The 144,179-nt window shown below is 33.7% G+C and overlaps 5 protein-coding genes across 5 annotated transcripts; 2 read left to right on the top strand and 3 right to left on the bottom strand.

Moving 5' to 3' along the window:
• The first annotated feature begins 9,243 nt into the window (after positions 1 to 9,243).
• On the top strand, positions 9,244 to 22,038 carry LOC134251452 (short-chain specific acyl-CoA dehydrogenase, mitochondrial-like). The gene is made up of 12 exons (XM_062733875.1): positions 9,244 to 9,350; positions 12,212 to 12,363; positions 14,242 to 14,391; positions 14,613 to 14,724; positions 15,464 to 15,579; positions 15,978 to 16,013; positions 16,788 to 16,958; positions 17,063 to 17,119; positions 17,384 to 17,464; positions 17,639 to 17,734; positions 18,139 to 18,195; positions 21,701 to 22,038. The coding sequence occupies exons 1-12, from the start codon at positions 9,287 to 9,289 to the stop codon at positions 21,854 to 21,856; spliced, it is 1,248 nt and encodes a 415-aa protein (XP_062589859.1). The 5' UTR covers positions 9,244 to 9,286; the 3' UTR covers positions 21,857 to 22,038.
• A 1,743-nt stretch (positions 22,039 to 23,781) lies between these two features.
• Positions 23,782 to 37,197, bottom strand: LOC134251451 (matrix metalloproteinase-2-like). Its single transcript, XM_062733874.1, has 9 exons — positions 35,846 to 37,197; positions 32,414 to 32,679; positions 28,143 to 28,324; positions 26,914 to 27,012; positions 26,580 to 26,738; positions 26,239 to 26,411; positions 25,779 to 25,926; positions 25,239 to 25,508; positions 23,782 to 24,965 (listed from the first exon to the last, which is right to left on the bottom strand). Exons 1-9 carry the CDS (start codon positions 36,074 to 36,076, stop codon positions 24,703 to 24,705), a joined length of 1,791 nt encoding a protein of 596 aa, XP_062589858.1. The 5' UTR covers positions 36,077 to 37,197; the 3' UTR covers positions 23,782 to 24,702.
• A 38,753-nt stretch (positions 37,198 to 75,950) lies between these two features.
• LOC134251439 (matrix metalloproteinase-24-like) lies at positions 75,951 to 88,725 on the top strand. The gene is made up of 11 exons (XM_062733859.1): positions 75,951 to 76,211; positions 76,291 to 76,376; positions 77,737 to 77,909; positions 81,370 to 81,451; positions 81,548 to 81,684; positions 85,916 to 86,173; positions 86,442 to 86,627; positions 86,754 to 86,927; positions 87,083 to 87,216; positions 87,378 to 87,526; positions 87,606 to 88,725. The coding sequence occupies exons 1-11, from the start codon at positions 76,104 to 76,106 to the stop codon at positions 87,703 to 87,705; spliced, it is 1,587 nt and encodes a 528-aa protein (XP_062589843.1). The 5' UTR covers positions 75,951 to 76,103; the 3' UTR covers positions 87,706 to 88,725.
• Positions 88,726 to 92,794: 4,069 nt separating this feature from the next.
• LOC134251438 (protein trunk-like) lies at positions 92,795 to 93,546 on the bottom strand. The gene has a single exon (XM_062733858.1). The coding sequence runs from the start codon at positions 93,538 to 93,540 to the stop codon at positions 93,070 to 93,072; it is 471 nt and encodes a 156-aa protein (XP_062589842.1). The 5' UTR covers positions 93,541 to 93,546; the 3' UTR covers positions 92,795 to 93,069.
• A 27,236-nt stretch (positions 93,547 to 120,782) lies between these two features.
• Positions 120,783 to 126,980, bottom strand: LOC134251415 (uncharacterized). Its single transcript, XM_062733824.1, has 2 exons — positions 126,042 to 126,980; positions 120,783 to 121,165 (listed from the first exon to the last, which is right to left on the bottom strand). Exons 1-2 carry the CDS (start codon positions 126,902 to 126,904, stop codon positions 120,970 to 120,972), a joined length of 1,059 nt encoding a protein of 352 aa, XP_062589808.1. The 5' UTR covers positions 126,905 to 126,980; the 3' UTR covers positions 120,783 to 120,969.
• Positions 126,981 to 144,179: the final 17,199 nt, after the last annotated feature.

The raw sequence follows: 144,179 nt of genomic DNA, 5'->3' as shown, positions 1-144,179 counted from the left end.
TACATAAGACTCATACTTAGAACAATGTTTAAAGAAAAAATATAAAAACCCAAAACTTAAAAATCCTACAGTGCAATCACGTGTTGCCAGACTACTATTGAATTAAACTATATTTAATGTTCCTGCAATATAAAGTTAAATATATGAAGATTTAGACAACAAATATACCCTTTCAAGAATATTTACATTTCCAGTAAATGAAAGATCTCTACTCCTCTTCAGTACATGGGTAAAGTAAAATTATCTATTTACCATTTGAATGTTACATAATATTGCTTTTAAATGATTTAATATTAATTTGTTTAAAAAGTAATCCTTTGGAAAAAAAAGAATAGATAAATAAAATACTTGAAGTTATAAAAAAAAAAAGTAAAACCACACAAACGCATAAGTGCTTTGACGACCATTAATTTTATTTTCTGAAGACATAAGAAGTACAGCATTTTTTACGACTTTTTAAGGTGGCTGCATCGGGTCGGTTAGTCGAATATCGCCACGGTGCCACGAAGTCTGTCAAAGAATCGTTTCCGTCACAAATGATGATATTTCCTGGAAGTTTGGGTCAGGTTAACGACGCTGAAATAGGTTTCATGTGCTTGTTTCTGGGAGAAGGAAACATTTATTTTTGTAGACCTCAAAGAGGTTCAGTGCTCTAAAAAACACCGAGCGTTAGATCTCACTGCTGACCGGGGGTAGTGGGGAAGCATGCTGGAGACATGATACGGATGATTTAAGCTGAGGACGCCGTCTCTTGGGATGGACACGAACAACTGCGCATGCTGCCCGAATTCCCTCCCTAGTGCAAGGACCAAAAATATTCAGTTCACCAAAGTCGTATATTTTATTTCAGTGCAGGTTGAATAAAAATGTTGGCACAATTGGTGAATTCTTTACAATTTTAATGATGTTTAATGCAACGAGATTCTGTTCATGAATAATAGGTGTAAAATGTACAGGTTTTGAAAACTGCAAACCCTGGTTTGATATACATGTACACGGTATATACATGTAATATCTCACAAACGAAATTATATTATATTATCAAAAGACATGATGCTTAGTTTAGATGAAATTTACATTCTGGGGAAAAAACTTCTTAGAAATAAACAAACATGCGGTGTGTCCTTTTCGTATGTTTAACGATACGATACGTGTCTCAGAGTTGAAACATTTTAAAAATATATATGATTTAATCAACACTGAAATGAATTTTGCTCATTGAATCGACTCCATAGTAATTGTTCGCTTGCATACTCTCAGGAAAAATCGAAATGCTTGTAATTTTTATTTAAAACCATAAAATTTAGAAAGCATAACCAGTTTATGAAAAAGGTTGTAATTTTTGTTGCCATTTAGTGTTGCTTTTTCATTGCCGGAGAATCATTGTAGATAACATCGACATTTGGATATACGTATTTCTCGCTATCAAAGCTCCATCTCCGAGGTAATGTTCCATTTAGCAATGCATTATTAGCATAACATTATACACCAATAGCAGGAAAAATTCCGTATAAATAAAATACAAGAGTAGAAAGTAATGTGCATTTAATTTAAATAGATTTTTTCCTTTCTCGCTTTTATAGCTTGTAAATGCTCAATTAATGCAGCGAGAGAAGGAGAGAGATTCTCATGTAATTTTTCCTAGGGTCCGAAACAAAATGATAATCAAAGAATAAATCAGCAAGTAAAATCAATTTTATTTTGAATTTATATTTATTTGATTGTTAATTTCAGAAATATATACACATTGTTCATGAAAACTAATGACATTCAAACTACGCACTTCTAACATGTTTCCTTTAATATTCATGAACGCAAAAATTCGACATATTTTCATTAAATAATCATATTTATCAGCGTTTTTATCTCTTCCTGAATGTTGCACTAACAACAAAAAATCCCATTTTTATGTTAAATGAACACTTGCCTGGTTAATTGGGAGAGCACCTGACATCGGAAGGTGGCTGTTGTCTTGTCTGGAATGTCGTCTTTGACTTCATCAACACATGTTTTATATTCTGTCAATAATCAGACTGATTGTAGAATCATTTTTAATGTTTTTTTAAAGCAAAGTTTCCATTTGCTTATTGATGTTCCGGGTATATTGAGTAAAAATGCATCTTCATTAATTACCTTTAATAATTAATGAAAATGTTTGGATTTAAGTTTGCATTCGTTACAGCCGTTAAACATTAGAATCAATACAATATACTTTTGTACTTTATGGGGAAAAACATCCTTTAAACTATTTCACCCAAAATATTTATTGATGCTACGAACAAACAGTGTATTTGACCTATCAGTTTTGAATAATTTTCAAATATTTTGATGCAGTCTATAGTAAAGAAACATTGTGTATTTGACCTATCAGTACAAAAAAAAAAATCTTTAAATTCGTAAAATTATTTTTTAAAAATAATTCCACATTGCGCACTTATGGTTATTATTTTAAATATTCAGAAATATTTTGCTATTAGGAATCTTAACCGCGCCCCAAATGTCCATATTGAACCTGCCTGACCTTAGTAAGTCTGACGAGCTCTTCAGCAACAAATTGTATACAAATTTCTCTTCGAAATAAATGAAATGTCATTTACAGTTTGCGCACCTGTATCTTCGCTGGGAATTATATAACGTGTATCGAGTATCCTCTTTTGTCATCCGGGCACTTCCTTCAACTCATTGAAATCTAATTACTGTCTCAGCCGTCAATGGGGAGATCGGATTTCAATTCAGCGGCGAATAAATCTCTTCTCTGTGTAGTCCAAGTCGTCATTTGTCTTAAATACTTACAATTCTGACAGAAATATTTATATCCTGATAAAACGGAGATTAGTTCGTATTTCTCCTGAAATAAAACGAGTTTGAAATCCAAACGATAGATATGGCCAGCACGCCCAGGTGTTTCGGCCGCAGGCTTCGGGGTTTGTTTATTAAACCGGACAAACGTCAATTCCCCTTACCACAGCAAAAGGCTGCATTCCTTGGTCATCTCTAAAATAAACAGATTTCTCTTTGGTAAGAAACATTCTCTCGTCTTTCACACCTGTATAATGGGTTTGTCCGCGGACACCTTCCATTTCATAATGCCCAGGTGATGTACCGTATCCAATGTTTTGTGACGCTACTGGATTGGTCCTTTTATCTTGCCGCCAATAGTCACTTTTTTCAACAAGAAAATTACTGAAACTTGAAAAAAAAAAGGTATATGATTTCCATGACACATTACACATTATTTTCATATTTAATGTATTTCTCTTTCTTTTTCTCAAAATTAAGAAATTGGGAAAAAGAACGTCCTTGTTTTGATTGATGTTGCTTAGGTCCGGTAATCATCAATCTGATCCCTATAGACGCACAAAGATGTGGTTGTAAAGATTTTATTTATTAGGTAAAGAAAATATTCTGAATGTTATAAGGAACGCAACTCGTACTGGAAAGTCAGACGTTCCTTTGGTCTTTTGCAGACAATCTTCATCAACCGAGTATCAAATCATAAATTGTTGCATTTGCTAGCAGCGCGAACAGCGCAAATGAGCATGTTCACAGTTACAACTTATCGTCGGATACCTACGGTAATCTCCTCTTTTACATATCACAGTGACTTATTAAGAAATGATTTGTTCTACTGTTCTTTTAAAAATACTCAGTACCAGTATATTAGAGCTGTACAACAGAAAAGATTGTGAACTATCGGTATATCTTTTCAATGAGAAAACGAAGACTTTCAGAGAAATATAAGTACTTTATTAGTTGAATTGCATAATGACTCTTGTCAACATATCCCTATCACGCATGTTATTGGAATTAAGAAAACCAAGGCTTTGGGTAGTGACGATCAAGCATACAATTTGGACTACATAATGTATTGGATCACCTTAAATGTGCAACAAGGATTTTCAAAAACGAATTCCAAGGCGAGTCACAGGGTCTGCTATAAGTACCTTAAAACTGATTGTTTATTAAAAATCGTGTACCATTTCGGTGATCAAAGCTTTGTCACTTTATTGTTCCCCAGTCAAACTTTTCATCTGCGCAACATTAAGTATGTATGTGCTGAAGTAGGCCCTTATGGCTGTAGAGGGTTGACATGAAGATTTATTAAATATAGATGTAGCAAAACTTGTCAATGAAGTTAAAACTCCATTGGTTGAATAGGCAACGCCATGGCTTAAGTTTGTGAAACATTATTTATTAACGAGGTAACTGGCTTTTAATTTTAGGGGTTTAAATTTAATAAAGCTAGCATTGATATTATCAGTAAAGATGTATATTTGATAGGGTTGTATGAATAAATTTTACGTAACTTTATGATTTCCACTCGGGATACTCAGATATTCACAATATTTAACAACAGAATGATATTTTTATATTTATAATAATTCCTGATGTGTAGATAAACAAATGTCGGTTAAACGAATGCTTTTAAAATACCGAAAATATAAAATTTTAATGTCTTTCATAATGTTGAAAAAGATATTTATCTATCAAACAATTAATTGATTTAAGTCAAGTTCTTTGCAATCAATGAAAAATGAGCATTTTTTCATATTTTGTCACATTTTTTTCATATTTTGTCCCTTAATGAATGTTGATTATATGGTGTAATTTAGATCTCACTGTCAGAAACATGACTATAATTATTTTGGCATTTTTATTTATGTTATTATATTTTTTTTCAATTTGATATTCAAATATTAAATATAGAAGGAAAGGAAATAAAGTAAGTAAACATTTCACCTCTTTGACAGTATTGTGGACCAACAAGAAGGAACGGAAGTTGACATAAAAGCAAGAATATTAAAGGCCAGATTATGATTTCTGTAACTTGGAAACATCTGGAAGACCAAGGGAATTACAACACGCACCAAAGTTATGGTTTTTAATAGCAACGTTTTAAACTCCCCTGTGGTTTTCAGACATGTAGGATGACCGTCACAACAACAAAATGGGATCCAGACATTCAGCAACTTTTGTCTAAGACGCATCCTCCAGGTAACATGGCCCGACAAAACCAGCAACATCAATTTGTTGCAAAGCACAAACCAAGACAATATAGAAGATTGATTGATTGCTTGTATGTTGTTTAACGTCCCTCTCGAGAATTTTTCCCTCACATGGAGACGGCCTCGGTCTATACGGTCTCATCCGAAGGACCGGTCTCCACGTCCCACAGTTGGATTCGAAACCGCGACGTAAAGATTGATTCCTTACATCGCGACTCTAGAGCAGACGCTCTAACCACTGCGCCACGCGGGCGACCCCTATAGAAGAAGAAATAATACAGAGAAGGTAGGGCATACTCTACACTGTATGCAAGGCTCAGAATAACACAACAAGGCAAGCCCTGACTGTCCTGGAACCCCCAAGGCAAATGTAAGAGAGGCAGGCAAAAGAACACCTGGTGGATAGATTTGGAGGCAGACGTAAAAAGACTGAGTAAGAACTGGAAAGGGATAAACATTGCTTAGGATAGGGGTTGGATGAATCTCAAGAATACCCCAAAGTGGTAGCAGGCATAAGTATTATTATTTTTGTTGTTGATGGTCATATCTTTAATTACATTACACTTTGATGTGATGGTGGTCGAAGTTCAGCTAGAAAGTTATAGTGTTCCTACCTTCAACACATATGTCATATCTTTTAAAATAGATTTTAATTTGGACCTCGAGTAGTTGACATAAGCTGAAAAAATGTACCATGAATGGTCAATCAATCCATGCAGATAATAGGGGTATATGAATGATTCAACGTCAGTTTTCTGAGGAGGATCAAAGTTAAGATATCAGGTCTTCAGTATTCTATTTTAAACAAGCTATGTTTATATGATCATTATCAGGGCCGGGTGACAATTCCCTCGAAATTAAAAAAAAATTCGGGCAACGACAGTATATATGGCACGCCAAATTCACAAAAATGAGCTAAACATAGTTTCACAGTAGATAAACTAAATTTATCGACTGTAAACTATGGTTTACAAACCGTGAACTATAGTTAACAATTCGTTAACTATAGTTTTCATCTGTAAAACTATATTTAACGGTTGTTAACTATAGATTCCGAATGCTAATCCAAGTTTATCTGTCGGTAATAAAACGTTAACAAATGATTTTGTTGATAAACATAGATTCACGTCTGTAAACTATAATTTACAATCGTGAACTAGTCAAGAGCTGTAAACCAAAGTTTACAAATTGTAAAAACTGTATTTATCAGATAATCTATGTTTTGCAATCGCAAATGATTGTTTTCAGTGTTAAGTATAGTTTCCGGTTCTGAAACATAAATTATCGTGTATATATGGTTTACAGATGTAAAATATAGATTAACGTTGTAAACTATAGTTTACAGTCTGTAAACTATAGTTTACAACCGGTAAACCTAGTTTATCGAGTGTGAAACTATGTTTAGCTCATCTTTATGGCACGCCAAATTTACATAAATGAGCTAAACCTAGTTTCACAATTGACACACTAGGTTTATCGACTGTGAACTATAGTTTACAAACCGTAAACTATAGTTAACGATTCTTTAAGTATAGTTTTTAACTGTAAAACTATATTTAACGGTTGTTAACTATAGTTTACGAATACTAATCTAAGTTTATCTGTCTGTAATAAAACGTTAACAAATGATTTTGTTGATAAACATAGATTCACGTCTGTAAACTATAATTTACGATCGTTCACTATAGTTAAGAGTTGTAAACTATAGTTTACAAATCGTGAAACTGTATTTATCAGATAATCTATGTTTTGCGATCGCAAATGATTGTTTTTGGTGTTAAGTATAGTTTATGGTTGTGAAACATAGATTATCGCGTTAACTATGGTTTACAGATGTAAAATATAGATTAACGTCGTTAACTATAGTTTACATTCCGTAAACTATAGTTTACAACCGACAAACCTAGTTTATCAACTGTGAAACTATGATTAGCTCATTTTTGTGAATTTGGCGTGCTAAATCTAGTTTCACAATTGATAAACTAGGTTTATCGACTGTAAACTATAGTTTACAAACCGTGAACTATAGTTTACAATTCGTTAATTATAGTTTTCATCTGTAAAACTATATTTAATGGTTGTTAACTATAGTTTACGAATGCTAATCTTAGTTTATCTGTTTGTAATACCACGTTAACAATAGATTTTGTTGATAAACATAGATTCACGTCTGTAAACTATAATTTATGATCGTTAACTATAGTTAAGATTAATTTTGTAAATCATTGTTTACAAATTTACAAATTGTGAAACTGTATTTATCAGATAATCTATGTTTTGCGATCGCAAATGATTGTTTTTGGTGTTAAGTATAGTTTACGGTTGTGAAACATAGATTATCACGTTAACTATGATTTACAGATGTATAATATAGATTAACGTCATTAACTATAGTTTACAGTCCGTAAACTATAGTTTACAACCGATAAACCTAGTTTATTGACTGTGAAACTATGTTTTGCTCATTTTTGTGAATTTGGCGTGCCATACGTCTTTGTGAATTTGGCGTGCCATAAGTATACAATGTACGTATATGATTTATTTATTAACTCTGGAAACTAAGGATCGATAGTTTCCGAAAAACCTAGCATAATTAAACTGAAATAAAAGAAAATCTTCAGGTAACGACAGTATACTATTTCGGGCAACGACAATATAGTACGGAATTAAGAAAAGTCTTGGAAACAGCAGTATATAAAACCGAAATTTAGAATATTCTGTATTGTTACGAAAGTATAATGTAGAAAGTTAAATGAAAATACTTTGGACATTTATAACTGACTTTGATACACAACAGGAAGTAAAAAAATTAGTGACCAATGAGGGGTTCAAGATAAAATGGACCCATTTGATAATTTCTCACCAAAAATGTATCGTCGCCCGCGTGGCGCTGTGGTAAGAGCACCTGCTCTAGAAAAAGGAGTTGATCTCAACGTGGCGATTTAGAATCCCCTATGGTACGTGGAGAGCTGTCCTTCAGATGAGACCGTATAAGCCGTGGGTCCGTGTAGGTGCTGGCACGAAAAAGTAAGATCCCTCGCTGCTCAATGGCCCTAGGTCAAAATTTGCAGCTCTCCTTCGACAAAAGGTGGCGCCTCCATATGAGTGAAAGACCATAGAGAGGGACATTAAATAACAAACAAATTGAATAATAACTTTATAAACCCACAAAAAAGCATCTGGGATAGTTTCTTTGAGCAAAATGCAAAAAAATTGAGAAAAGTGAGATCAAGGTCAAAGAAAAAATCTTATTTCGATGAAGTTGAATAGCTATCCTATATGAAGTTAAACAAATTTGAAGTCAAGGTCGAGGAAAGGTCAAGGTCGAAAATGTTTATTTAAGAAATGAATTTAATTTTTGAAGATTCATGAGGTTATGAACTACGACGCTTCACGCCGGCATATTTCATGAAGCGCGTTAGCGCTTCATGATAAATATGCCGGCGTGAAGCGTTGTAGTTCATATACCTCATGACTCTTCAAAAAATTAAATTCATTTCTTATATTTACATTATTTTTCTGATGACTAGCCATAAATTTACGCCGTTAAACTGTCATTTTTAAAACAAAACAGAGTGCACTATATTTTTTTTTACTTTTCGACGTCAAGAGCGGTATTATGACGTAACAATGGAGATATTCATGCTTATTTGTGATACATACCTAATGTAGTTCATGAGAAAATATACTGCATTTTATTTTGTAAAGAAACATAGGGGAAATTTATTGGAAATGTAAATATTTAATATTAAGTGATTCTCAATTATAGTATTCGCATTTCAAAATTTGGCAAAGGTATCTTGATTTTTTTTTTTCGTGTAAACCACGCCAAATACAAAATTATGTTTCAAGGTCAAAGAAAGGTCAAGGTAAATAATATATATGCCACTGAATAATTCTCAATAATAGATATAAACATTTTAAGTTTAATGAAAATATCAGGGACCTTTATTCAAATATATAGTTAGTTTGATTTAGCTAAACACGGACTTGAATGAAAGATTAGGGTTAAAAATGCTATGTTAAATCGACGTACCGTATAATTTAAAACTATATGACATTGTACTTTAACTTTAATTTAAAATGTTTTTCAAAGATTCTTACACTTTAAGTTCAGAAAATAATTGATTGGAAATGGTTGATAACTAAATTTGGAAGGAAAATATTTTTTAATCTCTTTTCTTTTTCAAAATTACAAGTTTATAATGCAAAGAAGGATAACTCTCATACCACTTGGACTTTGACTCTTCTGTTTCGGAGGAGGTAAGATAACAACAATCATGGCGTCGATAGCTCGCTGTCTGCTCAGAACGGGACAAACTACCGCAAAAGTTGTTAGCAGAGGTATAAAATAATGAATGAACAAATTTTGAACATATTGAATCAATAATTGAATGATTATTCAATCCGGTTTTCTTGCAAAGCTGTGTATTTCTTTGGCAGCATTAACTCAGCGGAAAATTTGTTGTGTAACCCGATTTTACTCTGTTGTCAGTGTTGTGTAACGTTTTGATTTCTTTTCGTTTTAATATAGTATATACACGTCACTGCTTTCATGAAGCTTTAAATAATTTCCCACCAAGCGTTTTTTTTATAAAGCAGATGTGTAAATGTACGATGAAAATTTAAATATCTGCGGCTGCAAAGTCCTTCAACACTTGCAGTATACAGGTCCATTATAATCAGTACAAGCCTACAAGGTTCAGCACAACAATTACATTTTTATCTACCGTATATACTCGCCTATAAGTCGGTCCGCCTATAAGTCGGTTGTACGTTTTGAGGTTATTTGGCAGGGATTTATCATTGACCCGCTTATAAATCGGTACAACTTTTTGCCAGAATCAGATGACAATTTTCAATAAATCCTCTGATGTTTTACCCTGATTTCAATTAATATTTTTGAAAATGAAGTCGAAATTTAACTTTGAATCATAGAAAAAAATAATGCCCTCTTCAGGTTAAAAAAAAATAAAATTATTAAACACATGTATAAAAATTACATGTAAATTATGTATAATCTTATAATACAAAAACGATATAATATATCCATACTTTGTTCAACAATATCTGTTGAAAATGTTTATAGAATACCGGTAATACGATTAGCCATCCAGAAAATATACCAGACTTCGTTTTTATGACTCGCTTATAAGTCGGACATAGACTTTTGGACTAAAATTTAACTCCCAAAATACCGACTTATAGGCGAGTATATACGGTAGCTTCTTAGCTTAAATTAGATTTAAAACTCAATAAAGCTTTTTAGGATAGCTTGATTTAAATATTTTACCATACATATCTCCATTTAGCAAGTCCAGTACAATCACTAAATTTAGCTACGTAGCTTGATTTACCAACTTAGCTTTATTTACCTACCTGAAGTAGTTTTATTTAGCTACCAAATCAATATATTTCTATAAAAAAGCATTTTTCTCAGGGTGTGCAGAAAATATCATCTTGATGCAGTGATCATTTTCAACTTTGAACTCATCTGAAAAAAACTCATGAAAAAATCCCTCTTGGAAAAATGTCTTTTTCTGCGCAATTGCAATTAAAGTTATGAAAGTTTTGGGGCTATGTATGACTGTTAGAACAGATACTCCTTGGATAAAATGACAAAGAAGTCCAGTTCCGGTTAACATGATAATAGGTCGGTAATTATTCAGCACAATGTGAAGTAATCATACTTAGCCATGCCTTACCGCGCGCATGAGAGAGGACAGTTAACCAAACAAAGGAATTACAAGTTTTGTTCTAAATTGTCCAAACGCAGCAATGTATAAACTATCTCTGCTTTGGGTTGTTTTTTAAGCCTCCGTAGTGTAAATATCAGTAGTCTTTTAATTGTGATTTTTTGTCTCTTTTTAATAAAAAGAAAACTTTAGAAAAGTTACATTGAAATAGCTAAATAAAGCTACCTGAGGTAGGTAAATAAAGCTACGTAGGTAATTCTATCTACGTAGCTAAATCTAGTGATTGTACTGGACCTGTTTAGCTGCAGAAATGTAGGGTTATGTGTTTTTATATTAGTCTTTGACCAAAACGCTACAGATCCCGTTATGCAAAAAATGTGCAATTTATGGCGCAAGATTTTTTGCAAACTTTTTGGGAGAATTTCTCCACTTTCCAGCATTGGTTTACCAACTATCTTTTACTTTCGTATTCTAGACACATTCTTTAATCAGTCTGTATTTTTTTATCACTCCCACCACTTTATAGTCGTCTTTGCAAGTGATAAACTTGCTTGATTAGAATTGGATGTCGAATTGCTAAAAGTTCACCTCAAGCAATTTTTTCCCCTGTACAGACAACTGTAAAGGGTTGGAAGGTGGATAAAATATACAAATTGGTTAGAGAATGTGTCTAGAATTAGGGAGTGAAATATACTTGATTGACCAATGCTGAAAAGTGGAGAAATTGTCCCCAAAAGTGCGCAAAAAATCTTTCGCTGTAAATTGCACCTTTTTTGCATTACGGGAACTGTAGCATTATGGTCAAAGACTAATATATACACAAAGAACGATACAGTTCTGCAGTTGTTCTCCATTCCCCTTACTACAGTACACATTATACTAAACAGGCCCAGTACAATCTCTTGATTAAGCTATATAGCTCTAATTTATTAGCTCTTCAAAATAGCTTTATTTAGCTATTTATAGACAGTTCTTCACAAAAACGTATTTTGTTAGAAATAAACAAATAAGCATGTATTTTATTCTTCATAAATGTATTATGGGCTATCAAAACAACAACCAAAATCAAAGATAGTTCTAACATTGCAGCTTTTGAATACTTTTAAACAAAAAAAAAAAGATTTCTATTGTTAGAGTAACTGTCCACTACCCTGTGTACGTTGAGGCATAGATATGATTGCTTCTCATTGTACTGAATTATTACCAATCAATTATCTTGTTGACCATAATTGGTGTCCTTTATAATTTTATTGCAGAACTACATGTAACTGCTTCAATTGCTTTATATAGCCCAATGCAAATTTTACAGAACTTTGGGTACAAAGTCTCTCAAGGAGACATAATTTGATGAGTGATTTTTACATGTATGATTGTACTGGACCTGCTTAATGATATCATGTCTACATCCGACATCCATGGAATACTGAGAAGTTACAGTCTGAATGCATGACATCTCTCCTATACCAAAATGCTGTATTTTTTTTCTCAGTCTTCCTTTGTTTATTTCAGAATACCTCAACAATGCCAGGTCCCTGTCCAGTTTGGCAGATCTCCCAGAAACACACAGCATGCTGCAGAAAAGTTGCAGGGATTTTGTTGATAATGAATTGATGCCCATTGCTGCAAAGTTAGACAAAGAACACTTATATCCAAAAGATATAGTAAGTATTTTTTCATTATAATATATTCACTAATGATACAATTAAATCAACCCTCAGAAGTACATGACTTTTTCAAGGAAAAGCAATTCTGTAAGTAATTTTATGTGAGTACTTAAAGTCATGAAAGGCTTGTACAAAATTACACGAAAAAAAAAAATTCTATCTTCTAAAACCATCAATGTAATAACAAGATCCCTCTGTAACTGACTTTTGATCAAGAGTATTTACATGATTTTTAGCATTTTAATGTGATCAAAGCAAATGTGTATTATTTTGGGCTGATGCTGTCATGAAACATGCATAATCTGATTAAAATCAGGTCTTTGTTACGCTCCGAAATTGTAATGGTCACTGTCAAGATCTGATTTTAATCAGATTGGAATCATGCAATGATGAATTCCTCTGTTATCTGACTGACTCCTGATATATGATCGATGTCTTGGTCTAAATACTTCACTGACTCTTTGACACCAAAACACTTTTTCCAACTATATTATTAAGGTTCTACAAGCCATTTCACAATTTTTAGCTCACCTGAGCCGAAGGCTCAAGTGAGCTTTTCTGATCAAAATTGGTCCGTCGTCTGTCGTTGTCGTCGTTGTTGTAAACTTTTCACATTTTTATCTTCTTCTCATGAACCACTGGGCCAATTTCAACCAAACTTGCCACAAAGTATCCTTAGGTGAAGGGGATTCAAGTTTGTTCAAATGAAGGGCCACGCCCTCTTCCAAGGGGAGATAATTATGAATTAGTGAAAAAATAATGGCATTTTTAAAAAAATCTTCTTCTCAAGAACCACTGGGCCAGGAAAGATGAAACTCATGTTGAAGCATCCTCAGGTAGTGTAGATTCAAGTTTGTTCAAATCATGACCCCCGGGGGTAGGGTGGGGCCACAATGGCCGATCAATGTTTTACATAGGAGTATATAGGGAAAATCTTTAAAAATCTTCTTCTCAAGAACCACTGGGCCAAAAAAAAAAAAATGAAACTCATGTAGAAGCATCCTCAGGTAGTGTAGATTCAAGTTTGTTCAAATCATGACGCCTGGGGGTAGGGTGGGGCCACAATGGCCAATCAAAGTTTTACATAGGAGTATATAGGGAAAGTCTTTAAAAATCTTCTTCTCAAGATCCACTGGGCCAGGAAAGATGAAACTCATGTGGAAGCATCTTCAGGTAGTGTAGATTTAAGTTTGTTCAAATCTTGACCCCGGGGCATAGGGTGGGGCCACAATGGCCGATCAAAGTTTTACATAGGAATATATAGGGAAAATCTTTAAAAATCTTCTTCTCAAGAACCACTGGGCCAGGAAAGATGAAACTCATGTGGAAGCATCTTCAGGTAGTGTAAATTCAAGTTTGTTCAAATCATGACCCCGGGGGTAGGGTGGGGCCACAATGGCTGATCAAAGTTTTACATAGGAATATATAGGAAAAATCTTTATAAAAATCGTCTTTTCAAGTACTTCAAAGCAATGATTAGTGATAGTATAGGAAGAAAATGTTTTTAAAAATCTCTATATTAAGAACAGCAAAGTCATATGCTGTATTAATATGAAAGCATTCTAAAGTAGTATTAAATTCAAGCCCCCCCCCCCCCCCCCCCTTTCAGTAAACTTTTCAGTTCTGATCTGATTTGTGTTTTTTCTTAGACGATTTGCTCAGGTGAGCGATGTGGCCCCTGGGCCTCTTGTTTGTCTTGTAACCTTGCAATTTAAGTTTTGAAGATTTAAACAGAACCCAACACAAAATCCATTATATATTTTTTAGCATCAGTATGTGTAAAGCTATTACTAAATTTTTGGTTTAATTATTGTGTAATGGAAAAAGTCAGAAAGAAGTGTGATTACATTGCTGCATTATATATACTTTTTGTAGATAAAGAAGATGGGGGAGCTGGGATTGATGGCGGTTGATGTCCCCCATGAGGAGGGAGGGACAGGACTGGACTATCTAGCCTACGCCATTGCTATGGAGGAAATCAGCCGGGGATGTGCTTCTACAGGGTGTATCATGAGTGTCAATAATGTACGTTTTGTTTTCATACTTCAGAACTTAAAAAAAAAATCATAAATATGAATTTTTAATGGAGGTTTGTTGCAATATAAATGTGTTCAGCAGTAGGAATATCCTTATACAGAATGCTTTATTGTTCTTTAATTGCTTTTTAGATAAGATATTGAGCTTACATATTAGTAAATTGGGTTTTTCAGGGTCTGCTTCATTTGTGAATCAATATTTAATTTTAGTCCCTTTACCTTGGACCAATAAATAAGTGGGCCACAGCAGCACAAAAAGAAGTTTTTCAGGAGCCTTTTTTACACGGAGACAGAGTGGGGTGTTTTGGTTTAAGTGAACCAGGTTTGAATCTTATTTTACACAATTATTATCTAATTAAGACACTGTGAAATCTGGATAGGGCCATGCAGTTCACTATGGCACCATCGAGCATCAACTTAAAGGTTGATGGCGCGATAATGCGATATTGATAAAGCGATAAGGATGAAGCGATGGTGCAATAGCCCAATGATGATGTGTCATTGCACTATCGCTTCATCTTACCATTGCATCATTGTCATCGCATTGTTGCGTCATCGCACCATCGCTTCATTGTCGTCGCATTATTGCATCATGGCACTATCAACCCAAAGCTTGATAGTGCGATGATGCAAAAGTGAACTGCGTGGCCCTCTCCGAACTCCATAAGACACTTAAATTACTTTTAACATTTTCCCTTTATGCATTGTCTATCTTTAAGTATACAAGATATTAATAGGTCTATCGTCAAAGATTTGGAAATTAAAAGTGCATCAGTTTGAAAGCATGCAATATGTACAATGTTTTGAATATCCATAAGGCCACACATTTTAAATAAATTTGTAAGGATCCCCAAGTAGTGTAAATTAATATTTCTACCAGTAAGTAATATTATAAAATGAAAATGGATTCACCCTACTGTAGATTTATGTTTGTCTAATTTTTCATATCCAGGGTAGGGAAAGCAAGGGTGCAGCTTCTATGAGCTTAATTTTTATATACTATAGAAGTACTTTTGAAAATCTGATGAAAAGATTTATGCTATGAATTGTGTGCTGTACAGGTAATGGCAGTGATGCTGGGGCAGCGTCTACGACGGCTCGCCTGGACGGAGACTCCTGGGTGTTAAACGGAACCAAGGCTTGGATCACGAATGGTTATGAGGCAGAGGCAGCCGTGGTAGGAGATTTCTCTGACTTTCTCTTCCTTCAATGAATGGAAGAAACCCTTAAGTTTGGTAACCTGGGCCAAAAAATATTATTGTACAAAGCCTAAGGCTAGTGAATTTTAGGGGACATGCAAGGGGATTTTTTTCATAAGTGCTTGTCCATAGGCAATTGAATTAAAGGAATAAAAAATACACCAATAAATACTTATTAAATCAGTTATAGCTTTTATTTAACATTTGATCTAAAATTTTAAAGTGTCACACCGACTTACTTTTGAAAATTCATAGTTGGGTCTTGGTAATCAATTTAAATACAGAGTTATTTTAAAAATCAGAATATGAAATGTACAAAAAATCTAATTTAAGGAATATGTTAATATGTATGTCATTAGAATTGTTATTATTTCAGGTCTTTGCAACCACAGATAAAAGTAAGAAGCACAAGGTATGAAGAAATATTGCCTATAGTTAAAATGTTAGTCATTTTTTTAAATCTCAAAGCATAGGTGCAGTTCTTTTATGACTCCAGTCACACCAGTTGTATTTCTACTGTCATTTTTATGTTTCCAAATTACCACCACTACTAAATATTGTTATGATATGTAAAACAAGTCATTCTCAGATTTGTCAAAATACATCTGATTGCCTGTGTCAGAAGGGTAGTTCAAGCAGCTGTTCATTAGTTTTAGTAAGATGTTGGTCATTGGTCACATACTTGTTGAAAAGTTTTAGTGTGTTACCATATATATGGAACAATAACTGGTCAAAGAAATCATTGACTCAATTTTATGAAAACTGAATTATAATATTCTGCCTAACGAGATTACCAATGAAGATTACTGCCTTGCTCCAGTTTTCATTTATACCCAAATTACAAAGATTATCATGTGAATAACCTTTTTTAAAAATCTTCAATATTCTTAAAATTATTGTGAAGATTATTTGGTCATAAGGATAACTGTAAACCAACTTTTATTCGCAATGACTTTATTTCGCGATTTAACAGGGATAGACTAGTTCGCAAAGATTTATTTTCGCGATCAAGCTTTGAATCTGTTGTTAACAGACACGTACACTTTAAGGACCGGAAAAATGGCGAGGCTCTTGCGAACTTCGCGAAAATTTCTTGCACGCGAATAAAAGTTGGTTTACAGTAGCCAGAATTAAAATAATTGAAGAATCTTTAACCAGACTTATTAGGATTTTTCATTCTTTTAAGGGAATCAGTGCCTTCATCGTACCTAAGCCCGTCCCCGGACTCTCTCTGGGTAAGAAGGAGGATAAGCTAGGGATTAAGGCTACCTCCACTTGTTACCTCATCTTTGAAGACTGCAGGATTCCACGGGAAAATCTCCTGGGGGAGGAAGGATTTGGGTTCAAAATTGCCATGGTAATAAAAACCTATCAATACATGTGTAAGATTTTCCTTTGTAAGAGTTGCCTTCCGTTCTTTATTCCATCATGTATTGATAAAAATCTTATTTGTTAATTCAGCAAACTTTGGATGCTGGCAGAATAGGTATTGCAGGCCAGGGTTTGGGGATAGCTCAGGTGAGATTTTTTTTTTAACTTTGAAGTTTATATGTATGTTTTATGTATTGCTTTTAGCTCAGACATGTTATTCACACTGTACTGAAATTAACTTAAATAATCAGTAACATACAGGAGAAAAAAATAACCTCATTGCGATATGAAAATGCAGTTTGCATAGAAGTTATAACAAATACCGAGATTTGAAATAAAGAGTATTAGATTGTTAAAGTATTCTGTACTTAATTGTCATATTGTACATACATTAATTATTTATGAATTCAGGCTGCATTTGAATGTGCCATAGATTATGCCCAGAAGAGAATGGCTTTTGGAAGCCCCATATCAAAGATGCAGACAGTTCAGGTACAGTTCAGACAGTTCAGGAACATTTTTTACTTGGTTTGAAAACAGGTGACCTTGATAAAAACTAACAAAAAGGTCATTGTCATATGACAAGAGTAATAGATACGGTTTAGGGGTCCTGATTTGGTTAAGTAAATGTTAGAGTCAAGTTTCTCTTTTATTTTTGATTTATAGTCCAAGCTGGCAGACATGGCTCTTCAGATCGAGAGTTCCCGACTCCTAACATACAAGGCAGCACTTCTGAAAGATGCTGGAAAACCCTTCTCTAAAGTAAGTTCAGTAATCATTTTCGTTGAAGAGGTTAAATATCTGAATGAATCTTGCTATAATTTTTTGAACCTTTATTTCAATAGAGAAGTTTCAGAAATAGGAAACTAAAAAGGAAGTTATGATAGGAATTTATCTTAACATCTGACATGATCAAAAAAAAGTCATGATAACTTCTGTCAGATACATTTGTAAGGTTACCAATGGCAAATTTATAATTTTGCTTACAATCTTGAAAGTCATTAAATCTGCTGTGAGTTTGCTGCAGGTTATAAATACTGTTTAATGTTCTGTGACAGAGGTACCCCAGTTCTCTTCTAAAGTTAATTTAATTTAATTTGGTTAAGGTATCTAACAGTCATCACAAAGTCTGTAAATGTTACCTAAGGTTACATTATCTTTTACAGGAGGCAGCTATGGCCAAACTGGCAGCGTCAGAGGCTGCTACATTCTGTAGTCACCAGGTAAGTTGTTTCTTTTACGTGTTTACTGTTTTTTAGCTCACTTGAGTCGAAGGCTCAAGTGAGCTTTTCTGATCACATTTTGTCCGGCGTCCGTCTGTCTGTCTAGCTGTTTGTCTGTCCCTCAGTCTGTCTGTAAACTTTTCACATTTTCGATTTTTTCTCAAGAACCACTGGGCCATTCTCAACCAAACTTGCCACAAAGTATCCTTTGGTCAATTGGGGGAAAGATATTCAAGTTTGTTCAAATGAATGGACACACCCTCTTTAAAGGGGAAATTATAAGGAATTACTGAAAAAATAATGGCATCTTTTAAAAATCTTCTTCTCAAGAACCACTGGGCCAGGAAAGATGGAACTCATGTGGAATCTTCCTCAGGTGGTGTAGATTCAAGTTTCTTCAAATCTTGACCCCCGGGGATAGGATGGGGCCACAATAAGCGATCAAAGTTTTACATAGGAATTTATAAGAAAACTCTTAAAAAATCTTCTTCTCAAGAACCACTAAGCTAGGAATGATGAAACTTATGTGGAATCATCCTCAGGTGGTGTAGATTCAAGTTTGTTCAAATCATGACCCCCGGAAGTAGGATGGAGCCACAATGGATGTTCAAAATTTTACATAGGAATGCAACTGTCCTTTTTCCAAAATTGAGAATTTCATTGCCCTGGTTAAGGATGGGGGGTGGGGGATGTGTTGAATCTGTAGTGAAAATGCAGTGTTTTTTCCTGAGCATCAAGGCCACAACAGAGTACAAAGATGTTATAGACAAAGGTATTTTATTAGATTTTGAAGTGTTCTTGTGCTGGGAAGGCCTCTATTATTTTGTAGTCTACAAAGAGAAGTTATTCCCCTTTGACATTTACCTCTTTTAATAGAGTTTTCCTGTGTTTCGAAGAATAGTGGAAAAACATTGTATGATTGGTACTTATTTTATTGGAAATGCCTGTTTTTGGTAGGCATGGCCAAAGGAAGGCCAATGAGAAGGCAGTATTTTGTGAGGCGTTGGGTCATTCTAAGCCAGTACTCCGCAGAACACACACGTTTTTGTTTATATCTATATTCAAATGAATACGTTTTATATATAATATTAACAACAATATTGTCATATATTTTGATTTTACTTTATTGTACATTTACATCTATGGTGTTAATGCATACCAAGTACTGCTCCAAATGCATGTCCGGCATTTTCCCTTGAGGCATTATTTACATAGTGACAGACACAGGTTTTCCATAGTTTCTCGTCTATGTTTTTTTCTTGGGCGGATTTTAATGTCTTTGATAGGGGTACAATGCATAGCATGTAACATATAGTTAACAAAAACATTGCAGTAGTTCATTGATCACATACACATTGATGTATACCTGTTTATTATGGATTGTTATAAAATAAATGCCAGCTGCTCCCACTAAGCTAGCCTGGCTTACAGCTTAAGTTTTGTATTATTTGAGGTGTAGTCTGTCAAATAATGAGTGAAGGTTATACTTATTTTTGTTAATCATATTATTTAAATGTTAATTGAATAAGAGAATAATAAAAATATATATTATTGCACTTCTTGGATATTTAATACATTCATGTATGGAGACATGTATCGGAGAAAGTGGCTTAATGGGAGATCTGTCAGTTTAAGGCCATTGTCAGTTACAGTAATGCTGGTATCCTTATAGACTTGAAAATAAATGTGAAATCCATGTTAGATATAAGGTTTAACTTAGAGACTTGTTCTTCCTACTTAGTCATAAGATTGACAGAGGAAGGAGCAGATTGATTTTGTAGCATGGTAGTACATGTATGGATATACACTGCACATAATGCATGCATTGTAAAAGTGGCCTTAATTGATAAGTTTATTTAACATAGGAAAAAGAGGTGTAATTTTCTTGAATTTTTATTTGACAAAAATAATAATTTTGGACATTTGTAGATCTTTCGCAGGAGCTCTTTTAGTGGTCTTCAGTAAAATTAAGCTATAAGTTTCTACAGTCCTTGTTGTGTCAGTCAATAATTCATTTACTCATACACTGTATTTCTGTGATATTGTATTGCTTATTTGTGGTCTAAATTTAAGTACCTTTGTGATTACTTAACAATCATACCCTAAGTACAAGTTTTTAGTCTTCTTTTGAATGTTTCCTTTTATGAAAATAGCCCATATAAGGATATTAACTTTGTGTTATGACTTGTCCTCTGCCTACTTCTGAACTCGACTTTAACCAGTAATTCGGGCTTCTAATTAAGTGACTCACTAGCAGCTGGGGAGAATTAGGTTGTTTGTTAAGCACTCATATTTTAATGACTGTAATTCTACAACTATATGTAATTAGGGAAAGTAGTTTCCTTCATTGTTAATGACATCTTCTTGTATGTGGCAATAATTATATTAATGTTTCTAGAAATGCTTTACATTCATAAAAATGTTTCCCAAGTGAGTGCTTTTTTCCCCCTCCATTCATTCATGTCTTGTTCTATTTTCGAAGTATTTTTGTCCTTTTCACTACTATTTTAAAGTTGTTTGATGTATATGCACAATATACTGTTCTGTCTATTTACTCTATTGCCAAATCAAATCTGAAGTGATAGGAATTGGAAAGAACAGATGATCTTTTAAAGAAACAGATACTTTTTAAATTTTTACCATCCCTTGCTTTCATTATGAAACTCTTCTGAATTGCCTCCAGCCCCATTTATCAATAAGACCTCCTTTGAGGGTTTGTGATAGACTGATGTAGCTGTATCTAGAGGAATAGTCATCATTAATCGTGTTCCTACAGGAAATGGAAAAAGCCAGACTCGTCAATGTTATTGATTTTAAGTTGTCATAACCGTACCAGGGGTATTTAGGTGGATTAATATCATGTAATGTCTGCAAAAGTCCGATTGAGTTTCAAATCAAATTGCAGGAGAAAGTTTACAGAATCTGGATGACTCATGCCATGTGAACCAATCAAAATTTGATGAAAGTACTTGTGTATTTTGATGTAGTTTTCCTGTCAGTCTTTTGATGTTTTCTATATTAAGTTTGTAATGAATATGTTTGTTCCTGGTTAATTGATCTAGGTCTTGCAATTAAGAACATGCCTCATGCAAAGATATGCCAAAGAATTTTCCATTATTTTATAATGGCTGCTTACTCAAGCCTGGGGCTGACTATATATATAGAAAGTTTTATGATCTGGGAACCTAGGCAGATAAAATGTTGCCAAATTAATGAACATGTTAATCAGTCCAACTGATAAAACAATTGAAAATCTGAATATTCACATACAAATAAAAAATTGGAAATGAAAGTACACTAAAGTTTTTATGACATGTTACTTAAACTGACTGAGCTGTTAAGATAAACCTTACACATACTCTTGTCGACCAAAATGGAATTGAGAAGTGTGGATTGTTTTTAAGTGGTTGTTTAATCTCATTTTTCCAGCAAGTAGAGATTCTGCTTTTGAAAAAACATAGAGTTTGCTTTGTATATATTAATTGGTTTTTGCGTGGTTTTGCAGGCCATCCAGATTTTGGGAGGTATGGGTTATGTGACGGACATGCCTGCCGAGAGACATTACCGTGACGCCCGTATCACAGAAATTTACGAGGGAACAAGTGAGATTCAGAGACTGGTGATAGCAGGAAGTCTCCTGAAGGAGTACCATTCTAGTTGACGAAACGGAAAGAGTAGAATCTGTGACCTTGACAATGCAAAAGACTAGAATTGTGATATGCTGTAAATAAACATTTCTCTTATCATACAGAGTATGTCTAAAGCACATACATTGTAATAAATCTGTAATTTAAATAATGTTGTATCAAAGGAAAATAAAGAAATATGTTTGAATTTCTATAACTATCATTGCATGTAGTAAATGATGGAGTTAAATTGTAAATTAGATTAAAGGTGAAGTAATGAATCAGTACAGAGCACGTGATCATAATTGTTCAAACACTAGTTGAAATCATTTGCTTAGTTTCAGCATGACCTATATTGATTCACAAGCACTTGACAATAATACCTGTTAAGAAGTTTCGTTTTAACCTTAAAGAGCTCCCGTAACCATATAAAATAAAATTTTAAGTGCTTGTAAATTAGAATGTCACAGATAACCATGGATTCTTGTATTAGACAACATTCTTTAAACAAGAAAAATAAACATCATAGAAGCTTTAAAATTTATTAGCATCATAAATGAAATACAACTTGTGCATAAAAACTGTGTCACAAGAGAAAGTGTGACACTGAAAAGAAATTAAAAGGCTAGAATTATAAAGAAACTATAGCAATATCTGTACTATTTTCCTGAACTGGATAATGCAACTGACATTAAGGCAATTAAAACAGGTTTTCTTTCAGATTAATAAATTTGTAAAGTTTTATGTAAAATAATGGTTGGAAAATGTATTGGTAAATTGCAAGCATCAGAATTTGAATTTGAACATTTGTTTTTATAATAAATATAACATTGTGTGAAGTGTACTATGAGTTACAATAACAGCTATTTAATTGGAAGTTCTTTATGATTTCATTGCACTGAAAGATTCAACAGCATCCATTCTGGGAACTCCCTAAAACTGTTATAGTACAAGTAAAACAGAATCTGATTATGACTAGGGTACTGAACACATAACAATTAACATGTCAAGGACACAATGCATCCTAAGACCTTCATGTTCCTCAGCTCAGATTCAGGAAATGACATCAAGAAAAAAATTCCAAGAAAGTTTGATAGATACTCTATCGATATTTGATAAATACATGTACTTATTATCTTAGAAGTCACTGGTTTCAAAAATTCGTTTTTCTTTTTTTACACATAAATATATTTTACTAAATGTAGTATATGTTTTAAAAATGAATAAATACATTACAAACTCTACTCTAACTAGATCGAGCCTATTACAGAAGCACTATTGCATGACAAATGACTGATGAGTATTATAGGAACTGATAAATCTTCATTCACTAATGAATCAGTGAATTTATAATACATAGTATAAAAAATAAATAAGGGGTTATGAGTATTATATAATGAAGCATCAAAACTCATGGTTCTAAGCTACCGAGCAATAGTCACTCTATTGTAAATCATATAGTGAGAATGTAACAATGGATTTCTTAGATCTGGGATCCAGATGATAGGGAGGGGGGTGGTACAACACTAGGGACCTATCTATTGGTGATAACTAATTTTAGATTAAGGTATACCAAGATACCTATGCATTTACAACGAAAGAGCTTAAGTGTCAGATGCATTTTTTTTGTTCACTTGTTAAGAAATTTTTAGAGGTAAAATATACTCAACTGAGCAAATACACCTTAGGGAGCCAGGGAAATTAATAAATTTATGAGATTTTTTTGTCAGAAGTAAAGAGGATGCTAATTGTATGTACACATCATGAAGAGAAGCATGATAATTATCATCTAATTATAATTTATTCATGTGCTTTGCATTATTCTGAGATGTGCACACTTTTTTGGCACTAATGCCAGACGTCTGTTTTTTATAAGCAGTGAATGTGAATTCTTGTTGCATCAGTACTAAATTAAGCTAAAAAAAAATTAAACAAATGAACACTGAACAAACTATTATGCTACTGAACCAAATTCTGGCATAAAAAGAACAGACACTTTTATACACTCACATATCACAGGGTTATCGTTACATGTAGAAACTCAAATAAATTAAACACATAAAACCTCATTACACTGACAGAAGGAATTTTACATGTAAAACATAACAATATGATACAATGATATAGCAAAAACAGATATTAAGGCATACGGAGACAAGAATCACAACCGTGATAGTTAGATCACATTGAGGTTCAACATTTACTGGCTGATAAACAGCCATTGATCACCTGGGCTTAAATAAAACACCTGATGTCTAAATACCATACAATATATACAAACTTCAATCTCATTTCTAATCTCATTTTAAATGTCTATCCTCCCCTTAGCATGCTCAAGGGTCCCCTAATATCAAATAAAATTGTGAGTAGAAGTTATTTAACTCTAACTTGCAATGTAATGCAAAATAACTTTTGTTGTTGTTCACTTTGATCTCTTTGTTGAGGTAAATACAAAGTGGCAAAAAAAAAATTCTACACAGGATATAATAATATGTATCCTTTTAAAAGACATGAAAAAATATATTGTATTATGCACCAATTCTTGTGTAGGATTTCATTTTGGATCATATGATATAATAATCACATTGCGTCCTGCAATGTATAACGTACAGTAATGCTTGCCATCAGCTTCATACAAATAAAAGCAAGCTAATGAAAATCACACACTAGACCTCATATTTCCAACAATATTGTATTTATTGCAGCTGTTTGATTATCAGTTTGGTCCAATAAGCTTAATTTAAGCTGAGGAACTAAAAGTATTCTTCATACTTCACTTTTTGATTGTATAGTTTAGGAATACAGGACAAATGATCACCTGGTATTACAGTGTTTGATTCCTTTGGTCAGACCATTCAAATAGTGATATAAAAACAGGTCATTAATGCCTAGAACATATACATAAATATATGGCATGTAATAATACAAGTATGGAAACTCCTGTAAAACTGGTGTGGCTTGATGAATTTCTCTTTGGTAACTGAGCAATCTTCTCGGGGGAGTTCTTGGAGTTAGGTTTACGTGAACTGTACCGATCCCCACATCCTAGGAAATCTTCAATAGGTTTGGGCCAGTTCACTTGTACTCTCATCTTCATGTCATAAAACTTGTACATTTTATCCCCTTTGAAGAAATAGGTGTTTTCTGTAATAGGAAAAGAATGGTTTTAAAACCAAAGACACCCTTAAAGGTAAAGAAAAGTGCATAGAGGATAAAGAATATGTTTCTTAAAAAAATGTAGTTTGTTATACTAGTAATATGCTACATTTAACAATGTTATTTGTTATCTGAATGTTAAAAATTGGTAATTTTTTTTATTGTGCATAGAACCTACCCAATTTTTGCATATTGAGCAGACATTTGATAAAAATGGTTAAAATAAATGTATGTTAAGGAAGAATAATAATCTGAACAAACCTTGGAATTTAAAAGCAGTATCAATTGGAATAGGAACATTTTTCCAGATGCTCATGTCGCGAGGGTAGTCCGGTTCTATTTGATTGTCCGACTCCTTGAATTTCCAGTACATATCTTTACTGACAAGGTAAATCCTTTTGTTGAAGCCCCACACAAACACTGCATCAATTTTCTGAATGTCTTCAGGGATTCCGAAGTCTGTGATTGGTTTACCATTAGTAGGGTGTCCATTGGCAAGACTGTTACCGTTGTATATCCAGTACCTCTTTCCTAAGGAATTCAAGTATTGAAACATTATTATACACAGCAGATATCGATATTTAAAATAATTCAGAACATTTCTTTGACTTACAACTTTTCCATAAAAAATTTACAAAAATACTGGAAAAACAAAACAATCAAGTAAAAACTCAAAAAAAAGATTTTTTCAATTTAACTTTTCACAAATGAGGGAATTATTTGGGGGGGGGGGGTGATAGTGTTTCCTAACGCTGGAATACAATGTATTTTAAAATACTTATAACAAGAATATCCCTTTACCTGAGAAGAAGAAGATTCTGCGGTCTGTTGGATGTTCAAAAGCTGCGTCAATCCTCTCCACGTCCTCTGGAAATCTGTACCAGAAGTCGTGAATAATGGAGGGTTCACTAGAGAGAATGGTTTTAGGTTCAAGACTCCTCCAGAAATACTGTCAAATAAAAATATTTAGATATTATGCATTCAAAATTCTGCTCAAGAACTTAAAAATGCTGAAAAAACAAGAGGTCAGTGCCCTTGAGTGGGTTACAACGCCCACCCAAAACAACGGTTCTTTCCATTCGATTTTATACACATACATATATATAGAAAAATACAACACCCTATAGTTCTAATTAATTAAACTTTTAAAAGTCAATAACGTCAACATTTTATTTTTAATTAAGACTTTTCAGTATGAATTGCTGTCATTTTGAATTTTCTTAAGGATATCTATAATTATTCCTTTATACATTTTGCCCACCTTTCCGATGAAAATGAAGACTTCAGAACGTATAACTGCTATGGCGTCAAAATTTCCCTTACATGGATCTATTGGGGCTTTACGGGGAGGAGCGAGGGTACTGTATCCTCCCCTTGTATCAGGCCGCCTGGTGGTGGGCGGGGGTCGAAAGGTCACGTAAGGTCCCTTACCACCTAAAAAAAAATCTGCTGTTTTACTTTCTTTCAAGAACTTCGTTAGAAAGATCGAGTTTGTAAAACTCTTCCAAAGAATATTTATTCGAACACTCCTTGATTGACTTCATTGAATGGCTTTTATAATAAGAAAGATCTTTCATTTGTATATTTTCTATGTGGATATACCATAAATAAGTTGTATTCCTAAGGTATCGTCGTATGGAAGTTGAAAGTTGGGAATGTATCCCTGATACCAAGGATACATCAGGGCTTTGGGCTCGTTGCTGTGGCTCAGTCCCAGAGCATGCCCAAACTCGTGAGCAGCTACCATAAACAAGTCCACACCTAAAAATAGCAACAGGAAAAATGAATACTTTAAAGATAATTATTTTCCTATTTTGTTGGGAAAGGATTTCCCTTTCCAGTCAGAAGATAAAAATTTTAAAATATTTCCTTTTCTAACAGAAGAAGTCATTAAAAATTTTCATTTCTTTTTTGAAAAACTAAAACAGTCATTCACCTTCCTCATTGGAATTGATCGTCCACTTTTCATCTTCATCGAAATGAGTATCACCCCCTTTGTCTTTTCCAGGAAAGAAAGCGTGAGCCAGGATGAGACCTGTAGAGTTAGGAGTAAATTGTAAGGTACTTGTACATAACGCACAGAATAAGATACCGCACAAAGAGCATGCGTAAATAAAATTGGGGGGGGGGGGGGGGGGTCCCTCAATTTTCTGAATTTTTAAAATTTGAATCGGAAAGACCGCCCCTCCCCTGAAAACACGACCTCCTATAAAATAGGTTTTTTGGGTTGGAAAAGTCGATCGTTTACTTTTCTTGCTCGTCAAAAAATTTCGGAGTTGGATTTTTGTTGCAATCTAAAACATTTTTTTTTCGCTGTATTTAAAGACATCCCAACACTGCTTACATAACTTTAACTATGTTTAAATTGCATTTTAATTTGTTTCGCCTGTGTTCTGGCAATATTCGCATTGTTTATGAGATATACGGATGATATATTTAGTTTCATGAAGAAGTGTATAGTAGTATTTTTCTCCTCAGTAGCTATATACACACGTACACTAATCACTGATTTACTATTGCTTTTGGCTCTAGGTTTGTTTTCATACAAAGAATAGATGGGCTAAAGTTCACGGTAAAAACCAATTTGCTGATAGTGTGTTTCAGCAATCTCAAAGCTGCTGCATGCACTCAGTGTGCGTGGATCCAAAGTATATGAAACGAACCTCAAAAGAACATCTGGTACGGCCAGCAACGTGTTGCTTTCTCTCTCGTTCTTTCACGTTCAGTTCCTCGTGAATTATTGACTGAGACGCCGCTATGGGTATAATCTTCCTGTCTTCAATCTGTTTAAGTCACTTTTATGTTTTCTTTTTGATTAGGTTTTGTCATACAACCCTGTAGTTTTGTTATGGATTGGGTGACACGTTTCTTTGTATGAAACAAATATCGTTCAAATTAACTAAACCGACCAATCCTTTTTGTCATAATTCTTTCATAGACAAAATGACCCATGTTATTTCAAAGCAAAAGATTTTTAAGGCAAGTAAAACAGCAAATTACTTCGTTATTGGAAGAAAAGTATGTCTATAATTCAATATGACGTTTGATTTTAGTTACCAAACCCCAAAGCAATTTCCTACAGAAAAAGGAATAAAATTTGCTAAATCTAATAAATAACAAACACAGTGAGATGTATTTTGTGCCTTATAGACTTCTGTCAATTACCTTTCCCATCAAATGGGTAACCATCTTTATGATATTTTCTGGCAAATTTTATCATGATATCTGCATCTGTATTCATAACTTCTGTAAATGTTAAGTCAGTGACGTCACTCCAAACTTTAAAGGCGTCTGCGATGACTCGCCGGACATCCTGCCACTGTAGATCTGGCGTGTAGTTCTCGATTCTAAAATTATTTAAAGACAAAACCCTTTATTTATAAATTTTCGACATCATTACTGCAAAAGATACTTCACGGTGTCTTAACATTTTAACTGCAACGAAACACGCTTTCCTCTTTAACCTTTGGTGTTTGAATTACCATTAGACAAATGTACCGTGTTCCGTACCATTGCAATTGGTTACAAAATGATTACACCAAACACAGATGTTGACATTATAGCCAGAGTCAGGTTCTCTCAGAAAGTGATTTATAGCCAAGAAATTTCAAACTTAACGAAGCAGGTAGAAGACCCCTCAGCACCTGGGCAGAATCCCATTAACGATGCCAAAGGTCAGCCTCTACCGGAAATAAAAGTTTGACAATGCATCTTGTGGTTAATTCCATGCGACACGAAACGTGCTTCTAAAAGTGTCACTTTACTAATTGTTACTGGGCGTGCTAGCTGGTGCAATCTCAGAGTTGTGGTTGCTTATCTTATATTTTTACTTTCTATCGTGTACGAAACAGACAGTCTGCTCCTATTTGCAAAGAACCAAAATGGTGATGTCAACTCGAATACAGAAAAACAGAAGTTTCTGTACCCCAAGGTCATTTACACCGATGACTGAATTTAGATCACCCGATTCTACAAAGACAAACCAGACAAGCCATTACAGGCAATAAAGCAACATGCAAAAGATATCCTCAAGTCTGTATGACTCAGAAATTACTATCAGAGAGTATTTCGATGTTTGCTGTAGATCGAACAGAATGATAAAAACGTGATTCCTACAGAATGTAATTTTCCCTCTTTTTCTGGTTTAAGGCAGGATATCAAACAATTATAAGCCAAAGGACTACCAAGACATTTAAGATAGAAACTAGAACTAAGGGATGATTATGTTTGGCGTACACCAATTTGTTCTCCGCGGCCCCTGGCAGCCTTTGGTTTTCCGACCGCGGACTCGTGGCGCCTCGTGATATCTGGGTGATGACAATACGCCGGCAGGACCTTACAGAACTTATCTTTGGTCGACTTTATAAATAAGAAATGCTTTCTTTTAATTACTAGCATCCGATGCAAATAAGGCTCCACTTTCGAAATGACTCAATGCTCATTATCTTTTATCTCGTACAAATGATACATTTTGATAGCATTAATATTTAACAAGTTGTTTTAGTTAATTGATTAGTTCCTATTAAAAAAAAATGTGTATAATTGTTGCATCTTTGATTGCAAGAATGAATCATTCTATACCAATAAAATCGTAAAACAAGGTCTGAGAAGTGTTTCCTTCAGCATTTCAAGAGCATTTTTTGAAAAAAGAAAAGAACAGCTATCGATAAGATATGGATAACATCCCCTCAATTATCAAGTAATTGAAACTAAAGTGTAACTCCGGATATTCTTAAATGAATCATCTTTATGAAATATTCGTCATATTTTTTTTGTAAAATACAATTTTTTCTCATTGACATCCGTCTTCGACCATGTACTTGACAATACTATGTTCATTGGTTTTTTTATTTTTTTTTTTATTTTTTTTTTTTTTTTGTAAAATAAAATACGAAGATAACACGAACAGTATTCAGCTCAAAATTCCATTGAAATAAATTGGGAGCAAAGCAAAGTGGGACCTCTAAATATTAAAGCTGGGATCAGGTGCCATGGAGGAGTATGCACCCCCTGTCGACAGGTCACATCCGCCCTGTGCTCCTTGTCATGATTTTCAAACGAAAAAATCCGAAGATATTTCATTGTGTAAAATAATGACACGACATTCAGTCTGCAAAACTTCAGTCATCAATCGACTTAATGATAGATTTGCTAATAAGTTCAATGTACCAAACAAATAACTTTCGAAATGTTGTCTTTGAACGAATTCATATCCTTTTTTTTCATCAACTTAATTGTCAACAACCTATTTACATGTAGTTTTAAAACTATTTCTTAAGTAAAGCATGCACTTGCGTACTTGGATCAGCTGGGAGACATAAACTCTACATACGAGTGAAAAGGCTATATTGCCACAAAATAAGGGGATCTAGCAAGGGAAAAGTTGAAATCATTACATTTATCATTTTTTTTTCAGTTTGATTTATGTACATGTATTCCAACCCTTAGGGTAGCGGGGTACAATGACATTATGCTTCAGATTTAGACTGTATCTGCAGCATGCATTTGCTATTGTTAAATACCAACTTAGTCGAAGTACAAATTAAAGCAACCCTTGTTGAAAAGACCGGTCATTCATACTAAAAAGAAGCAGACGTGCTCGAATAGTTTATCTCCAATATATGTAGATAACAATCTCTGACATTTGGAGAGAACAGAGAATTTGCGTTAAGAAGTAAAAATAGTTTGTTCAAGTGATATCTTACATTGGCTGAATTGGCAGGCTAATCACTGCAATGGGGAGATTATAATTTATAGAACATCATCTGATTCCTATGTCTATAAACATCTAAGTATACTCCATGTTTACTGAAACAAAATTTAAATTCCAGTTACGCATACCCTCTTGTAGAACGGATGCTGAGCTGAAAGGGGCCACTCTGACCGTTGTTAACATGATTTGCTTCACATAATTGTCCCCAATGTATGTTGTACACAAAATTGTTCTGTTGAGCTTTATTGTAATTGTATTGTATTTGTAAATTTACCGATAATCTAACGGTCGTCTGCCTTTTTCTGTTCAAATTTTGCCATTCGTAAACATTGTAAAATTCTTGTTGTTAAATCTCGTCTACTTGACAATCTGGCATAAGAATCTAACTGAAAGTTGAAATTCTTGTATATTTTGAATTAAAAGCATGAAAAGTACATAACCCTGATCGTGTTGTCAAGACAACGAGCTGACTGCATTGCAGTATTATTTTTTACCCTTGTGGTGAGGAACATGTGTTTGTCCTTAGGGAGCCAGTGAAATCGCACAAGTAGAACAGAAACCTGTCTGCGTTCAACATAAAATATTAAGGAAAAATGTACTTGGACAAATTGAGATTATAACTATAAAGCTTGTTTTAGTTGGTAGGTGAGGTGTGGGTGACTCACTGCTTCAGCGACTTGCATGAGAGTTCGTGGAGCGTGCATCTCTTAGATCTTGGCGGGGACAATAGAATCGTGATGCAGAGAATAGTTCAATGTAGAAATAACACAATAACCTATTAGCTATGACTCAATTTCTAGCTTCCAATCAACAAAATTTTCCAATAGTTATTAGAATACAGTCCGAAAGAAGAAAAAAGAAACTAATTTCATCGCTTCTCATCAGTGGATCGGCAGATTGATGAACCATATGCCCTCATTCATGCAGGTTGTGATGTCACATAACCACATAACAACCAGGCCGAACAAGGTCACGTGGCTCAACGTTCATGGTCATCACTAACCTGTTCGTGTAGCTCGAAAGAAAAACCTTAAAGATGGAGACGGAGCTCAGCTGAAAAATTCCTCTCGAAAATACTGGCCACTGCGCTACTTATCTTTGTATTTCGCACCCTATGTACCAGCTTACATTTATCTTGCAATCCAGTGCAAACTCTAATATGCAGAATAACTGTTGGTGAGATAAGACAGCCTGGGAGCTACTGTACACCAGCCAAACAAGATCAAACCCAAGCAGAGAAATGGCGCTTTTCTCACACTTATTACAGATGTCATATGATTTCGTGAGTAATGCTAGGTCTGGTTTCAACTTGAAGAAGTCCTTAAATTTAGAACACATGTCCGGTATTAAAAATGGGGGCAAATCAAGGGGGAGATTTCAATATGCTAAAAATTCTTCGTTTTTGCAGTAGCACACTGAGAATTATATAAAATCTGCTGATCTAGATACGAAAATTCCTTTATTGTGGGTGTGCCATAGAAATGGTAATGCATGGTGTTTTTCTCTTTTTAACAACATTTCATAATTTGGCCCCATCCCGTGATTCTTAATCCGAACACATGCACGTAACCACTTTTGCTGCATATTTTAGCAAATTCAAAGTTGTTGACACACATACTTTGTTTAACATAAGGACCACCACTTTGTAATTAGCTCTGCAAAACAAGATTGTAACCCTTTCGACTTTCGTTACTCCTTTAAACTGATAACTTCTATAACTTACCTGTAAGTTAGATCCTTATGGTCCCATTTAGAAGGGGCCAGTACATATCTCTTTTTCCGGGCCCCTTCTTCTTCCACTGGGTCCTTGTTACCACACCTCGGCTTGTGCATGAGCTCCTGAGTTCGAACATCGAGCACGCCGGTTGGCGGGATCCCACCCATTCTTTGTAATTTCTTTATGGACTCCGTGATGTCCATTGAAATGAGGTTCTGAGCCCCCTTCTCCGCTTGAGCTGATGATATGTAACCAAACTTTCCAAGGTATCTCTAAAAAGAGTTAACATTGACATGTAATAATATTTCACAAAAATTTTTTTTAAATGTTTTATTTGAATTTTATTTTATTGATGAATTCTCGATTAAGGCGACAATGAAGTTTCAATAATGTGGTTTGCTAACTGACGTGAGAAAACATAAAAACAAACAGCATTTCTTTCTGGTGGGTGCTGTACGTTTGAATTCGAAATCAAGTGAGTATATGAAAAATCTGGCAGGCAAACAAAATGTCAAGGGTTTTTAATGCTTGTGGGAATCTTTCTTTAAAACAAACTAGATAACTATTTAGATGAGGCATAGCCACTTACTACTGTATCTTCATCAAGTCTCAAATTTTGCTTTATGCTATTCTTTTCATATTATTTTTGAATGCCCGAAACTCTTGATTTACATATCTAAATTACTTGATATTAGCAGACCTACATGCGAAATTAAACCCATAAAGTACATGTAATTCATAGTCAAACTACGACCTTTATTTATAATGTTAAAAGTGCACTTATTTAAAGACCAGTCAATTAAACAATAAGTCCTGGGGACAAAATGCTCCGTTCTTATCATTCTTGTTTGATCTATCTACAGTGACATTCATGTTATTAACTCACTGCTGTACCCTCACTGAGCTAAGTTACAGCAAATTCTAATATATTTTTTTCAATCTTCTAATTAAGTGTTTCATTTTAAAGTCATCACAACTGCAGTAGTCCCATTAATGATCTCATTTATCAATAAAAATGATTAGGCCTATAATATCAATATAATAAATATAATTATGATAATAAAAATATGTAGTTACATGTATTCTAAAAAAAATCTAAACACATTTTTTAGTAGAGCCAGCATGGATCTGAAAATAGAGGTAAAGGATGAGATGCCATGGAGGAGTGTGCATTCCCTGTCGACCTGACTTACCCGTCACTTGATCCTGTGTATGAAGAGGTAAATTTTAAAATATAATGGCCTAAACTTTGTTTGAGAGAAGTCAGTCAACATTCGACAATGGCAGTTTTTATTTGCATTGTATCCATCATTGAATTTACCAAATGTTGATTCAAGTCTAGATTGTTTATAACCTTGTATTGTCAGCTTATTTGTCAAAAGCTTGTCTCATTTTAGAAACTGATTGAAAGTAGAACATTCACTTTTATGTATTGAATCAACTTGGAACCCACGAAAATTCCACCAGATCATTGGAAGATATCTCCTCCAAAAACTACAAACATGTTATCAATGAGAAACTCCAGCATCTTCTTAATATCATTCTAGGAGTACTTCTGAATAGAATCAGTTTAACAAAATAAGCTTTTATCTATAGACATGATAGATGACCTATAAGAAGGTATGTAAATTAACGAATTTCATTTTTATTGAAAAGGCAGCTGTTTATATGATGCAAAGTCTAAGCCTTTATCATGGGGAATGGTTGTATATTAAAAGTGATGAAGATTCGTAGGTTTGTTAAAATTTTGCAATATCAATTTTTCTTCATGTTCTTAATGTTTGGGATGTTTTCACGTATTCACATCTGATTAACACTATTTCTCGATCATGTTGTTATACATTACTCCTGAACATGCCGAAGTTTCTCCTTCGAATTCACTGTTAATATTTTTGTGAGGAGCAGAAAGATTGAGGCTCGATAGAACATTAACTAGAAACAGTTATATACCTGTTTTTAAGGATTGCTATGAAGTTTAGGGATCTAGTAAAAGTATCAGTTCAATTTGGTTGCTAGGAATATATAAATATCATCTCCTTAGAAAGAGAAACTATAAGTTGTATTATATGATGGGTTACCATTTGTCGAAGCCCCTGTAATGATGAACCTTACTAAAAAGATAATGTTCCTAACTGTTCTTATCTATTTGTACTTTGTCAGCTGGGATAGACTGTCAGTTGGGACATTTTCAGACGCCATGCTGATTTTAATCAACAGAACAATACCCGTAATCGTATTTAGTATTGGTACCTCTATTTAATGCTGCATATTTCTTAAACACGACGTATTGATGAAAAATATCAGCTGTTTTCTCTGTCAATCACAAAACGATGAGTATACGATGTTTCACCATCAAAAGGTTTATGTGATAGTGATGTCTATACTGCTAAGCTAACCATCACGACTTATTTATTGTGACCCATCATTTCTTCTCTTTGACTCAGAATCATCATCTTATCAACAAATAATTAAGTGAATGCCAGCTGACATGTGCAAGTTGAACACGTCGGTATATGTCACACATTGTGAAGCAATTACAATATCTAATAATTTGCACTGCATGATCGTAGGGCTTTGGTCATTTCATTCTATAAAATCGATAGACAGAAGCATTCACCAAAGGTCATTTATGAGGAAATATTTAGGTGTGATGTTGCAATTGTTTTGCACAAATTAATGTTCAAGATAAGAAAACTTTCCCTACCCAGGAAAACTCAGCAAATAACTCAAGCTGCATTTTTATACAAGACCTGACATAAAGTAACAAGAATCTTGCAGTAAGATGACTGTACAAAGTATAAATATGACTGCATGCAGTCGGTCTGTCATCTGTAGATTTTATCTATGACATAATCTGTTTTACACACATAGCCATGTGTTCTGAAGATAGTGATTAACATCTTACACTGAGTGTCAAACAAGGAAGATGCCACAACAAAAGCACTTGTAATTCCATCTCATCGCATCCTCTTTTGGAATAAGAGGGGATTTCTATTTTTTCCTTAAAAATTACGAGTTAATCTTGAATGGCGAGGAAGAAATTGTAACTAGTTTTAATAAATTTAGATTAGTTTAACTTGCTATACATGTCTTTACTGTAATAAGTACGTCGTTTATAGCCCCCTCTCCCCCCTTTGAGCTTCGACATGTTCCTCAAGACACGTTTGAATTATATCTTTTCAAACCTACATGGTTTACATGCAAAGTAAAACGTTTCATTTCAGTTCAACTGTTTGTTGTTAATAAAAACCATTGAACCGTATAAAATAAATACGTATATGATAAGTAAACATGGTCAGTACACCTACATACAGAAATCCTGAATGGAAGGGAGATTTAATGATTCACACCGTACATATATCAAGGTTAAATCATGTTAATAGCGAGCACCTCTCGTCTGCTATAAGAAACAAAACAGACGATATATGAATTACTTACAAAAGCATCTGCATCTAGATTAGACGCTCCTGAAACTGGCAATCCTATAACTGAATCTGTAACTAAGAACACTATGTATATCACAAATATTAATGAAGTCTTCATTGTTTTAAGTGAAGGTCCATTATTAGAGGCTATATTCCTCCTTTCTCCCGCTCCGTCCACGCCTGTGTAGTGCCCACAATAACACACTCCAGGGATCTGCTTGTACATTTCTCGTTCAGCCTCCATGTGTATTACGGCACATTCACTGTTTCATAAATTAACCGTATATTAAATATGGCTCCGTTATGTTGGCATCAATTGTTTTATCGTCTATTATTGTCTCTGGTTGTCAGTCTTCCACTCAGAAGAAACCAACCCCAATAATAACCAGCACTCTGTCTTCTGAAGCCAGCCGTTAGTCTAATTTATCATTCGCCGAGCATCTGGTCCAATTACATTTTGATTTCTTTTATTAGAAAAAAAAAGAATCGCCGTATATTTCAGGTCAAGTGTTACTGATTCACACAAAAAACGACTTAAATAACCTCACCGTTTCCTGCACACCGTGGGGCGCACCTTGCTTGAACCCTCAGATTACCTAATCTAATCCCTCGAGCATAAATTACCGAGTCCGCTATATAACGAAGATAAGGTCTAAGTCTTAAGACAAAAGTCGCAAGATTATTCACACCTCTTAATAAACAACTAATTAATTCATATTTACAATGAAGACATCTAGTGATGCTTCATCCTTCCTCCGGAGATGATCATCCTCTACAAATGTAAACAAAGAAACTGCTTATACGTATATCCTTTACGCTTTGGTTAATCGGACAAAAACTGTTCCGGGTTTCTGTAAACATCTTTTCATCACAAGAGCAATAGATTTGATCCACTGGCCAGTTTTTGTATGTTGCTGGACTATCCTCAATATACACAGAAAGTATCCTAATATAATCAATATCCAGGCTTATTTGATATAGTTCCTCTGCATCAGAGTTGAGCGATTCCCTTGCTAGAGGTTATGTTTCCAGACAAATGCCTTGTCTGTCAATGTTTTCAAAGAGCGTGGAAGATCATGATGAGTCACGGGGTTCTGAGGAGAATGGTGGGTAATTTTGGAGATGCTACTGTCAGCACGTGGTTTTGATTAGCACTTGTACTGAGGGAATATATTTCCCGAACATCTTTGTTTCACATGCTACTCCTCATTCATCAGAAACATATGGTCGATACAGACGCGTTTGATCGAATGGTTCAATCATAATATCGATTCACAAATCCCGGAGGAACAAAAAATCAAATGAATCCACTGAACCGTGGTGGGGGTTATTAAAATATCCAACAAAGTCCCGGAATCGCCCCGGTATATCTTGACTGATATTAAACGTTGTAAGATGGAAACGAGATAAAGACAATGTTGCATGTACTGTAACCAGCCTGATTAATATGGAAATTACGTTGATTGGATTTTGCATCGATATCGCTTGCACGGTGCACAACTTGATTCATTTTGGGCCTTCACTTAACATGCTTCATATAAAAACTAACATCAACAAAAACCTTTAAAATATAATAGTATGAAAAGATTAGAAGATAAATATGACAGCCAACAGCTGTCAATATCGTTAATTTAATGTGTCTATTATAGCAATCAATATTATTAAACATTGCTTTTTTTCTTTTAATGTATGATTCATGATAATACATGTATATACATTAAATTTGCCATGGAATCAATATTTGATAAAGAGCCGAATCGATATAGCATTCATAATCAGGTGCGTCGTCGTCGCCCTCAAACTACAAAAGAATAATTTAATACGATACAGCTAAGTTGTTATGTGGTGTTTAGAGGCAAAGAATGAAACAAAATATGAGAGAACAGCAATAACGCACGATTTAAGAATTTCTAGCGCGAGAGAAATACAATACAACAATCCCCCGGAATCGTATATGGGTGGGGATTTCGCGCAGGTATAACAAGAGAATAAACCGCATCGCAACCGCAAACCTTTCGGACCAAAATTAGGTTATCATGCAATCAGTTATCTAGGAGGACGATATATCAATAAAGAATATAATCTGTAATCCACACGACAGATTATCTGAGAGTAGATATAAGGTGATATCAGTTGTATTTTGTCTATACGTGAGGGTCTTTTAGAATTATTCGAAATCGAAAGTGCACACAAAAAATATATGTATGTAAAAATAGAATATTTGATTTATTTTTAAAAATGGCACTATATTATATGTAAAAGTGGTTTCCATTCATTATTAACCTTAGAGATTTAATTTATTAAAAGTGCAAGTAGACCTGCCCTATATAATTTGAAATCACTTTACCGGAAATGGTAAGGAATCAAAGACAATCTTGTGTTTTTTTGTGTCTTCCTTAAAGACTTAAGATCGTACCAGCCGCGGTCATTGACTCACTGATGTCAAAACTGCCCATTAAAATACGATTGTAATTCATTCATTTCAAATCCTTAGTGCCCCTAAAAGCTGTTTCCGCACTTGAAGTCTTTCTTAAGGTTTTAAGATAAGTATATACATTAATTAAAAGTCATATAAGCAAAGTACACTTTAAAGTGTCATTCTACGGTCGACAGTTGACCCGTCACACCCACTATTGTATGGGGGTACCTGTTATGATCGCAATAAGAAAACTCTGGGTTTGGTGTGGTTTTCCAAAGACAAAGAAATTGACCACTTTGCTAGTCTAGGTAAATATTTACAGGACGCTAGTAATCCATGTATGGACCAAGTCAACAGGAAAGCGAAGTATTGGACACGTCATTAAAGGAGAGCCACTTAGTCAGGAATTACAAGGTTTGCTTTGATGGGATAAATCAATGAACGGCTAATGAAGCTCCACTTATGGTGTTGTATTCGTCAATTTTTCACAGTAACTGCGTTTGCTGATAGCATTGCTTCGACAATCCTCGCACTTTCCGTTACAATTACATGCTTTAGTACCTATTACACTGCCAAGCAAAATGAAACTTTGAGTAATGTCTTTTATTGCCTTATTATTCCTATATATTTGGTCTTTCTTTTTTCATTTTCCCCCAAATTACGTTTTTTTTTCTGCCTATTTATTTAGCTATTGCTATCACATTTCATCAAATCAAACACTACATATTTCGTTTACTTAAAGCATTATTAGAAATTCACACATAACAATTAAAAGATATCAATTTAATAATAAGGGAAGAAATAATTAATAAAAATAATTAAAAGAAAAAAGATTGACATGAGAAAAACAAAGAAGAATTCACGATAATCAAAATAATAATGAAAAAGTGACCAAACAAAAAAAAATATTTTTAATAATCGCGAAAATGCTGAGTAAAACCAAAACAATCTGTGATTAAGGTTTAAAATATTTTTAATAATCTGCTCCACGACCGTTGAAGGTTTTTACAATGGTTTATCGGTGACATGTGACCATTGAAGGTTTTTACAATGCATGGCTCTGTAACTCGGTGACATGTGACCATTGAAGGTTTTTACAATGCATGGCTCTGTAACTCCGTGACATGTGACCATTGAAGGTTTTTACAATGCATGGCTCTGTAACTCGGTGACATGTGACCATTGAAGGTTTTTACAATGCATGGCTCTGTAACTCGGTGACATGTACATATGACCATTGGAGGTTTTTACAATGCATAGCTCTGTAACTCTCTGACATGTGACCATTGAAAGTTTTTACAATGCATGGCTCTGTACATATGACTTGAAGGTTTTTACTCTGGCTCTGCACATGTGACCATTGAAGGTTTTTACAATGCATGGCTCTGTAACTCCGTGACATGTGACCATTGAAGGTTTTTACAATGCATGGCTCTGTAACTCCACGACATGTGACCATTGAAGGTTTTTACAATGCATGGCTCTGTAACTCGGTGACATGTACATATGACCATTGGAGGTTTTTACAATGCATAGCTCTGTAACTCTGTGACATATGACCATTGAAAGTTTTTACAATGCATGGCGTTGTAACTCTGTGACATATGACCATTGAAGGTTTTTACAATGCATGGCTCTGCAACTCGGTGACATGTGACCATTGAAGGTTTTTACAATGCATGGCTCTGTAACTCCGTGACATGTGACCATTGAAGGTTTTTACAATGCATTGCTCTGTAACTCTCTGACATGTGAGCATTGAAGGTTTTTACAATGCATGGCTCTGTAACTCTCTGACATGTGAGCATTGAAGGTTTTTACAATGCATGGCTCTGTAACTCTCTGACATGTGAGCATTGAAGGTTTTTACAATGCATTGCTCTGTAACTCTCTGACATGTGAGCATTGAAGGTTTTTACAATGCATGGCTCTGTAACTCCGTGACATGTGACCATTGAAGGTTTTTACAATGCATGGCTCTGTAACTTGGTGACATGTACATATGACCATTGAAGGTTTTTACAATGCATGGCTCTGTAACTCGGTGACATATGACCATTGAAGGTTTTTACAATGCATGGCTCTGTAACTCTGTGACATTTCACCATTGAAGGTTTTTACAATGCATGGCTCTCTAACTCCGCGGCATGTACATATGACCATTGAAGGTTTTTACAATGCTTGGCTCTGTAACTCCACGACATGTGACCATTGAAGGTTTTTACAATGCTTGGCTCTGTAACTCTGTGACATATGACCATTGAAGGTTTTTGCAATGCTTGGCTCTATAACTCCACGACATGTGACCATTGAAGGTTTTTACAATGCATGGCTCTGTAACTCGGTGACATGTGACCATTGAAGGTTTTTACAATGCATTATCTGTAACATATGAAATTTTTACAATGCATGGCTGTAACTGGATATTGAAGGTTTTTATTTTATTAATGACCATTGAAGGTTTTTACAATGCATGGCTCTGTAAGAGTGACCATTGAAGGTTTTTACAGTGCATGGCTCTGTACACCTGACATGTGACATTTTTACAATGCATTTTGTTGTACATATGACCATTGAAGGTTTTTACAATGCTTGGCTCTGTAACTCTGTGATATGTGACCATTGAAGGTTTTTACAATGCATGGCTCTGTAATTAAATGTCCATTGAAGGTTTTTACAATGCATGGCAACAAAGCATTGAAGGTTTTTACAATGCAACTCCACGACATGTGACCATTGAAGGTTTTTACAATGCGGCCATAACTCCACCATGTGACCATTGAAGGTTTTTACTGCTTGGCTCTGTAACTCTGTGACATATGACCATTGAAGGTTTTTACAATGCTTGGCGCTCCGGCCATTGAAGGTTTTTACAATCTTGGCTAGACAAATTTTTACAATGCATGGCTCTGTAACTCGATGACGTGACCATTGAAGGTTTTTACAATGCATGGCGTTGTAACTCTGTGACATATGACCATTGAAGGTTTTTGCAATGCATTCTGGCTCTTGAAGGTTTTTACAATGCTTGGCTCTGTAACTCGGTGACATGTGACCATTGAAGGTTTTTACAATGCATGGCTCTGTAACTCGGTGACATGTGACCATTGAAGGTTTTTACAATGCATGGCTCTGTAACTCGGTGACATGTACATATGACCATTGAAGGTTTTTACAATGCATGGCTCTGTAACTCTGTGACATATGACCATTGAAGGTTTTTACAATGCATGGCTCTGTAACTCGGTGACATGTGACCATATTTTTACAATGCATCTTGATTATGTGAATATATATATATATATATATATATATATATATATATATATATATATATATATATATATATATATATATATATATATATATATATATATATATACACCTTTACATTTCAACATTTTGTTGTTTGACCCCAACACAAGGACACTAAATCAGATAATTAAATGCCAGTCATACAACAAAGCATTACGGTACAATCACACGACTTCATTAACGACGGCCAGATACCGGCCGTGAACTTTCCTCGGACGAACATTGCGCTCCGGCCATTCGTTATCTTTAGACAAATTGTTCTAGCACCCACTCAGGATGAATGTCCCTCGGGTCAAGTGAGGCTTGAGCGATGTAATACCATTATTGTAAAAGCGTAAGAGACGAGAAATCTGGGTTCTTCACTGAAGTTTGCCGCCGAAATATTTTCATATCTTGATTGTAATATATATAGTTCGTCTTTTTATTCACCATAAAGATAATAGATAAACATGTATATAATTGGTTATTTTGACTGAATCAATATTGCTGCTTTCGTATATTTTTCTGGCTTTTACATCGAACGATTAAATTAAAATATTAAAATATGTAATTTTAATTTTTTTAAAAATTATATATATTTATACTCTCAAAAATATCGAAATATTATCCTGCCATCATAGTGTATTGCATGCAAACAATAAGGAATCGAGCAATGAAGATGACATGTCATATTGAATATTCCTCCTCCTCATGCCCTGCCTGAGATTATAATTACATCACTAACTTCATTACCGGCCCTGGAATTATTTGCCAGCAGATTTTTGCAGAAGATAAAAACACTTGATTGCATAAGTTAATTCTGCGTGGATGCAGAGGAAAGATATGGCTTCAAAATCAATACAACAAGATTGACAATCATAAGTTGTGGAAATAGCTTGGTTTGTTAATATCTTGCCAGGGGATGTAATTTGGATGTGAGTCACCCAGAGTACAATCAGTTCAATATGACGTATTACAGCGAGATGTAGCAAAGAGCAATAACCCCATATAGATCTGGAGAAGTAACTAAAGGAAGAAATGTGTTTATCCCCTGCAGACAGAGCTTTAGGAAAACGATCAACGATCAGTTAAATACATCGGTATTTTCAAATAACTAGGGATGTCCGTATGGTTTTGGATGTTGAAAGTGGATCTTCTTTCTTTCTTTTTCGGTAAAAGCTGCAGCGTTTTAATTCCCAGACTGACAACCAAAGAAAGTCTTTTATTGTTTACCTAAATCATGAAGTGTCGTGGTGCATCAAAATACCAAAATGGATAAACCTATAGCTCTTTATACATTAACATTTAGAGTCCACTGGATCTTCTGGCCCAGAGTAGACTTTTGACGACGCTAGAAGGCTTCTAAGGAGCGTCCGAAGCAAGGAACTTGAAGAGAGTAGTTCATACCCATCCCGAATGTCTAAAGTTAGAAATCATATTGAGAGTAGTCTAAAGGCATCCATAATGTCAAAGTAGGTTTCATGAAGGGTTGGTCTTACCTATGCCCATAGCAACATCTAAAACTTTGGGATTATGGAGAGTTGGTTTTGCCCATCAACATCAACAGGTAGTAGGTTGTTATGGACATTACATATCAATGTCTGATGTCAGAAGGATTGTCGAGAGTAGGTCTTTAGAATTAATCCTAATCTCTGAGTTGGTAGAAGTTGGTATTTACTCATGAACTGGGTTTTACCCATTTTCACCGTCTGAAGTTCTTATGCTTATGAACAGTAATGACAATGTAGAAATCTTGAAGTCTTGCAGAGTATCTCCAGCGACTGAAGCTAGGGGGATCTTTAAGAATAACTTTACCCTATTCCCAAGGTCTGAAGCTGGACTCTTACTGACAATTAATTAAACTCATCTGAAACGTCTAAATCTATCTAATAAATGTGAATAGTGGGTTTCAGGCATTTGCAATGTCTTAAGCTGGGATGATTACTGGTTTTAGCTAATCCCTGACGCTTAAAGTTAGAGTGCTTGTTGAGAGTGGTTTAACGAACCCCACGGTCAAGCTAGAAACATTATGGAAAACTAGACTAATACCCATGCATCCATTAAATGGATTTTACCCATTATAAATGTCTTCTGAAGGAGGAGGATTACCAAAAAGGTTTAGGTCATCCCGAACGCTTTGAAGCTAGGTAGCAAACAAAGATGTGGTATTAACAATACCTTTCCTCTGAAGCTGGAATGTTTTTTGAGATTTGATTTTACTCGTTCTTCACGTGTAAATTTGGAGGCTTGTGAATAGTTAGCCTAAAGCATCTCCACCAGTTAAAAGCTGAATATGCTTTGCTTGTGTAGACTGGATCTAACTCATTCCCAAGATCTAAAGCTAGAAAATTGTGGAGAGTGGTCCCTATCTATCCTCAACCTTATAAACTAAAAGATTATGTTTAGTTCTTACCCATCTCCAGTAGGATCCTTTGCTTTAGATCTAACTCATCCCCAGTGCCTGTAGGTTGAAGGCTTTTGAGAATTGCTTTACTCATCCCAAATTTCTGCATTTAGAGACTTCACGAAGAGTGAGCTACACTAAATAATCAACGACTGTATGCATAATGAGAGACCTGTGGTAAATGAGTGGGTTAACTCATTACAAACCTCAAGAGCCAAGGGGATTATGGAGAGTGGGGGTAAAACATGGAAAGGGGTAAAGATAACGAACAGGAATCGCTCTCACAAAGACTTCAAATAATACAATCCGTGAACACAGTATAAACAAGGATTCCTGGAAATTCCAGAGGTGGGATCAGGAGCCTAGAATAAATTAGCATCCCCTGTTGACCAGTCACACCCACTAGAACATTCCGTAGTCAATTGAAGTGCAAAAGCTTATGCAAAACAATTGGTACGGGAAAAAGTCAGCCAAAATGCGACCAATTGATAGTTTAGATTTGCTAATAAGGTCATTATAACGTCCATAGGATTTACGAAATGCTGACTTCAACCGAGATTGTTGAATCCCTATAATATAAAGTTATGTTGATGTATAGCCTTGGTTCAAAAACTGATCATACTCAGAGCATGCACTTAAATACCAAATAAGTTGGAAGACATAAGTGCCATTTGCAGGTGACAGTGGAATATTACTACATAATTGTAAGGGAAGTTGACGATGAAAAAAGTCATCTTGTTTGTTATACAAGTAACGTCCGAAGAAAGGAGGCATATGGCCTTATTAGCATTTAACTTATCTTGAAGCTAGAAGAAGTAGAAAGTGGATTTCACCCTTACCCATCTTTCAAAGCTAGGAGGTTGAGAGAGGGTATAGCTGATCTAAATAGTCGAAAAAAGTAAATGGATTGATTAATTCATTCTTGTTTTTCGTTCCATTCGAGAAATTTCACTCATGTAGAGAGCCGCCATATACCGGTGAACGGCTTCAAATTTAGATATTTACTCGGTACTGCCAGTGAGAGATCTTTATGCTGACAGCACCTACTGAGACATGGGGCCTCGGTTTTGAAGACCCACAACTTTCACTTCAAAGTGCTGAGAGCATGGCGGAGGAAACAGTTGCTACCCATTTTTTACCGACTAAGGTCATTTGCGACCAAGATTCGAACTCCCAACCTTCCGATCATGGAGCGAGCACTCTACCGACTGTGCTACTTGACTGATTGAGGGCAATGTCCATTATTAATGTCAACGCTAGGGGGTTTATGACGTGCAGTGTAAACCATTCTTAACGTCTGAGGCTAGGATGCTAGTGAGGAAATGGTCAATTTAAAATCTCAAATGTCTGAAGGCATGAGGCCTGAAAAGAGTGGTTTCTACCCATTTCCAACATCAGAAGCTTGTGGAGAGTGTCTGAACATTTCTCAAATCTTGATGCTTAAAGACTCACAAGAGAGAGGCCCCTCAGCCTAATGCTTGACGCTAGAAATTTTTGGAGAATATGTTCAACCGATCTCGTACATATGTAAAGTACGAGACCTGAGGAGAGATTGATATACCCTTCCCAAACAGAGAAGCTAAAATTGTGGTCATTGTTGGTTTACGTCTTAATCTAGACTGATCATTTTTTAACACCGAGTCGGCAATATTTTAACCATATTTCGACGGCACCATAACTAGAAGGCTTCAGAATAATGACCTTTATATCCACCCCAACACCACAAACCTTCTATTTAAAGCATTCATTTGGTGATGTACCAAACCACTCTTCTTTAAAATTATGCAATTGTTAAATCATCTCGAATATATGAAGTTAATAGGCTTATGATGACTTTGGCCAGATGGCTACTGAAGACTATGTCTTGGTCAAATATTGCTGTTGAAGACTTTTCGCTTTAATTTTAAATAAAATTAATGTATATTAAATGTTGCTCTTTATTTGAAATTCTATTTGACCATATGACGTGCTAATTTGCTCATTCGTGGCCATTTCCGCTATATAACCGTTCATCTTCTTGGTTCTCTTTTCTCTTCGGATTTTCTTGACATCAAAAGCTAAAGCAGAAGAGGAGCTTCTAGAATGGACAGAAAACCAAATGTTTGCTTTGTAGTTCTTTATTGGATAGCGTTCAAAAACACATACCTATTTGCACTCCATGAACACTTTTGCCAAAATAGGAATCTACACACGTATTATACAAGAATTATCTACTTAAGGCTTATAATGATCGTCAATTTCAGTTTTATGTGATAAGTACTCTGTTTAAGAAATAACAAGGACTAAAAGATGTAATACATATTAATGCACAAAACAACGTAAAAATTGGTGTGCATAATGGTAAGTCTTTCATTAACAGCTAGTAAAATTTTTAGCATTAAGTACAATAAGATAGGGTTATATCGAATAATGTTTATTTGACATCAATATTGAGATAACGAACAGTAATCAAGCGAAATAACAAAGATATACTTTGCCCAAAATTAATATAACAACGTTTAAAGGGGTAGGGTGGGTGCCATGGGTTATGTACTTGGTTACGATGCAACTTCTCTATTCCTGGCCTCAGTATTGCAGCAATTTAAAAATCTTCTTTTTTATTCAGTTATTTGTTAATTTCATAGATTTTATTTTTTAACGAACTAAAATATGAAAAAATCTAATTTGTTTAAACCAAATGGAAAAGGAATGATTTTTATAATACTAGTAGTTAACAGAATTAGAAAATTGTTTTCTCATGCTACTCTATTGATATGAATATACCAAGGAACATCAATATAAAAAGGACTTTCTCAAACCTGTTCATTTTTTATTAGTCTTTTACGATAGTATATTGTTAAAATCACACACATGTAAAAGTCTTACTTGTTTGATCGGCAATAGTTGAGCCAGGACTTGCCATCATTGTCAGGAGTGGACGGGGTTCCAAAGTTTGTCCGTAGGATGCAGACCTTCATTAGAGGACGGGCATTATAACCATTCAGTGCTGATTACATTAACACAACAAAACCACCACAAACTGACAGAAAACTTGTTAATATCATTATTATAACTGCACAGCGCCGAGGGCCAATACATCAACCGACTGATTTGAAACCGAGGGGACAGAAGCTAATGTGGTAAATTTTGACATTTGATGTGCAAACAGTCTATACATAACAAGAAATCGATACAAGTTCCCAAATATCATTTTTCAGATCATTTTGTACGTACAATAACTGGATGAGTCAGAAATAAGGAAATTATAAATCAAAGGTCTATAACGATAATTTACAATAGGAACTTAGGAAGCGAATCAGAAGGAAATATTTCAAATGCTTTCAAACTTTATAAATAAACTGTGCAATTTGAAATATTCCTTTTTAGCACATGAACAAATTTCTTCCTTTTATTGTAGACATAAGTACTAAATGAAATGTATCCTTAGGTCATAAAAGGAAAACAAATTAAAAATCCATTCATTTCAAGAAATATAACCGAGAAAATATGGTTTACTTTTGAAATTGGCATCAATCTATTACATTCTTGCGCATTATATCTCGTAAGCGATGAATTAAAAAAAATTAAGATAAAAAAATATTTTCGATAATTTTATTTCATTAAGGACAGGGCTTTAACTCGCCTGACTTGACGTCGATGAACTTTTCTTATCAGATTTGTCAAATATCTCGTTCTCATCGTCTTTGATGTAAACTTTTCACATAACCTTGTTCTCCAGACCATTTTACGTTTTTGCAGGGGAAAAACAGATCGGCAACAATTAGTCATATTGGATTCCGAAACCGTTTTAAATCCTTGCAAACAAAGTTACATAGCGGGTTCTAGTAAATATCTAACTATGTCTCTTTCTTTACTCTTCAATAAAATATTAACAGCAATGAAGGAGGGTGTATATCAGAAGTGGATACTTTAAAATTCTAGGATACTTTTGAAAAATTTGAAACCCAAAATTTGCCCAAAATCAAAAGCATTTAATTTACGACTCTTCAACTCTATTTACAACCGTTCCTCACGATAAATTAAGGACTAGACTTTACCGTTGATTAATTGCAAAATTATTTTGTTTCAAAAAATCTGATAGTAAATAAAGTAATCTGAAGCTGATATTAAAAAGATTCTTGGGTTTCTTAATGAAAATATCTATGTGTTTTTCGGTAATCAAGTCCTCATATAGTCTATTGGAATTCCCATGGGTAAGAATTGAGCTCCGTTATTATCGGACTTATTTTTGTATTCATGTGAAGCAGAATGTATTCAAAATCTTATACATGAGAAAAAGACAACAGTTTATGGCCTCCATCGCTGTACAGATATATCTACAACGTATTAACCATAATTATTTCTATTTATATGTCAACAAGATATATCCCAGTGAGCTTTAAATTTCTCGTAAATGTACATGTACCATAGACTCTGGCACATCTGTTTCATACTTGGAAATTGTACTAGAAAAAGACATTAATGGTCACAAAATTAATTAAAAAAAAGTTTTATGATAAACTTGATGACTTTTACTTTTCAGTTGTCAACTTCCCTTACGTATGTGTACAGCAAAATACCCTCATCACCTGGGGGTTTATGTCTCTCAGTTTATTTGATTGGCAATTAAGAGATTACTCTACGTAAGAATAATTTCTAAAACAAGATAAGTTACTGACAAACACGTTGATGAAACAAGAATATCAACAGCCTCTTTTTAAATCATCATTTCGTAAGCTCGATACGATGACCTTTTCAGCAGACACAATGTAGCCTTAAGTCGAATGCTGACTGACGTTTTTCAAAGTTATTGTTAGGTCATTTTATTTACGCACTGAATGGTCGATGGATTTTCCCCTTTATTTCCCGACCATGACAAGGAGCACACGGCGGGTGTGACCGGTTGTCAGGGGATGCTCACTCCTCCATGGCACTTGCTCATTTGATCCAACAACTGATGTTTTAGAAGTCCGTAATTACTCTGCTCAAGATTTATATTGTTGGAATGGACTTTTGGTCTTGAATACTGATTGTTATCTCCTTTTTAAGATAGGGCCAATTCGAAAGTTCACATCTTCAGAATCTTCTTTTCAAGAAAAAAGGTAACTATAATGTTTATATGACTATTTTAAAACATATCAGGTAATACAGAATTTGTTTTATTTTAATCCTAACTCCCGGGATTGGGGGTCTAAAGAACAAGGTTCACTTTTGACTTATTTGCCCTGTGAATTTCTGAAAAACTGGAACTACATAGTTTTTCTTAACAATGTATTGAATATAACGTAGATCTTTGGTGATTGCGTATCTATCTAAAATGACGTAATTTTCTGGATAGTCAATGCATTATGACGTCACGAAATGCGTCAGTATCCTCATATTTTGAAAAATTCTACAAAATCGGCTAATTTTTAAAGTTATTTTTCGATATTTGATATAGAGCGCAACCTCTGATCTAAAATATGCAACTAGTAAATGATAGAACTACTTCTGGGGATTAAAAGACATGTTTTATTTTTTAGATCAGAGAGTGCGCTCATATTATTTTTCTTCACTGAAAGTACTCAATTATACCTGTTTACCTAAAAATTCAAGAACATTGCAATTTCATAACGCCAGTTCTCCCAGACCTGGACGTTTAGGAGAAAATTTTTAATAGGATATGAAAACATGAAGTCTCTATTCTATTTTAATGCTTCAAATGAAAAATCAAGTGTCAATCAATCAATTGGTATATCTACAGGGCCATTTTATGCATAAAGTGAACCGACTTCTTTGTGGTCCAAATTCTGTAAGATAATGTAGAAAATAAAGAGCAGTAATTAAGCTCAAATGTCTTTAGAAACAATACAATTTGGAAGCAGTTTCGAGCGCGGACATCTGACAACATCGAAGGTGAGATTAGTTGCCATTGAGTAGTAAGCATCTTGTACTGATTGGCCACACGTGTTGTTTTTCCTTGTCCTGATCGGATAAATGGACATATCCATAAACAATTCAATGTGTAAAAAAAAAATGGCCTAACAATGAGTATTTTAAGTTAAAAAGGTGACTCTATGGAGGGCAAAATAAACATATACTCAAATAATTGAACATCTCCAAATTAAATCAAAACAGATGGAATAATAGGTAGGTCTAAATGAACATAAATTATAAAACAATATATGTACCTATCTCGTACTATCAAAGGAAGGTTAATTAAATTGAATTACATCTTTGTTCAATGGAATTACACCTATCTTTAATTAATTTGAAGATAGATACAATTGATTTAAAGATAGATAAAACTGTTTTAAAGATAGGTATTACTAAAACATTCTCTAAGGATTTGAAGATAGGTAAAGTTTCATTATACTTATGTTTTGAAGCACATTGACCACCTGTTCAGATTCTTAATCGATGGTAGCACACTTATCTGAAAGCTTTTATTTGAAATTTTTAGCTCTTCTGAGCCAAAGGCTCAAAGAGCTAATGCTATGGCCATTTGTGCGGTGTGCGGTGTGCGTAAACTTTTTAGAATATGGGCCATAACTCAAGAACCCCTTGGCCAATCAGTACCAAATTTGTCACAGGGTATCCTTGGCCCAAGGGCTACCATTTATACCAAAATAAGGGTTGGGACCCTTAAACAAGGGGAGATAATCAGGAAAACAAAACCAAAAGTGCTGGTTGCTAAAAAATCTTCTTCTCCATAACCACCAGGCAGATTTTCACCAAACTTACATACAAGGATCAGGGTATGTTGAAGATTAAAATTTGCACGGGAAATTACCCTGGGGCAAAGGGCGTGGTCTCAAGGTCACTTCAAAGTTGACCTAAATTTACAATTAATAAAAACGTGTATATTTTGCTTACTATAAGGACTAGGATCATCAAATCTTGTAAGTTGATGCATCTTACGACTTCACATCAAATTTTGCGGGGATTTGTTTTCAAATTGATTTGAAGGCATATTTTGGACACTTTAAGGCCTATGATTATCAAACTTTGTCAATTGATGCATCTTGGGTCCTCGAACAATGTCAACTTAAAAGTAGGTCACCGTGACCTACTTTTTGAACTTTATGACTTATCCTTTTAAAAACATTAAATCCCATTATTTCAGACACTGGGAGGTTAAGAATCATCAAATCTTGTACTTTGATGCATCTTGGGACCTTAAAACATATTTATGAAAAAGTAGGTCACTGTGACCTACTTTTTGAATTTTGTTGACATTTGTTTTGAAATTGTTTAAAACGCATATTTTGATTATCTTCAGACCTACGATCATCAAACTTGGTCAGTAGATGCATCTTGGGTCTTTGAAAAATGTCGACCTAAATGTAGGTCACGATGACTTACTTTCGACATTTTATGGCTATATTTAAGTATCTTAGGTATTTATTGGCTTAGATTCATCAAACTTTGTGAGTCGATGCATATTTGGTTTTCGGAGAGTGACGACCAAAAAGTAGGTCACAGTGACCTACATTTGACATTTTATGGCTTTATTTAAGTATCTCCGGTACTTATAGGCTTAGAATCATCAAACTTTGTGAGTTGATGCATCTTGGGTTTTCGGGTAGAAACGACCAAAAAGTAGGTCATAGTGACCTACTTTTGACATTTTGTGGCTATGATTAAGAATCTCTGCCATTCTCTGGTACTTATTGACCTAAAATCATCAAACTTTGTCAGTTTAGGCATCTTGGGTTTTCGGAGATTGTCGACCAAAAAGTAGGTCACAATGACCTACTTTTGACATTTTATGGCTATATTTAAATATCTCAGGCACTTATTGGCTAAGAATCATCAAACTGTGTCAGTTGAGGCAGTCTTGGGTTTTCGGAGAATGTTGACCAAAAAGTAGGTCACGTTGACCTACTTTTGAATATCTCAGGTATGTATTAGCTTAGAATCATCAAACTTTGTCAGTTTAGGCACCTTGGGTTTTCGGAGAACGTCAACCAAAAAGGTCACTGTGACCTACTTCTGACATTTTATGGCTATATTTAATTATATCTGGTACTAATTGGCTTGGAATCATCAAACTTTGTCAGTTGAGGCATCTTAGGGTTTCATTATATGTCCAACAAGAAGTAGGTCACGGTGACCTACTTTTGAATATCTCAGGTACTTATTGGCTTAGAATCATCAAATTTTGTCAGTTTAGGCATCTTGGGTTTTTGGATAACGTCGACCAAAAAGTAGGTCACAGTGACCTACTTTTGACATTTTATTGCTATATTTAATTATCTCTGGTACTAATTGGCTTAGAATCGTCAAACTTTTTCAGATTATGCATCTTGGGTTTTCAGAGAATGTTGACCAAAAAGTAGGTCATGATGACCTACTTTTGAATATCTCACGTACTTCTTTAATTAGAATCATCAGTCTTTGTCAATTACTGTATCTTGAGTTCTCATAAAATTTCAATCAGAAGGTAGGTCACTGTGACCTACTTATGGTATTTTATAATTATATTATAATATCTTCAGTCTTAACTGGCTAAATATTATCAAACTTTGTAAGTTAATGCATTTTGGGTCTTATGATACTAATAGAGTTGGAGGCTTCTAATAGAAGTGATAGATTGTACAATTTATCAGAAGAGCGATTCAAGGCCCTTGGGCCTCTTTTTTTAAACCTGAGATATTTTGGCTTCATGAAATGAATTCAAGCACTGAAAAATTAAATAAACCGACTTCTCAAGAAGAAATTGAATCTGAGTAATACATGTGTAAATACTTTATTTATCGATTCACTTAAAATTTTAAACATCCCCTCCCTTATTTTTATTCAAATCGACATCCAACATGTTTTAATTCCAGATTCATCTTCGTCTGATTTAATGAGAGAAAATATTTATAATAGAGACAAGTAAAAGAGGTTTCTGGAGAATCAATACCAGATATCACGATTTATAGACTCCGCTGTCAATGTTCATCAACGAGAACGGTCTATGAGTCTATACAGAAATGCCCATCACAAAATTAGCCGCGAGTCTATTGGACTGATTCTAAATTTCATTATAAGGATGATGTAACAAGCATTTTGAGAGCATTGTATGACAATACCAGCCCCCCACTCCCAACCAACCAATCTGCATTGTCTGTTTCCTTATAAAAAATTAAATAAATGTGGCCATTTTTCCGTCAAAAAATCAATAACACGGACCTTTATTCAATTTTCGATCTGTAACATTTAATCTGTAACTCATCAACACAGATTTACCTAAAAACTTTTTAAATCCAGGATAACTGAGAAAGAATGAGAGAGAGGGAGAGGGGAAGCGTAAACAAATACACAGACAGACGAGAAAAAAATTTCATTTGATGGTCTAGGAACAAAATATATGGAGATAGCGATCAGCATTCAAGCTTAAAAGTCCATTGAACATTAAAACTTTTGAAGCAGAGCCAACACGGACCTCTAAAACATCAGAGGCTAGATCAAGTGCCACGGAGGAAAAAGCATCCCCTGCCAACCGTTCACACCCGCCGTGTGCTCCTAGTCATGATCTAGAAATAACCAAAAAAAAAAAAAGACGTCGTCAATTCAGTATGTTAATAATGGAGTAACAATTAGTTTGAAAAAAGTAAGTCAGCATTTGACTTAGAACGTACTAAATGATGACTTAAACAAGACTGCTGATATTCTTGTTTCATCAACTCGTTTGAAAATAACTTTCCTCGTTTAAGAAATTTAAAATATCACGTTTATCATCAAGCTCTGTTGTCAGTTTACCATCTACGTCTTTTTGTAAGTATATATTGTATCGACATATTTGAATGTCGAGTTGAAAGCCACAGGAAGTGTTTTATTCTTTTTACATGTAAGACTTTTCAAGCAAAATCTACTTCATATGAATAGAAAAAGGGTCTGCTTCTAACGGGCCGACATTAGTACTCATTGGAATTCGAATAGATTTTTAGAAGACCTGGGCTCTAAAAAACCACATGGATATTGTTAACTGAAAAAAAACAGCATATTTTCAATAACAGCTTCAGATTACATTTGTGTACAATCAATGTTTTTTAACAAAATAATTTTGCAAATGACTATTGACAACGAGTTTCGTTTTTATTGAAAATACAGGTGTCAATGATATCAAAAAGCATGGATTTTAATTTACCATGGGAAATGCTTAAATATAAAGTTAAAAAGTCGTAGGTTTTTATGTTTTTGGTAAAATTTTGCGATTTCACATTTTCCAAAAGTTCCGATAAACACCACCTTTTGAAAATATTGTTGCACAGTACTCCTGAAGTTTCTCCTTCACTAGATGATAATATTTCAGTAATGAGTAAGGAAAGAGACTTGGTGCTGGCAGACAGCAATGTATGTGTGTACGATTTCATTTTAAGTTTCAAAATCCAATTCAAATTATTTTTGGTTTTGGGGAATATAAAGAAACTAGGATTATTTTCTTGGATTTATTTCCTTTTTAAATTTCTTGAAAAATTTTTATTTTTAATTTAATGTTGCATATTTTTCAACAAGTACTAAAGGCTGCAAGTACAAAAAAGAAATGAAACGGATACAATTTTATTAGGTCACCTGAGTAAACTCAGGTGACCTATTGCTATCCGTTTTCGTCCGTCGTCGTGCGTCGTTCGTCGTGTGTTAACATTTGAACATTTTTAGCTTCTTCTCTGAAACCACTGAACCAATTTCAACCAAATTTGGCACAAAGCATTTATGGGTGAAGGGAAACAAAAATTGTGAATTTCATGATCGCTGCCCCCCTGGGGCCTGAGGGGTGGGGCCAAAACCACTAAAATTAATGCAATCTTTAAAAATCTTCTTCTTTACTCCTGGACAACAAGCAGTCAAACTGTTTGCATGATTGTAATCAACAATGAGTCCTCTACCAAAATTGTGAAATTCATGGCCCTGGGGTCAGGGGTTCTAGTGCTAGGGCGGGGCTAAATAAGTAGGTAGTGAAAATCCATTATTTCTTTGGAAATCTTCTTCTCTGCTCCTGGGTATTAAATAAACCAACTAAGTACATAGTTATGATGAGCAAGAGTGTCTCTACCAAAATTGTGAATTTTATGGCCCCAGGGTCAGGGGTTCTGGTGCTAGGGCGGGGCTCTATTGATTATATAGTGAAAATACATGAATTCTTTGAAAATCTTCTTCTCTGCTCCTGGGTATTAAATAAACAAACTAAGTACATAGTTATGATAAGCAAGAGTGCCTCTACCAAAATTGTGAATTTATGGCCCCAGGGTCAGGGGTTCTTGTTTTAGGGTGGGGCTCTAATGATTATATAGTGAAATGCATGAATTCTTTGAACATCTTATCCTTTGCCCCTGGTTAATATGCTAATGATCTAATTACATATTTAAGGCCAGCATTTATTTTATTTTTAGTTTTACAAACCCTCCGCTCAAGGTTTTGAATTTTCAGAAAAAAATAAAACATTTTTTTTTCTTTCCGATGTCAAATTTGAGTCGGGATCGAGATTTCAAATTTACGAACTGGCACTTCCGGTTTTACGATGAAACGGCGGGTAAATAAAGCTAGATCTGAGAAGATAGCTTGGTTTAGTGTAAAATTCATCGATAAGAGTTCCATTCAAAACGTTTCACCCGTTCAAAGGACAAATAAAATGCTGACGACTTTGTTGCACAATGACATGCTGGTGAGATAATTATGTATTCGTTTCAAAAGTAACTGTAAATTATTTTCCTCCCCCAGGTCTTTAACTGCCCGTGGTAGCTATTGCATATTGCCAGGGACATTGTTTAGGTCTCTGTTATAGCTTACAGTCTAAGCATCATTCTTCAGAAAAGGGTTGCTTATGCATCAGATGTAATGAATAAAACTATGGGAGAAGTGAAGTCAATTTGAGGAAGAAATAAACAATAACCTGAAGAAATAAAAAAAAAAAATCAACTATTAAAAGGCAAGAATATATACAAATATATACAGGCATGTAGTATCATTTGTATCAGCCAGAAAAATTATTTTACACTCAGTTGAAAAAATGTTGACCCTACTCCCCAATACTCCCTGTCTGTTTTATGATAGGAATTATAATTTTAGGCATCAAGTAAATTTTAGAACAATGTCTACACATTCACATAACACATATTAAAAAAATGAAGATATGTTGAAAGACTTTTAAAGAATTGATTTTTAAAAATATATTTTGATCAACATCACAAATTTATATAACTGGCCCAAACTGGCAGATGATGAAATAAGCAATTAAATGTTCTACTTTCCTATTTGTAAGCATAATGTGTCCAGTGGTAAGGAGCCTATTAGGATAGCATAATTAAAAAGAATGTACAAATGTTAATAATTGATTTATCAAAAAAAAAAATTTATTTCCTTCTCCTTCGGGACTTTTTTATTCTCATGTTCATAACTAAACCTAAACATTAAAAAATGCTGGCCTTATAATGAAGAAAGGGGCCTCTTTCAAAATAGATAATTTCAGGGCTGCTGGGTCAGGGGTACCAGAGGGGTACTTTGACTAAAAATAAATTAATGCTTTGAAATCTGCCCTTTGATAAGCAATGGTGCCTCTTTCAAAATTTGTGAATTTCATGGCTTTTGGATTAAAACACGAACCAAATACAATCGCTGGAAAGTTGTTACATGACCTATAAGGTCCGTGGGCCTCTTATTTTTTAGGAAAGATAGTCATGACCAAGGAAATGAATTTTTAAAAAAAAGAAATTTAAACGTTGTCCAATTTAGAGATGTTTAAAGTCATTGTGCTGCATTTATACTAATAAACTATTGGAGGAGTGTACCGTTTCGTTTTAAAGATGTTTCTATTCCATTTCTTTTTGCTGTTTCTGTTAGATTTAAACTGACCAAATGTTAAACTGTCTGAGAGTTACTGCTCTTTAAATGATTTGTAGGTATTATCGGTCTTACAATAAATTAAATCTAATGTCTCTGATTCACCTCTATATATTACGAAGAAAAACATTAAGGTCTTCATCAGATTAAAGCCAACTTTTACACTCTTCCTTTGAAAGTCTATTTGAATAGGTCAAGTGATGCCCATACAGGCTGGAATCTGCGTTTAACGTTTAAGAATATTGGAATTCATCAACTTTTTAAGCCGGTAAGTTTTATGAACTATATTAACTTATAACTATTCGTTATCTCCAAATCCTTCCATGAAAGAGAATACTGCTCAAGCCACCCGATTGTTTCCCTAACTTCAATTGGCGAACAATGGAATTGATGCAGTAAAGATTTGAGATATTCTTAATAGCAAGAAGGTATTGTATTCCATCAAATATCAATCCACACCTTGTATTTCTAACGAATATATACATCCACTTCTGCTTCCAATCTGAACTCTACAATATATAAATATCGATCATCTGTTCAAAATGATCTTCCTTAGAGTTCATGTTCTTCTCCTTTTCAACAATAGTCCTGCTAGACACGTCATTACAGGTGACATAAATATGATTATTATGTAATAATGAGGACCTTAAAATCGCTCAATCGGAAAGGTCCAACATTTAGGAAACTCTGAACTTTGAACTGGCGTCAAAATGTTTTTACCATTTTGAATTCTTTAAAAGATAACACCACAATATTTTTCACCTTAGACAGCTGCCTTTTCAATAAAAAAGGAAGTCATTTTTCTTTGTTATTACTCATCTGCAAAATAATTTTGTTAAAAAATTCTGATTATACAAACAAGTTCTGAGCTTAATATTAATAAAAAAATGCTTTGAGATTCTGATTGATAATATGTCTGTACTTTATGTAGCACAGTTTTCAAAGAATCTTCAAAGAATCTGTCGGAATCCTCATAGGGACCAATTGATCACGTTATTAGCTTATTTTTATATTTATATGAAGCAGAATTTATTCAACATATTACACAGGAGCAGAAGAAAACACTTGATGTAATCCTCAACTCGACATTTAGCTATATCAATAAGGTATTATCATTTAGCAATAGTTATTCCCATTCCTATGTTGATACGATATATCTCAATGAGCTTGTCACAAATCTGTTTCATATTTGGATATTTTACTAGAAAAAGACGTTAATGATAATCTAACAACCAAGTGTTATGATAAACATGGTGACATGTACTTTTCAATTTTCTTTACTATACAACAATAAACCCGCTTCAACTGCATACGGGGTTTATGTCTCTCGATTCAATACGCAAGAGAATACTTTGTTTATTAACAATATCCAAAACGAGGTAAATAAATTGACAAACAAGTTGATGACACAAGTAGATAAACAGTCTAGTTTAAAACTATCACTTCAGGTTCTATGATCGATACAATGACCTTTTCAGCAAATAAAATCTATCATTCAGTCTAATGCTGACTGACATAATTTATTTAATTGAAATGTCATTATTTTCAATGAAGGATATGGAGATAACGAATAGTATTCAATCTCAAATTCCATAAAACAATACATAATAGGAGCAGAGCAAACACGGACCTCCGAAACATCAGAGGTGGGATCAGGTGCCATGGAGGAGTGATCATCCCCTGCTGACCGGTCACACCCCTCGTGTGCTCCTTGTCATGATCGGGAAATAACGGAAAAATCCGTCGTCAATTCAGTGTATAAATAACGGAATAACAATTAGTGTGAAAAACGTCAGTCAGCATTTGACTCAATGATAAATTGTATTTGCTGACAAGGTCATTGTATCGACCATAGAACTTACGAAATGATGACTTTAAACGAGACTGCTGATATTATGACAAGGAGCACACGGCTAGAGTGGCCGTTACACAGAGAATGCTTACTTTTTCATGGCACCTGATCCTACCTCTGATCTTGTTAGAGGTCCGTGTTTGCTGTGCTTCTGATTTGTATTGTTTAAATAAACTTTTGAGATTGAATTCTGTGTGTTATCCTCATATTTTCATTTTTATGTCATCTGAAGGTTACCACTCTTAAGATAATTTGTAGGTACTGGCATGGTTTACATGTATTATCAACAGCTCATTCAAGTCGAAGGATATTACGAATATATGACTTAATTCGATTTCATTCGAGAAGGGGGGGGGGTATATTCACAAATGTATACAGGGAAATTTTCTTCCCCGTTTTATTTTCGCCCCTTTCGCCCTATCCTTAGTTGGGCAATTTTGAAACGGGGCAAATTCAAAGATTACAATATAATTTCTTAACAAAAAGATTGACTGGGCGAATTTAAGATGGGACAAAATTGTTTGCAAGATTGAAAGGGCGAAAATAACCCTGTCTACAGTATACACTCATGTTTATTTAAATTCAACACATGTAAATGTGAAGTAGAGGTCTTAAGTCTTTTCTGTATTCAAGTTATAAAGAGGTTTATTCTGAACTCATTATTAATGATAATTATTGCACAGTTCCTGAAACTCGACAGTTCCGAAAGACACACCTGAAAATTTTTTGAAGTGTTTAACAGGTTCTAGAAAATAATATAAATATATACATGTCCAACATTTTTGACCAGTACTAATCCAAGTGTAAATTCAAATCCCTTTCTACTCGATCGTATCAACAAAGTAAAATACATTAAGAATTGAAAGAAATATTCCTTTTTCCCGCTAAATTTTCAAGAAAATATTAACACTGGTTAAAAATTTTAAAAATCGGAAATCGGAAAACAAGCAGCCGCTGTACAATAAAATATCCAAATGTATTATCCCTGACGTTTAGAATTGATATCATCCCTGGACAAAATTTTAATGATCTCTTATATAGAAGGAATGTGGTTTTTTCTCACCATAAGGACAATATTTCCTAAGACCACACATGAATAATTTTAATACGACATGCCCAGGCTCTTTTTCCCCTTAATGTCAACTACTTTCAAATAGAAAAAATCAAAATTTTCATCACCTTCTTTCAAATTTTATTTACATTGGTTATAATATTAAAGTTTGTGTCGTATTGTCAATTTTCCCCCACAGAGATTTTTTAAAAAACAATTTAGTAAATTCGGGCATTTTTATAATACCTGTAGTGAAGGAGAAACTTCAAGAGAACTATGCAACAATATATTCAAGAAGTGGTGTAAATCAGATGTGGATACTTAAAAATTCTAAGGAACTTTTAGACAATTTGAAATCATAAGATTTCACCAAAATCAATGGCTTAAAAACTTTTCAACATTTTTCACAACCATTCCCCACGATAAATTAAAGTCAATCCTTTTCGATATCATTGACAGCTGCTTTTTCAATAAAAATGGAACTCGAGAATTTCCTTACTTTGTCATTGGTCATTTGCAAAACTATTTTGTTAAAAAGCATTCTGATTGTACACACAAGTACTCTGAAGTTGACATCAAAAAGATGCTTGAGTTTCTGATTGACAATATTTATGTTATTTTGGAGACCAGGTCTTCCAACAATCTATCGGAATTCCCATGGGTACCAATTTTGCCCCGTTATTAGCAGACCTATTTTTGTATTCATATGAAGCAGATTTTGTTCAAAATCTTATGCGTGAAAAGAAGAAAACACTTGCTGTGGCCTTCAACTCGACATTTAGATATATCGACGACGTACTGGCAATTAACAACGGTAATTTCCATTCTTATGTCGATACGATATATCCTGGTGAGCTTGAGATAAAAGATACCACAGAGTCCGACACATCTGTTTCATATTTAGATATTTTACTTGAAAAAGACGTTAATGGTAATGTAACAACCAAGCTCTATGATAAACGTGATGACATAAACTTTTCTATCGTCAACTTCCCTTACTTATGCAGCAATATACACAGTCTGATTAAACAGTTAAAGCAAACGGCCTTCACTAGCTCCTTTAATTTTGTTTGTCGCGCTTCACGCGACAAACAAAATAAAAAGGAGCTAGTGAAGGTTTGATTTTAATCAGACTGCAATACCGTAAATCTGGAAATTTTTACTGTAGATAAATTTTTAGCAAATTTGCGCGTGCATTGCATTCGCAAAAATATTTTTCTTAAAAATAAATCAACATGTAAAGAGTTTTTCTGAAAGTCGGTGTCTATTTTAACTCAATGAATAGCTGGTCATTTTTAAAATGAAACCTGTTTATACTACTGTAACTAGAAGCTAGTGCGTGTAAATTGCCATCATTATATGCAATATCGTCCAATGGTTTGACAAGCACTGAGACGGTAAATCCCTTTTTAATTATTTTGCCAAGAAAGAGAGACCAGTTATTTTATCTAACCACGTATTAACACGGGCGATAAGTCGAACTCAGTGCATTAACTAGAGAGTTCCAAATGTAAACACGGCGAAAAAAAACAAACTTTGAGAAAATTAGTTATATTTTTGTCTTTTTTTGGAGTGTATTTTAGGTTAAAAGGCATGCATACACAACCTGTAGAAGGTTTGTTATAAATAATTCAGAAGTCATTTCACTGATTTCAGTGCAAATCCTTTTGTATTTTTTCTTCAAAATTGTTTCGAAGCGATTCAATTTCTTGCCACATTGCGAGTATATTGGTGGTATTCTAACTGTGCATACTAATTGAAACATAAACTGATATGAAAATCTTAAGTGATTTTTGGGAGTTGAACTATGTTCAATCAATTCACCTGGTCATCACGCATTTAACATGCGCAGTAATTTGTGTTGATTATATAGAGCCGAAAGCGAGGCTACTGTTTACGCGCACAAACTCTCACATATACCACTGTTTTTATGTTTGGTCATTACATATTTGTTTTTAACTTGGTATTGCTTTTTTCTTCACAATATTAAAAAAAATTTCAGTTCTGATGAACTAGAGGTACTGTGAGCAGTGAATTATATAAATGATCAACCGCCTCTAGTATGAATATAATGGCAGTATCCATGTTTCGCAATGGGAAACCCAAAATATGTGTAGGATGAAAATGTAATAGAAGGTGCACAACGGCAATATGTAAAAAAGATTCTAAGAAAATTTCATTCAGTGGTGTAAGAGGAGTTGCGGATAAGAGATGGGTATACCTAAAGCGTAACAAACAGATGGACCGACATCCCGATTAATAAATACCCTCCCGCTTTTCAAGCAGGGGGTATAAAAAAAAAGGACTAATGTAGGCAGGCAAGCATTATGGACCATGCATTTATTTTGCTATTCAATGTCTCTGAATGTCTTTCTCAAGATTATTGCAACAGAAAAAATCTGAAACAGTTGTCTGTATTGAAATAATAATATTGTTCACTCACTTAACCTCCCGATCAAAGATTTTATTTTACACCATGTTCAACTCCCATGAGTACTTTCAGTACTTTGATTATTTTTAGCGCCAATGACAATTCGCAAAATTTTGAAGCGAAAAAATTAATCAACAGCTTTTTGACCCAAATTCGCAAAAATAAATCAACGTAAAAATTTCCAGATTTTCATGTACCCTCATCACCTGCATACGGAGTTTATATATCTCAGTTGATTAGATACGCAAGAGCATGATCTACGTATGAACTTTTTTTACAACGAGGTAAATTATTGACAGACAAGTTGATGTAACAGGAATTTCAGCAGTCTCGTTTAAAGTCATCATTTCGTAAGTTCTATGGTCGATACAATGACCTTGTCAGCAAATACAATTTATCATTGAATCAAATGCTGACTGACGTTTTTCATACTAATTGTTAGCCCTTTATTTATACACTGAATTGACGTCGGTTTTTTTTTTCGTTATTTCCTGATCATGACAGGAGACGGAGACCAAGGCGGGTGTGACCGATCGACAGGGGATGATCACTCCTCCATGGCACCTGATCCCACCACTGATGTTTTGGAGGTCTGTGTTTTCTCTGCTCCTATTTTGTATTGTTTTATGGATTTTTGATCTGGAATACTGTTCGTTATGTTTCATTCTTTCAAAAAAAAAAACATGTAATAAAAACCTTTAACTATTTTATTTCACTCCCTGATGGAAAAGTGGGAGGGTATATAGTGATCGGGATGTTACGCTTTGGAGTGCCCATCTCTTATGCGCAACTCTTTTTATAACACCGAATGAAATTACATGAGACTTTCACAGAGTATTTGTTGCATAGTGCCATTGTGCACCTCCTATTTTACTTTTTGAACGGATGCATATTTCGGGTTTCCCATAGCAAAACATTGATACTGCCAAACTTTCATTAATGTTGAAGGGTATCTATCAATTATCCGCATACTTTCACTGATAAAATCTTAAACATAATGCCATTGTATGTGCACCTCCTATTTCACTTTTTGATCTGACACTTATTTCGGGGCTCCAAGAGCAAAACATTTACTTTGCTATTATAATCATATGGGATGCGGGGGTTTCAGTTAGTGAGCTTTGACAAGTGGTCACAGTACCTCCTGTTCAGTATAGTGTTAATTTCATGAAATTTTTTTTTTAATGTTTTCAGTAATTTAATTTTTATTCCCACTTGAAATAAATCCTTAGTTTACTATCTATATAAATTGTTTTATTTCGTGTTAATTAATCTTTCATTGCAGTCCTATTAATCAAAGTACATGTGACATAAAAACCGAAACCTATTTGGAAAAAATAACAGGCCGGTCTGACGTCACAGTAATGTGGAACGTGTAGAGATATTGCTGCTTCTTACAACTGAGTCACAGGATGTATTAAACATTGCGCTGACACGAAGCGAGATCGAATACAATTACTGTGACGTCAGACCGGGGGTACAACTTTCTTATTGATTATAATGAGAAAACACTACATTTTCTGAAATAATGTGAAGCTGAAAAGAAAATATTTTTAAACAAAACAATTCTTCACTTATTAAAATTAAAATCAAAATGTTTCCAAAAAGTAAATAAAAAATATAAAAATTTTATATTTTCAACAGATCAATCAACCATTTCCCAGAATAAACTAAATACTAGTGCTAATTGTAACGGGAACCGTTACAGATGTTCCCCAAACGCTCCCCAACTCCCTTTTCGTGCCATATTCCTGTAAGTTTCATTAAAATAGGCATAATCTATGCATTTAAGATTTAAACAACATTGCATGAGCGTAATGACTATATCATCTTGTCTACACTATTTTACTCATTCCACGTGCACGCACGTGCATGATGACCATACCTTCTTGTAGGAGTCCATTATGCCTGTCTATGTTCTTAATCCCATCTTGTTTGGTTGAAAAACAAGGGAGTTATAGCCATTTAAAGTTTAAGCCAATCAGATTGCAGCGCACGTGCATGCGCGTGTTTTCATGACAATTATTATATATCACGTTGTACGACTTCTTAAAGTATGCCTATGTTTTAAATTTCAAAGCATTTTGTCAGAAAACAGAAAAGATATTGAGATTTTTGTTTCAGCCAATCAAAGCAAAGCGCACGTGCACGCACGTGCATGCATGTAAATGTTGACCATACCATCTTGTAGGAGTCCTTTATGTCTATCTATGTTCTAAATCCCATCATCTTTGGTTGGAAACCAAAGGAGTAATAGTCATTTAAAGTTTCAGCCAATCAGATTGCAGCGCACGTGCATGCACGTGATTTCACGAAAATTTTTATATATCATATTGTAGGGTATCCTAATGTATGACTATGTTATAAATTTCAAAGCATTTCATTGAAAACAAAAAAGATATTGAGGTTTTTGTTTCAGCCAATCAGAGCAAAGCGCACGTGCATGCGCGTGAGTTCATGCAAATTTGACCATGTCATCATATCTATACATCTTATATATCCTTATATAATGAGTTTCAAAACATTTCATCAAAAAATATAGAAGTTACATCCATATAAAATATATCAGTCAATTCACTCATTTCACGCGCACGCACGTGCATGCGTATGCGCGCAAAATGACCTTTGTTCCGCACACCTACACTACACATCTATTAACCCTAAAAAGGTTTTAGCTCAGTTGGGTGAACAGTTTCTGAGAACACTCGCGGACAAAAAAAGTACCGGAGAAGAAATAAGAAAAAAAATAATAACTAGTGCTAATTGTAACGGGAACCGTTACAGATGTTCCCCAAACGCTCCCCAACTCCCTTTTCGTGCCATATTCCATGTAAGCCTTATTAAATAAGACAACATCTTTGCATTTTTGACTTTAACAACGTTTTCCCAAAAGGATACCAATTATATTCAAATTTTAACATTGTACCCGTGCGCATGTGAATGCACGTATATGCTTATCATTTAATCATGCCTACACTTTCTATATCTTTAAATATACTTCATATTAAAGCATTTAGTCCAAAAGTATTAAGAATCACTAATTCAAGTGTATTTTTAATTTCACTCGTTCCAAATGCACGCATGTGCGTGCACTGCATGATGACCATACCTTCTTGTAGGAGGCCCTTATATCTATCTATGTTCTAAATCCCATCCTGTTTGGTTGAAAACCAAGGAAATTATAGCCATTTCAAGTTTCAGCCAATCAGATTGCAGCACACGTGCATCCACGTGATTTCAAGAATTTTTTTCTAAATCATAGTGTAGAATATCCTAATGAATGACTATGTTTTAAGTTTCAAAGCATTTCGTCAAAAAACAAAGGAGATATAGCCATTTAAAGTTTCAGCCAATCAGATTGCAGCACAAGTGCATGCACGTGATTTCATGAATTTTTTTGTATATCATATTGCAGGATATCCTAATGCATGACTATGTTTTAAATTTCAAAGCATTTCGTCAAAAAACAAAGGAGATATAGCCATTTAAAGTTTCAGCCAATCAGATTGCAGCGCACGTGCATGCGCGTGATTTCATGAAATTCTTATCATATTATATTGTAGGATATCCTAATTCATGACAATGTTTAAAATTTTAAAGCATTTCGTCGAAAAACAAAAGAGATATTGAGATTTTTGTTTCAGCCAATCAGAGCAAGGCGCACGTGCATGCGCGTGAGTTCGTGCTAATTTGACAGTGTCATATTATTAACACTATTAATATATCCTTATGTAATGAGTTTCAAAGTATTTCATCGAAAAATGTAAAAGTTATAGCTATATTAAGTATATCAGCCAAACTCATTTCACGCGCACGCACGTATGCGTATGCGCGCAAAATGACCTTCGTTCCGCACACCTACACTACACAACTATTAACCCTAAAAAGGTTTTAGCTCAGTTGGGTGAACAGTTTTATTCGCGGACAAAAAAAGTACCAGAAGAAATATAATAACTAGATAGATACTCGTTGCGAGCAACGAGTGGGTCTTCCGTCCAATTCTTGATGAGATGAGATAAGATTTTGATTGCGATTTTCATTCTAAAATAATGATTTACCACAATCTGTAAAAAGACATTGAACATTAAAGTCTTTAAAAAATCGGCCTTCTGCCCCTAACGGCCCCTAATTTTAGGAATCGGCCCTCTTTTTTCATATCATCTTAAAGATCTTAAGATTTTGAACATTTTGTGTTCAACAATTGTTCAGAAATTCTTTTTCGTTTTTGAGATATTAGAAAAAGAAATTTTTAGGGGCCAACCCTTCAACTCCTTAATGGGGACGTTTAGCAAAAAATGAAAGGTTGCATATTGTTTAGAACATTATTTTGAACAACTTTTGTTCAATATTGCTTATCAAAATATTTCTCCCTTTCGAGATATAAAGCATCAAAGATTTAGCATTCTGGCCCCTTGTGGCCCCTAATTATGTACCACACGACATGGAAATCATAATATATAGTTGTAGATGGTTGAGATGAACATCTTTGCTTCAGTAATGTATTACAAAATATAACCGATAAAGAGTTATCGATTGAAGACTTTTGGCCCCTCTTGGCCCCTAATTGGAGTGCCCAGCCCCTTTTTCGGGATCTCATCTTAAAGATCTTAAGATTTTGAACATTTTGTGTTCAACAATTGTTCAGAAATTCTTTTTCGTTTTTGAGATATTAGAAAAAGAAATTTTTAGGGGCCAACCCTTCAACTCCTTAATGGGGACGTTTAGCAAAAAATGAAAGGTTGCATATTGTTTAGAACATTATTTTGAACAACTTTTGTTCAATATTGCTTATCAAAATATTTCTCCCTTTCGAGATATAAAGCATCAAAGATTTAGCATTCTGGCCCCTTGTGGCCCCTAATTATGTACCATACGACATGGAAATCATAATATATAGTTGTAGATGGTTGAGGTGAACATCTTTGCTTCAGTAATGTATTACAAAATATTAACCGATAAAGAGTTATCGATTGAAGACTTTTGGCCCCTCTTGGCCCCTAATTGGAGTGCCCAGCCCCTTTTTCGGGATCTCATCTTAAAGATCTTAAGATTTTGAACATTTTGTGTTCAACAATTGTTCAGAAATTCTTTTTCGTTTTTGAGATATTAGAAAAAGAAATTTTTAGGGGCCAACCCTTCAACTCCTTAATGGGGACGTTTAGCAAAAAATGAAAGGTTGCATATTGTTTAGAACATTATTTTGAACAACTTTTGTTCAATATTGCTTATCAAAATATTTCTCCCTTTCGAGATATAAAGCATCAAAGATTTAGCATTCTGGCCCCTTGAGGCCCCTAATTATGTACCATACGACATGGAAATCATAATATATAGTTGTAGATGGTTGAGATGAACATCTTTGCTTCAGTAATGTATTACAAAATATTAACCGATAAAGAGTTACCGATTGAAGACTTTTGGCCCCTCTTGGCCCCTAATTGGAGTGCCCAGCCCCTTTTTCGGGATCTCATCTTAAAGATCTTAAGATTTTAAACATTTTGTGTTCAACAATTGTTCAGAAATTCTTTTTCGTTTTTGAGATATTAGAAAAAGAAATTTTTAGGGGCCAACCCTTCAACTCCTTAATGGGGACGTTAAGCAAAAAATGAAAGGTTGCATATTGTTTAGAACATTATTTTGAACAACTTTTGTTCAATATTGCTTATCAAAATATTTCTCCCTTTCGAGATATAAAGCATCAAAGATTTGGCATTCTGGCCCCTTGTGGCCCCTAATTATGTACCATACGACATGGAAATCATAATATATAGTTGTAGATGGTTGAGATGAACATCTTTGCTTCAGTAATGTATTACAAAATATTAACCGATAAAGAGTTACCGATTGAAGACTTTTGGCCCCTCTTGGCCCCTAATTGGAGTGCCCAGCCCCTTTTTCGGGATCTCATCTTGAGTGTGATTTTGAACATTTTGTGTTCAACAATTGTGTGTTTTTGAGATATTAGAAAAAGAAATTTTTAGGGGCCAACCCTTCAACTCCTTAATGGGGACGTTTAGCAAAAAATGAAAGGTTGCATATTGTTTAGAACATTATTTTGAACAACTTTTGTTCAATATTGCTTATCAAAATATTTCTCCCTTTCGATATAAAGCATCAAAGATTTAGCATTCTGGCCCCTTGTGGCCCCTAATTATGTACCATACGACATGGAAATCATAATATATAGCTGTAGATGGTTGAGATGAACATCTTTGCTTCAGTAATGTATTACAAAATATTAACCAATAAAGAGTTATCGATTGAAGACTTTTGGCCCCTCTTGGCCCCTAATTCGAGTGCCCAGCCCCTTTTTCGGGATCTCATCTTAAAGATCTTAAGATTTTGAACATTTTGTGTTCAACAATTGTTCAGAAATTCTTTTTCGTTTTTGAGATATTAGAAAAAGAAATTTTTAGGGGCCAACCCTTCAACTCCTTAATGGGGACGTTTAGCAAAAAATGAAAGGTTGCATATTGTTTAGAACATTATTTTGAACAACTTTTGTTCAATATTGCTTATCAAAATATATCTCCCTTTAGATATATAAAGCATCAAAGATTTAGCATTCTGGCCCCTTGTGGCCCCTAATTATGTACCATACGACATGGAAATCATAATATATAGTTGTAGATGGTTGAGATGAACATCTTTGCTTCAGTAATGTATTACAAAATATTAACCGATAAAGAGTTATCGATTGAAGACTTTTGGCCCCTCTTGGCCCCTAATTGGAGTAACCCCTTTTTGTGTGTCATCTTAAAGATCTTAAGTTTTTGAACATTTTGAGTTCAACAATTGTTCAGAAATTCTTTTTCGTTTTTGAGATATTAGAAAAAGAAATTTTTAGGGGCCAACCCTTCAACTCCTTAATGGGGACGTTTAGCAAAAAATGAAAGGTTGCATATTGTTTAAAACAGTATTTTGAACAACTTTTGTTCAATTTTTTCAAAATATTTCTCCCTTTCGAGATATAAAGCATCAAAGATTTAGCAAATTCTGGCCCCTTGTGGCCCCTAATTATGTACCATACGACATGGAATTTATAATATATAGTTGTAGATGGTTGAGATGAATATCTTTGCTTCAGTAATGTATTACAAAATATTGACTTTTAAAAAGTTATTGAATAAAAACTGTTGGCCCCTTTCAGCCCTTAATTTGATGAGTCAGCACATTTTTCTTGATATCATATGAAAGATCTTGATATTTTGCACAAATGTTGTTCAGTATGTTTTAACAAAATATTTATATTTTAAAAGATATGATACAAAATGTCTCAAAAAATCACTCATAAAACGTGTCCTAAAAATATCAATACCGAGCTTCCATACTAGGCACTTCCGGAAAATATCCTGACCATGTTGCAACATCATCACTAAAAATTTCAGCTTTCTAGCTTGAGCCGTTTTTGAGTTCCATCACAGACAAGGAGGTCCTCCAAATTTTGATCAAAGGGCGATAACTCCCGACCGGAAGTGAATTTCCAAAAAAAAATTTGCCGGAATTAACTTCAGATGAAAACGCATCGACTGTGAAAATTTGAAGCAAATCGAACGAGCCATCTCCGAGAAATCGTCTGCACAAATTTTGTAAACAAAAAAATAAAAATAAAGGTAAAAAAATTAAAATCAAAATGTTTCCAAAAAGTAAATAAAAAATATAAAAACTTTTATATTTTCAACAGATCAATCAACCATTTCCCAGAATAAACTAAATACTAGACCTTCAATTACTTTTTCATTCACTCAAGAGCTCTTTAAAAAGCTAACATTGCCATTGGTCAATACATGTATTGAATTCAAAATAAATTGCACACCAGAGTCTGATACATCTGCTTCGTATTTGGATTATTCCAAACTTATAGTAACATGCTGAGTGCAAACTACCAATAAAATCTTATTATGAACGTTCATGATGATTTGAACTTCTCTTTTTCATATCATATTATATCTCACAGTTGATTCGAGGCAAAGACCTCTTTTCTAGGGATGAACAATTTCTAAAACGTAACAGTATATTGACCAAGCAGTTAAAGGGACAAGAATATCATTTTCTAAAACGAGACAGGCTATTGACAAATCAATTAATGAAACAAGAATATTGCAAGTTCTATTACCGCAATCATGACCTGGTCAGCAAATACAATCATTAAAATAATGACAATGAAAAGGAGCACACGGCGGGTGTTACTGGTCAGCAGGGGATGCTCACTCCTCCATGGCACCTGATCCCACCTCTGATGTTTCCGAGGTCCGTGTTTGCTCTGCTCGTATTTTGTATTGTATTACGGACTTTGATATTGAATACTGTTCGTTATCTTCATATCCATCATTAAGTTGCATTCTTATGTCATCAGTTTCATACTGACTTGTGTATGAATTTTCCCGTTTCCTTAATCATTACATGGAGCACACGACTGTTGTGACTGGTCGACAGGGATGCTCAGTCCTTCATGGCACCTGATCCCACCTCCGATGTTTTTCGAGGTCCGTGTTTGCTCTGCTCCTGATTTGTATTGCTTCAATGGACATCTGAGAATGACTTCTGTTCGAAATCTTCATATTCTATTTTACAAAATTACAAGTTAAAAGGCGCTAAGAAATAGATGGATTTGAATAAGTGTGAGCTTGTGCAGTGTTAGTTTTTCGAACAAGTTATTTAAATTTGCTGTTTTGCCTATTCATCTAATGATATATTTTTGACCAAGGTTCATTTTTATACTTTTTAAGACAGACAAACAATTTTGAGATATTCCATATGTTATGGAAAAAAAAACAAGCCCAATGGCTACATTTATTTAAATTGCTGAAATACAAAAACCCGTGTCTTTACTGCAAAATCTTGCTGCCAAAGGGAGACTTGTGAGTATTCTGAAATACGAGTTTTTATGTTATTGAGAAAAAAATGCTGTTTTCAGTAATAATTCACTTAAATAGCATAGATTAAAAACTTCCCCTAGATGGCGTTCATAAAATAGAGTCTGGATAAACTGTTTTTGGCATCGATAGTATGATTCTGAAATAAAAGATTTATATTTAGAATTAAAGGAACCTGCAGCTGTCGCACAAACCGTCACTGTAAAAATTGGATTGTTTATAACTTAACAATATCAAGTTAAGACTTTATGATCATCTGGCCGTCTGTTCAAATATGTTTTGTTCAAATAATTTATAATAAGGGAATACATTTGCAAATGAAAACACTGATATCAAAAACAAATCTTCGTTAAACGCTTAACATTTTATCAAACAATTTTCACAACAGTTTCAATGTCCATGGTATGTCGACCCGAATGCATTCGCTGTGGCATAAAATAATTTAATCTTTTTAAGTTTAATTTATAGAATAAAATTATACTGTTCAAAACTTTCTGTGATCTAAATTAACCATTCATTACTTAATATTAAAAGATTCCCTCAATGCGTAGCCTAAAGAAAACTTGGGTTCTTTTGGTGACACTATAATGTAAGCTCGTAGACGAATGGAATAAACAATACTGTAGTATTGACAAAAACACTCAAACGGGAGGGAAAAGTCTTAATCGAGACAAACGGAGACTTGACCCTTACGTACTTAACTTCAGAATCTGTTGATGATCAAGAATGTCTGAGGCAGATATTATCTGTAACCAAAGTGGAGAACTATTGAATTCAGAAAAAAATATGAAGCATTTTGTTATCACAGGTATTTCACATTTGAAAATCGTGTTCTTTCTCCGGAAAGTATGTAAGAAGAGACTTTGAATTGAAACCTAAATGCACCGATGTTTGTTGTGTACGTTCATCGTCAGTTTAACATCTTGCAGTAAGGGAAAAATGTTTAAGTATACATTTTGTTATGATGCTGCATTGTATATTAATACAGTTAGATGTTCAGCACAATTACAGACAAATTGACATAGCAAATAAAACGTTTATGAAATGACAATTACAATCTCTTAAAAATATTTTTTTTTCTTGTTGTTAATCATCGGTGAAGACAAATTGCCTGACTTTGTTGATTTTCTCTATTGAAGTAGATAAACCTTTTAAATCGCCAAATGTTTCAAATGTAAGTAACACCAAAACTTAGGACTTTTCAGCACTATTATTATTACTATGGTCAATTAAAATGTAGACTTCCTGATAACAAGAACAACTGTTTCTTCAATAAAAATGGAAGCAAATATTCCTATCTTATGATTGGTCATCAATAAAATTATTTCATTGAAATATCACTCTGATTCTACAAAAATATTGAAAGAATGCTGGAGTTCCTCGTTTTCAAATTGAAGTATTTGGATACCAGGCTTTCTAATGAAATGTTGAGATTCTGATGAGCCCTTATTGTGTTCCTTCATTATGTAACATTTTATACCCCCACCTGAAAAGCGGGAGGGTATAAAGTAATCGGTGTGTCCGTCCGTCCGTTACGCTTTTAGGTACCCATCTCTTATCCACAACTCCTTTCATACCACTGAAGAAAATTTAATGAAATTTTTACAGAATCTTTTTACATATTGCCATTGTGCACCTCCTATTTTACTTTTTGATCTGACATATATTTTGGATTTTCTAGAGCAAAACATGGACACTGTCATTATATTCATATGGGAGGCGGGGGTATCATTTAGTGAGCTCATTGCTCACAGTACCTCTAGTTTATACATGTATTCCAATGAAGCAGAATTCAACCAGTAGAATACTTCCCGTGACCTTCAACTGACCATTAAGATATATCACTTTGAAAGAGTTTTTATTTTTAGTTACTGTTGTTCATATGTCGATTTGATATCTCATGGAACTTGAAATAAAAACACCACAGGTGTCTTACTAAGTATAGACGATAAGGGCAAACTAACATTTACATTGTATAACAATCAAAATCACTTTCCTTTTTCTACATCAACTTTTCACACTGTCACCTGTATAATAACCTGTATAATATGGAATGTAAGTCTCCCAGCTTATCTTATACTCCAAAGCATGTTCAATGTTTTAAATATATTCAGGCTATTGACAGATAAGTCATATAACAGGGATATCATCAACCTCATTTGAAGTCGACACTCCGTAAATTCTATAGTCGTCAGAATAATCTTGTAAGCAAATACAATCTAACATTTGGTCGTTTTTTGGTTGACTGGTTTCAACTCAATTGTTAGACCTTTGTTTTTATACTGAATATAACCACGGTATATTCCGTTCATCTGGCTAATATACAGGGCTCATGGCGTGACCAATCGGATGCTGAATTCTAGTCAAAACTCGGCACCTGGTAAACTTTCTGGTGAACTCGGCACCAACCAAAGTGAATTCGGCACCAGGTATATTCGGCACCTATGGTCAATTAAATTCGGCATCTAGTGAATTCGGCACCTATATTATACGACTTACTTTTCATCTATTTTTATCTTTCTATTGCCAATGTTTTCAATGTAATGTAAGGGGTGAATTAATTGACGTTTTGCAGTTTATACACACTTTAGGTTTTTTATTTAAAAATCTTTGTCTAGATATAAAGTTTCAAAAAATTTAAATAATACAGCAGCGAAACATACACCATAAAAGTAAACAAAGCAAAGAATACACGGCACGAATCTAGAAAAAATGTGATTGTACGTAAATATTTTTAATATCATCGATCTTTATAACTGTTTTCTATTAAAATGATAGTGAATGATAATTAGCAATTTTCTTGTATCAAAATATTAGCAAATTATATACTAATATCGAGGAACATACATGTACAATTAATGTATCGTCTATGCTTTAGTCCATATACATGTATTAGGGTTATTTTCCAAGTTTTTCGAGCTTTGAAAAAAAAAAATAAACATATATTATATTTGATTTTTAACAGATCATCATGCTCCATATATTCATCAGTAAGTCAATATAAAAAGAAATTAACATAATGATTATAATTTCACTTCAATAAAAAATTCTTCTAAAAGCAGCAGGCTTGAAGAAAATTTGTAATTTGGGTTGTAAATTTTAATAACCAGATGTATTTTATTACCGAGTGTAGAACATTTTAATTAGATGTCAAATGGATTATCTTTGCTAATATGTAACATATATAATGATGACCAAAAAAAAGTTTTTTTGTGGGAGCGGTCACAAGAAGTAAATAAATGCTGAATACGGAATAGTTCAACAAATAGTAAACTATATAGAGTTAATATAACAGGGACCGTAGCGGATGTTCTCCAAACTCTCCCCAACTCCTTTTTTGTGCCTAATTCCTGTAAGACTTTTTAAAAAATTTGTTCAGTATCGAAGGATTTCATAAAAGAATTATAAAAGCTACAATGATATCAACTACCTCACGGAAGATGAAGATGGCATATTATCTTAACCATTAACATATCTTTATATCGTGAATTTCAACTTTTTGTTGACCGTCAAAATAAAAAACTATTTTATTCAGCTAAAAGAAAAAAATAATAATAATTATGGGAGATTTATGTGTAGATTTACATAATATTTGGTATTTATAAAATTATTTTTTTCACCGCATTGGAACTTAAATATCCCCATGTTTCTAGAAACTGATGTTTCTGATATTTAATGCCGAGTCGGGAAAAGGTGGGTTGGTTGTTTTGGATCTCGAATATCGATTTAAATTGTGTAATTTACAGGAAAGTCCTGTCTTTACAAAGTAACAAAACAAATTTAAAAAATCTTCATTTTTGTTAGTCTGTACCTATCTAAAATATATATAAGTTCGAATTAAAGTTCTAAATTCTTCATTGAGTAGAGAAGGGACTTTATACAAAAAAAAAAATCATAATAATTACCGATGACTTTGAAAATTAAATTCAAATTTTTAAAGGAAATTTCAGTACTGAAATGTAGATATAAATGTATATAATTTGTATCCAGTTTTATTTCATGACAATTTTATTTTTAACGCATCATCCCATCAAAAACGACATTAAAACGCATCAATCCGTTAAAAAAATTAATTAGTTGGGGGGGTTTTTTGGGTTTTTTTTTCAAATCAGTAAATGAAATGTCACCAAAAACGCATTTACAAAATAATAAATAAAACAGAAAAGGAAATATTTACGGATAATTTAAACAAGTATCTGCAAATCAAGGATAAATACATGAATTTCAGTTAAATGTTTTTTGGCAAATTCATTAATCAACAAATAGTCAAAAGGAAAATATTAAGGAAAAATCTTAAGTAATAATAAATATCTCGAATTATAAAGGTGCCGAATTTACCAATATCTGATGCCGAATTAACCAGATTCTGGTGCCGAGTTCACTAGGTGCCGAGTTCAGTAGATGCCGAATTTACTTGTACCCGGGATGCTTACTCATCCTATATAGTTACCTGATTCAAACTCTGGAAATTTTAGAGTGCTTGATAGATGTCTTCTTCATAGATTTGTTTTGTTCATAGATAGAATTTTAAGATCAGGCAGTGTCCTTTATTTTCATCTTTGTCATACTGTATGTACATTAAAATTGATTTTTGTGTTTTTGTTAACATTTTAAGAAATTGTTTTTGGCATGGAATCTTGAAAGGAGATGCGCTGGAGTGTGGAAAATTTATTTCTTGTCACTTTCTTTACAACAGTCGATGGCGCATTGAGTTCCAGATCTTAATTTTTATTTAAAAAAACAAATGTAGAATGTTTTGTCTTAAACCTCTTCGATTATATTTTTTGTTAAATTTTAATTAAGCTTATTAAACAGATAGGAATGAAATATTTGGATATGTGTTTCAATCTATTGTTCATTTAGAATTACATTGAAAGACAATATTCATGTAAGTGCATTTTCCGGTTTTTATAATCCACAGTGTACACATCAGGTTGGAATGCAAATTTCCGATGAAAACACTCTTAAAAGTGTATGTTAAACGTTTTATGTCACTTCAAGAAAGACAAATAGAGCTATGAAGAGGGGTCTCGGAAATTCGTCTTAAGACACGCACAAAGCGCTTCCTGGACCCTTGACCCAGTATTTGGGAATCGAGGGAAACTAACAGTAAATTAACAGTTTTTCGTGTAGAGGTAGATGTTGTAGATTTAAGAAAATGTACATTTTCTTCAGTATTTGTCTACTTTTTAATTTAAAGATCATACTGGCAGAGGAGGAATTGAACATTCAGTATCGTTCTAAAAGACAAGGATTTAGTCCAGATGTAAGGAGTAAACCATTTCTGTATATTAGATTTTTTTGTGAAATATTTAGAGTTTAAATAAACTTGACTTCCTCTGTAGGCGTTCTTTGAGAAGTTCGGATACCTGGAGGAGAAAACAGGAACGAACCAACAGCACAGTCCCGCAGACCGCGAAAAAGCCATCAGGTTTGTGTTGTCACTGATGTTTTTTTTAATTCAATAAATATCAGTCTTCTTGAAAATATAATTGTGAATGGCAAAATGGCAAAACGATAAATAAAATTTAACCTGTTGATTTATTTTAATATCTCATCAATATTTCTTACTCCAGTCTTGTAATATATACATTATAACGATATATTGGGGTCGATGTGGATGATTTCAATTATCTTGTAATTTTTTTCATTTCATTCTTATGTTTTGTTCGTTAAATTCATTATTTTGAATGCAGAAATGCGGAAACAATGTTTGTGTTTAAGGTCAAGATCTACTAAATGAGTTAAGGAGGTTCATTCCTGAGCTTTTTAGCAGATTTTGGTCTGGACCTTTATTTCTAAAATTCAGCATCCTTTTTTAAGTTCTAACATTAAATCTGGATTCATTAATGCAAATTAAACTTTATCCAATTAAAAAGTGCGATTCAATTCCATTCAAATAGAATTAATTGTGGCGGAAAGGTTTTTTTTAGAAGAAAATGATTTATTTTCTCTTTTGAAATATATATAGTACTGATCAGTTTAGATTCCTATTATTCCATGCTGGTTGCACATATAGATGTTTTTGCGGTGAACTGTTTTATGCTGGTTCTGAAAAATTTGTTTGCACACACCGTTGCAGTTATGAGACTGTATCTTTCAAAAGATAATGATTAATTGCTTAAGCAAACACCTTATTTAATTAGGATCATAAATCTTCCATTAATAAACTAAATATGTAGCAAAGACATAATCATATTTTAAAATTTAGTGATTTCTTTTTACACAGAAATAACTTCAAATAAATTGACGAAATTATAATACATGACAATCATATTTATTGGCAGTACTAGTATTCATTGAATGTATTATTTACTTACCAAAGTAAACCATGGAATTTCGGATTGGCGAGTTAATTCTTAAATCTATTTCTTCAACCCCTGTATACCCAGGAGAATATCTGGGGTCTGTACTTTTCAGAGGTTGAACGGACGAGGCTTACAAGTAGAACATTTTATATGAGATGTACTGTTGTACTTTTACTCTAGTTTGTAGATTAATGGACTTTCATTGCGGTTAACAATGCGGACAGCCAGTAAATCTCGTCGAATCACGTTTTGACGCTTGCCATGATTCATTTTTGTTTTAGATTTTCACATATTCATCATATCATCTAGTAAGGTGTAAAAAGTCGAATGAATCAGATTTCTCATGATTAGAAATTTCATTAATTTTCGTAGGAATGCTACGAGGGCTGGCAGATTAATCTATCTTCATTATATCAGAGGTTGAAAATTTAGACTAATTTTAATTTCTTTTGCTTTAACGATCAATCCTTTTTCTATCAACAGGAATTTTCAACAAATGGTTGGTCTTCCACAGACCGGGATTCTGGATCGAAAAACGATCAAGAAAATGCAGGCCCCCCGCTGTGGAAACAAGGACGTGCTGCGTGAGAAAGACGTCAAGAGAAATAAAAAGAGTTCAAACATTCAACTGAGGCCAGAAGAATTTAAAACATTAGGTAAAATCTAACACATGATAAAAAGTCGAAAATGTATGTAATTACTTTTTCATAATTTATATATAATTCAAGAAGTTTAACGATATACAGGCTCAATATTTAAATTCTACCCTTTGCGTTCGTTCGGAAACAGCAAGATTTGTTTCTGCTAAAAAAGATATTGTATTCAGCCAAAAATTCTGCTATCAGCCAAAATCGCGAAATAGAAGACATCGCTAAATGTAATATATTTTTTGTATTGACTTGTCCTGTTTGGATTTTCTGAGTAGTTCAACTTGCCAATGAAATATATGGAGGTTTGGTTTTCAAGTTCAGAATTTCAATCAAATAATAACATTCAGGAACAGAGCAAACAAGGACGTATTTAAAGCCATCTTCCCCTGCCTTCCTTCTCATGATCGAGAAATAATGAGAAAATCTGTAGACAATTCAGTGTGTAATAACGGCACACTTATTAGATATTTGGAGAAATTATTAATATTTCGGTACTTTCTGAAGTAAGAACGTGTATATTCTTGATATCCTATCACAGTAATTTCTTCCCAAATCTACTTCTACATTTTAAGCAGCCTTATCATATTTTTGAATAAAATGTAAAGGCAAGAATCAATTATCAACCGGAACCCCAAATTTTTTTCAACACAAATCGAACGTCCTCTTAAAATATCAGAGATCAGATCAGGTACCATGGTATTTGAATAGGCAAATGGACATTGGGTTTCATAACTTCCGTTTTCTAATTAAATCTGCTTTCTTGAACTTCTACATTTCTCGCAGTAGCCCATTCATATTTTGGAATTTAGTTTTGTGTCCAGGAGATGTGCAAAATATATATATTTGAATATCGATTTTTTTTTTTCTAGAGGGCATTTGGTGAAAAAAAAAATATTTTCCTTAATTACTTAATTACTTTGTTTTCATATGTCTCCTCTTTTTTTAAGAACATTCATAATTTGAAATATGATTAGTGATGATTAGGGGTTAAAAAGTTTTTACAGGAGCCCAGTCATCCTTTTGAATTTATTTTTGATGTCCTGATGTATAAAAAATAGAAAAAAAATTTTATTGTTTACCCTCGGGGTAAAAACGAGTTGAAAAATTAACATTTTTAAAAACAACAACCTTGTTTCCTAAACCTCTCTTACATTTTTGCAGTAGCCTATTTATACTTTGGAAAATACATGTAATTTGAGTATACTCTATGGTGTTCGAATTCCATTTTCACCTTGGAGAGGAGTGATTTGAGAAAGAACCCTTTTTTCTTCAAAAACATACTTTCCTGAACTCGCTTTTTGCCGTAGCAAATCATCTCTTGAAATATGATCGACGGTGTTGTAAAGATGTGCAATTAAGATTCTTACTTTCATTTCCTTTAACATCTTTTACCAAATGTGGGTAAAAATGACTTGCATGTTTAGTACAAAACTTGGTTTTCTGTATTCCTAACACTTTGCACTCCCATTCATAATTTAAAATTTATATTGATGAAAAGTAAGATACTTTATTTAAATGCACAAATTTTACATAAAATACTTTGATTAGAAGCCAATACTCAAACAATTCGAAGCTTTTTTTGTGATTTCATTCTATACCATTACCTTCACTTTCTACAGAAGGATCGTTGTAAATGTACAACTAGCATTTAGAACTTTACTACCACCCTTAAGGCCTGATGGAGAAAATGGATCAATCGACAGTTTACAATCTCTTCGTATTTATATTTGCATATTTTACACGTATTTTTGTATTCATACGAAGCAGAATTTGTGCAAAATAATATGCGCGAAAAGAAGAAAACGCTTGCCGTGGCCTAACTCGACATTTAGATATATCGATGATGTACTGTCAATTAACAATGGGAATTTCCATTTTTATGTCGATACGATATACTAGTATCCTGGTGAGCTTGAGATAAAGGATACCACAGTGTTTGACACATCTGTTTCATATTTAGATATTTTACTTGAAAAAGACGGTAATGGTAATCTAACAACCAAGCTCTATGATAAACGTGATGACTTTAACTTTTTCTATCGTTAACTTCCCTTACTTATGCAGCAATATACCTTCATCACCTGCATAGGTCCCCGGAGTTTGCATATCTCAGTTGATTAGATACAAATAATTTTCTACAACGAGGTAAATTATTGACAAACAAGATGATGAAACAAGAATTTCAGCAGGCTCGTTTAAAATCATCATTTCGTAAGTTCTATGGTTGATACAATGACCTTGTCAGCAAATACAATTTATCATCGAGTCAAATGCTGACTGACGTTTTTCATATTAATTGCTAGTCCATTATTTATACACTGAATTGACGACAGATTTTCCCGTTATTTCCCGATCATGACGAGGAGCGCACGGCGGGTGTGACCGGTGGGGAGGGGAATCTCACTCCTACATGGCACCTGATTCCACCTCTGATGTTTTGGAGTTCCGTGTTTGCTCTGCTCCTATTTTTTTTTTATTGTTTTATGGACTTTCGAGGAGCTGGAATACTGTTCGTTATCTTCATTTGTTTCATTCAAAATAGGTCCAAAAATACCAAAAATTTTTTTGTTTTTACATACATATTCAACTATCAATGCAGCACCTTTTTCATTCCACTAGGTTTGCATTACATGTATCAACTCTAAATAATTAAAAATCGAAATCTTAACTATCAATGCTGCCATTATGACGTCATAATCACTTTCAACTTCCCTACTTTACGGCTTTAGCATATACATATGTTTTCACAATTGAAATCATACAACTTTAAATAATTAAAAATCAAAATCTTGGTTAAGGATACATGTATCTCTCCTCTTTCAAATTTTAATGTTTTATTAAAAATTTTAATTATATAAACTAAAGTTGTAAAGCATCAATAAAGGAATTTATTTCTCAATTCCTTTCATTTGCCATCTCTCCTGTTTCAAAATATTTTTATTTCCTCATCTTTGCCATCTCTCCTCTTTACATCTCTTAACTTTTTGATTCTCAAGCGCATGCTCTGAGAAAGATGGACCTTAAAGCAAGACAGGCTACCAATAGATTCTATTTTCATACGGAATTTTACGTCAAAATGACATTAGGTGGGGCTTCCTAGTGTGACCTCTTAGGCACCTAATCTTGCTTCTGGAATTTTTAGAATTGCGTGTTTTATGGCCTATTCAGATAATCGTTTTTTTTTTTTTATTTATTTTGTTTTGGTCGATCAGTGTTTTAACCTCGCCTTTTTATCAAGAGGGTTTACAGGTTCGTGAAAGAAAAAAATTAAAAAATGATTTTTTTTTCTGACATATTACTCACAATGTTGAATTCAGAATATCATTTAAAAATCTCAGTAGCAGGGACTGCTTTTACCATTTTGTGACTTACGTGTATTTTCATCTTGATTGTCATTTTAGTTAATTATATCAACATAATGAATGCTTTCATCCTACATAATTAAAGGCACTCTTATCTTCTACAGGTTTGAAATGGCCAAAAAATGAGGTTACTTGGAAAATTGTTGGATACACACGGACGAATCCACTATCTAGCTCCATACAAAGGTCTGCTTTTGAATTTTGTGAACGTCCAAAATCTTTACTGATTCATTTTATTTAAACAGAAACGAAATCAATATCAGAATTTTTTTAAATTTTCAGACGAGCTTTCATCAACGCCTTCAACAAGTGGAGCGCGGTAAGTCCTTTGACTTTCCGAGAGGTCAGAGGTGACGCAGACATCCTTATAGACTTTAAGCGGTATGACCATAGAGACGGCAGCCCATTCGACGGCAGAAGTAAATATCATTTACTCATTATCTAAGATTCATAAGTAGTTCTCTTTTATCATTAATTTATTAATATTTCATGAATTTATATATATCATGAATTTATATGTTAAAAGAAGATATTTTATCTGTAAGGTCACATGACGGCCAAGTTTACGCCAGAAGTAAATATTCACTCATTAGCTAAGACCAATAAGTAATTCACTTCAATCATTATGTTTTTATAATATATGAGCTGCAAGTTTGACATCAGAAAAATTTGCTGCAAATTTGTAATCAACTATTTCAATGATAGAAAAATAGGACATTTATAAACTTCTGTTTTTCATAATTGCGATGGAAGAACTTTTTATGAGCTTTAATTGAAGCAAAATGGCATTACTGTCGTCCTGTACATTATTGATTTCTCATATAATGCTATATATTCACTATTTCAATCTTATTTTTATTTTGATTTTATTATTTGATCATAAATATAAGAAATTTATATGTAATTTCCCTCAATAATGCAGCTCATATTGCTTTAATTTATACGCTTAGATTTGTATTTTATTTGTAATGTCATGTGAATTGTGTTTTTGCTGTTGTTTATCCCCTGAATTGAGAATAATATAAGTATGTTTTGTATCTTATCGATATATTATATAAAACAAAAAGACAGCTGTTCCAAGACAATAATAGTAAATCACCATGATAGTTGACAAAGGTCAAATTTATTTGAGACAGAAAAGCCATATCTCTACTCTGTACTCACTATGAGAAAGTACATTTCAAGCCTGTTTTGCAGATGAAAATGTGTAAAACGTTGTATTTTAGCCTCTGGAATTTCAAAAGTTGTGTTGCAGACATGTTAAATATTTTTGTTCTGAATATCCAGGAAATAAATATATTCTAGACAGTTAACTTAACGACTAATCGAATCTAAAAAGTTTTATCAGCATTAAGATATTTTTTAACTTATACAGTTCCATCTTATATCTACAAAACCACAATTCATATTTGGTACACGCATAGCCATACACAACTTCTATAAATTTGCAAAAATTGTGTTGTGACAGACATGTAACGAAAAATGGTTGTCTATTTTGGTATATCTTAGAAACCGCTTTGCAGTAGCATGTAATAATTTGTACATAGTTTATTAAGACAAATGACTTCCTATAAATTCAATCAATGATTGGATTGATCGTTTTAGTGAAGGAAGGCAGATGTTTGAAAATGATACTTGTTATGTTGCCCGGTGAAAGCAAGTTTGAACAATTTGCTATCAAAGACCTCCAATTTACACTTTGGAAGATAAATATTTGAACAATAATATGATTATTAAACATTAAGATATTTTACTAATTTTAAACATTATATATTCTGTTTTTGGTTATCCACCTTGAATAAACGTTTCCCGAGACTTTGGGTTTTGATGGTCGCCATGCTTATTTTTGGAGAGGATATTCTTATCCACCCATTCTGTCGCCGAGATTTGACAATTTCTGACAAATAAATTGTTCTTGTTATAAAAATTAACTTACATGGAAAGAAATATAAAACTCAGAAAAATCTTTCGGATTTTGTGACAGAACGCTACGAAAGGGGTCACGTGACCGCCTATATTACGTGATTTGCGCATGAGCAGAACGGTGGTTGTTATGCATTAAAATTGGAGAGGACTAATTTAAAATATAATCAACATTGAAACCAAATATTGTTTCTTTTACGGAAGTTAATCAATTAGTTCGCGAACTTTTTGATCACCCCTCGTATATTCGGTTTTTGGTTGTCCCTTCGAATTTTCTTTGGTCTTTATTTAAAGTTTCTAAAGTAAGTTGGTTCTTTATTTAAAGTTTAGTAAGTTGGTATTGACTCTGTAGACTTCTGTTTTAATTTTTTGTATTAATTGAAAAACTAAATTATTTGGGGAAAAGGTTCAAAGAGATAGACATCACAATTATCTTTAAGATCTTTTTTTTAAAACATCTAGAACCAAGTATTTCTATGTACAAATTAACTCATCTAAGGGAGAAAGAGATATTGAGGTTTCTGTTTCGTTCTAGTGGACTGTTGAGCTTGATTTCTGATCATAATCTTCATGTATCATTTATAAAATGTGTACATTTTATCATCCTATCTCTGGAAGTACCGCTGTTTCATTACTGTTCATGCTCTGTAGCAATTGTTACCCTTTTTGATATTGGCAAAGTGTTTTCGTATAAATTTGTTATTCCTGTAATATGACTTGTCCTCTCTCTGTGTAACATGATTGCACTCTTAAATTGTAGCTAGTAAAGCAAGTTTTGCTTGATGAATTACAAATTTTGGATTTTTTTTTATTTTGCTATGTTGCAGATTCTGTTATTTTTCTTAATTTAAATTCACCTTTAGTCTTTTTTAGCCACGATAAGTTTTTTCTTCAACTTACTTTGAATTGTATATGAAAAACGTGGAGATAACGAACCGTATTCCAGCTCAAAAGTTCATTAAACAATACAACATAGGAGTGGAGCAAATATGGACCTCCAAAACATCAGAGGTGAGATCAGGTGTCAACCCTGGAGGAATGAGCATCCCCTGCCGACCGGTCACACCTGCCGGTGCTCGGAAAAAAACGGGAAAATCCGTCGACAATTCAGCGTGTAAACAATGACCTAACAATCACTTTGGAAAAAGTCAGTAAGCATTTTTCTGAACGAGAAATTGTAGTTGCTGAAGTTGTTAAAGGGCTTATCCGTATAAGTTCAAAGAGGTTAAATTACTTTATCTCAGACAGAATCGTCGTTATTTTTAGTCGGCATTTGTATCGTTCTCGTTTAATTTTTCAGTGAAAGAAATCAATTAGAACTCATTTAATCAGTGTTGTGTGGATGGAAGGAGAAAATTAATTTTCGTTTGATTTTTTTCTCCTTTGTAGACCATGTTTGAAGTACCTACTTTTGTTTTTCGTTCAACTCTTGTCCGGCAGTCATGATGGACACAATAAAAAATTGCAAAATTGCAAAAGTAAAATATGACAACTTTAGCAGTTAAGGAATTTACATGTATTTTTCAATTTTCAGTAGTATTGATTGATATCATCTAAATATACTCTGTATTACCCATAACATATTTGGATATTTTACTTGAAAAAGACGATAATGGTAATGGTAATGGTCAACCAAGATCTATGATAAACGTGATGACTTTAACTTTTCTATCGTCAACTTCCCTTACTTATATCAACTTCATCACCTGCATGCATACGGAGTTTATATATCTCAGTTGATTTGATACGCAAGAGCATGCTCTACGTATGAACAATTTCTAAAACGAGGTAAATTATTGGCAAACAAGTTGATGAAACAAGAATATCAGCAGTCTCGTTTAAAGTTATCATTTCTATGATTCTTATGGTCAATACAATGCCCTTGTCAGCAAATACAATTTATCATTATGTCAAATACTGACTGACGTTTTTCATACTAGCTGTTTGTCCATTATTTATACACTGAATTGACGACGGATTTTTCCGTTATTTCCCGATCACTGACCGTTCGGCATGGGATGCTCACTCCTCCATGGCACTTGATCCCACCTCTGATGTTTTTGAGGTCCGTGTATGCTCTGCTCCTATTTTGTATTGTTTATGTTTTTTGATCTTGAATGGTGTTCGTTTCTCTATATTTTTCATGTTAGCTGCAAAAAGGATTGAAAAAGAAATTCCCTTCGAATGAAACTAAATTTCAACATGAGATATGAAATTATTCAAATGCTGCATAATACATAAACATTATTTTTGTGATTCACTGTTAAGTTAGAATTTTTTCAGAAGAAATGGGTTTAAAAAGAGATGTTTCTTTACAACTACAAATGAAAGCTAAAAGTGATTTTAAATTAAAAATAAATGGAAATTTCTTTCAAAGAATATCTTTTATATATAGACAAAACTAATAAGTTCAAAATTTAATTCCTGTTTAGTACAAATTTGTACTCTACCATATCTTTTGGATCCGAATTATGCTTTGAATATCTGTCAGGTACATAAATTACTCTTGCTTATATTTTCAATGTGGCACGTTTTGTAACATTTTTCTTAAACTGCAAAGGATATTATTTCTAACATCTTAATGATCTCTTCCCACCGTTTTAACTATTTTTAGTTGGCACGTTATCTTACACATTTCCAATATCAGAACCGATGCTATATTCTTTCTTGTATCAAACCAAGCAACACTGCTTATAGTATATCGCCGATGGTGTGTTCCTATTTCAGGTGGCACGCTTGCTCACGCCTTTTTTCCCGGAAAATCTGGAATATCTGGTGACACCCACTTCGATGATGACGAGCAGTGGACGATGAACACCCCTGAGGGGACAAATCTGGAGATCGTGGCTGCTCATGAGTTTGGCCATGCGCTCGGTCTCAGTCATACTAATGTTCCGGAAGCTTTGATGGCACCCTATTATCAGGGTTACGACAAAAATTACAAGCTACACAAAGATGATATACTAGGGATTCAAAGTCTTTATGGTAACTATTGTTTTAAAAATTATGTTTTGCCAGACCGTGTGTTGGGAATGACTTTCAAGTTGATTTTGTTGTGAATTGTAAGAAAATTTGATTCAAGATTGATTTTATTTTTTTCACAAAATTATGATTATTAATCAATATTGGTTTTCTATTGCTCTCAGGCCGAGTCCAAGCTATAGATGTTTAGAATGAAGTATGTGACGATAACAAACATCATCAAAACTCAAAAGCCCATAAAAATATTATTATTATTATTATGTAATTATAGGAAGACCCTCTAGAACAACCAGACGGCCCTATTACACAACACGGCGAACCTATCCGACCAGAAGACCTTACACCCAACGACCGTACACCACACGGCGGCCATATACAAGGCCGACAACTCGTAGACCAACTCGTCCTACGCCACCAGTAGACATCTGTAGTGTCAAGTTTGACACCATTTTCAATGGTTACTAATGTTTTGATTTGAATTCATAAATTCATCTAATAGTTGATATCAATTCTCGATTTAATTACTTTTTAAAACCATACATATACATATTTTAAAAAGCACAGATTTTTTTTGTTTGTATAGCCCATGACAGTTCCTTGTACGCAACGCGAAAAGATCAAATATATAAATTTAATTCCAATGGAGTAGGGATCCAGAGAGGATTTCCAAGGAAAACAAGAAAAGTCTACAAAAGGGCTCCAAAGAACGCCGGAGCTGCTGTAAAAGATCGTTACAGGCGCGTTTACATGTTCAAAGGTAAAATATTTCTTAAACATCTGGAATGTTTTATATGTTCTTCATTGCCTATTTTAATAAAAATCAAGTTGGTAAAAAAAACAAGATTCTTCACTTCTTCACTAGAAAGCTATAAAAACATTTTCATTGTATTCAGAACAATTGAAATATTACAGGAAATAAGATATTCAGATACACAGGATATCAACTAGACCGAGGCTTCCCTAAGAGAATACGCGGTAAAACTAATTTTTATCGGAATTTACAAGCCGCATTGTCTTGGTATGATGGAAGAATCTATGTTTTTAAGGTAACTGAATGTACTAACAGATATATCTTTTATTTTAAAGGCTTTATTTTAATTGATTATAAAAGGAATCGTCAAGTTTCAAAAGTTAATGAATTTAACAACATGCAAAGCGTGCCCCAGGGAGGGGTGACAATGTAAAGTGCCTTTGTTTATATTGGTAGGGAGATAAATATAGTATTTGGGATGAGAGATACACTACTCCCCCTCGTGGTTACCCCCGACCTATCTCCTCTTTCTGGGGAGGGATACCAGTTAACGTGGAGGCGGCCATCAGATGGAACAGATATACATACTTCTTCAAAGGCAGAAAGTAAGCTTCTTTTTTGTTTACATTTTTTTATGATCAAACCCTTTTTTTCTCTTTTCTAACGATAATAATTTATTTGTAGTTACTTCAAATTTGACGATCGTTATCGGAGAAAGTACACAGGTTACCCGAAAAGGAAAGCTGCACCTTGGCTGGGATGCGGACAGTTTACACCAAAATAAATTCTTCCGCGATTACAAGAAATAATCGTTGATGGACAACGAAATACTAGTATGCTGCAGGAGATTAATAACATGATTATCTTTATTTTTATACACTGTGTGTATTAGATGCCCTTTCTTTTATATTTTGATGTCGATTAATACGACTATAATGTATATTGCGATTTTTCTTTTATTCTCCATCGTCAACGGATACATCCGTTACAAAGAAATCCTTTTCGATTCTATTTTACTTAAATAGGTAAAATATTTGAAAATAGTATACCTGGAAAATAAGTTTCATATTTATTTATTTATTCTTTAAAAACATTTTCACTCGCAAGCGTTAATTCCTCTATAGTCTTTATTTTCAATAATTATATAACATTAACTGTATATAAAGTGTTCCCAGAAATTATTGAGACTTCGTCACAAAATGTTTTTCATTTTATTTTTACATTAAATTGTTTTCTTTTTATTTTGAAATCATTTCAAATGACAATATTTGGTACTTTCTAATTTCAAGAATAATCTACAATTTTTATTGTATATTCCGGTTGATTGCTAATGATCAAACTGAATGCTTTTTTTAAAAAAAAGTAAAGCCTATCGTAGATATTTTATTATCAAAAATTTAAAAACTAGCAATACCTCTGGAGTATTTAAATGTCTACTGCTGATTTTCGTGGAACAAAGTATTGAATTATAGAAAGGAATTCGGCAAATGTAAAGAACTAATAGAGCTAGAAATAAAATCCCGTTTGTTTTTCATGAGCAAATATCCAAACCTTCGCGTTCTTGGATATATGGGAATCTTAGCTTACTAGGACTACAAACTTCTTTCGCTGCATTCCTCCTCTTTTTTTATATCTGTTCCACACAATACAAATTTGACATGGAAATATTCGTTGTTTCATAAATATTAGCAGATTTAACAATCCTTTACTGATATACATTGCTGAAACAGGCTTTCTAATTTCGAAAGAGGCAAATTTATAACATCAGCCGGCAACAAAAAAATGCATAAAATAAATGTGATGATATCCATCAAACTGCATGTCCCTTTAGAAACTACGGAATAGTGTCATAAAATGAAAAAGCAAATTCAATTAATTTGTAATAAATTCAATTTGATAAAATAATTTACTAATTTCTGGGGACACTTTATAAACGAAAAAAGTTTTTCTAAAATTTACAGACTTTGTCTACAGAATGGCTTTTTTAAGGTCCATTTTGGGCTGTAAGTCAACACTTTGGTACAGAGAACTATTATTCGGTTGAGTTAAATTTTATTTTAAACGATTTTGAGGATTTTTCTTGAAGTATTGTATTTTTTCAAGCCATTGTTTGTATCTGTCTTTTGTCCAATCTTTAAATGTACATAAAAGTACATAGATTTTTTATTATTCAATTCCATAACTTTATATCCTATTTGATATTATCAAAGAATTTGTTTTAAAAAAAGATGACACTCAAAGCACTAATTCAAAGAGATCGCAAATGTCTAAAAATAGCATCTATATACTTATAAGTATTATTAGTGTATGTTTTTAATAGATATAAAAACTCACTATTGACCAACCCTGTCCTCAGGGAGCATCATGCTTGAATGTACACTTTGAACGGGTATTCGTATGCTTCAATACAAATATGATTACAGCTATCTTATGCTTGATGAGCGTTTTAAAGAATAATTCCGCTATATTCCTACGTATCACTCTGCTTGCTTGTTGAAATGGCAAGTAAATGTAAATTCTCTGTTTTTTGAAAACAGTAAGGTCAAAAATCATAGAATTAGTTAATTGTTTTACATTCTAAAAGTATTTTTTTTAATATTTAGGTGCCAAATTGATATTACTGAAGCGTTATCTATAGAACTGTAGTGTTATGGTTTTAAATGTTAGTTTTTGACCATAACACTACTGATCCCGTAATGCAAAAATGTGCAATTTACAGCGCAAGATTGTTTGCTTTTGGGGAGAATTTCTCCACTTTCCAGCATTGATTTATCAACTACCTTTCACTCACTAATTCTATACAAATTCTCTAACTATTCTGTATATTTTATCTACCTCCCAACCCTTTATAGTCGTCTCTGAAGGCAATAAACTCGCTAATTTTGAATTTTCTGCAATCCAACAAAAGTCGAGTTTATCGCCTTTAGAGACGACTATAAATGGTTAGGTGGATAAAATATATGGGTTGGTAAAAGAATGTGCCTATAATAAGGAAGGAAGTTGATTGACCAATGCCGGAAAGTGAAGAAAATCTCCCCAACAGTGCGCAAAAAAATGCACAATTTTTGCATTACGGGATATAGTGTTATGGTCAAAGACTATTATATATATAAAACCTGTAGTAAATATATAAAAGTGAAATAATTTAAAAGCAATATTAGCAACCGAAAAGAGCCAAACCCCAGCGTTAAGTGCAGCCATGCTTAATATAACAAAAGATCTAATGGAAACAGCAAGGTCAATATACTGTTAAAGTACTCTAATGGGATTTGGCCCATGGGCCGTTTGTTGTTTTTAAATTATTTGACCAAGGCATAAATGCACCCTTTGCTCTACCTTGAAAATCTTGACAATAATTTGCACTATCAAAGATAGATGCATTTCTTAATCTCTTTATAAATTCCATGCAAATAATTTCCATTTGCGTGACTATAAATTTCTTTCCTTTGTAAATGCTGTAAGTGACACGCACGCTGTAGTTTTTTATGAATTGTCATTTATATCCGACCTGCCGCCTCCCCGCGTCCTGTCAATAAAAAATCTCAGGAATACACTGTTCCGTTTCTCAAAGAAACAAAAGACTTTTAACAGATTGCCTGTCTTTGTGATTATTTTTTTTCTCTGAATGATAATCGAATTTCCCGCAAAAAAAGTATTAAAAGTAGTCTAAGATTTCGTGAATTTTTCTATACACAATTTTATTAGTTGTTGAATAAATTGCACTGGTTGTCTCTTATCCTTTCTGTAAGGAATTTAATGTAGACTAAACAGCTGTCTCAGACAAAGTGGGTGAAGCAATTTCTTCGATTAAGTTTTTTTTTTTGTTTAAATGAGTAATGATATCTCTGCTTGTAAAAAAGACGGTTCAAGGGTAAATCAGAAATGGATCTAAAATGATGGGAATTAATGTCAAATATATCATGAAATGTATGTAGATAACAAACAGAATGCATGCTCAAAAGTCCATTAAACAATACAAAAAATAAAGGAGCAGAGCAAACACGGACCTCCAAAACATGAGATGGGATCAGGTGCCATGGAGGCGTGAGCATTCCCTGCCGACCGGTCATACCCGTCTTGTGCTCCTTGTCATTATCGGGAAATAACGGGAAAATCCGTCGACAATTCAGTGTGTGTAAATAATGATCTAACATTTAGTATGAAAAACGTCAGATAGCATTTGACACAATGATAAATTGCATTTTCTAACAAGGTCATTGTATTGACCATAGAACTTACGAAATGATGTCTGATACTGGTGATATTCTTATTTCATCAACTTGTTTGTAAATAGTTTACCTCGTTTCAGAAATTGTGCGTACGTAGAGCATGTTTTTGCGTATCGAATCAGCTGAGAGATATGAACCCCGTATGCAGGTGATGAAGATATATTGCCGCGTAAGTAAGAAATTATTCACTAATTTCTGAACGTTTTATGATCCTTCGACTGCCGACTTATAGTCTGCATGTAGGTTAAAAAGGAACACAGGAAGTCTATCGGGAATCCCAAATAGATTTTTGGAAGACGAGGTCCCAAGACAATAAGTTTGAATAGACTTTGTCAAAATGTTAATTTTTATGTGAATTATAATTCAACGAAAATTGTTTTAAAAGCCGAAAGTTTTTTTTAAATGCTTATAGACAAATACTAAATAAAATTTGGTTTTATTATCATTCATTTTTTTTCTGTATCATTTCAGAGATTACACAGAATTGATTTTTTAAATTAAATCTACTTCCAGTTTATCGATTCCTCTTATGAAGAATTTTTGAAAATATATTTCGTTGGAATAAAAGAGTTGGCTACATAAGGTGCACAGATTGTGTCCATCGAAATGCAAATAGTTTGTTAGAAGACCGGGTCTTCACAGAATACAAAGATATTGTCAGTGAGGAAATATATCACCCTTTTCATATCTTTAAAAATTGATAGAAATTTGGGTATCTCAAGAGTTCTTCACTGGAGCGGATCAAAGATCTAATTTTAATTAGATTGACCTGCTGTTCAGTCCAATTCAATGAATAAAATATATATTTTGAACTAGAAATAGTGCATTTACTCATCCAAAGGATTTATCGATGTAAAAAAGTCTATGATGAATATGCATGGGCATCGTCGAAAGTGGGTTGGGTTGGGGTGGGCTAATTGAAAGTGGGGGGGGGGGGGGGGGGCAAAACCAACAAAAAATGGTGAAGCCCATTTTCAAAGCCTAGGTATAATGTATATCTTTGCAAAAAATGTGTGACTCTTTAACTATTTTCGACAAAATAGTGTATATAGCCAAGATTTGAATTAAAGATATGTTCGGATAGAAAAAAAAACAAAAACGGAAAGAAAATGAAACGAGCACATAAATGTAATGAATGACGCTAGTAAGTCGACACCACCCTTTCAGGGGGTTGATACTTTAACATGAAATTTCCTCTTCAAATGGTCGCCCGCGTGGCGCAGTGGTAAGAATGTCTGCTCTATAATCGCGAAATAAAGAGTTGATACTTACGTCGCGGTTTCGAATCCCACTTTGAGATGTGGAGACCGGTCCTTCGGATGAAACCGTATAACCGAAGTTCCGTGTCGCAGTAGGTGCTGGCAGGAAAAAGATCCCTCCCTGCTTAATAGCCCTGAGTGCTGAGTATAGGACAAAATTTGCAGCTCTCCATCGACAAGTGGTGAGGTCTCCATATGAGTTAAAAATTCTCGACAAGGATGTTAAACACTATGCAATCAATCAATCAATCAATTCAAATTTAATTGTCAATTTTCCATGTACTTTACTGATAATAAATTTAATGATGTCCATGTTTGAATAGCAAACACAAATAACACAACCTTTACTTAGTAAAATTTTATTTTTCAAAATTGATGATTCTTAGGCAGCTTTATTTTAATAGAATTTTAGTACAAATCTCATAAATACTAAATTTGTCAATATAAAAGATGATTGACAGAACAAAAACTTTACTTTAGATACTATATGTGCGAATTCTTAAGGAAATATATAAAATAAAAAATAATTTAATACACGTAAACTGTATATTTTGTCTTAGGCTAATTGTGTCATCCATTCCATCTTTTAAAAGCCTACTCAAAATGCTTTCAAACATGATATGATGAGAGAATTTACATAACTATATTTGTTATTATTTTCTACCTGGAACACATACATCCGATAGTAATATCCAAATGTTCAAACCTCCATTCCTGTCGAAGGGAGTATGGAACGTTCCCATCTTCATCACCTCCCACACTACGTGTCAGAACCATAGCTGTATACTTGGCAGGGGTACAACGATAATGTCCATACCAACAGGTGGCATTTAAACATCTGACTTCCTTTATATGTCTCGGAAAGTGCATTTCTCCTAAATCCCGCCAATAGTATTCAGTACCACATTGCCATGGCAACTCGATGTCTGTTGAAAACGGTTCTGATTGGCGTATAATGTCTCGTGGTTCGCTTCGCTCAGCTGTAGATATAGGCAAATTAGATCTATCTATCATGTATCTTTGAATGCGAGAGACGTCTGGAGAATGCAACCCTTGATTTCTGCTTTGTCTTCCGAATATTTGGAGAAACTTTGGAAGAGAGCCAACAACAGGACACAAGGTACACAGCATAAATACTGGTAGCTGCAATAATATAAATAAAGGAACATAAAAATATTTTTAAAAATATCATACAAACTAAAATATGAATTTGTTTTTTGCAGTTAACAGATGGTATATAACTGATTATTAATTTAATTGCTTGATATACCAGGTATATATACAGGTAAAATATACAGTGAAAAATCCTTGAAAAATGTATATAACAATCAGTTTGTATCACATGTACGAATCATCAATCCTTAATGTGATACAAACTAAGAAAAGATTGATGAAACTTACATGGGTTACAAACTAATGATAAATAAGGAAAAAAATAACCTTAAATAGTTTGCAATATCTTGATCTACTTTTAAATTATTATGCAATAAACAAAAACAAAATATGCGTTATTACCAATGTAGATATAAAGGATTTGGAAGAGCATTTTATACAAAACAAAAATAAATGTTCAGATTATGACATGTTAGTAAGAACAGGGATAAATTCAACATTTTCATCGTCTTTAATTCCGCTATCACGTGCATATATTGTTTACAGCTTACTCAATATTTGAGATCATGTACTGATCATTTTTTATAAAGAATTTCTGTATAAATGCTGGTTTTTCATTTAAACTTTACCGTCTTGAAAAATACCAAAAAAAAAAAAAGCCAATGACCTGAAGAGATTAACTTACACATATATTGTTTTTGAGCCACTATTGTCACATTTGAAATGATACAGTACATTGATTTCCTTGGAAGGCAAAAACACAAGGTCGTTGACTTGCAGTCAATCGACTACACGTGCATATAATGGTCTATATTTTTTGCCTGTTTATTTTTCTAATCTTTGTGATATCATTATTCAGAGAATGTCGCACCTTTAGGCTAAAGTTAAAATATACCTATATTATTTGGTTCTTATTTGAATCAATATAAAAATCTTTTGGATATCCGAAAGGTAATTTCCTGAATTTGAGTTATGTTTCCCATTTGAAAGGATTAGAAATGCACTATTTATGCACTTAAAATGATTATAATCTTCTTTATTTCAATATAAATGCAAACATTTATCGAAATTTTTTTTGACAATTTAAATATCGTTAATCAAAGGAAAAGGCCCAATGGTTCTGCAGAAGAAGTCGAAACAAGGATGACAAAAGACATATATGAAACATATGGAGATAACGAACACTATTCAAGATCAAAAGTCCATAAAACAATACAAAATAGGAGCAGAGCGTACACGGACCTCGAAAACATCAGGTGGGATCAGGTGTCATATCCAACAGAAAAACTCAATTGAGTCTTCTCATCTGAGATAGTTTGTCAGATAATAAAGGCGTACAAATACATGTGATGCACATGGGAATGCTATCAAAGAGCTAGTTTTACGTTGATATTGTAAAGTATGATCAATTCATCCCTACTCCAATACATGTATACATATTCTTTTTTAAACAAACTATTAAAATCTATTCATGGCATGTTAGAAACAAGTACAAATAGTATTGTCTATTGTCTATCTTTTCCCATGAGATACATTCAATCACCCGAAATAATATCTACAAGTTATTTGATAGGATACTTCCCGACGGGAACGACTTGAATGACATTTAAAAGTGCAGATGCAGACTTCTCGTCAATTATCTAGCTGAAACCGAATCTACCATCATGCTGCACTCGTCGAAGAGCTGTCAATTTTTGATTTATTTTTAGCTGTACATCAGGAGCACATGAATATAGCATAGGTTTTCTATGCTTAGTTGACACTCTTCAGTAATTCTTGAAAAGGGAAGTCAAAATATGTTTTTTCTGGTTAGATTAAAAGATTGTTGATTAACTGACATAAATAAGCTGTATTGTTGAAATATTTCCTCAAGCGTAAAGTTCAGATGAACTAAGAAGTAAGAAATTGAGTACATTCCTTTAATTTCCATTCTAGCTCTTGTTTTTAATAAAGTAAAAAAATGAAATATAGAGATAAAGATCAGTAATCATACTCAAAAGTCAATTGAAAACAAAGTCAGTTGATTTAAACAATATTTTATTATAAATAAACATAACACGATTTGACAGCAGATACTGCCTATGTAAGTCCTCTCCATGTACAAAGTTGAGAGCAGAACAAACACAGACCTCTTTAATCATGAGAGTGGGATTCAGATGCCATGGAGGAGTAAAGTTCTCCAGTTAACCGGTCACATTCGCTGTGCTCTCCATGTCATGAACGAGAAAACGGACACATCAGTGTAAATAATGATCTAACAGTTAGCATGAGAAATGTCAGTCAACATTTGTCTAAATGATAGACTGTATTTGCTGCCAGGATCATGGTATCGCGACCATAGAACTGGCAAATTATTGACTTTAAACTTCACTATTTAAATTCTTGAATTATAAACTTATATGTCAATTGCTTGCTTCATGAACTATATGGAGACAACGAATAGTATTCAAGCCCAAATGTCCATAAAACAATACAAAGTATAGGAGCAGGGCAAACACGGACCTCCAAAACATCAATGATGGAGTTAGATGGAGGAGTGAACATCCCCTAAGCCGACCGGTCACACCCGCCGTGTGCTGTTTTTCATGATCGGGAAGTAACGGGGAAATGCGTCGACAATTTTGTGTGAAAATAATGGCCTAACATGTTAACAACTAGTATGAAAAACGTCAGTCATTTCATTTAATAAATTCTTTGTACGTGGAGCATGCTGGTTCGTATCGAATCATCTGACAAGAACTAATATTGAAAGGTCACCATTGGATAGTGAAGCGCTGTACTCAGTATTTATGGTCAGGGAGAGGGGTTTCCAGAGATCGTGATGTTACATGCTTTCAACTTGAAGTTTAACTATGGTATCTTTACATAAGAAGGTTGAAGAAAATGTACAGTGCTTTATTTCCAAAATCCTGTAAGCAATGAGCATTATGAACGTTGCAAAACTGCGGGTCCTGAAAACAACGGAAGTAGAATCTGGTGACTTGGAGGTGTCATTATCGACAGGTCACACCCGTCATGGTCCCAGATCTATTGGTCAGGTTATAATATCTAATTTTACTTTTCTCATTTGTTCCTACATCATTTTCTAAGAATGAGTTTGCAAATCCTTTTTTATTCACCCTTTTGTTTTCTGTTCCGTACTCATGAAATAATAAATTAATATATTCCTCTTTTTTCTCAATAAGATGTTAATATGTAGACTTATGCACGCCATTTTTAAATTGATTCATCAGTACTTGCCTTATTGACTAATGTACATTTAGTAAGATGACTTGCAAGTTGAATGTCTTCTCAGCTGTATGACTTGTAAGATGTGCATTAACTTAAGACACAGTAGTCAAACAAGGGGAATACATGAAAAAGACTAGCTGATCCATTGAAAATAATCACTGCAATAAATAATGTACGTCTTTTGGTCGCTGTATGGACTAATACTGTATGTCTGTTCTGGTTACACGACACTTCAGATGCTGTTATTAGAAATGCTGTAGTCTCCTCTGGTTGGACAGAACAATTGCTGTATCAACTAATGATGATCTCCCCTGGTAGGACAAGACAGTTGCTTATCAACTTATGATGTAGTCCTCTATGGTAGGACACAACAGTTGCTGTATCAACTAATGATGATCTCCCTTGTTAGGACAAGACAGTTGCTTATCAACTTATGATGTAGCCCTCTATGGTAGGACACAACAGTTGCTGTATTAACTAATGATGATCTCCCTTGGTAAGACAAGACAGTTGCTTATCAACTTATGATGTAATCCTCTATGGTAGGACACAAAAGTTGCTGTATCAACCAATGATGATCTCCCCTGGTAGGACAAGGCAGTTGCTGTATCAACCAATGCTGATCTCCCTGGTTGGACAAAACAGTCGCTGTATCAACTACTGATGATCTCCCCTGGTGGGATAAGACAGTTGTTGTATCAACTAATGATGATCTCCTCGGGTATGATGGAACATGTGTTCAGTTGTTCCAATATTCCATCAAACCAAAGGTGACCAACACCAGTCGGTGAAGTCTAACCAAATCGCTGCTGCACCTCATTCAGTAATTATCATTATCAATTGTGCCATTTGAAAATAATTCAGTCATTTTTAAATAACTGCCAAAATGTCCATTTCATAAACATGGTTTCTCTCTTTTTTGCCCTTTTAAAACTTGCGGAGCTTGGTTCATGTCTATGTATGTCTCTTTGTTATAATTCATTGCTTGTACGTGTAACCATTAGCGCCTAGGGTCATGGTCAACGCTTAACATGTAAATAATCAATTTGCAATCGTCCAACATTCTAGAAGGTCAAGTCCAGATGAACTGACTTGGTACCGCGTAACCTCTAGCATCCTTCGTAAAATATTCATCGTTAAAACTTACAAACTGTGTAAATGGAAATGTTTACTAAAAATTCCGGGCATTGCCATTCATGAATGGCACGCAACAATTAAATATTTATTTATTTATATTCAATAAAACCCACGATTGACCCTAAAAAGCAGTTATATACTCTCATTGTTGCGATCATGGCATTAAGGTCCATTAGCATGAGTGAATGGACTAAAAAATTGAAGAAACAAAATGTCAATTTCTGTTCATTCATAAAATCTCTGATAATGCTTTATTTTCTTTTTGCAAGAAATTCGAAAGATAAAATATGAAGTAAAGTCGAAACAAATTCAGACGATGAAAATTTTGAATTAGAAAACAATGCTTAATACACGAGTACATGAATAAAGTGGTGTATTTTCAATTTATGATGAATCGTTATGCCAATATGTAAGTCCATAAGAATAATCTTTCCATAATTTATATCTTAGTCGGAACTAGTTTGTTATGAGTTATATAAGAAACGGAGGCTCTTACTTGTAGGAGTACCGGCGAGCGACACCTTCTTTGCCGAGAGCCTCTAGTATAATATTTGAACTCCTACATAATGAAGAGAGCAGAATGTTCCTGCATCGTTCATCTTTTCTATATGGTACACTGGTGGCAATCATCTTATGATATACATAGGTATGTTTCCTGCAAATTCTTGTTATTCTTTCCCTTATTATGCTAATAGCTTTATAATTCGTTTCAAGATTACACAAGCACTTTAAAACTAAAAAATAATGAACAATATCGTCGAAGCTATCGTTGTGTTGAGTAATTGGGAATAATAATTGTGTGGGCTATATCTTGTACAATAACTTGTAAGAAGTCCTTATTTCAGGAGATATTTAAGCATCATTAAAACTCGGTATTTATATATGGAAAAGCATCTGTTGACAGTTATGCATCATATTTAGTTGGCGGTTTTAACAAGGTAAAGATGTCTGTATGTCTGCCGAAATATTCAGTTTGTTAGAATATATTTCTGTACAGCTCATTCCACAGCTTTTTTTTTAAATATATTTTAGTGAAAATAAAGTCACCTTTTGCTTTTCGAAAATTAAGACAAAACATTTAACTTGATAATATACATATACGTGTATACGCTGACGCGATTGTTTTGAATGTAACATTAAGTAATCCAAAACATCCTTGCAGCAATCCTATCGTCTAAAAGATGAAAAGCATTCCATTGCGGGCTTGGAAAAAATTTTCATTGAAACATATTTCAAATATGCCACAATTGTGATATGAAAGATCACCCAAGAAATTTTAATTAATGCCTAAGAGATTCATCAGTTAGGTTAATAAAGCAATGAGCCTTAAACTTCTATGCTTCAGTACTCCCCAAGCTTCAATTGAAAATTCATCATAATTTAACAGCAGCAAAATGAGAAAAATTACATTATCATTGCCACATATTTATCATTATACAATCACTAGTGCAAATTACAAGGTATGTCCAAAAGATACCCTTCTATAGATGGAGCACAAAGAAACATTCTAGATGTTCAAGGTATGGAAAATTCATGATAGATCGTTTTAGTCAAATCTTCCATGACATTTTGTTTAAGTATTGTAAATAAATATTCAGTTATAAGACTTATAAGATAATTCCTAAGACAATATTATTAATTATTAGTTATCCTTAATTATTCTTAGATAATCTGCCTCAAAAGGTTCTATTGTATGAAGAGGGTGTTTACTTTTTATGCTCTTTATGCTAGACAAAAAAAAAGAAACTCAGTTTTCACCTTAAGTATATACTACAGGAAACTAATTTATATTGCTTAATGTTTTATGAACAGATACTAAGGATCTATTATTTGTTTAGGGTAAATATGAAAAAATAATTTTATTAGATATCAAAAATTAATAATCCAAGAGAACTTTACATGAAATGTTACTTCTATTCAAAAATGTATGATTAAAATTCATTGTGAAAAACTACTCACAACAGTTAACTTTCCTGTCATTTCAGATGTGTTGTCCCCTCTATCTCCTGGAGTCAAATCAGTCTAGACTATTCCATTCATGCATTTTATACTTTCAAAGGGTGTGAAAATTAAAATTTATCTAATCATTGACGACTTTGTACGGGTTTTATAAGAGTTAGCGAAACTGATATCACAAAGAAAAAGAATGAAATATAAAGACACGTTCTAATTTATGAATACAATTGTTTTTTCTTGAGAGAATTTGATATCTTGTGGGTATATTCATGATTAATGAAAATTCGTATATCACGTGATACTGGTGTCTGCAATTGACAAATCAAAACCAGCGAAGGACATTTCCGTTTAAGGCAAAAAAACCACGTCATCAGTAAATCTTGAAGAATGACAAAATGCTTTTCTCCGTAGGCGAGCATCTTTTTTACTGACAGACTCCTTCTACAAGGGTCTTTAATGTTATTTATCAAATGTAAATAATTCATGATTAAGTTGACAATGGTATCAAAGTTTTAATTACATCATTATTTTAGTACATTTTATTTCCACATTTTAAGGAATTGTAAAAGGTTTTTGACTTTATTAAGTGAGAGTATAAAACTTTGTTTTAAAAAAAGTCATATTTTCAGATTTTAAAGATTTTTTTTTTCAGTAAAACCATATTTTTAGAAAACTTTGAAAAAATTGTGACATGATGATACATGTAATTTTGGTACAGCAAATATCAATAATTTTTTCCCAAGATTTTATCATGTTATATAACACTGTTAATACAGTTCCGTTTGCTAATATTTCATACATGTTGAAATACAAATTGATTATATAAAAAGTACTCCGTATGCAAGAATGGGATTGGGAAAGTGAGAAATCTTACATCATCCTTCAAAATTGACTTTTACAAATGCTCCAAAACCTTGAATGTCGTTACTTTTTTCGGCAGTGATTATACATATTTAGCCGAAAATTTGGGGTAAATTATTTGTTTACGATTTGAATTTATGTGACTGAAAAAGGTTTTTACATAGAAACGGATACAACAACAAAAAAATAGATGTTTAAGTAAGGGAAAGTTAATATTTCACGTGGAAATTGTTCTATTGGTAATTGCAGATAATTTGGGGTAAACTTAATTAAAATAAAATATATGGATATAAAAAAAAGTATTCAAGCTCAAAAGTCCACCAAAACAATACAGGCCCCAGGATCATGAAGTATCTTAAGCTTAAGTCTAAATCTTCATGTGTTTCTTTAATGTTGTGGAAGTCAAGTGGATCAAAATTAAAACAAGTTTCAATACTGATTCACAAATAAGGTGTTCTTTGCGAATTTTGAAATAAATTCAGGAATTAATAAACATTTTACAGGTTAAAAAATTTGACTTAAGTCTAAGTCTGTTTCGTGATCCTGAGGCCAGATCAGGAGCAGAGAAAACACGGACCTCTAAAACATCAAATGTTGGATCAGGTGCTATGGACGACAGAGCACTTCCTGCAAACCGGTGATATCCGCTGTGATCTTTTTCATGATCGAAATAGCGGGAAAATACGTAGACAATTCAGTAAGTAAATAATGACTTAACAATCAGTATGAAAAACGTCAATAAGCAATTGACTTAATTATAGATTTTATTTGCTGATAAGTTCATTGTGTCGACCATAGAACTTTCGAAATAAAGGAATGTTTTTAAAAGAGACTGTTGTTATTCATGTTTTATCAATTGGTTTGTCAATAACTTTTCTCGTTTTAGGAAATCGTTCGTACATACAGCATACTGTTACGTATCGATTCATATGTGATATATAAAATCCATATGTTACGAGTACACAAAAGTAGGAAAAGTTGACGGTTGAAAATTTGAGTCATTAAGTTTTATTGTTAGGGTATCATCATTTTTTCTAATAAAGTATCAAAATATGAAACAATTATTTCACATTCCGTAAAATCTTTTAATTCAAGCTCAATGGGATACTATATTATATCGTGTCGAAAAATAAATGGAAATATCTATTGATAAATGATAATGCATCGTTGATATATCTAAATGTCGATTTGATTGATTGATTAATATGTTATGTCCCATTCGAGAATTTTTCACTCTTATTGAGATATCACCATGTAACAGTAAAGGGCTTCAAATTTTAAACTTTAATCAGGGCCATTAGGTAGTGAGGGATTTTCATCGTGTCAACGCCAGCCGTAACACAGGGTCTTGGTTTTGAAGGTCTCATCCAAAGGACCTGCAACGTTCACTTCAAAGTGCCGAGCGCTTGACTAACAAACATGCAGTTCCATGGCTTTCTACTTGATGTCGACTTAGGTCGGTCGCGGCTTAGATATGAAACACGACCTTCCAATTACAGACAAAACGCTGTGGCAATGCACTTTGAAAAAAAATTACGCACTTTGAAAACAAATGTCATAGTGCATTAAAATTTAGACATAATCAACGCAAAAAATTCAAAGTGCGTTAATTTTGGGACTAATAAACGCTCTTTGAAAAATATTTCAATGTATGTTAAGTGGGTACATGTTACACATTTTTTTAACATGGAAACACGTAACGCACTTTAAAAATATGCATAAAAAATCTGGACTTCAATTAAGTAACGGACAGCATAATTTCGTTAAAAACTGATGCATTGACCTATACTTATTAAGAAAAAGGAAAATACAGGTAGAAAGTCCCTCTGTCCAACTCTTTATTTTTCCAACTAAAACATTGGTACTTACATAACTGGTATGACATTGATATTTGTCTTCTAAATATATTTGAGTTAACCTAAAGCAAACAAAAAAAAGTTATAATTGAACGCTGTAAAAATTTCAGTCGAGAGGGAAACAGAGAATTTTCATGGCATCGGTTAATTATAAGAATTACCTAAGTTATATCACAGGTGCTTGAGAGTGAAATGCAATAATGTAAGTCACTTATCAAACCCCTATTTTTGTTAAACTTATTACAGAATATAAACTGAATAAAAGGGATACTAAACTGTGCTATTAAACAGCCATTCCTGCATTATTTTTCAAAGACCCAATTCCCTTTTACATGTATAACGTTTACAAGAACCTCTGGGAACAAGAAATTCCCTGAAAATCTTTAAAACTTCTATATGTCAGATCCTCAAGTGACGTCATCACCAAAAAGTTATCCAACCAGGTTAAAAAAATTACTTATCATTTGCAAAAATATTAACAAAACCGAGCACATTTTTCCTCAAAATGCGTATTAACGCACTTTGGTCCCAAAGTTAACGCATTTGAAAAAAAAATAAAAATGCATAATTTTTTCAAAGTGTTTTGTAGCACAGCGATTTTAAATATAAAATTCTGTAAATAATAAATCGATGCTAAAATTCACAGGACACTCCGCCGTCAAAACATAAAATATTTTGTCATTATATTCCTCATTACTTATCAAGGTTAAAATAAGTCTTACTTTTTCTTCTGCGTTCAAAACAACAAGTAAGGAATGCTTCATCTGCACTTTGATTTTAAATTACTCTAATGCTTTACGATTAAGACGACCATCATCGACGAATTTTTTGCATGTATTTTGGAAAAAATATTACTCGCCTCTGGATCTATTTTTTATTGATAAATCAGCCATATTTAGCCAACATAACTTCAATGTAATCGTATTAAATAAAGGACTCAAAAGATTATTAAAGACTTCTTTGTATTCTGTTCCTTTGTCTTTTAGATCGAAACAACTTTATTTACTTATTGATATATTTATTTTTAAAGATTTATTTCTATTTGCATTCTGCATCATTTTGGCAATGAAGGGAGGCCTTTTTTTTCGAATGAACAATTGCATGTGTCATATGATCTCTTCTATGAAATCATTCAAATATGTGTTGGTTTCAGAAGAAACATCCGTAACCAACAGCCTGAATATTTCTTGTGCTGGCTTCCTCTGGAGATGATGCAGATCTTTCTCCTGAAGTTTAAGAGACTGGTATGCTTTAATTGTTACCTAAATAGAGGACTCGATAAATCATTATCTGGAATACATTTGATCCCGCCTCTGATGTTTTGGAGGTCCGTGTTTGCCTATTCGGCAATTTTTAATGGATTTTTGAGTTCGAATACTATTCGTTATGTCCATTTATTATACCCCCGCTTGAAAAGTTGGAGGGTATACTGTAATCGGTATGTCCGTCCGTCCGTCTGTCTGTTACGCTTTGGGGTACCCATCTCTTATCCGCAACTCCTCTCATACCACTGAGTGAAATTTAATGAAACTTTCACAGAATCTTTGTTACATATTGCCATTGTGCACCTATTTTATTTTTTGATCCGACACATATTTTGGGTTTCCCAGCCACAGCAAAACATGGACTTTGCCATTATAATCGTATGGGAGGCGGGGGTATCATTTAGTGAGCTCATTGCTCACAGTACCTCTAGTTTTATTATAAGAATTGTAATACAGTCGATGCATTTTCCAATTTTTATTTTTTTATTATTTTTTGGGAGACCACTACACAATGCGTCAGGTATTCTCAAAATGTCCTTATTCTTACTTCTTTTTGGTTTACCCTTTCACACAGAGACTCAAAAGGTTCCATTGCAGATTTAGATTTCCACATTGAAGCAAAACTTCGTTCTAAATTATTTTCTGAAAACTTTCAACTGTCAGTGTTTTGTTCTGTTTCTGAACAGAAATTTACTATCGGTTGCGACTGAACTAAGAAATAAATTCCTATAAAAAATAGGAATCATCTGTTCCTTCGCCAGACACCCGGCGCCTTGAAGTGAAAATTGCGGGTCCTTCGGATGAGACCCTAAAACCTTGGACCCTGTAGGTTTCGGCACGTCGATTTAGACCCTTCACTGCTCAATGGCCGTAAAGGCAGAGTAAAGCTAGGTTAGGTCGACATTTGAAGTCCTTTACTGGTATATGGTGACGTCTCTATGTGAGTGGAATATTCTCGAATGGGGCGTAAAACAGCATACAATCAATCTATCAATCCAATATCAAACTTGCATGTTAAAACCCATATTTGAGGAGGCTTTGCCTTCTGTAAAATGCTAGTACATGTATGCGATTTTCCCTAAACCCCATTTAATACAGTCAGTTTAATCTTTTTAAATTATAAAATAAACATTACAAAGTTAAGAAACCGAATTTTCAAACACAGTTTGAAGGCCAAAACAACCGTCCTCTTCTTCTCATGTAGAAATACTAAGATAAAAACAGATCAGCCAACAAAGGAGCGCAATCAGTGTCCAGTGAAATTCCATTAGCCCATCGGAAGACCTTGTGTCCGAAGACTACAAATACGTTGTCGATTAGTAATTCGGTATCCCTTTAATATCAACAGCAAAATCAGAGTGATCCTTAATAAAGTTATTTGTTGATGACCAATCACAAGATAAAGGGAATTTTCGAACTCTTTTTAACCGAAGAAACAGTTGTCTTTGATTTCAAAAACCCTAATTTTCAATCTGTCGTTGGGAATAATTGTTGTTGTAGTTTTAGAAAAGTCGCACGTCCTGATGCTTTCGACTCCAAAAAAAATAAGGATTTTAAATTTTCTAAATATTCCTTGTAGTTTCTTGAAAATCCACATCTGATTTACACCACTTCTAGAATTTGCTGAACACAGTACGTCTGAAGTTTCTCCTCAAATACTAGTATACAAAACGTTTTTGTAGGAACAAAGATAGGGCCTTAGCAGAACATTCGCCCGACCCCGCAGTGTATCTCTCTCTTCGAGGACATCTATTAAAAATCCAGTGCAGGTAGGCTAGATCGAATCCAAACTGGTTGTAAAATGATTCAAAGTGGTTTGAAATCTTATTATATAGGGTTTTGTAAGTATATTTGCTCTTCGTAAATGAGAAACCCGACGTTTAAAGAGTTTTGTTCTTTCTTTTGTTTAATGTCCCTCCGAGAAATTTTCACCCATACATGTTTTTTCGCCTATCTAAATGGCTGATCAGCCCCTCCCTCAGTTAAGAAAAAAAGTTATATGTCCCCTGACGTGTCAAATTCCAGACTTCCTTATAATATCTGAAACAGAAACTTCTTTAATTTCATTTTTTATTATTTTTATGAAGAAGATAACTGTTGCATTAACAATAGAGATAGCATTTCCAGGCTTACGGGGTTCTGACAGAGTTTACAAAAACACCAATTAAAACCGTGTTTTTAGGAAAGTTGTGTTGGTGGATGCAATCAATTAGAACTCTAAATTCTAACAATTTTGTCAGAAAGTAAGCTGATCAATTTTTTGCTATATCATCTTTTTTTCAAGATGAAAGATCCTTTTGTCTCAATCGTTTCGAATACCTTTGAGACTGAAGTTTCGAATTCCCAGTTAATTACAATAGAAGTGCTTCTAAGTTGTTTAAGCCATTGAATTATCTTTAAAATGTTTTAATAATTTGACGACAAATTTTTAGAAAAGTAATTAAAACACTTTATATACAGAATAAACACATTATATATATATATCCAACTCATAGCTTTCTTGGCAAATTTCAATAAGTCAGATGCATTTTTTTGATTCAGGGCCAAAATTTTAATCGTTCAAAAAAGAGTTCTATATTTGGCATTTTAATTTAGATGTTTCACGATGCTCAAGTGTAAAGAGAAATATATTGAGATAAAGAACAGTATTCAAAGTCAAAAGTCGATTAAACAATACAAAACTGGAGCAGAGCAAACACGGACCTCTGAAACATCAGAGGTGGGATCAGGGACGCTGGGAATAAAAGTAATGAAGGTTTTTAAGGTTTCACTGAAGGTCAACTTGTCCAAAAATTTATTTTTACAATAGCTCCAAAACTATGTGGTTTATAAAGTTAAAACTTTTACAGTTTATAAACATATCATTGATTAAAAGATAGAAAGTATCATTTAAAATCAAATATTGAAAAGAATATTTCTTTGAGAAAAAATATATTAAAAATGTAAAATTGTTGCACATTTAAAAAAATGCACCTGCTTAATTTACTGTAGAAGTACTTTTTTCCGCGTGGTATTAATTTACGCTATGTACGCGGTCACAAATTCGTACTTTTAGTGAAAACCATCATTGCAGAAATAATATACTTGGTATGTTTATCAATGAAAGGCAAGTTGGACATAAATGGTCTCTGAAAGGCTGTTATTGAAAGCATGACATAAATAAATACAAGACCCCTATAAAATCCGCCATTTGCAATGTACTTTCGGTTTCATATCTTAACATTTGGACAAAATAAACAGGAAAACAATATTCCAGAGGCTATCGAAGTCCAACTTGCCCTTCATTGATAAACATATATTGTTTCTGCAATGATGTCTTTCACTAAAGGTACGGAATTTATTAGGTGTATTTAAAAAAAAATATGTGCATTTTTAAATGAATTTTTCTCAATAAATATTTTTTAAAAGTATATATTATCAAGTGACACTTTCTATCTTTTAATCATTGATGTATTTATAAACTGTATAAGTTGTAAAAGTTTTAACTTTATAAACCACATAGTCATCAAAAAGTTAAACACTCATTCCTCAGTTATATGATTTAACACTCCACACATCATTTGTGCTTGACGTTGTGCTGTTTTTTTCTTTTTTTTAACTTTCAAAAAGAATTACACCAACTTTACATTGAAGGGGTTATATTTATGAAAAGAAAAAAATATTAACTGATCTTTCCGTATATCTTTTATTTTAATAATTTCTTTAATATCTTTATGAATGAAAAAAAAGGTAAAAATGAAGGTCAACAGTAATCAATGCAATTGTCTAACAAATCTACCTTAAAATTAAATATTTACAATTGAATATTCAAGTCTTTATGTCTAATGAAAACCGCGGTCATTGATCAATCAGTTAACACCGTTAAATAAGCAAGCTATCTATATACATCTTTTACCAGTGGATGTTCTATCAATGAAGGTATGCTAAAGAGGGATGGAGATAACGAACAGTGATCGATAAGTTAAAAACGACAAAATATACAAGAACAAATCTGTAAACATTGATTAAATCTGAACTTCTGGAAATAATTATATTAAAAAATTAGTAATGTTTTTGTAAGCAATAGTTTGTCCAGGCGGTGCAACCTCGAAAACGACGTTTTTTGACCTAAGTGTAACTGAGAAAAACTATTTTGATATGAATATTTGACATCCAAAAATCCCGTTAATTCAGGTACATGTTGGGACACTATTGTTCCATAAAATGTGGAATTTTTACCTCATTCTGGAAGTCCCATGAAATGTTATCGTAAATTTTACATGAAGTATCCCAACACATATTGCTTGAAAATGACGTCAAAAAGGGGTAGGGATTTCTTTTTCCAGCATTCTATAAAGTTTTGCCCCTGAAAAAATTGGTATAGACCTAGGAAATGTTTACACTGGCTACGGAGAGATAATATGCAACCAGTGTACTTGTTTTTAAATGCCAAAATAGATTCAGAGGGAAAAGGAATGCACAGTTAATGTCGATTTGTAGTCAAGGTGTGAAAAAATCAATTATGTCAAAAAATGACGTTGATCAGGTGTTGTAGATATTGAACTCCAAAAAGCAAAATATGCTGGCACAATCAAGCGAGGATCTCTCCCATTGTAGAAATCCAGTTGCAATATTATATGCATTGAAAGTCACTATTCATGACATTGTAAAGTCATATAAACAAGATGGATTGAAGTCCTTACTCAGCTCCAGGGAATTTCATCAAAACAAGTGTATGGGGTAGAAGAAGCAGACATTGAAAAACAATGACGTTATCGGACGTCATAAAACTAAACGGCGACGGCGCCGGGTGATGATATAATGTCGTTTTTATTTTATAATAATTTGGGAAATAATGAACGTATCAAGCTAAAATTTTCAACATTTCTTTATTTTCTGTTGTTTTATTTTCCTTTAAAAAATTGTAAGTTCAGACTACATAGTACATGTACTAATTTTATAGCCTCAGTCCACGAACTTTTTGATAACCCCTCGTATTTTTTTAAAGCCATAAACTATAATTTATCAAAGACCTATGTATATAATAAACAAATGCTACGTATTTAAGTTTAATGTTTTATTCGAGTTGGCAGGTATTGTCCACAGTGGTCTACACAACAGTGGGGCAGCCGGCAAAATGGCATACCCCCAACATCAACATAAGTTGTGCCCTCCCTGACGGGAAAAGTAGCACGCTGGGTTGACCTCATTCGTGCTACGGACACATTTCAACACAAATTATCTTTTATAATTATATTATTTTGCTTTAGCTTTAAATTGTATAAGATATAATTTACAAAGTCAACATCACATATATCAACATCAACCATCACATATATCAACATCAACCACAAAAAGTCAACAAAATGAACAGTTCAATGGTTAAATTGAAGGTGACGATTTCGCCAATACGACCACTGTGAAGTATAGTTCACTGTCTTTCCCCGAACTCCTCGAATGGATAATTCGCCCAGTTGACCCTTGTCATGCATGGTATTCGGCCAGAGATCATTCCAAAGGTCCCAGAATACGGAAATAGCAGGCAATTCAGATCAGCATCGTTAGTCTCCTTCAACGAAATCTCTAATATCTGAAAAGACAAAAACAAAAAACCCACAGCAGAAAAAGATTCTCAATAACATTTGCATAACTCTAATAAATTTGGTATAGCCAAACCATGTAAAACAATGAAAAACGTTATTTAAACAAACAAAAGGAGAAAGGTTATATACTTAACACCTAGCTCAAGGGTTGAGGTGGGAGGGTATTTCATAATACAAAAACATAAATCGGATACTTTCATCACCCACCTTTCACTTTCATTGATGCATAGAAAAGGGGAGATAACCCGTAAACCTAGTGACTAAGTACCGACACTGTATGGATGGATAACTAAATTCCGGCTTATCAAATTTATATGTTTTTTCCACAAAAAGGAGGTGAATGATGACATATAATAAAAGGATAGAGCTTTGATAACGGCGCATATTGTGAGATGAACTCAAATATGCGGTAATATAATGCATTTTTGTAAAGTGTTAAACTAATTAAAAGTGTTTTGGCCCAGTGGGCGGATCCAGAAGTTCATGTGGGGGGGGGGGGGGGGGGGGGGGGTGAGGCCCAAGGGGCCGAAGGGGGGAGGGCATGGGAGGGGGTGACCCCCCCCCATAGGTGTTTTAAATGGTTCTAAATGGTGCATTTTCCAGCATTTTGGGGTACTTTTGTAGCTTTTTTTAAGACCCGATCATCACAAATTTTTTAAGAAAATTGAAAAATAAACAAGACTTTAGACTTTGCTTTAAAAAATTGTTAAATTTGACAACTTTAGGAATACAAGCAGTTGACTTCAAGTTGTCTTCACTTTAAATGCACCTTCAATTAATTTTGTCGTATGTCAAGCTGACTTCTAAGATGCAACTGATGTGTAATTGACAAATGTGTAATTTGTGTGAAAGTACAAATAAACTCTTTAAAAAAAATACAACTCATGATGTGTAATTTTTAAACACTTTCAAAAATTAAAAAATTGAATTCTTTTCAGAATCCCTAACTAGTGCTTTTCAATTACTTGAGTATAATGTCAATATGATTTGGAATATAAACACACATGTACTATTAATGTTTGAAATATGTACTATTAATGCACAGGCACCTGACGTTACTTATTTTTCTTTTAATAAAAAAAATGTACCCCTACCTAATAATTTAGGGGTATATTTTTTTTTAAAGAAAAATAAGTAACGTCAGGTGCCTGTGTATAAATGATATTTCAAACTGAAGAAAAAATACGTAAACTGAAGAATCTGTCAAAACTAGAGGGTTTTGCTAAGCCCATCTGATTTTGTAAAAAAAAAAATGGTATTAATTAAATTTTGTAAACGATAAAAAAGTACTGAATAATGGTTTATTCAAGTAGTAAAAAAAACATGCATTTTATCAGGAAAAGTATATTACTGAGCAGCACCGTAAGTCCGTAACTATGCAGTTCTCTGTTGTTGGTACCTGACTACATGTACTGTACATGTATATGACCTTGTGACAAGATGCACGGACTACCCTAATCTCTCTGTTGATTACCTGTGTATTGTAACGTATAGTTGATGTATATTTCACAGTTGTACAGAACAATGGATTCGTGTTTATTAGAGTTCTTATCAATGCAACAAATTGATAAAATGACACTTGTAAAAAAAAAACGCACCTTGACATATTAAGCAAATAAATAGTCTTCAATTCAACGATTGGCATTTTTTGAAAATCTGCGTTTCACACAATTGAAACACGTTTGTATACCCGAATATCGAAAATCGAAAGCTTAATGATTTTTTTCTATACATGTATGCCCTTTTGTCTTTGAAAATATGAAGACTTTGGCTCTTTAACTTTAATCAATGGAAAAATGGTCGATACAATGACCTTGTCAGCAAATACAACTTATCATTGAGTCAAATGCTGACTGACATTTTTCATACTAATTGTTAGTCCATGATTTATACACTGAATTGACGACGGATTTTCCCGTTATTTCCCGACAAGGAGCACACGGCGGGTGTGACCGGTCAGCAGGAGATGCTCACTCCTCCATGGCACCTGATCCCACCTCTGATGTTTTGGAGGTCCGTGTTTGCTCTGCTCCTATTTTGTATTGTTTTATGGAATTTTAGATTGAACACTGTTCGTTATCTCCATATCCTTCTTCATCTCTTCAGATATCTATTACAAAGTACTTGAAATTTGGTATGTCACGCAGTAAAATTAATCATAACAAGAACACTCGGTACGCAGTTTCCAGATTCCATTTCGCAAATGCTTTCTGATTTAAATACATCCATCTTTAGTTGTTCATATAATTTTAACCGATTTGAAATTTTTATTTGCCTTTGCAATTACAAAAGTGATATATTTCGGCACTAATTGCCTTCCATTTGTGGATGTTCTTTGCGATGAAATTGAAAAGAGAATTACAAATAGCTCCATCAGTTAGCGAACAAAAGAACAAAAAATTACTTACAATTGTAAGTTATATAATATTTAGACGAAATTCAATCAATAACAGACTCATTCGTTTTATAAAAAAACAAAAAATAATGTTTATGTAATAACATTATTCATTCATTTGTCTCGATACAAATGTAGAAAAGTCAGCAAAATCTGAGAAAGTACATTTACGTTCTTTCAAATCAAAATGTTGTAAATGAAAATCTTGAGTTGAAATGAAAATCTAAGTTTGTAATTGTTATTAAAATTTAGAACAATTTTTGTTTAACATACTGTTCTTCTTAGAATTCTGTTTATGTTTCTCAAAACCTGGGTAAAGGTTTTTTTTCTTATTTTGTTTTATTTTTGTTTTTTATTTTACCCTGCTTGTAAAATGGGATGGTATATAGTGATCGGGATGTCAGTCCTTTACGCTTTGGTTACCCATCTCTTATCCGCAACTCCTCTTATACCACTGAATAGATTTAAAGAGACTTGCGCATATTTTTTGTTACATAGTGACATTGTGCAAATTCTAATTTACTTTTTGATCGGAAATATATTACGGGTTTCCGATAGCAAAACGTCAAATTTGATGCTGCAATTTTTTCTATAATTTTGAAGGTAACCCAACTCTTATCCGCAACTCCCCCTTTACCACTGAACAAAATTTAATGATACTTTCAGTGATCCTTTATTACATAATGCCATTGGCACCTCCTATTATACTTTTTAATCTGACACTTATTTCGGGTCTCCCAAAGCAAAACATGGACTCTGCCATTATAACCATATGGGAGGCGGGGGTTATCAATTAGCGAGTTTAGTGCTCACAGTACCTTTAGGGCTTTTTCTTTTGTTCACCCGGCTTATATAAATTTCTATATATTAGATCTTAGATAGTAATCAGCTCTTTTTTTAGGAAAGCCATAAAGAAGGACCTGAATAGTTTAAAAAGTTTTTGGGTTATTCACGATATAATTTTTGTATATATATTTTTTTTAATTTATATTTTGTAATCAGAGAATATACAATACTAGTAAAGTGGCTTTGCAAAATGAAGGGTTCGAAACACGGCCATATCATTATCTTCTCAGACAAATTACGTGTAACAGGTTATCAAAGAACGTCAGAAGATGAAGCACAGCACGTAGCCATAAGTGGCAATACCATCTTTAATTTTCAATCTTTGATTTCATTTCGAAATCAATTTTTATTTTGTCTATTTTTCATCATCCCTAGAGTATTCCTGACTATGGTGTGGATTACTTTATCATTCAGACCGACAAGGAAAACGTGGAAAAGAAAGGATTTTTGCAGTTTTAAAACCGTAATTCATCTAGGTGGGTCTACCGGTCTGAAACTGAATAAGAAAGATCGATGGAAATAAAATCCAGTTCAAAAAACTGATTTTCTTTTTCTTTCTGAAAGGACCAGGTGCCAAGGAGGATAAATCATACCCTGCCGAACAATTTACAGTCAATGTCGAAATTCAAATCTAAAATTAGTAATAAAAAAACTAAATCTGTCCCACCTTCTTACTTTGATTATGGTAACAGAAGACTTAATGTTCTTCAAACCAGACTACGACATAATTGTGTATTAAATAACGACCTTTATAGATGCAATTTAATATCAAGTCCCTTGTGTACGTGCGGTAAAGTTGAGGACACATATCATTATTTTTTCGTATGTCCAAAGTATGCGAACGCCAGGAATGAATTTTTACATAATTTTTTACAATTTGATACAATCCACATACTAGATACACATGTTTTATTATGGGGGGTTGAATCACTGAGTGCTGCAGAGAATGAACATCTCTTTTCTTTAGTTCAAACATTTATTAAGCATTCTGGTAGATTTCCTTGTTAATTAGTGTACCAATATTGATATATGAATTTATTTAACTTTTATATATTCATACATATATGCAAAATGCATCATTTTGTTTACTTTTGCAAATTTTGAATACTTTATATAGCATGTTTAACTGTGACAATATAAATGTGTAATTTACATGTATAGGGAGAGGGCGTTATAAGTATTCAGTACTTGTGCTCAATCCCTTTGTAATTATATTACAATAAAATATGTTCAAATCAACCCTGCCGAACGACCACACCTGCCACGAGCCGTGTGTATTGAACAGGTAGACGGGATTATTCGTGAAGTCAAACTTTGTTTATCGTCAATATTGGATTGAAATACAAACTTGCCCATTGCTATACTCTATTGTTCTCGGTTCATTTTCTCCAAAACGCCATTTACATCCGAAAAGTTAAAGGCAGCTACTTCTAACAACCAAAATAATATTTGAAAACTTTTTTCTAATTATCTATGCAGCTTTTTTTCGTTATAATTCTATATAAAATTTTTCATATATTTAGGATTGCGGGAAAATTTTCCAAAGTTTTCCCACTTTACCTGGTAAACATTATTTAGGTTACTTATTCGAATATTAATTTGTAGGACAAATTGCTGATTTCAGATGAAAAAAAGTTGTTGTTTTTTTGTTACTTATCCCGAAATTAAGATTCTAATATACAGCAGCCAAAAACGTAAGTAAACGTACATATAAGAAGCCGATCACAAATTTTTATTCGTAAAATATAAATATTGATATACATGTACTAGTAATTTAAAGCATCTTATATTATTTAATTCCTTACTTCGAAGAAATTTCTTTGTTCAGTCCATGTTTTTTTTTCTTTCAGAAACATAGATCTACGTTCGGGCCTTTCGATAACGTCGGAGTAATGCCTCTTTTGACACGCGTATTTTCATTTCTCTCTAGATTTAATAAGCACGATTGTAGTTTGCTTTAAATTTATTTCAGTTTCATTTCTATGAATAAATAGTTTGCTTAGTTTGGTGAGACTGAACAACAAAATCCCGTTGATGTGAAAAATGACATTTATTTTTGAAATGCTAGATAATATGCAATCACATTAAACGATTGAGGAGCAAAATGAAATCCAACTATCCTGTGATCAGTATGTCAAAAGTGAGAAAAGAATTAGATAGATTACACAGTCAATATGTACTGGTACCAGCTGACAAAGCCGGTATCCAAATTGTCTTTGTTTGTAAGGATGAAATATATGGAGATATCAAACAGGATTCAAGCTCAAAAGTCTATAAAACAATACAAAATTATAGCAGAGCAAACACTGATCTCCGCAATACTAAGTATCAGAGGTGGGACCAGGTGCCGTGGAGGAGGGAGCATCCCCTGCAGACCGATCACACCACTGTGTACTCCTTGTCATGATCGGGACAATTCAGTATATATACAATGGCCTAACAATAAGTATAAAAAAAACATCGGTCAGCATTTGACTTAATGATAAATTGTATATTCTATGCTGACATGGTCATTGAATCGACCATAGAACTTAGAGCGAAACTGCTGATATTCTTGTTTCAGCAGCTTGTTTGTCAACAGTTTACCTCGTTTAAGAAATTGTCCATAAGTAGAGCATGCTTTCGACAGGTGTGACCGGCCGGCAGGGGATGCTTACTCCTCAATGGGACCTGATCCGACCTCTGATATTTTGGAGGTCCACGATCATTGCTCTGCTTCAAATTTGTATTGTTTAAAGGACTTCTGAGCTTGAATACTGTTCGTTATCTCCATATATATTATTTAAAGCCTATATTTTGCAAATTTTATGGTCGATAAAAAGACCTTGTTAGCAAATACAATCTTTCGTAAGTCAAATGTCTGTTTACATTTTTTCAACCAATATCCATGAATTTTTTGTACACTGAAGTCTAGAGATTGTTCCGTTTGCTTGATCGTAACAAGGCACGCATGGGGTGTGGTCGGTGGAGAAAGGGCTGCTTACTCATCCATGACACCTGATTCCACCTCTAATGTTTAGAATATTTGATTTTGCTCTATTCGATAAATGAAGTGTTAAAATGAAAATGTAAGGTTGATTTCTTTTCGTTATATTATTTTCATATTTAAATGGTCAGTTTTGGTTTGTCCATAGTCCGATCCATCACTCTTTAAATCCAAGGTGATATTTATAAGAATATCAATTCCCATTTTACTATAGAATTCAAGGCTAAAAGGGAAGATTGGTATTCTCTCTCTCTCTCATTTTATCGTTTATCCAAGCAAAAACATTTTTGAAAGAAAAAAGGAAGGCAAGAAAGAAAAATATGGGTAAAAAGCTGTATTTGTAAGTCCACGTCAACAGCTAAAGTAACGTTTCTTGACAAAATTGGCAGCATAAATACAAACAAAAATACTGTACACTATAGTTTGAATACGGAAGATTTTCATTGGAGAAAAACAAGTCATAAATTACGATAATTAATCTTGTTTCATAATAAATGACACAGAAGAGAAATAACACAATAGATTCCTTTTCTGCAATTTGAAGCAAACATTTCCTTGTCTCTGGCGGAAGAAAGCGAAACCGTTAACCAAATAATGTTCCGTAACATGGATTTCTAAAAGGCGGTTTAAGAAAAGTACAAATCGATTTTTCCGTTGTCTATTTTGATGCTGAACTGTCAAATGTGCTTTGAATCGGAATTATAAAGTACTATCGTAGTCTTCATCATATACCTTTTGAGTATTGAACAAGAATTCTGAGAGAAAATGTCGTAATTCCGTTAAAAAAATATTGAAGCAATATATAATACAAAATTGAATTTAAATTCATCAATGATCAAGGTAGACTCACAAACCAAGGTGCTGGAATTCCATGGAATTTAAGAAGTCTGTAATTCTCTCAAAAGACAATGCAGGGGAACGAAATCTAAGCTGGATTTGTAACTCATCAAGACAGACTCGAGTACTTTAAACACAATTAGCTCAATTTCTCGAGACAAACACCAAAATACAGGTTCGGATTCGTAATAATATATATGATTAATGTCCCTTTCGAGATTTTTTTAATATTATATAGAAATTCCACCACTTGCCTCCATTGATAAAGTAGGTACTTTATCAAATGGAATTAAAGTATCTGATTAAGGGCTATATGAAATTAACCATCTATCTCTCTCTTCTCTCTTGAAATTCAGAAGTGAAAAAAATTATATATAGACTACGCGACCAATATGTACTGGTCCTGGCTGACTAAGGATGTACATTGACATTGTTTGTAAGACTCATAATGATTATTTTATTGTAGTTTAGAGGAATTAGGATTCAAATGTGTAAGTGGTATGTGCAACATATAGAGATAACGAACAGTATTTAAGATCAAAAGTCCATACAAACAAAACAAAATAGGAGCAGAGCAAACACGGACCTCCGAAAAATCAGAGTTGGGATCAGATGCCATGGAGGAGTGAGCATCCCCTGCCGACCGGTCACATCCGCAGTGTGCTCCTTGTTATGATCGGGAAATAGCAGGAAAATCCGTTCTCAATTCAGTGTATAAATGGACTAAGAATTAGTATGAAAAACATCAGTCAGCATTTGACTCAATGATAAATTGTATTTGCTGACAAGGTCATTGTATCGACAAAAGAACTTATGAAATGATGACTTTAAACGAAACTGCTGAAATTCTTGTTTCATCAACTTGTTTGTCAATAATTTACCTCGTTTTAAATATTGTTAATGCGTAGAGCATGCTCTTGCGTATCGAATCAACTGAGATCTATACCGGTAAAATCCGTATGAAGGTGATAAAGGTATATTGCTGCATAAGTAAGGGAAGTTGACAATAGAAAAGGTTGAAGTCATCACGTTTATAATTATCATAGAACTTGGTTGGTAGATTACCATTAACGTCTTTTTCAAGTAAAATATCCAAATATGAAACAGATGTGTCAGACTCTGTGGTATCTTTGATCTCAAGCTCAGCAGGGTATATCGTGTCGACATAAGAATGGAAATTACAATTGTTAATTGACAATACGTCTTCGACGTATCTAAATGATAAGTTGAATGCCACTGCAAGTGTTTTCTTCTTTTCACGCATCATATTTTGCACAAATTCTGCTTCATAGGAATACAAAAATTAGTCTGCTAATAACGGGGCCAGTTGGTACCTATGGGAATTCCAATAGACTGTTGGAAGACAAGGTCTCCAAAAAAAAAAATAGATATTGTCAATCAGAAACTCTTGCGTCTTTTTGATGTCAACTTCAGAGTATTTGTGTACAATCAAAATGTTTTTCAAACAAAATAATTTTGCAAATGACCAATTACCAGGTAAGTAAATTTACGAGTTCTATTTTTATTGAAAAAATAGCTGTCAATGATATCAAAAACCTGGACTTTCATTTATCGTGGGGAATGATTGTGTATATAACTGAAAAGTCGTAAGTTTTTGTTGATTTTAGTGAAGTCTTGTGATTTCAAATTGTCCAAAAGTTCCTTGGAAGTTTTAAGTATCTACATCTGATTTACATCACTTCTTGAATATATTGTTGCACAGTATTCTTGATGTTTCTCCTTCACTACTGTTAATATCTTAGTGAGGAGTAAAGAAAGAGGCTTGGTTGAACATTTACTAGAACCCGCTATGTATCTTTGTAAGGATTCTTATGAAATTTCGGAATCCAATATATATATGGTAGTTCAAATTCATTTTGGTTCTTTGGAATATTAAAAATATTAAAAACTGACACATGATTTTGAAGATGTTGAATTCCTTTAATAGCTCCCTTTCTAGGAAAGAAATTCTTCAACATCATATGTCAGGTTTAAGTATTTTTAATATTCCCAACAATCAAAAGGAATACTTATCATCATACTTTCTAAAACTTCACCAAAAAATCTTATAAACAAAGATACATAGCGGATTCCAGTAAATGTTCTATCAAGAAACTTTCTTTACGCCTCACTTAAATATTAACAGTAGACTAATGAAGGAGAAACTTATGGAGTACTGTACTACAGTATATTTGAAAAACTTACATGTACCAAAATTTACTAAAATCAATAGCATCAAAACGTTCGACTTTTCAACATTTTGTAAAACGATTCCCCATGATAAATTGCTAGTTGGCTTTTGACATTATAGACAGAACTTTGCTTTATCAAATTAAAAATGGTATTCGTAAATTTATTTACCTTGTCATTTCCAAAATTAATTGGTTTCAAAACACTGATGCACACACAAGTAATCTAAAGTTGGCATTTAAAATAATCTATGCTTGAGTTTCTGATTGACAAAATATATATTTTTTGGAGATCAGGTCTTCCAACAATCTGTCGGAATATTCCCATAGGTACCAACTGTGTCCAATTATTAGCAGTCCCATCTGTGCACTTATATGAAGCAGATTATATTCAAAACCTTAGATATAAAAAGAAGAAAACACATACCTTGGCTTTTACGAGTACCTCGACTTCTAGATATATTGACGACGTATCATCAATTAATGATAATTACTTTTATTCATATGTCGACTTGATAAACTTGCAGCCGAATGAGCTTGCAATAAAACAAAAAATACCACTGAGTCTGAAACATCACTTTCATATCTGAATGATTAACTAGAAGATATTATGTTAATTGTAACTTTGCAACAATCTTCAACTTCCCTAATTTATGAAGCAATATACGCTTATCACCTGCATACGGTGTTGATGTCTCCCTCATGTGTGTCTTATTTTGATTCAATAAACAAGAGCATGCTCAAATTAAGAAAAATTTGTAAAAACGAGACTCTATTGAAAAACAAGCTGATGAAACATCTGGTTTAAACTTTAAAGTCATTTCGAATTAGTAAGTTGTAAGGTCGATACAATGACTTGAACAGCAAATATAATCTATTTAGTCAAATGTTAACTGGTTTTTTTTTTTTAATGAATTGTTAGGACATTATTTCAATTTTGAATTATCTGATGCTGTTTTCGTTTTCACGATCATGTCAAGGAGCAGACGGTTAATGTTCAATGTGACCAGTCACCAGGGGATGTTCACTCCTCCATGGCAGCTGATCCTACCTCTGATGTTTTGGAGCTTCGTGTTGTTCTGCGCTTAATTTTTATTGTTTCTGTGGACCTTTGATTTGGGTTACTGTTCGTTATCTTATTCAAGATAAATAGAATTATATACCGTAATCTGAAATCAATAGGGCTGATATAAAAAAGGATGAAGACAACGAAAATTGATAGGCCGTAAAAAAATCTAAAGGCAATACAAATCTGTAAAAGAGACTGATATACGTTTTAGTTTAGAGGTGGTGATCAGGTGACTATGAGGACTTAGAATCCTCTGTCGACTGGTCACACTAACCCTAAAAGTTTTCATTGGAATTCTCAATTCATAGGAAAAATTCTTTACGAAACAAGAATCAGTGGGCAGGAAAAGAGGAAACTAATATGAAAGCTTCCTGACATTATGTAGATTATAAATCTCCCTAGATTTTATTGGGGCCTCGATAGGTGCACACTCTGGTTTGTTGAAATTTTGCTCCCTTGCTGCTTCCGGACATTGAGACAGCTGTGAGAGCAACGAAGGGACAACAATCTACAAAAGAATATGCTTTTTAAACGAAAAATCTATAAAATGTATGAAAGTATAGTAGGGGTGAAAGGAAAGTTTTGTATAGAATATGTTTTATTTTCCACCAATGGAGCAATGAAAATATCGAAAGTCAAACCTAAGCAAGCATCCCTACTTTGTTGGATACCTACGTACAGGAAAGGATTGGGCCAGGATCAGGAACAAAAATATCAAATAACCCTGGTAACCTAAGAGGCTTGATTTTTAATTTACTATTTTAAAGTTTAGCATCTCGTGACATTTGAATACAAGCATTATAAAAAGGGTTGTAGAGAGATACCCGATTTTATACTTGAAACTTCTTTCTAGAATATCTCAAAGTTCTTGAACCCCGCATACATTTGAAAAAGTTTGAACATTTCGCCACACATTTGCGTCCATAAATTTAAGGTTCTTGAATTGCAATATACATGAAGTCTGTACTTTTTATCACTTTTATGTCAACTGTAAAATTCTTTTTTATCGGAAAATGTTCCTTAAAAAACAAATAAAGATTTGATCAAAAAAAATAATGGATTTATTTACAAAAGAGTAAAAATTTGGTTAAAGTTCAATAAATATATTTTGAAAATATGAATGCATGCGAAATTCTGGAAAATAATTGCCAGAATTGTTGTTGAATGATTCCTGAGAAAATAATGTGGAAAAAATAGCTTGGATAGTGATTTTTGTCACTCGGCGCCTTGGTTTGAGTTATGTAAAATACGGCTGCGTCTTGATGTGCGCAACTGTGTCTGTTTTATACTCTGCGCAAGTTCCGTACCACGTGTACGCTTTACAAACAGACGTTTCTTTGAACACGAAGCACTTTGATCCCATTATGTTGAAGTATATTTTTCCCAAAAAGTTCGCATTTGGCGAAAGCGATTGTTGAAGACAATGTCGAAATCTGAAAAAAAAAAGAAGAAAACTTTCTGTCAATATACTGATACTTTCATGTACATGTATACATTTCAGTACAAACACAAAACAGAAATCTTAAAAGACAGAATGAAAAAGTCAAATAACGATGCTGATAAAGAGATAAAAATGTCTGGATATATATTTCGTTTCCAAGACACAAATGAGAAATATGAGGAAAATATATTAAAAACTTTAAGAACAGGTGTGCATTAGGCAAACAACATTAAAAAGATTTAAAACCGTACATAAATATTTGAAAACGATTTGTGCTTGGTACATGTTCTCTCGGTATTTGGTTCCGGAACTGAAGTTTAGATATTTTTCTAATGAATCTCTGATATTAAATTAAAATACAAACAGACAATCGGGGTATATTTCTGAAAGAGCAAGACTCCCACTATGTCAATAAACAAAGAAAAATAAAGACGTTCAACGAGTCGAAGATAATTATCCCGTGAAACATCACAGTGAATTATGAGACACACCTATGATATTTCTGTGTGACTGAACCAACCGAAAACTCCTACAACTAATACCCAGACATCGAATAAAGAAAAAAAAAACCATAACGATCTGATTCAAATAAAAACATATGAATGTTCTCAATGTGGAGTCACCTATTTAATTTAATGCCTACCATCAATGAGAAGGGATGCATAGAAATTAGCCGTTGTGGTCATACTTGAAGTCTTTCTTTGATGCAAGGAGTTTTCCTAATAAAAATTATAATTATTGTTCACCCAGATTTATGTTTGTTATGGATTTAAAACCGTAAAATTTTGAACCTCCCACCTGTAGCTAGTCTGAAGGTCTTTGGGCAGCGGTGTATAAAGATTTATGGGAGCTCTTCTGTCAGAAAATAACGTCTCCTATTTAAATTTCAAACTTTCATACATAAAAACAGGTACTTCTCAGTTTGTCGTTAAATTATACACGGCATTATTTTTGTTTCTAATTTTATTTTCCTGGTCTCTTTAGCTATATATAGGCACGTAGTATTAACTAAGTGTGGAGTGAGTGAGTGGGGGCAGATCCCCCCCCCCCCGCCACCTTTTTCTCTAATATTAACTTTAACTATTGAGTTGAGAAAAAAAGCTGGAATCTAGACATAACCTACCCCACCATGCACAAAATGGAATTTATTTTTGAGCTTAGACGTTGTACTTTTTTCTGCTTGTCAATTGTGATTTGTGCGGAAAGTTTTGACACCCCCCCCCCCTCAACACACACACACACTTTAAAAGACGATACTACCTGCTTGCCTGATATACGAGAGGATCTTAAAGAACTTAAAGTTAATTTTAAACTTTAAATTCATCAGCACAAAGGAATATTACGGTACCCTCGTGGGATATGGACTCCCCTATCCCCCTCCTCCTCCTCAGGATTCACGTGACTATTTTAAAACATTTTCCTTATTCGTTGGTATTTCATGCACGTAGAAACTAAATCTTTTTTTACATAAGCTTTAAAAAGATGAATGCTAATGTCGATTTTCATTCATCTTAACGCCGAATGCTTAACGGCGAATAAAAAGGAAGAAGGAGGATATTTAGGTCTACAAATATTTACTTAAGAAGATTACTGGGTCGAGATGCTCTTGTACTTTTTTCTTCTATGGGGGATAATTACTTCAATATCAACAGTAGCATTACTCGTCTTTCAAATGAAGCAACTGGTGTATAAAATAGCATTTAAAGTGACAGAGTTTCTGTTAAAACGATATTTAATCACTGTGTCCTATTCTTTATTATAAAAGGTCCTTGATACAAGGACGGCCAACACTGTCTATAATAGGGGCTTGGATTGGCACAAAAAGCAAAACTCGCTGTTCACAGTATTCATATATAATCGCTTCCGCAAACTTTTTACAAAAAAGAAACAGAAAAGCCTTCTCTCTTATAACAATCTCAAACACTTTTCTTTATTTTAAAATTTTTTTTTATATATATTTAATTACCAATGATAACAATAGCAGTAAAAATCAATTGGGATGGATTTCATTATTTATTTTCATTCGTTTATATGATGTATTTAAAATTTCCGTTTTTATTTGGATTGTAGCTGCTTACCGAGAACTCTTAAATGCATGCATGCTTAAAGAAGAATACTTTTTTAATAAAAAAAAATATTATGCACGGCCAGAGATGACCAACGGAGGAACAGCTGGGCCTCCATTTGACTTCTGTGTGACCAGGCGATGTTATCAGAGGGTATCGTGTCTAAGATTAAACCAAGGATCAAATAAATTCTCCCAAAGAGGGCTATCATTAAAGTTGATTAATACCCGGGAATCTTAGTCCCGCTCCAAACAAACTCAGATCTTATCATCGCCAAGGTTTGGTGCAGTGAAGAACTATAAATGATGCGTGGCCACGAGAAGACAGAGGATTAATTTATTTTAAATGCCAGAACACTCCTAATTACTGGTCCTTTTCTGAGCAGTTGACATGATCTTAAAAGGATCTCCCTCGTCCCTTCGGTTTCAAAATTTATTGCTGACTACATATTAAATTTTGCGTTCTAATTTATTACAATAATTTGGGGGTATTGGAACAAAGTTTTCGGAATGTAAACAAGACATTCAAATTGATTCAGTTAGAATTTTGAATGGAAGTTCAGCTACCTAACTGGGCAGTAGTGGCTTCACGTGTTTAACATGAGTAAGAATGTTCTTGCTGAGTTTCACATTTAATTAAGGCTTGAAATTTTGCATCCCCTCTCTTGTAAAAGTAAACCATTTACTGACAATAAAAAATAAACTGCCAAAGAGGGGAAAAGTATAATTTTTTGATCATTTCCTAATGGTGAGGGGTTTTTGAAATCATAGGCATTCCTCCACGCCTTGTTCTTTGATAAAATTGGACAATTTTAAAAGGGTCACTTTTTCTTTTTTTCCTTACAAAAATATAAAGAAACCATTATTTAGTTAAGAAAATTTCTGCTTCGATAAATTTAAAGAGGTCAGGTGCTCTAATTGGAACGGAAAGAAAGAGATGACGTTTTGAGATCGATCATAATTAAGAGACCTACATAGGCTGACTGGATCTGTGTGGTCCTTTATGTCTGAAAACGATGCTTTATTAGAAGTGTATGTCTCAAACTCTAATTTCAATCAGTAAACTGTAATTGGAGACCTTGTTCTGTGTTGTCGTCTGAAGAAAACATGGTGTTATTTTACTTATTACTTAGCCATAGAACAGTCCCTAGCTGCCTCCAAAGTATTATGATTTTGCTCAAAAAATTTAATCTCACGCCACAATAATTTCTACTACGACCAATTATATGTTTTCACAGTAAGCGGATATAAGGATATATTTTGTCTGAAAAATAAATTAACATTGCAGGATCATTTGTATTTGAATAAGAAGTGCATTATTAATTCTGCAATATATCAATATCTTTGAGACGGAAAATTCATGAATGAACTATATTTTCATAATGTGCACAATATCCTGCAATTCAATAGCCTTTCTGTGTGGTAGAAATGAGTAAATCCCTGATCGTGAACTGGTGAACCCAAACGTAATTATTACTGCATCTGTGACTATGATAAAGAAAAAATGGAGTTAGAAATTCGATATTCCGAGGAAGAAAAAAGTGCGACATGGTGACAATAGAGATGTCATCGGCTCAATATTTGTCTTTATAATTTACGTACAGTTCACAAAATTTCTTTTTTTTTACGGAATTGTTGCCGACCCCGTGTTGATGTTATTCATGCAATCTGACCTGCTTTCTTTTTGGGGGGAGAACCCCTTTGCACCTTTTGTCATCACGACATAACAGGGATGACTCACCTTAAAAAGTACCTATTACTAATTCATAGAAAATAATGAATTTTGACAACATCAAAAAGTGGATATTCAAAGATCGGAATAAACCTTGCACCTCCGGTCGATTTAAATAAATTTATTGTGTACAACTGCATTAAAGTAGTAAAAGATCCCAAGCGTGTGGCATTAATTCTAAAAAATAAAGATCACAGAAAAAAGGAGGGAAAATCTTTTTAATTTCCATATACGTTTTAAGTTCATTAGAAATAAAGACCATTACGATCTTATAAGAAATGGACAGCGGGTCAAGTGATGTGACTTCTGTGAAATGTCATTATAATGGCCCTACTTTGCAGTAAATGCATTGTGCAGAGTACAAATATAAATCGGCTTACAGATGTGCACAACAAAGTTCCTCAAAAAAAGATTAAGGGGATTTTTTTTAATTCATAAAAGCATTCAAAGGCCACCTGCGCAGATTAAATATGAAGATAAAACATTTCTAAATTCGTTTTATTTCTTAGTTTGCGTTGTGTACATTTATGGATGTTGGTTTTATGACATGTGTATTTTCTTTTAAAATCTGTAAAATCTTTCAAGTAACTATGAAAATGTCATTTCGCTTCAAACGCTTTTAGATTAATCTAGGTTTTTGGAAAATTGTTTCAATTCTACCAAAAACATATCTCTGTAAATAACGATGTGCATTGCACTTTTGGTGTGTTAACTGGTTGTGTCCAATTGTGGAATACTTAGCTAATGCTCTAATTCCATTGTATGCTATTTCATTTGACTAAAGAATAAATTATCCTGCCACAATGAAAAATTCCGTTCTGCTAATAAAGTGCTTCATATTAACATTATGAACAGTGTGTCACAATTAAAAACTTAATTAAAATTTTTAACGCCCAATATGTCCTTTAGCATCAGCAATATGGCAGTTACGCTTCTTTATTACCCAACATGTACTACTTTATAATTACGCATCTCTATATCTTTTATCCTATACTTAATTATTCTGCAATCAGTATCCATGGAGTTTTTCTACAATACACATTTTCCCTTTTTTTTGGTCTCAATACTTACTCTTGATCGCATTTACAATGCAACACAGCGTGGAAGCGGAAATTAAAGTAGTGGAACTTCTTGGTGAAAGGCTCTATGATGTGATGGCAGAGATCGTGGTCCCGGCAGCACACGTCTAACTCGTTATCCTCCCCTAAATCGTCGTACTCGGTGGCCAGTTGCCCCCTCCCACACCATTTGGTGCCCGGGTACATCAGGAAGCTGGCAAACAGAGAGGAGCGCTTCCGTCGTCTGCTTCTTTTGGTTCCTCCTCTGTCGTTTGTCGGAGAGGTTTCGACATCGTACACCGGGATAAGTTCTTCCCGTGGAAGACGATGGCTTCGTTTGATTTTATTTGCGATTTTGTGGCATAGTTTTATGTCATGTCTGATCTTGATCAGATCTCTAAAATTCTGCAAAAACTTCCTCCGACGAAAAAACACAAGAGCACTGGAGTTTGTATCACGAGCATTGGAATTGTACAGAGAAAACACGTCACCTTGTTCTTTTCGGTAGAAAATGTTAGAATCGTTAGCAAAATCCTGCACAAACTGCAGAATGGTAGCGTTTTCTACTGAGAACTCACAGTCTTTGATGACACCATTCTGGTAAACAGTTTGTATCAGTTTACTACCATCCGTGATTTGATGCAATTTTGTTTCATAAATAGAGTCCAAAAATGCGGTGGTCTCCAACATAAAAATTCCTTTGAAAGCAATCCGAAGTTCTCTTTCATGTCTGAAACTATTGTATCGTACGCTCACAAAATTTTTATTTGCATTACTTTTTTTCTCAGACCATTTTCGGCTATTTGAGTATTTTACTAAGCACATAAATCCCAAACATAATATCAAAAATTTCTCCTTAATTTTTTTAGGTTTCATCGTCGATCATAGTACACAAAAATTTCTAATTCTTTTTTTCTCAAGAAAAACTGCCTTTAATAAGTTGTAATTGCTTCATTTAAATTCCATATTAACAAGCGGGAGAATAAGGGGAGACTGGGAAACCGTGGGTTTACATACTGCCTTATACGAATCCTCCACGTTTGACTTGCGTTTGACAAAAGTCCTCTCGGCCCGATTTGCTGCTCTCAATGATACCGTGTTTCTGTACTTCACAGTCCCAGACAGAAAAATGACTAAATATTAAATTGTCATATTTGATTTAGACAAAAAAATATATTTCGTCACAGTTAAAAAGGGTAATCAGGTGAGGAAATTCTCGCGTAGTGTTTTCTTTTAGTCGACAAATTTAGTGGGTTTAATTTTGACACATTTGAAATACTGTTTAGAAGAATTGCGGACAAATAAGACGTATTGTATTAAAATGATTAATGTCAACCCCTGGGAATGTTGAAGTGCAAACTGATGAATAAGGTGATTAATTTTAGTTCAAACTATCCTTTAATATGTTGCGATTGTATATAATCATATATACATGCATGTAGGAATAATGACTGAAGGTTTACATATATCTTTGAGGTATTTTTTTATGAGCTTAATAACGAAGAGGTAATAAAAATTTACAGAGGAATGTAAACTTTCCATGTTTCGTTTACTTAAGGTGTTCATTAATTGATTATCTTACGTAGGATGCAAACTTTATTTACCAACCAATTAAATTGCATAAATTTTTTCTGCACTTTTGTCTAACTATTATGGTCCTAATTAAATGCTGCATTAATTATAACAAGGAAGTTTTCTTAATTAAGTAATAATTGTTATTAGCCAGTTTACATAGTTAACATTATTGATATCCTTCCTGCTCCTTGTCTGTGATGGACTGTGTCTGAATCGTTACGTAACATAAAAGAGCATACAATATCAACAATCCAGGACTGCAGATTATATTCCACCAATTGTAACACTTTATGATTAAAGGGTATTCATTGTGACAAAATAAAGGTATATGTTTTGTCATATTTTCATGCAATCTCTAGATTCACACGCTAATAAATTTCAGACTATTCAAATGTAATTTGTTGCAACGATGCATTTTATTTGTATTCGATATTTATTTCAGATAAATTAAGATGCCTAAACCCCAAAACCAACAAGTTTTAATTTTTATCTCATTATTTCGGTTTTAATTCCTAATTTTTTAAAAATGTTTATTGAAGATCGAGAATGTTTCATGTCAGTAGAGAATAACGCAGAGGGCCGTAATCTCGGATTTTGAAGCGTAGAGCAAGTTTTACATAAAAGATGAATAAAACATGGTTTATCTAATTTGTATAAATTTGTTGTCTGTTTGTCAAAGAGGCATCACCATGACACTGTTTGAAATAATTTTACGGGAGTTTCTTTGGGGAATGATATCAATACAAACTTTATATATTTTTATGGGAATGACACGAATACAAAAAAAATAAAAAAAATAAATACAAGATGTGTTTGTGAAACACTGATGCCCCCGTGGCAACATAGCGAAGGTTAAATCTTCTCAAATGCAAATCAGATTTGTTGGTACCCAAAGTAAGGCCTTCTCGTAAGAAATACAATTATGAAATATGAAAGCCTTAGCACCACCTGTTCGAAAAGTTATGGCCAAGTTTAAAGTTTTTTTAAAGGTAGGTCAAACTCCAGGGTCAAGGTTAAAGTTGCTGGTTTCTAAAAAAAAAAATGTACCGTCACCAGGATTGCATATGATAAGTATGAAAACCTTAACTCTAACCGTTCAAAAGTTATGGGCAAGGTTCAAGTTTATTTAAAAGTTTGTCAAACTCAAAGGTCAAAGTCAAAGAGTCAAAGTTGTTGTTATCTAATGAAAGTTCTTGTCACAAGGATAACATATGTAAAGTATGAAAGCCCTAGCTCTAACCGTTATCCAAAAATTATGACCAAGGTTAAAGTTTTTTAAAAGCAGGTCAAACTCCTAGGTCAAGGTCAAAGTTGTTGGTACCCAAAGAAAGGTCTTGTTACAAGAATTACATACAGGTATGTAAAGTACGAAAGCCCTAGCCCTTACCATTAAAAGCTATCGTCAAGGTTAAAGATTTTAAAAAATAGGTCAAGGTCAAAGAGTAAAAGTTGTTGGTATCCAATGGAAGGTCTTGTCACAAAGAATACATAATATGAAGTATGAAAATCCTAGCACCAACCGTTCAAAGGTTATGGCCAAAGTAAAATTTTGAAATATTTGTGCAAAAGTAGGTCAAATTTCAAGGTCAATGTCAGAAGGTCAAATTTGGTGGTACTCAAAGAAAGATCTTGTCTGAGGAATACACCTGTCAAATATAAAAGCCGTAGCCCCATCCAGCCAAGAGTTATGGGCAAGGTTAAAGTTTTTGCGGACAAAGAGTCAGCTAGACAGACAGACAGACAGACAGACGGACGGACAGGGCAAAACTATATACCCCCGTAACTTTGTTTACAGTGCATAATAATTAAACTTAAATTGATCAAAACTGGATCACTTTTTTCCAATTAGAAAAATATACATTAATACGTTATTATTTTTGGAACGTTTGCTAAAATATATATGATATCGGAATAGCATTATTTGTTTCGTCTATACATGAAATATTTCATTAATATAAACTGGAAACAAACACAATCAAAAAGTTCAAAAAGAAAAAAAAATAAAAACTGTATTTTATAGCTAATCAAAAGATAAAAATCTTGTTTATATTAGTCTAATAACTGAGCTTGGTCACTGGGACAGACCATCGCCTTATCTGTGATAGTCTTCTGTGACTACAATATCACAGTCTCAAGTTAGTACAGATTATTTTCTTTCATGTATAACATAATTTATAACATTGAGGTTTGTGAGATATATTGTACATGTATGGGTTTCTCGGAAAAAGAACAACGCTACAATAGATGGTAATTTGCGTTATTTCAGTATATATATTTAGTCTCGGAAATCGGATGAACTAGATCAAAGGGAGATAAGTCTGGTAATGTCTGGGTCCAAAAACAGAATCCCAAGACTAGGCTTTGAGGTTTCCGTTAATATCTGCCGGTGGTTTCTTTTTTGAATTACGGTGCATCGTATTGAATGTATATCCAACAAAGAGTTTCATTTGATCTTTATTCATCGATTTTTTTATATCTTTTTACTCTACAGATCAGGGACCAGAATAACTTGTACGGTAACTAGTATGATGTGCATCGTCCGCCCGTCTGTCTGTCTTGTGTCTCTCTTTAAGGATTTCCCACAACACTACTCCACCTACAGCTTTAGTCCTATTTCAACTAAACCTAGTACGCGAGAAGAATATACCGGTACAATTGTACTAAGATTCATAATTATGTAGCTACCCAGCTATTCCGCCAAGAAAAATAAATGTGCTTGCAATGTCTACTTAAAATGGGAATGTCTTCGAAATTCTTAAAAATGCTACTTTTTTTTTTACAAGTCTTGATCTGATTTCAGTTAGACTTGATACAAAACTATGCACTTTACTATTAAGAAACATAAATCTAATCTTGTTTAAGGATTTCGACTCAAGGATTTCGACTCAGGGTGTCGCCATTGTAGCCAAAAATAGCAATTCTTGTAAAATTATTTCAAAACCCTGCTTTTCCCACAGTTTTGGTCCAATTCACTACGACTTGGTATATACTTGATAAAGTATACTCTACTAAGATACGCTGTACATTATTCTGTGAATTCGTTAATACTTCAATGTTTGCCAGACAAGGTGCCGTGGTCTATGGCACGCCAAATTCACAATAATGAGATAATCATAGTTTCACAATCGATAAACTAGGGGTGCGTTCACAATTCTCCCAGTGGTTAATGTTGGTGGTGTAATTTACCAATGGCAAAACATTGGTACCAATGTTTACTATTGGTAACCAATTTTGCAGGCCAACCACATCTCTGGCAGATTGGTAACCCAGATTTTTTCGTTTATTAGTGTCACCCCCCAAGATGGCTACCTGGACCGTTCCTGGTAGCACGAGAGAAGTTTCCTCACTAGTAATAACACTTCAGATGAATATTCTACTACAATGTAAGGGAAAATATTGTTATCTTTACATAGTATTCCAAATTTCAAACAAATGATTACTTGTATTGGAAAAAGAATATCACCTGAAGACAAGTTTTCATATAAAGTTATGTCCATAAAAGTAATTTATTTTGTTTTAGGAATACAATAAACAAACTTCATTTTGAATTTGTTGTTTCTGGAAAATGGTGAATAACTCAACATTTGCCGTTGGTTACCATTGATTACCATTGGTGACCATTAGTAACCAAGCGTTATCATTAGTAAAAGTTACCATCGCTAACAGAGCTCTAGTTCGTCTGCAGAAAAATCTACCTATGGTAAATTTTTTCGGCAAACATTGGTACCATTGGCTTACCAAAGGTAAAAAATTCTACCATTGGTAACTTTTGTCAGCCAACGGTAGTACTCTGAACGCACCCATTCACTATTGACAACCATTGGTACAGCCTTTGGTTGTTTTGTCATTGGTTTACCAATATGCTGTTCACAGTTTAAAGGCAACCTATTGTACCATTGTTCAACATTGGTGCCAAAGACAAGCCAATGGCAAATTGATATTTGTACCAATGGAAGAATTGTGAACGCACCCTAGGTTTATCGGTTGTAAACTATATGTCACATCTATGGCACGCCAAATTCACAAAAATTAGCTAAACATAGTTTCACAAACGATAAAATAGGTTTATCGGTTGTAAACTATAGTTTACGGACTGTAAACTACAGTTAACAACGTTAATCTATATTTTACATCCGTAAACCATAGTAAACGCGATAATCTATGTTTAACAACCGTAAACTATACTTAACACTGAAAACAATCATGTGCGATTGCAAAATATAGATTATCTGATAAATACAGTTTCACGATTTGTAAACTATAGTTTACAAACCGTTAACTATAGTTAACGATCTGATAAATATAGTTTCACGATTTGTGAAACTATGATTAACAACTCTTAACTATAGTTTACGATTGTAAACTATAGTTTACAAACGTGAATCTATGTTTATCAACAAAATCTATTGTTAACGCTTATTACAGACAGATAAACTTAGATTAGCATTCGTAAACTATAGTTAACAACCGTTAAATATAGTTTTACGGATGAAAACTATACTTAACGAATCGTTAACTGTAGTTTACGGTTTGTAAACTATAGTTTACAGTCGATAAACCTAGTTTATCAAATGTGAAACTAGGTTAATCTCATTTTTCTGAACTTGGCGTGCCATACACATCTGTAAACCATAGTTAACGCGATAATCTATGTTTAACAACCGTAAACTATACTTAACACCGAAAACAATCATTTGCGATTGCAAAACATAGATTATCTGATAAATACAGTTTCACGATTTGTAAGCTATAGTTTACAAACCGTTAACTATAGTTAACGATCTGATAAATATAGTTTCACAATTTGTGAAACTATGATTAACAACTCTTAACTATAGTTTACGATTGTAAACTATAGTTTACAAACGTGAATCTATGTTTATCAACAAAATCTATTGCTAACGCTTTATTACAGACAGATAAACTTAAATTAACATTCGTAAACTATAGTTAACAACCGTTAAATATAGTTTTACAGATGAAAACTATACTTAACGAATCGTTAACTATAGTTTACGGTTTGTAAACTATAGTTTACAGTCGATAAACCTAGTTTATCAATCGTGAAACTATGATTATCTCATTTTTGTGAATTTGGCGTGCCATAGTGGTCACCAAAAATAGAAATTCCTGAGAAAAACGCTTCATGTACATCTAGTTTTCATTTAGTTTCAGTATATAGTAAACTGGTACACAAGAAGACGATTCTAAGATACATAATACCCCCAGTTTTATTATTTTTTTCTTATACATTCCAATGAACAAGTTTTATCTTCTACTGTGGCCCCACGCTGCAACATTATCAATGAATTTTTAAATCATTGTGTTGAATCTAATAAATTATTTCGACTCGATGTATGGTTTAAAAAAAGAACATGTCTGAACTTATCAGTTCAGAAACACACAGACTGGAATTGCTCTTAACCAGTGTCAGTTATGGTCTTGATGCAAGGTCATTTTGATAAGTCAAGGTCACTAACAAGGGAACTCTTAATTCGCAATATTTCTCAGTTGATTAGATACGCGAGAACATGTTCTACGTATGAACAATTTCTAAAGCGAGGTAATTTATTAACAAATATGTTGATGAAACAAAAATATCAGGAGTCTCGTTTAAAGTCATCATTTTGTAAGTTCTATGGTCGAACTTGAATTCTGTTCGTTATCTCCATAAATTCCATACATTCCTGGTATTATGCAGTGTGACATGGCCTTGACTCAAGTGCAAGGTCACTAAGGTTAAGAGTTTTTTTCGTTGGATGTATGAACTAAAAGAACATGTGTGAACTTTTCAAGTCAATAACTTACAGACACTGTTTTATAAACAGAGTGTAATTACTAAAAGCAAGGTCATTTGGAAAGTTCAAGGTCACTTACATTCCTTCACAGTCTATTTCCTAGCGAAACATTGTAAGTTACTTCCCCTTACAAGATTGCTTACATGTATAACAGTAGAATGTGGCATGACATTTAATCAAGTTGACTTCTTCAGCTCCAACGAAAGACCTTTGCAGCGAGCTCTGCTCTAGTTTTATATAACTTTTCATTTCGTGGTGGACAAGAATTTATGGGTCTCCCAATATTTCGAAAACATTGAAAATTAAACCCTCACGAAAATTGGTGATTATACAATTAGCTGAGGCCGCAGTTTTTGGAGCGTCTGCTCTAGAGTGGCGAAGTAAGGAGTTGATCCTTACGTCGAGGGTTCGAATCCCACTGTGGGACTTTAAGACCGATCCTTCGGATGAGACCGTATAAACCGAGGTCCCGTGTCGCAGTAGTTGCTGGCACGAAAAAAAATCCCTCATTGCTCAATGGACCTAAGTGCCGAGTATAAGACAAAATTTGTAGTTCTTCACCGACAAGGCGTGGCGTCCCCATATGAGTGAAAATTCGTTAAACAACATACAATCAATCAATCAATCAATCAATCAATAAGCTGAGGCCTCGTATCACAGTTAGTGATGGCACAAAAAAGATCCCTCATTGCTCTTTGGCGATGAGTGCCGACCTTAGGTCTTTATTTGTAGTCCTCTGATTTTAGTGAAAAAATCTCGAAAGGCGTGTTTTAAAACCATTAAATATGTTTTGTATCTTATTTGATAACTTATCGTTTTGTTGTTGCAATTGTTGAAGAATAACAAGGACATGGAAAGAGGTCAAGGACATTGTACGACTGGATATAATTGATATCGAGGAAATATTTGAAATGTCTGGGATCAAGCTTATCTATGGCAAAAATCAAAGAAATGTCATGATCAGGTCTTTCCTTTCATAAAGGGGAAAAGACAAACATGCATGTTACGTAATTCCACTTTTCTTTCATAAGGTTTGCAACATAAAGTTGTCTATATAGCTGTTGATGTCATGCACGGGTATCAAATAAGTTGGAAAAATGCATTATACAAATTGGACAGACAAAAATGAAAGAATAATACATGTAAAAATTAATAAATTTGGGATTGGGAATGATTAGGCGGCGCGTCAAGGTATAATTTTGCACTTTTCAATACATCGTAATAAGGAGAGAGTTGGTAGATGAGATAGATCGGGTTCCGTCTTTCACTTCAAGTCACTCTTGACATTTAACAAAAAGCACAATTGGCAAATCCTTAGCCGGTTTTATCAAATTCTGTGGGATGGATTAGGTAAATGATATGCAATTGACTAAGTATTGGGTTTGCGTAGTTGCGTCTGCATCTCAACGTTAGTTTCAGCCCCAAGGTACACAATGCGCCAAAGTCGAAATGTTTTCCCGCTGTATACAGCTCAGGCAAACGGTCAAGTATAGGTGTACCGAATGAGTTACATTTATATGCGCCCGGATCGATAGATACGGGCATATATATTGTCCTGTCTGTCTGTTGTCAACTTTCACCTTCCCCATAACTTTTGAACCATGAGGGATAGAGACTTCATATTTATTATGCTTACTCCACTAATTAAGTTCTTTCAAATGACACCAAGGTCAATGACCTTGTGACCTATATGCTAAAAATAGCTTTTTCGACCTTTCGCCATAACTTTTGAACCATTAGAGATATAGACTTCCTATTTCATGTGCATACTCCACCAATAAATTTCTCTCAAATGACACCAAGGTCAATGACTTGTGACCTTGACTGTGACGTAAATGCTAAAAAAAACAAACGCTTTTTTGAACTTTCGCCACAACTTTTGAGACATAGATAAAGACTTCATATTTGGTTTGCATACACCACTAATTAAGCTTTTTCAAATGACACCAAGGATAATGACCTTGTGACCCTGTCTGTGACATTTATGCTTAAAAAAGCTTTTTCGAACTGTGTTGCCGCCGGATACATAGTTTTCACAAAAGCATCTTGTTCACTTTTATTTAATTAATTATGAACATTTTAATTTTAAGTAAGTCTTACCATGCTTAATTAAACTGAAGTATGCATAGACGATAAGTTTATTAGTTTCTTACAGAGGTTGGGGTGCAACAATGGTTGCGCAATATGCTGATAAATGGCACAATGAATATTTTCTATATCAAAAATGTTCAAACATGTTTTTATCTTCTAAATTCTAAAATAATAACAATTATCATCAAAAGATCCTTATAATACAAGTACATGTATATTTAATTTTGATGGGTATTAGTCCTCTTAAAAGTACTGATTAGTTTTTGCCGTGTCTGTCTGTCTGTCAGATTATCGCCACAACTTTAGTCTTGCCCTTAACTTTTGACTGCTTGAAGCTACGATTTTTATATTTCACAAGTGTATTTCTCGTAAGAAGATCTGTCATTGGAGTTTAAAATATTTGACCTATTATCATTAGAGTTTGACCAGGCATCAAGATCGACTGTCTTACTATAAATAGCACAGTAAACCAAAAGAACCCAAACAGTGCCAAAGCAGACCCTTCCGATAAGCAAAATAGTCCATATTCAAAAAAATATTTTAACATACCAATCATTGGAAAAGTTAATGGTAAATATTTTTGCTTGAGGATTAAACTGAAAGAGAAATTGAATAGTTGCTTTATTGGGATAATCGTGATGTAACAATTTGTGCACATACGTTGCTGAATGCAATATTGTAAGCGAACTATTTTCAATAGCGCGGGCTTTTCGAAATTTTGAAATTATTGAAGGGTTTCATGTTTCATATCGTTTTCGTCGATATTATGTTAGTGGTTATATTCTGTTTTCATTTTTAGTAAATTAATAATAGTATAGTGAATTTGATTTTTAAGAATTATATGCGTGAAGTTGCTTGACAATGTACATGTTTCAGTTTTTCCACATGTAGTTGGCGATAAAGTACTGTTTGTTTGAAACTAAAAGAATGTCTATTAAAATACATGTGTGCTTTATTTTAAACTATATTCCAAGACTGAATTTTTAAGTTATGGGGGAAAATGCTTATTGAATAGAAAATATGTGAGAATTTCTTGGAAATATCATTTATTAAATTTTAAAATCATAACATATCTTGGGGTCTGGACTGTTAATTTTAATTACCGATAGCTGCAGAACTGTAGCTCTCCGAAAAAATATACATTGTTAGACTAAGACCTAGCTGCAGAACTGTAGCTCTCCGGAAAATTATATTGACAGACCGGAGAGCTACAGTGCCACCTATTGTAAAAACTTTATATTTATTGCGCACAAAAAAGTGCGCTTTTTCTCGATTTATTTCTCCATGCTTTTAAATTGTCATCTCAAAATATTACTATCCGTGTGGTCCTAACATCTTATATCACTGTTACTACAACAAAACATTCCTTAATATTATTGTTAATAGCCCTCCTGGCCCTGAAAATGACATCGTCGAAAATTTCGTCTTTTTACACTGCCATTTTAGTTTGCAAGATAATTCTGTATAACGAACTTCGTGCAGATGTCAACTACGAGAGTACTTCATAAAGTAGTCAGGGATTTTTTAAAATCTCTTTTTTTCGCGATTGAGGTAAGAATTTGGAAGGATTAATCCAGAACTAAGCGCAACTTTTTGTGCGCAATAAATATGAGGTTTTTACAATAGGTGGCACTGTAGCTCTCCGGTCTGTCAATATATTTTTTTTCGGAGAGCTACAGTTCTGCAGCTAAATTACTGGTATATGGGATATTGTTTTACATCATATTCAAACAAACTCTACCTGTTAAAAATCAAAGGCCAAAAGGAAAAATTTCGGATCAGACAATATACTCTAGCAAGTAAAGCCTGGCTTTCAGATCTTTCAATACTTTGATTCATACATCACGTGAAATCCTTGTTACAACATCCTCTCTTGGGAGCAAGCATTTTTACCCTTTGACCTTGACCTTTGAGCTTGACCTACTTAAAAAAATTACCTCAGGTTAACCATAACTTTTGAAGGGTTGATGCTACGGCTTTCGTATTTCACAGATACGACAGACAAGAACTTTCATTTAGTGCCATATTTTTAGACCTTGACCTTGGAGTTTAATTTGTATTTTCTGCCATGAGCTACATTGCCATCAGCGTTTTACAAACACATCTTGTTTATTTTAAATGGTTCGAATTTCTCTTAAAAGAATCAGCAAATATGTTACGAATGGAAAATTTGTTTGCAATTTTCTTGTGCTACTTTATTTAGCATATTTTTGTGAAAGCAGATTGATGGACAAAGTATTTTTTGTAAATAACATAAAGTTCCTGCATGTGTCACTTGACAAAGACATTAGAGTCTATAAAGAAACGTTGTAAAGCTATGTCACCTGCAGTGAATCATGGCTAACAAAATTAATACTTATGTGATTGATCAATCATTTATGACAAATCATCAAAACCATATGCTGTCATTTCTCAGGATTTTGATTAACCTTCTTCGCGGGTTGTTTTTACCTCCACAGGTGGAAGACGCTAATTTACATGTATTTTTATTGCATTACCCACCTCTATTTCTTTATAAAACAGGAAATCTTTAACTGTGGTTAGCGAATAAAAACAAGAAGTCTTTGTGTGTGGTAGTTAAACAAGACATTAATTACAAAAGAAAGTATCCATTTCTTTCCTTTTTTGTCGTACTTCTTTCTTTCACACTTTTCGGAAACTGAAAATGCTGGTGTACACATCGATGAAAAAAAAATATGAATTTGGAGACTTGATTTCATTCAGTTCTAGAGTTGAAATATAGAAAAGAGAAAAGGATGTTTGGAGATCGACATTGAAAAAATCTAATGCCTTAATTTCTGCTTATACTCTATCGATGGTAATATAATTTTGCATTTTATTATAAACATTTCTAAATCGGTTTCGTGATTAAGACTGTAACCATGTCAAAAAAGGGTTTTATTTTCTCGACCAACAAGGCCGATGATCCAAACATTTCATTTTCTATAATGTTAAAGCAGTATCAAGTGGCCAGCGCCACACCGCCGATCCGATATAAGATTACAAAGGGCATTTGACTGGCTTAGATTAAAAAAAAACTATAATTCCTCAAACTTCACAGAAATTTCCTTCTTATACAGCGTAAATGTGTCAGTTTTCAATCTCTTTAAGGCCGTTTAAAGAGAATTGTGCACCAGAAAGACCAGTCAAGAAGAAATATTGCCTGAAGTTGAATATTTTTACTGCCATATGTTAAGGGGGTCAGCATGTTTTTTGACCAGTGTATATATGATAAATAGTAATAGCACTGCACAAAACTGCATAAGCAACAGGGTTTAAACATATTCACCTTAAATGTCCGAAACCTTTGGGTTTTCTTTTTTAGTTTGTACATATTGACAGCTTTAAAAGTAATCCCTGTGATATAATTTTAAAAAAAATCATATGGTATTATTATATATCAACTTGGATTGAGGGCAGCATATTAGTTGATTAAACAGAGCATGCTCTACACAGAATGAATTAAGTTATTAACAAACAAGTTGATGACACAAGAATATCGCCATTTCGTTTAAAGTAATTTGTTTAAAGTTATTTGGTCGATACAGTGACCTTTTTAACAATACAATCATTCCATTATAACGGTTTAAATCGAGTGCTGACTACATTCTATTTTTTTGTTTATTATTTCTACAGATTCCTTTTTTTTTTTTGGAACGAGTCTGGTCTGAAATCCCCTTCTTATTAGTAAAATCAGTAATTTAATTCTTCGTTAACAGAATTCTTAATGTGCATATATAGCCAAATTTATTTCTCAATTAACAGAATAATTCATAAAAATGTAATTGATTTTTGAAGTGCCAAAGTAATTGTATGTAACCTCTTATGTTTGCTTTCAGAAAAAAAACCATGTCTACCATCTGCAGTTTCATACGTAACGTAAAAGAGTGGAAACCTTTATTTGATTTTTGCAGTATACAGTATGCTTTCTGTAAGCAGTTTCCAACAAGTTTGCAGAGTCTAAATAGCTCAGAGCAATGCGATGATATATTAAAGGATATTTATTTCTTATCAGATGGCGAACACTCTGTTAGTCCTCGCTCCCCAATTTTCTTTTTAATGGTTTGCAAGATAAAATCAGGAAAAATATTAGATAAAAGCCTTCGATATACAGACTATTCACCTCTACATCGTTATACATGGCTTACTCAATAGTCCCGGCATGTTTTTACCTATTTACAAATGAGTTTTCTTTGATCTGGTTAAAATTTATGGCTTAGATACAGCTAGTTGTGAATGAGGAATGGTCTATGAAGATGCGTTGTTGATAGTTATCAATATGTGGGTAATATATAGTTTCACTAGACCACAACGCGTGTAAGTACAGAACACCCTGAAGGGACCCGGTATGGCTGGAACCAGCTGTGTTAAAGTCGAGACTTTGTTGCAAAATAAGAAAATGGTTCACACATATGATATTTACGTATAAATTGCTTATAATCCACTTAAGTTCGTTTTGAAGAGAGTTTACATTAAGCTTCTTTAACCCTCTGAAATTGAATGTTAATATTGATGACGTTTGTACACTAATTATCTCGCATCTTGACATAATAAATATCTATAGCTCAAGTTGCTAACAGGGTAAACTTCCATGTTCACATAATTATATGTAGCATGTTAACATTATTATCTCGGATACTGACATAAATGAGCTGCATGTAAAGAAATTATCTAGTATACTGGCATAAATAAGCCGCATGTCAACATAATTATCTCGGATACTTATATTCGATCATGACTCATGAGCCGCTTGTCAGCCTAATCATCTTGGATACTGACATTCCTGAACCCCATGTCAACATAATTATCTATTACATTTCTGAGTCGCATGTCAACATAGAAGAATTACACGCTTAGTTTGGACTTTCAGTAAGGCGTGGCATTCTCGACGTTGCCTAATTAGCTTCTGAAATTTACACAGCTTTCCTTCACTGTTGAAATATACATATGATAGAAATGCGACCGAATGTCAACTGGTGTAGTGAATAGCCAATTAAAAGTTCTCTCACGCCACAGAGGTGGGACATAAGACGTCTCATCGTTATCAACAACAATTTTAATTTCCTGATGTTATTAATTTCGTAACCAATGAGAATCTACTAGTATTCGCCATTACGTAGCGCCGAGAAAGTCACGCCCTACTGAAAGTCCAAAGTAGGGGTAAAATCGTCCTAATTTATATATCGGGTACTGATATTCGTGAGCCGCATGTCATCATTATTTATTATCTCACATACTGACATAAATGAGCCGCATGTCAACTTGATAACTATGAATACTGATGTAAATGAATCGCATGAAGAGCGTTTGCTTAGAGTCGCACAGGAAGGAGTTGATCCTTACGTCGCAGATCCCACTTTTAGACGTGGAGACCGCCCCTCGGATGAGAACGTAAAATCCGTGGTCCCGTGTCGATGTAGGTGTTCGCACAAAAAAGATCCCTCACTGCTCAATGGCCCTAAGTGACGAGTAAAAGGTTTTTAAAAAAAATGCTGCTCTTATAATGTTCTGCTGGTTATATTTGCAAGCATGTAAACATTATGACAAGTATTTTGAATATATTTATAAACTATATATAACATCTTGCACGCCGAATTTACTTTTCTCGCATGCTGGCTTGATTTTTTTCCTACATGTTTGGAGGGGGATATGTCCTTCTATATTGAATCAAGTTATACTTTCATGAGCTTAAATAAAGCATAAATTTTAGGGACTGCAGAGCGGAACAAAACATTTGCAATCTTGACAAAAATCATTTGCCTTTCGACTTTCGTGCGTACTTATAGACATTGGCAACAGTTGCAAGAATAAATGAAAGGGGTAAATGAAAGAATGTTGTATACAGGGTAAAGTTAATTACAATAAGACGGGGGTCACCAAGTGTGAAGCCAAATGCCGTGAACTTGAAGATTTAGCACGACCTTACGGGAAGCTGTGAGATGAAGTAGCTATCCATGTTTTCTTCTAATATTGTTTGTATCTTCAATAAGCATTTGGTCCTATGACAGGGTGTGCGATAAAGTAGCTATCCATGCTCCTTCTAATGGTGTCTTAAAACGTATGTTATGGACAATATGCATTAATTTCATTTGTAATCTTTATGTTTCAGAAACAATGAAGTTTTCCTTTCTCTGTGATAATTTCCGATGTAGAAAAAGTGCACTCGATTTTTTTTTTTTTACTATCTGTGCTCATTAAATCCAATTGAACGGTTAAAATCGGTCGTTTGTTGTTTGTTACTATTATATATTGACCCAAATAACCCAGTTTTATGTCTTTTTAACGATCAAAAGGCAATAATAAATCATTTCACAAAATCTCAGTTTGCTTCAAGTAGAAGTGTTTGACTCATAAACCATAACGCGCATTGATTGTCTCTCAGTAATTACACATCTGTGTTACATACTGTTGTGTAAGTTAGATATATAAAACTGCCATCTCCAGTCAACAAAGAAGTAAAGTGTGGGAAATAAAAATCTTTAAAAGCTTATAAAGTGTTCAAAGTCAAATCAAAAGACTTAAATGGAAGTTAGTGTACTTAACAATAAGTTAATTAAGACGGGTTTTCCCATACTTATTTTTTCCAAGATATCAAATTGAAATTAAAAATAAGCACATAACCTTATTGGACATAAAATCTCTTTGGGATTCAATGTTCTCTTTGCGACTCTTTGAATCCTTTGTTAAATGAAAACATAAATTGTATTTAAAAACCGTTACCATGTCATTTTCATGGAGTTTTATTTTCAAATGGGCCAATACATTGCCATCAAAATTTGTATGAAAAACGGTCTCAAAAACAAGAAAATGAACATAAAAATACCAGTGAATTGGGCCGTAAAAACGTCGTGAAGATTCATTTTGTTTAGCTTGGCGAATGTGATCTAATGTAGCGCAGTGTTATAAACCTCCGTCGCCGTAATTTGACGAGCTTTGAAAGCCAATCAAAATTTATGTTTTTTGGAACAAGATGATACTGGAGACTTTTCGCTGTAACATTGCCTGAGTTACAGTCGGGTGACGAATCCCCCTGTCTTAGGTTACCAGCTTTTGTTCCTTAATATGCACATATTCTTGTTGCAACTGAATAATAATGGACGTTGAACAAAGGGTGGAATTAAATTGCGGAAATTTAAAAATAAAAATTAATAAAACTTGGGAAATCATAAACAGAGAAGCCAAAATTACATGTACACGATGACCTTAAGACTTGTAGATATTATTCACTTTATTTTTTGTTCTTTTAGATGCATGGAGCACTGATGAAAAAAGAACGTCTAGACACCCAAATAAATGGCAAAGTAAAATTTCCACCATATTCTCTTTTTTTTCTATTTTTCTTTATACAAGAAATTCAATTGATATAGATCTAGTACTTCAAAGAATGAGGGGACAAAAGAATCGTTTAGAATAAGAAACAGATTTATTTCAAGTTCTTTTGATAGAGTTTTAATTAAACTGTTAAAGTGTTCCATTTGATAACAGCTTTCGTGTCCCAACTCTGTATTTTTTGTCAATTTTGAAAGTGACAAGGTTGAACTTTTCAAGCAGGAAAGTCAACATTGTGCTATGAGTTTGACCTGGGAATAACACGCCAATGGGATATCGGAGGCTATTGGTTAAAAAGAAAGAGACGTGATTTAATTTACAGTAAATATTTTAAGTGTTGACCAAAGGATTTTCGGTTCTTAAACTATCAATCACAGAAGCCCATGTCAGCTGCACTTAATGGTTTTAAATTGTCAAATCGCATATCATGATAAAACAAGTCACATAAATGGCCGATTATTAATATAACTTGCACATTTGGTTCAGCCTAAATGTCTAGCCCCTATTCCTACATTGTTTTTGACACTGGGCCAATGGAAGCAGTGGGAAATGAAACCTGACACAGACAAGTCACCAGTTAAAGGTTTTCGGAAAGTAAACAAATGGAATATTTATTCTAGACAATTATATTATTTAAGACTGTTTTGTCTCGTGTGGTGAATTTGTTCTCTATCTTTTTCAGTATGCAGATACCTTCATTTAAGGAATCCCATTTCTATTAAAAACCAATGAGCAACTAGAGGTACTGTGAGCAATGAGCTCACTAAATGATACCCCCCGCTTCCCATAATGTCGATGTGTTGCTTTATATTGTTTTACGGTATTGTGTAAAGAGGAATAACTCGTCCCGTCAAATGTTATCCAGAAGCTTCTATTATGTGACGTCATAGGTAAACAAAAAATGGCAATGTCCATGTTTTGCTCTGGGAAACCTAAAATACGTGTCGAATAAAAAAGTAAAATAGGAGGTGCACAATGGCAATATGTAATGAAGATTCTGTGAAAGTTTGATTCAATTTCACTCAGTAGTATAAGAGGAGTTGCGGATAAGAGAAAAAGCGTAACAGACGGACGGACGGACAGACGGACGTACCGACGGACGGACGGACAGACGGACGGACGGACGGAAATCCCGATCACTATATACCCTCCCGCTTTTCAAGCGGGGGGTATAAAAAAGTGTCAAAACATCCGATCCACATACTGGTACATTTCGGAGCAACATGCATTCATTCTACCCAGTGGATTTACTACTTTTTTAAACACCCGTTTGAAAAGTGGCAGGGTATTTAGTGAACGGGATGTCGGTCCGTCCGTCTATAGTACGCTCCGTCCGTCCATTAGGCTTTGGGGTACTC

The sequence above is a fragment of the Saccostrea cucullata genome, unplaced genomic scaffold (genome assembly GCF_032062105.1).
Source record: "Saccostrea cucullata isolate Sc308-1 unplaced genomic scaffold, CSIRO_AGI_Scuc_v1 ctg65, whole genome shotgun sequence".
NCBI classification, from domain to species: domain Eukaryota; kingdom Metazoa; phylum Mollusca; class Bivalvia; order Ostreida; family Ostreidae; genus Saccostrea; species Saccostrea cuccullata.
The sequence above is the reverse complement of the archived record's forward strand: the minus strand, read 5'-3'. Positions and strand labels throughout refer to the sequence as shown.

Excerpts from the sequence above, each read along its gene's own strand:
- LOC134251452 (XM_062733875.1), top strand. The coding sequence starts at position 9,287 with ATGGCGTCGATAGCTCGCTGTCTGCTCAGAACGGGACAAACTACCGCA. Across the intron at positions 14,725-15,463 it reads TTTTGGTTTAAGTGAACCAG|GTAATGGCAGTGATGCTGGG; the intron begins GTTTGAATCTTA and ends TGTGCTGTACAG. Across the intron at positions 18,196-21,700 it reads CTACATTCTGTAGTCACCAG|GCCATCCAGATTTTGGGAGG; the intron begins GTAAGTTGTTTC and ends GTGGTTTTGCAG.
- LOC134251451 (XM_062733874.1), bottom strand. The coding sequence starts at position 36,076 with ATGGAGGCTGAACGAGAAATGTACAAGCAGATCCCTGGAGTGTGTTAT. Across the intron at positions 32,680-35,845 it reads ATCTAGATGCAGATGCTTTT|AGATACCTTGGAAAGTTTGG; the intron begins GTAAGTAATTCA and ends AACTCTTTTTAG. Across the intron at positions 25,509-25,778 it reads CAGAATCTTCTTCTTCTCAG|GAAAGAGGTACTGGATATAC; the intron begins GTAAAGGGATAT and ends TGAATTCCTTAG.
- LOC134251439 (XM_062733859.1), top strand. The coding sequence starts at position 76,104 with ATGTACATTTTCTTCAGTATTTGTCTACTTTTTAATTTAAAGATCATA. Across the intron at positions 76,212-76,290 it reads GACAAGGATTTAGTCCAGAT|GCGTTCTTTGAGAAGTTCGG; the intron begins GTAAGGAGTAAA and ends CTTCCTCTGTAG. Across the intron at positions 81,685-85,915 it reads CAGCCCATTCGACGGCAGAA|GTGGCACGCTTGCTCACGCC; the intron begins GTAAATATCATT and ends TTCCTATTTCAG.
- LOC134251438 (XM_062733858.1), bottom strand. The coding sequence starts at position 93,540 with ATGCTGTGTACCTTGTGTCCTGTTGTTGGCTCTCTTCCAAAGTTTCTC.
- LOC134251415 (XM_062733824.1), bottom strand. The coding sequence starts at position 126,904 with ATGAAACCTAAAAAAATTAAGGAGAAATTTTTGATATTATGTTTGGGA. Across the intron at positions 121,166-126,041 it reads CATTGTAAATGCGATCAAGA|ATTTCGACATTGTCTTCAAC; the intron begins GTAAGTATTGAG and ends TTTTTTTTTCAG.